This window comes from Saimiri boliviensis, chromosome 12 (assembly GCF_048565385.1).
Source record: "Saimiri boliviensis isolate mSaiBol1 chromosome 12, mSaiBol1.pri, whole genome shotgun sequence".
In the NCBI taxonomy this organism is placed as follows: Eukaryota; Metazoa; Chordata; class Mammalia; order Primates; family Cebidae; genus Saimiri; species Saimiri boliviensis.
In genome coordinates, this window is record NC_133460.1 from 28738069 (window position 1) to 28882247 (window position 144179).

General features: G+C 41.8%; 1 protein-coding gene across 4 annotated transcripts; it reads left to right on the forward strand.

Moving 5' to 3' along the window:
- The first annotated feature begins 21377 nt into the window (after positions 1–21377).
- Positions 21378–114293, forward strand: WAPL (WAPL cohesin release factor). Of its 4 annotated transcripts, XM_039478190.2 has the most exons (20): positions 21727–21814; positions 21991–22263; positions 26050–26570; positions 46576–47601; positions 49990–50108; positions 75532–75627; positions 76731–76883; positions 77149–77285; positions 78729–78840; positions 82365–82592; positions 88737–88848; positions 89521–89618; positions 91387–91463; positions 94587–94762; positions 95384–95499; positions 96119–96283; positions 103158–103365; positions 106641–106729; positions 111503–111598; positions 111914–114293. In XM_039478190.2, the coding sequence occupies exons 3-20, from the start codon at positions 26072–26074 to the stop codon at positions 111977–111979; spliced, it is 3573 nt and encodes a 1190-aa protein (XP_039334124.2). In that variant the 5' UTR covers positions 21727–21814; positions 21991–22263; positions 26050–26071; the 3' UTR covers positions 111980–114293. The 4 variants fall into 4 exon arrangements, with proteins under 4 accessions (XP_039334123.2, XP_039334125.2, XP_039334124.2 ...); XM_039478189.2 differs by lacking the exon at positions 21991–22263 and having other exon boundaries at positions 21378–21814; XM_039478191.2 differs by lacking the exon at positions 21991–22263 and having other exon boundaries at positions 21378–21814; positions 50008–50108.
- The last annotated feature ends 29886 nt before the right edge of the window (positions 114294–144179 follow it).

Here is a 144179-nt window from a genome sequence, read left to right on the forward strand (position 1 = left end):
GCAACCTCCACCTTCCAGTTTCAAGCAATTCTCCTGCCTCAGCCTCCCGAGTAGCCGAGACTACAGGCGTGTGCCACCATGCCCAGTTAATTTTTGTATTTTTAGTAGAAACGGGGTGTCACCATGTTGGCCAGGCTGGTCTCAAACTCCTGACCTCATGATCCACCCTACTTGGCCTCCCAACGTTCTGAAATTATAGGCGTGAGCAACCATGCCTGATGACTTTCCTTATTTTAATGACCATGGCAATTGTTTTTTTGTTTGTTTGAGGCAGAGTCTGACTCTGTCACCCAGACTGGCATACAGTGGTCTGATCTTGGCCCATTGCAACCTCTGCCTCCCGAGTTCAGGCCATCCTCCCACCTCAACCTCCTAAGTAGCTGGGACAACAGGTGTGCACCACTACACCACCTGGCTAAGTTTTTGTGTTTTTTGTAGAGATGGGGTTTCATGAGGTTCGTCTTGAGCTTCTGAGCTCGAACTGTCCACCTGCCTCAGCCTCCCACCAGTGCCGGAATTACAGGCATCACCCACTGCATCTGGCTGACCATGACAACTTTAAGGGGTACTTTAAGTTCAGTGGTTTTTTTTTTTTTTTGAGATGAAGTTTTGTTTTTGTTGCCCAGGCTGGAGTACATAACAGCGGCTTGATCTCAGCTCACCACAACCTCTGCCTCCCTGGTTCGAGCCATTCTCCTGCCTCAGCCTCCTGAGTAGCTGGGATCACAGGCATCTGCCACCACCCATGGCTAATTTTTTTGTATTTCTAGTAGAGACAGGGTTTTACCATGTTGGTCAGGTTGGTTTTGAACTCCTGACCTCAAGTGATTTACCCATTTCGGCCTCCCAAAGTGCTAGGATTACAGGTGTGAGCCATTGTGCCTGGCCTAGTTCAATGCTTTGTAGGATATCCCTCTAATAGAATTTCTTTGGTGTTTTTCACATGGTTGAACTAGGAGTGTGGATTTTTTTTGTTTTTTGAAACAGAGACTTGCTCTGTCACCCAGACTGGAGTGCTATGGCGCTATCTCAGGTCACTACAACCTCTGCCTGCCAGGTTCAAGCTGTTCTCCTGCCTCAGCCTCCTGAGTAGCTGGGACTACAGGCGCGTGCCACCACGCCCAGCTAAGATTTAGTAGAGACACAGTTTTACCATGTTGGCCAGGATGGTCTCAACCTCCTGACCTCAGGTAATCCACCCGTCTTAGCCTCCCAAATTGCTGGGATTACAGGCGTAAGCCAGTGTGCCCAGCCAGGAGTGTGGATTTTCAGGAGTAGGACTACAAGGTAAAGTCCCATTTTCATCATATCATATCATATCAAGGGTACATACTTTCTCTCCTTTTTTTTTTTTTTTTTTGAGATGGAGTCTACCTCTGTCACCCAGGCTGCAGTACAGTGGTGTGATCTCAGCTTACTGCAACTTCCACCTTCCAGGTTTAAGTGATTCTCCTGCCTCAGCCTCCATAGTAGCTGGCATTACAAATGCCCACTACCATGCCTAGCTAATTTTTGTATTTACTCTCAAGTGACTTATCAACGTGACCTGTCAATGACTTGATCACTTGGTTGAGGAAGTATTTGTCAGTTTTCTCCATGTAGTGTTTTTTTCTCTTTTTCTCTATGAACTCTTTGGAAGGAAGTCACTAAGTACAACCTATACTGAAGGAGTGTGGAGTAATGTTCTCCTCCCTGAGGGCACAGTAGCCATATAAATTGTTTGGGATTTTTCTGCATGGGAGATTTATCTACAATTCCCCTTTAATCTATTCAATCATTTATTTATATTAGTACAGACTCATGGATATTTATTTTACACTTTGGATCATAATCCAATATTTTATTGATTCTGTTACTTAAATTATTCCTGCTTTGGCTACTGGATGCTCTTTTCCATTTGTCTTTGTTGTTTTTGAGACAGGGCCTCATTCTGTTGCACTGGCTTGAGTGCAGTGGTATGATCTTGGCTCACTGCAGCTTCAACCTCCTGGACTCAAGCGATCCTTCTACTTCAGCCTCCTGAGTAACAGCGACTACAGACATGCACCACAGATATGCGCCACCATGCCCAGCTAATTTTTGTCTTTTTTGTAGAGATGAGGTTTCACCATGTTGCCCAGGTTGGTCTTGAACTCCTGAGTTCAAGCAATCCACCCGCCTAAGCCTCCCAAAGTGCTGGGATTACAGGCATATGCTACTGCACCTGGCTCATTTGTTTTTTTGATAAAGCCTCAGCACTGGGTTTTTAGGGTTTTTTTTGAGGCAGAATTTCGCTCTTGTTACCCAGGCTGGAGTGCAATGGCGCAATCTCGGCTCACCGCAACCTCCGCCTCCTGGGTTCAGGCAATTCTCCTGCCTCAGCCTCCTGAGTAGCTGGGATTACAGGCACGCGCCACCATGGCCAGCTAATTTTTTGTATTTTTAGTAGAGACGGGGTCTCACCATGTTTGACCAGGATGGTCTCGATCTTTTGACCTTGTGATCCACCCGCCTCGGCCTTCCAAAGTGCTGGGATTACAGGCTTGAGCCACCGCACCCGGCCGGGGTTTTTAGGTTTTTTTTTTTTTTTAGTACTTCCTTACTTTCTGACACTGCAAGATACCATACTCCAGGCTCATCTTGTATATTTCATACCCCTAGTCCTAGAATCAGCCGTTTCTCCTACGGTCCCTAATTCCTTTTATTAGAGAATGGTATTAGAACCAAGATCTGAGAGCTAGGTATAATTTTTATTCTTTATATTTTGCTACACTAAAAAGTAAAAATGATCATTAAAAAATGGTAAGTTTTTAAACGAATTTAAAAATTGTTGAAGGCTGGGTGTGGTGGCTCAGGCCTGTAATTCCAGCACTTTGGGAGGTCGAGGAAGGCAGATCACTTGAGGCAAGGAGTTCTAGACCAGCCTCACCAGTATGATGAAACTCTGTCTCTACCAAAAATACAAAAAAATTAGCCAGTCGTGGTGGCACACGCCTGTCATCCCATTTACTTGCAAGGCTGAGACAGAATCACTTGAACCCAGAGGTGGGGGTTGCAGTGAGCCGAGATGAGGCCATTGCATTCCAGCCTGTGTGACAGAGCAAGACTCTGTCTCAAAACAAACAAACAAACAAACAAACAAAGCTGTTGATTCCTCAGGGCCAAGCACCTCCGATTCGCATGTGTCCAACCTCAGAATCCCTTTCCTGCCTTTCCTTTCACAGTCAGGCTTAGAGAATGTTTGGTGGCCTTTCTTTAGGTGGGTACCAGCCTGGCTCAAGTGGTCACTGATGAAACAATTACTCAAAGAGGAAAGAACCGGTACACAAAGGAAGGAGAAACTAATGTTGTGGGGAGGGACAGAAATAAGTTTTTATTTATTTTATTTTATTTTTTAAGACGGAGTTTCACCATGTTGGTCAGGCTGGTCTAGAAATCCCGACCTCAGGTGATCCACCCACCTTAGCCTCCAAAGTGATTGGATTACGGGCGTAAACCACCATGCCTGGCCTCAGAAATAAGTTTTAAGCCTTGAGAGCAGCTCAGGAATAGCAGGAAGTACTCCTGAAAAGCAGACACTGTGGCTGCCGTCTGTTTTAGACTTCCTAACCCCAACTTGCTCTGGGGACCTCCAGCCCCCAAACTGCTACCTGGTACACAAAAGGCCTCCATCAGCATCTGGTGATCGTCTCACTCCACTGCTGTGGAGCTGCTCACAGGATATAAGCAGAGCCCTCAATGTGGGAAGTCTCAAAGTACTTCTCCACTCATTTTATGTGGAAGAATCCTGCAAGGTTTTTGAGTTTTAGGATTTATTATGCATGCCTTCCAAGATCTGGAGATTTCTCGGTGGCATCTCCAGTCAAAAGAACATTTAGGGCATTACCTTGGCAGTGAAGTCATCACAGGTGTCCTGGAGCACTGCCCAGTCAGCAAGGTAATGCTATGAATTCTGAGAATCCACTGGCCTAATGGGGCAGGGAGAAGGACAGAAAGTGAAGTCAAGGCCCTACCCCAGGAGCATGTCAGCCACCAGGACTGATACCCTAAGCAGCGGGCGCCACATCAGAAGGCTCACCAAGCTGTTGGTGAGGCTGGGAGGTGAGGACCCCCGGCTGCCGCAGAGAAGGATGAAAGGAAAGAATTTGGGTGGGCCAGGTGTAGTGGCTCACGCCTGTAATCCAAGCACTTTGGAGGCCAAGGCAGGTGGATCACCTGAGGTCGGAAGTTCAAAACCAGCCTGACCAACATGGTGAAACCCTGTCTTTACTAAAAAAAAAAAAATTAAAAAAAGAATTTGGTTGGGGGTGGGTGTAGAGGAAGTTGGTACTCCCATAGCCAAGCTCACTGCTAGTAAGAAATAAGCTGGACAGCCCAAGCTGCCTGCTGGAGGAACAGCAAGTAGGCCAGCAAGAGGCATAAGCAGGGAAGTGGGTATCGGGAAGGTGAACAAGATTCCTAAACCTGGGCTTAGGCAAACTTCATAGGGGAGCCTGAAACAGGGTGCACGCAAAATCAGAAGGACATGTGCATCCTTCAGGACACAGAGATTTAACAAAACATATCTGTTTCTCAAAGGTTGAGACTGTTAGCCCCAGGGAATGTGGGCACCAAAGGCTGTAAGTGGTGGCAAATCCATAAGGGGCTACAGCAACCTCAATTCTTCCCTCCTCAGAAGAAAGAACTCCACCAAGGGGCCTAAGACAGGGGGAGAGAGAGGGGCAAGTTTTAGAGCAGAAGTGAAAGTTTTATTAAACACTTTTAGAGCAGGAATGAAAGTAAAAATACATGGTCAGGTACGGTGGCTCACACCTGTAATCCCAGCACTTTGGGAGGCTGAGGTGGGTGGATCACCTGAGGTCCGGAGTTCAAGACCGGCCTGGCCAACATGGTGAAATCCTGTCTCTACTAAAAATACAAAAATAAGTTGGGTGTGGTGGTACACACCTGTAATCCCAGCTACTTGGGAGGCTGAGACATGGAAATCTCTTGAACCTGGGAGGTGGAGATTACAATGAGCTGAGATCGCACCACTGCACTCCAGCTTGGGCAAAAGAGAAAGACACTGTCTCAAAATAGTAATAATAAAGATAGGCCAGTCGTGGCAGCTCATGTCTGTAATCTCAGCACTTTGGGAGGCCAAGGCGGGTGGATCACCTGAGGTCGGCAGTTCAAGACCAGCCTGACCAACATGGAGAAATCCTGTCTCTACTAAAAATACAAAAAATTAGCTGGGCATGGTGGTACGTGCCTGTAATCCCAGCTACTCTGGAGGCTGAGGCAGGAGAATCACTTTAACCCAGGAGGTAGAGGTTGCAGTGAGCCGAGATGGTGCCATTGCACTCCATCCTGGGCAACAAGAGCGAAACTCTGTCTCAAAAAACAAAACAAAACAAAATAAAAATAAAATAATAAAATAAAAAGTTTTAGAACAGGAAAAAATGGAAAAGTACCCTTGGAAGAGGGCCAAGTGGGTGACTTGAGAGATTCAAGTGCACAGTTTGACCTTTGACTTAGAGTCTTATAAGTTCGTATGTTTGGTGGGTGTGGGGGGTAGTTGCATCCCTTCTCCCCTGATCTTCCCTTGGGGTTCGTTGCGTCCCTTCTCCCCTGATTCTTCCCTTGGGGTGGCTGCCAGCACTTGGGAGGGGCCTCTGGCTTAGTGTTTACTGAATTGGTGCGAATGCTCACGAGTTGTTTTTCTCTTACCAGTTGAATGTTCCCAGAGAGAGCTCACATTAAATTCTGCCATTTTGCCTCTTAGTTCACATGCTTGAGCCTAGTCGCTCAGCTCCTGAGATCTAATTGGGAAGCTGATAACCAGTTTTGGGTTTTTCTGTCTGTTTGGAGACTGCTTTTCTCTGGCGCTGGGTGTGACTAATTGTCATTTTAGAGAGACAGCTTAACAACTGCCTGGCCATCACCTGATGGTTCCCCGATATTCCTGGGGTTGGGAGGGGCTCTCCTGCCCTTCTCATGTCTGCAGCTACCCACTGTAACAACACTGCCACGCAGGCTCTGCATCAGGAGACCCACTGCGGCTTCTGGCCAGCACGAGACAAAATCCAGGTTGCCTGAGACCCTCCGCTTATCAACCAGCCTGCAAGGCGTGTGGCTACCTCACTTGTGCCTCCTAAATCCCTTTTCTTGGAAGGGGAGCGGGAGGGGGACTGGTATAATTATCCTCATTTTACGGAACTTCACGCCTAGTTCCCTTTCCATCATCCCTGGGCCTTCCAGAAGAATCTCTGTGCTTGGAGAAAGGAGTACACAGCCTGAGGTTGGGCACCGAATGCAAACATCCATTCATAACTATTTCTTGGGAACTTGGGCTGCCCGAGACAGGAAAACCCGGGGACACTGTCCTAACGGAAGTCAAGACTTGGGGAAGCCGAAGTCGGACGCAGTTAATTATAACTGCAATTATAACTTCGTACTTGAGTGCTTTCAAGGGTCGCCGAGGAAGCGAGGAGGGAAAGAAGGGAGCACAGGTCGGTGGCTGTCGGGTTTGCTGTGTCGATCAGCTTCAGCAGGACGGAGGGCGCGGACGGAGGGCGCGAGCGCGGGAGAAAGGGCGCAGCGAGGATGGCAGGAACCTTGCAGCCCGCGGGCCTCGCCCCCCACCGCGGGTTTGCGCCCACCCCTTTTCCCCGGGCTGCGCAGGCCTGGCCTCGTAGGTACTCCGCAGGGGGAGGCTCGGAGGTGCGGGTGTCCACGTCGTTAGGGCTGCCACGGCTGCGGTCGCTGCTAAGCCTTAGATAAGGAGATCAAAGCCCAGGTGGGGGCCGACGGCCTAATCCGCCGCGGCTCCCGGTCCGGGCGGCCCCAGCACTGCGCGGACAGCGGCTGACGGCGGAGCCGGGGCGATCTCGGGCCGGCCCTGGCTCAGCGCCCCGCGCCCTCTCCCGGAACCAGAACAGCCCCGCAGAGCAGCCAGGCCACCGACCCGGCCGGGAAGGTCACCTGCTCAACGAAGGCGGCCCAGGCGCGTCTTCTGTCTTGTAAATGCCCGGGGTGACCCCAGTGCAAAGGGAGGTCCTGGGGGAAGAAGCAATCGGAGGCATCCGCTCCCGACTCCGGGGGCATTTATTTGAAATGTTAATGTTTTGAAGCTTCCCCTTGGCCCAGATCCGTCTCCTAGAAGGCAGGCAGAAGCCTCTGTGGGATTAATAAACAAACCGCCTCTGGCTCGGGTGCGAACCCGGTAAAACCTGCGTTGGTATAAGCAAGAGAGGCCGGTGTACACCGACGAACCGGGTAAACGATTATACAGCCCCGACCCCTCGCCTTAACATATCCTTGGTGCACCGATTCCGGGACTTGAAGTTTCCCCGGTCCATAGACATTTATTTGCGCGTGTCCTCGACACCCTCCGCCCCCGCGCAGGCACCGCGGAATCCAGGTCACAGGTGGGGGCGGGGAAGCCTGGGCGGGGCAGCGGCGGCGCAGCTCGCGCAGAGCCCAACTCCGGCCCCGCCCGGACCGCAGGCTTTGCCCAGATCCTGCTGGGCCGCAGCCTGGCCTGCACGTCGCCGCCAAGTCGCCCCCACGCCTCGGGACGTCCTTGGGTAGCCCTGACCACGCGGGGTTGGGTGTCCCTGGCCGGGAGGCCGCCGCTCCCAGGGAGGACACAGAGGGTGTCACAGCGGGAGCTTTTAAAAAACCTTGGCATGTGTTTCCCTGTCCACATTAGATAGTTTGTCGAGTTATTGCCAAAATTATCTAGTCAGATCCCTTGCCCAGCTCAGCTGCTGGCGATGGTAATCATACCCGCGCACACTTTGGGAGCGCTGACACTCTGCCGGGCGCTGTTCCAAGCTCTTCTCATGGATTAACCTGTGATAAGGTGACCAAAGTCAGTCATCTGGCTTCTCTCGAGAACTGGCAGGTCACTTGCCCTCCAGTCGCCTGGCGGGGTGAGAGTAAATTGGTGCATGATCCCCTGTTGGATATGGGGTCCAAGCTGCAGAGACATGATTGCCAAGGGCCCAGGGCTCCTGTGTGCTGGAGAGGGGCTGCGTAGGGCATCAGGCACCGTACTGATTCTGGAACGTTTTTTAGGCCCCACTACCATTCTCCAACTTCAATGTTCTCTAATCCCCGAAATCTTCCAAGCTGCCTGAGCTTCCAAAAGCTTTCGCCTCAAGCTGGGCGAACCCAATAGAGAAGTGATCATTTTTCAACCAGGGGAGCCAACACTCATACATAATGAAGCGAGTTATACAAAGGACAGAATTCTTTCCCACTCTCCTGGGAGAGGCCCCTCAGCTCAGGGAATCTGCAGGGTTGCCCAAAGGACCCAAACTAGGGGCCAGGCTAGGGGTGAATCAGAGGAATGGGGGCAAGCTGAAGAGCTCCTCTGCCTACTCAGTGCCTGGAGTTCCTCACACAAGGAGACCCCCTCCAAGGTTATTCCTGAGCACTTCTCAGAAAGCACAATTCCTTCCTTTTATTTTTATTTATTTATTTATTTTGAGATTGAGTCTCACTCTGTTGCCCAGTCTGGAGTGCAATGGCACAATCTTGACTTACTGCAACCTCCGCCTCCTGGGTTCAAGCAATTCCTCTGCCTCAGCCTCCCAGGTAACTGGGAATACAGGCACGCACCACCATACCTGGGGAATTTTTGTATTTTTAGTAAAGATGGGGTTTCATCATATTGGCCACGTTGGTCTTGAACTCCTGACCTCATGATTCGCCCGCCTCTGCCTCCCAAAGTGCTAGGATTACAGGCATGAGCTCCCGCCCCTGGGCCAGTTCCTCCCTTTGCCCAAGGGCCAGTTGCAGAGCCCATGGCCTAGTCGTGGGACATTGCTGTGAAGGAAGAGCCGCTTATGGTAGAGGAGCTCCCTCCAGGCCCCAGCAATACATATGAATGCTGTCAAGAACCAAGTTGGCAGGGCAAAAAGAAACACCGACTGGTTAAGACAAGGCACTATGAACTTGACATCAACAACCTGGCCTTGTAGATGTCTGTCTGCCCTACCTTTGCTGCTCACAAATACCTGCTCTCCCCCAAGGCCAAAGGCTCTCCACCTACCATTCCTCGCTCCTCCTTGGACTTGGCTTCTTCCACCAAACAGCTTTGAGTTCTCAACCTTGATCCTCGCTCCCCCAGGCTTGCGCCTCTGGCTTGAAAGGACAACAGAAGGATGTGGTTTCTCTACCTGGCTTGATATTCTGGGACCTGCACAACACATGCCTCATGCCAGGAGCCTTTGGAGAAAGACAGTTTTGGTTTAAAACCCTGGCTCTCTCACATTAACTGGCTGGGTGACCTTAGGCAAGCTACTTGCTGTTGTACAGAATTCCTTAAGCTTCCCATCAGAGAAGTGGTAGGATAATGCAGCCCTGATAAGAAGATGAGGCATCAATGACAATGTAAATAACAATGTAAATTACAATGCAGGGAAATCTGCACTGTGGCTGGCAAAGACTAGGGCTCAGGAAATGGTAGCCTTCTCCCTAGGTAAGAATAGAACAATTCAGCACCTAGGGGGCTGCTTGCCTTTGTTCTTTTATTAAAAAAAATTTTTTTTAGAGACAGGACCTTGCTCTGTCACTCATGTGGTGGTGCAGTGGCATGATCATAGCTCACTGCAACCTTGAACTTGTGGGCTCAGGAGATCCTCCCGCCTCAGCCTCCTGAGTAGCTGGAGCTTGCCTTTGTTCTCACACGCTCTCCTGAGGCTCCACAGTATGGAGGTAGAGACCATGACATCAGTAATGTTGCTACTACCTCTACCTCCACTCAGTCACGCTCTGGAAATTAAATACCTGAAACTCTATGGCCATGGCATCCTTACTTGGGCATGCAGCATTCAGAGGCAGATTGGCTTTCAGAGCAGGTGACACCCCAGAGGCCTGTCTCCTGACATCATTGTGGGCAAGCAGTCAGCGAGCAGGGCCTCACTGCTGGGATTCTGCTCCTAGCTGGGTGTCCTGCCGCCTCTCACCTAGGAGGCGAGCCCAAGCAGATCTTCCCTGATATTCAATAGCCTTGTTCTGCTTCTACTATTTCCATCGCAAGGTTATTAATTCCTTACCCACCCACAGCTACCAGATTCTTTTTCAAAATTTCCAAGATTAATATGTAGACTCATCATAGCCATCTTGTTTTTTTTTTTGTTTTTGAGACAGAGTTTCACTCTTGTCACCCAGGCTGGAATGCAGTGGCAATATCTTGGCTCACTGCAACCTCTGCCTCTCAGGTTCAAGCAATTCTCCTGCCTCAACCTCCTGAGTATCTGGGATTACAGGTGCCAGCCACCATGACCAGCTAATTTTTGTTTTTTAAGTACAGACAGGGTTTTGCCATATTGGCCAGGCTGGTCTCAAACTCCTGTCCTCAGGTGATCATAGCTCACCGTAACCTTGAACTCCCGGGCTCAAGTGATCTCCCACTTCAGTGTCCCAAGTAGCTGGTGTTAACAGAACTATGTTAACGGTGGAGGGTGTCCAGGTTCTTGTTGTCTTGAACAAAGAATTGGACAAAATGCACAATAAAGCAAGGAAGGAATGAAGGGATTTATTGAAAATGAAAGTACACTCCACAGTGTGGGAATCAGTCCAAGCATGAGGCTCAAAAACCCCGTTACAGAATTTTTGAGAGTTTAATTACCCCCTAGAGGATTCCATTGGTTACTTCAGGTACTGCCCTATATAAATGGAGAGGATGAAGTAAAGTTACAAAGTCATTTACGGTGGCGTATACCCTATGGAAAATGTATTTCCTATTATAGATGAAGTGTGAATTGGCCTTATGTTCCCTGCCTCCAACCCTATTTTCCTGCCTCACTGGGACTACAGAAACATGCCACACCACAGCTGGCTACCTTTTTTTTTTTTTTTGAGAAAGAGTCTCACTGTCTCCCAGGCTGGAGTGCAGTGGCGTGATCTTGGCTCACTGCAACCTCTGCCTTCGAGGTTCAAGCAATTCTCCTGCCTCAGCGCCTTGAGTAGCTGGGACTACAGGGGTGCACTATTACACCTAGCTAATTTTTTTTTTGTATTTTTAGTAGAGATAGGGTGTCACTATGTTGGTCAGTCTGGTCTCCAACTCCTGACCTCAAATGATCCACCCACTTCAGCCTCCCAAAGTGTGGGATTACAGGCATGAGCCATGGCACCTGGCCTGTATTTTCTTTTAACATAGAACTGGTGGAACTGAAGACTAGAGGATGATTGATTCACATATGAGAGAGTGTATGAATCCATCAGCATGAGGTTCCACAAGTGCAGAGGGAAAAGGAAGTCCCAGATAGAGGGGATGGAGTTGGGCATGGAGTCGAGTAGTCTGGTCCAGCTAGTCAGGAGAGGAGCGAGAGAGGCATGGCAGGGTGGAACACAACAATAAATGCCGATGCAAATTACTTATGCCTATGGGATATGAACTTAATTCCCATAGATGGTGGGGAGCAAAAGATTTTTTTTTTTTTAGGAGGGGGGAGTGATTTCTCAAACGTATGTTTTAGAAATATTCTGGGAGCTGTGCAAGAAGAGTACATTCATTTTTTAAAAATAGACCTTTTTTTTAGAACAACTTTAGGTTCACAGAAAAACTGAGCACATAGTACAGAGTTCCCATATACCTCTCTCTCCAACCCTCTTCCCCAGTTTCCTCTATTATTTTATTTATTTATTTGGAGACGGTGTCTGCTCTATCACCCAGGCTGGAGTGCAGTGGTGCGACCTCAGCTTACTGCAACCTCTGCCTCCCAGGTTCAAGTGAGTCTCCTGCCTCAACCTCCCAAGTAGCTGGGACTACAGGCGCACCCCACCACATCCAGCTAATTTTTGTATTTTTTGTAGAGGCAGGTTCTCACCATGTTGCCCAGGCTGGTCTTAAACTCATTGGCTCAAGCCATTCACCCTGCCTTGGGTTCCCAAAGTGCTGATTACAAGCATAAGCCACTGCAGGCAGCTACTGAGGTTCTATATCAGTGCTTCCAAAATAAATATAATGCAAGCCACAAAGGTAAGTTAATTTTTTCTAGTACCCACATTAAATAAAGGTAAAAACAGGTGAAATTAACTTGAACATATTCTACATAACTCTATAAAAAAAAATCATTTCAACATTTAGTCAGTGGCTGGGCATGGTGGCTCACGCCTGTAATCCAAGCACTTTGGAGGCCAAGATGGGCGGATCACCTGAGGTCGGGAGTTCAAGACCAGCCTGACCAACATGGTGAAACCCCATGTTTATAAAACAAACAAACAAACAAACAAAAAACCCCAAAAAAACCCATTTAATCAGTGTAAAAAATATTGAGATACTTAATTTTCTTTTTTTGTAGGAAGCCTTTGAAATCCACTGTGTGAGACCAGGAGCTGTGGCTCACGCCTGTATAATCTCAGCACTTTGGGAGGCCAAGGTGGGTGGATCACAAGGTCAAGATACCGAGACCATCCCAGCCAACTTGGTGAAACCTTGTCTCTACTAAAAATACAAAAATTAGCCGGGAATGGTGGCAGGTGCCTGTAATGCCAGCTACATGGGAGGCTGAGGCAGGAGAATTGCTTGAACCTAGGAGGTGGAGGTTGCAGTGAGCTGAGATCACGCCACTGTACTCCAGCCTGGGCAACGGAGTAAGACTCCATCTCAAAAAAAAAGAAAAAAGAAAAGAAAAGAAATCCAGTGTGTGTTCTACATTGTCAGCACTTCTCAGCTTGGACTAGCTACATTTCAAGTGCTCAGTAGACACACAGCTCATGGCTACCACACTGGACTATGCAGGCTGTGCTGGGTGCTGAGCATAAAGCAGACAGCAGAAAGGACAAGGTATCTGTCTTTACCCAGCTGACATCCTAATGCGGGAGACAGATAATAAAGTAGGCCCGCTGTGGTGGTTCTTGCCTGTAATCCCAGCACTTTGGGAGGCTGAGACGGGTAGATCATTTGAAGTCAGGAGTTTGAGACCATCCTGGTCAACATGGTGAACCCCTGTCTCTACTAAAAATAGAAAAATTAGCCAGGTGGTAGTGGCATATGCCTGTAATCCCAGCTACTCAGGAGACTAGACTGAAGCAGGAGAATGGCTTGATCCTGGAAGACAGAGGTTGCAGTGAGACGAAATTGTGCCACTGCACCCCAGTCTGGGTGATAGAGTGGGACCCTGTTTAAAAAAAAAAAAAAAAAAAAAAAAAAAAAAGCAAGCAGGCTGGGTGTGGTGGCTCACACCTGCAATTGCAGCACTTTGGGAAGCCCAGGTGAGTGGACTGCTTGAGGCCAGGAGTTCAAGACCAGCCTGGGCAATGTTGTGAGACCCCCATCTCTACCAAAAATGAAAAATTCATTTTTTGAATTTTTCCCTGGGCATTGCTCTTGCCTGTAGTCCCAGTTCCTCAGGAGGCTGATCCTGGGAGGTCAAGGCTGCAGTGAGCTGTGTATGTCTGCACCACTATACTCCAGCCTAGGTGATAGAGGGAGACCCTATTTGAAAGAAAAAAAAAGATAACTTTGGAGAGTGATATGTGTTAATAATACACCAGTGTTATGATAGAGACTGGGAAGCTGCTTCAGATTGCCTGCGTAGTCAGGAAAGCCTTTTGGAGGTTTAGACCCCAAAAAGGAGGCATTATCTATGAGAAAATCACTACTTGTTATCAATTATCTATTGTCACAATGCTGTATAACAAACCACTCTAAAATTCAGAGGCTTAACATAATAACTGGCTATTATTGTTCATGAATCTACAGGTCATCAGGACAGTTCTCGTCCCAGGTGAACTCACATATTAACCTTTGGGTGGCTGCAGGTCAGGTGGGTGGCCATGCTGCTCCTGGCTGGGCTTACATGTTTGGGATCTGCTGGCTGTTCACAGGTCAGGGAAGACTTCAGCTCTTTTCCATGTGACTTCTCATCTTCCATCAAACTAGCCCAGGCCTGTTCTCATGGCAGAGGCAGGGATCCTAAAGAGAATGTGGAAGCATTCAAGGTGTCTTAAGGCTCAGGCTCATGACTTTATCACTTCTGTCACTTTCTTTTGGCCAAGGTGAGTTAAAGTCCAGCTGAAATTCTGGGAGGAGCTATCAAGTCACATTGCAGAAGGTGTGGCTACAGGGAGGAGTGGAAAATTTAGGCAATTTTTGCAATTAATCTCCCATGTTACTTAAAAGCTTTCAATTCTATCAGGAAGCAATAGCAATTCTAAACATGTACGGTAGGTGCCCAATAGCCTCAAAATGCAAAAAGAAAAATAGAACTACAGGAAGAAATGAGTAAGAATACTTTTTTTTTTTTTGAGATGGAGTTTTGCTCTTGTTGCCCAGGTTGGTGTGCAGTGGTGCGATCTCAGCTCACTGCAACCTCTGCCTCCTGGTTCAAGCGATTCTCCGGCCTCAGCCTCCAGAGTAGCTGGGATTACAGGCATGCGCCACCATGCCCAGCTAATTTTTCATATTTTAAGTAGAGACAGGGGTTCCTTATGTTGGCCAGGCTGGTCTCAAAGTCCTGATCTCGGGTGATCCACCCACCTCAGCCTCCCAAAGTGCTGGGATTACAGGTGTGAACCACTCCGCCTGGCTAAGATTACTTTATATGTTTTCATGTATGTTTTCCAATTATAGGTCAAGCAGACGAAAAATATTAAAGATATAGAAGAGTTATACACAATTTATTGTTTATTTTTATTTTTGAGATGGAGTTTTGCTCTTCTTGCCCAGGCTGGAATGCAATAGTGTGGTCTCAGTTCACTGCAACCTCCACCTCCCAAATTCAAGTAATCCTCCTGCCTCAGCCTCCCAAGCAGCTGGAATTACAGGTGCCTCCCAACCACCTGGCTAATTTTTGTATTTTGAGTAGAAATGGGGTTACACCATGTTGGCCAGGCTGTTCTCAAACTCCTGACTTCAGGTGATCCACTTGCTTTAGCCTCCCAAAGTGCTGGGATGACAGGTGTGAGCTGAACACAATTTAAAGCTTGAATTAATTCAGGTATTCAGTCAACAAATATTTATAGCACACTTTCTGTTCGTGAGGCACTACTCTAGGTGTGCTGGGCATATAAAGTAAACAAAAGTCAACCATCGTCATCCTTATGGATGGTTATGGATCCTTATGGAGTTGATATTCTTGTGAAAGGAAATAGATAATAAACTCATAGACGAAACAAATGCAATGACTACGTTATGGAGAAAAGCAGCAACGGGGAAAGGAGATACAGGGTGCTGGATGGCCTTAAATAGCATGGCCAGGGAGGACACTACTGAGAAAGAGACACTTGAGCAAAGACCTGAAAGCATGGAGGGAATGAGTCATGTGTGTCTCCTGAGGACTAGCAGAGGGAACAGTAAGTACGAAGAGGGCCCGCAGGCAGGAGCTGGTTTGGCATGTTCTAGTAGTAGACAGGCTTGGCAAGGCGGCTAGGGATAGGAGTACTCAGGGGCTAGATCATGCAGGGCCTTTTTGCCATAAGAATTTTGGATTTTAGTCTTAGTGACAGGAGGACCCTTGAGGGCTTTTGACTAGGGGGTTATCATACAGTATTAGGGGTGAGGATTCTGGGACGAAAAGGGCTGTTTCCAGAACAAGGGTTAGGAAGCCAGACTTCTTTGAGGTTGCTGGTACCAATCTTGTCAGGCAACGTGCTCCTAGAGAATTTCCTTTGCTTTGTGTTTCATCTACCTAGACAGCAGCGTATTCCCCAAAGGATGTCACTATCTCCAAAGAACATATTCCAATTATCCTGGGAAATAAGATAATTGGGATTACGAGGGTACTCATTTTCTTAATTATCAGAATGAAAACCTATCCAAGGCAAGAACAAAAGGTAACTCCAGAAGGCACACCCTTCCCCATTGTGAAAACCCAGTCAACAGTTTATTGGGGCTAGCAGGTTATGTGAAGCTCTTGATAGTTTTGTCACTTTCCTTTCAAGATACAGGCAGGGGCAGGGACTCATGCCTGTAATCCCAGCAACTTGGGAGGCCAAGGTAGGTGGATGGCTTGAGTCCAGAAGTTCAAGACCAGCCTGGGCAACATGGTGAAAACCTCTAACAAAAATACAAAAATTAGCGGGGCATGGTAGCACAGACATATAGTCCCAGCTACTTGGGAGGCTGAGGTGAAAGGATGGCTTGAGCCCTGGAGGTGGAGGTTGCAGTGACTAGAGATTGTGCTACTGCACTCCAGCGTGGGCAATGCAGTGAGACTCTGTCTCAAAAAACAAAAAACAAAAAACAAAAAAAACAAAAAAACAAGTGCCGGGAACGGTGGTTCACACCTGTAATCCAAGCACTTTGGAGGCCAAGATTGGTGGACATATATATGTGTGTGTGTATATATATAAATATATAAATATATATATACATAAAAAAGCATACATAGGCCAGGCGCGGTGGCTCAAGCCTGTAATCCCAGCACTTTGGGAGGCCGAGGTGGGCGGATCACAAGGTCAAGAGATCGAGACCATCCTGGTCAACATGGTGAAACCCCGTCTCTACTAAAAATACAAAAAATTAGCTGGGCATGGTAGCACGTGCCTGTAATCCCAGCTACTCAGGAGGCTGAGACAGGAGAATTGCCTGAACCCAGGAGGCGGAGGTTACAGTGAGCCGAGACTGTGACATTGCACTCCAGCCTGGGTAACAAGAGCGAAACTCCGTCTCAAAAAAAAAAAAAAAAAAAAAAAAATTAGCTGGGCATGGTGGCGCATGCCTGTAATCCCAGCTACTCATGAGGCTGAGGCAGGAGAATTGCCTGAACCCAGGGGGCAGAGGTTGCGGTGAGCCAAGATCGCGCCGTTGCACTCCAGCCTGGGTAACAAGCAAAACTCCGTCTCTCTCTCTCTCTCACACACACACACACACACACACACACACACAAAAGCATATATATATATATACATTATGTGTGTGTGCATATATATATATATATACACACATTATATGTGTGTGTGCATATATATATATATATATATATATATATATATACTTTCTTTTTTGAGACAGAGTCTCACTGCCTTGCCCAGGCTGGAGTGCAGTAGCACCCATATATGTGCATGTGTGTATATATATGTATATGACCTTACATGAAAGGAAATAAAGGGGTGCCTTTACTCAACAAATATTTATTGAGCACCTACTCTGTGCCAGGCACTCTTCTAGGTGCTAGGGTTGCAGCAAGGTTTGTCCTGTTTTCACAAGGCAGGCAGAGATCCTTGCCGTTAACAACATGTAAGATAAACATGCAAAACGCCTGATGTTAGATGGGGAGATACATCCCCTGAAGGAGAGGAAAGCAGGGACAGTGACATTTAGGAGTGAGGATGTTACAACAATTTAAAATAAGTTGGTTAGGGGAGATTCATTGAAAAGTCCTATTTGAGTGAAAACCTAAAGGAGGTGAGGAATTGAAGCAGGCTGGTATCTCGGGGAGTTGTGGGCAAAGGGAATAGGAAATGCAAAGGCTCTAAGGTGGGGAAACAGCAAAGAGTCAGGTGTAGGCAGAGCAGAAAGTAGGAGCTGCATGAGTGAAGGGCAGGGCCTGGCCCACATCTTGTAGAGCTTTGTAACACAACCACAACAATATCCAAGTGTACAATTTGACATTTTATTCAACATTCTATGGCAAAGAAAAATTGACTGCCACCAAAATGGTAGTTTCTGACCTTCAGTTCCCTATATCGAATTCTGTAAGTTGTAATACACTTTACTAAACATACTCAGAAAAAGACTAACAAATTCTGTTTAGTAACTCCAATTCTGACAGTTCTCATGTCTGGGCTAGAATAAGGGCACTGCAATGGGAGAAGAGATGTTTTCTTTTTTTTTTTTTTAATTGAGGTGCAGTCTTGCTCTGTCGCCAGGCTGGAGTGCAGTGTTGCAATTTGGCTCACTGCAACCTCCGCCTCCTGGGTTCAAGCAATTCTCCTGCCTCAGCCTCCCGAGTAGCTGGGACTATAGGCAGGCACCACCACACCTGGTTAATTTTTTGTACTGTTAGTAGAGACAGGGTTTCACCATGTTGGCCAGGATGGTCTCGATCTCTTGACCTCGTGATCTGCCCACCTCAGCCTCCCAAAGTGCTGGGATTACAGGTGTGAGCCACCGCGCCTGGCTTACGTTTTCTATTTTCTTTGTAGGATTTTCTTTTTTCAGAGGAAAGTACAGGTATGGGCCCACTCAAGTGGAGCTCCAGGCAGTAGGGAGTTCTGCCCTCAAGCAGGCAGCACACAGGAGGGCAGAAGCCCCTCCTAAGGGTATTACAAACTTGGCTCCAATCCATGATTTCAGTTTCTGACACAAATACATTTAGTGAGGGGAATAAATCAGGTATCTGAGAGCTTGCACAGAGGCTTTCTAGCAAAACAAAAAGCACCTATAGGCTACTTGATGTTAGTGTGAAGGAGATTCTCATGAAGGCAACCATTCTACTGGTTGAAGGGGGCCAGGTAGATGGGCAGAGGGTGGAGCCTGAGTTGAGAGAACTAGGAAAACAAAAACAGTACAACAAAAAGCTGCTCTGCCATGTATTATCCACACTGGAGTCCTGTTTATTCATTCTGGTGTGGAACCCAGGGCCCCAGTAAGGGAATGAGATGACTTCAGGACATTTGCCTGCCTCAGTGGAAGCAGGGGAGGTAAAGGGTTAAGGTGGTGGTACAGCCTGTAGGGCTCAGAGTCTGAATTCCCTCCAGGAGGGGACCGAGAGGTCTATTTAGTATGAGGCACACAAGGGTACAGAGCCCAGAAGAGCTCTGCTTAATATTCACATACTAAGCTTCCACAGACTAAATAGACACACACACACACACACACACACACACACACACACACACTAAGCTTCCACAGACTAAACACACATACACAAAATAAGCTTTCATAGACTACACACACACACACACACACACACACACACACAAGCTTCCACGACTAAATACACACAAAATAAGCTTTCACAGACCACACACACACACACACACACACACACAAGCTTCCACAAACTAAACACACATACACACACACAATAAGCTTCCACAAACTAAACACACATACACACACACACAGTTTACTTCTCAAATCATGTACCACTTTCTACCAGATTCAAGAACATTCACAAGTACTAGTGGGTAAACAACTGTTAAGAAAAAGCTTGACTCCCTCATTAGTTATAATATACAAGTCTCCCCATTTCCTTACCTGTAAGATAGGGTAACAGGCTGGGAAGCAGACAAGGCCCCTGATCAGCCTAGCATCTTACCTGATGAATACAAGGTTCCTAATCATCTTCCTTCTTCTCCCTCATCCTAACGAAAAATACTAGATTGCTGTCACATGCTACGGGTATACTTTAAATCAGTGCTGCTTGTCAAACTTTAATGTGCAGCGTAATCAGCTTGAGGAATCTTGTTAAAATGCAGGTTCTGATTCAGTGGAGCTGGGGTGCGGATAGGAATTATGCATTCCTTACAGACCCCCAGGTTATGTTACACTGCTGACTGGGGATCATTCTTTGAGTGGCAAGAATTTGACACTAAGTTCCATTACTTAATACAACCACCACACAAAAGCCCTCAAAAGGCATCACACAGTGTAGACAATGAGCCCTTCCACTTCAGCTTCTTGCAGCCACTGACCCTGCCAACTGTCCAGCACCAGAGAGGCCAGGCATAATGGACACATCCTTTGGTCTTGGGAGGTTCACAACACTCTCCTACAGGAAGATCTTGGCAATTGTCTCCTCACCTCTTCTGGCTTTTTGATCTTATCTTTTTCCTCTGATGATAATTACCCTTTAATTAGCACCCGCCACCTTGTCATCTAAATAATTATAGTAAGTGCAACCTGCACCTCTGCCAGAGATATTTAAACAAAATGATAAAAACAAGTTCCTAAACTGCCTATTAAAGAAAAGAGACAAAACTGACCCAAATAAAAGACATGTGGATCCCACCCACAGTGGAAAACATGACCTGTTATTCATATAAACTGCAGAAGAAGTTGATTTATTTTGAAACAAGAAAAATACGGATTCAGTATTTGGGAAATTGTAAATGTCAGAATATAAATTCTGCAAACAGTCAGGTAGGCAAAACAATCCAACCACACTAAAATCCGTCTTAAATTCCTACTGGGAAAGGCTGCAGGGTCCCTGAACTACTTTTTCTTTATTTGGAGTTTCCCCGATTATACCGGAGGGAGCTGGATAACTTCTGGGTGCATTAAAAGCAAATCATCCATTTGTGGAAGGGCGGGCTTTTCACTGAAACCAATTCGTTTTCTAATTTCCCAGGTGGGTCTCCATTAACCGTCTAGCAAACACCAAGGCTGTCCGAATCCGATGAATTTTGCACCTCTCTTAGGGGGAACTGGTTGTGCTACTCTTTAGAACGCTGTTTTCCCATGGTAGCCTTAAAAAAAACTTCCCAATTTTTTGAATTAGGTAACATACTGAATAGGAAAACCCTAAAACAGCACAAAAGGGTGTACAGCGAAAAATTAATACTCCTTCCTCCCGTCATCCACCACCTCCCTGTCCTCCCTAGAGGCAATCACTAGTTCACTGCTTTAAACTTATTATGCAAAGTTTCAGATACACAAGTAGAGAGACTGTATGATGAGCCTATGTGTTCGCATCACGCAGCGTCAACAATGAAAAACGTCCTGCCAGCTCGTTTATTCCTCTTCCCCAGTTTCCATAGGCGTATTTTACAGTTCTGACACCAGATCACTCTACCTGTCAACACATTAGGTTTAAAAAAAAAAAAAAAAATTACCACATTACCGTTACCACACCCAGCGAGGTTAACGATAATTGCTCAATACCATCCAATATTCTCAGGGCCACTTTTAATCGGTGAGGGGTATATGGAGTTAAGAGTCGGAGGAACGACTGCAGGGCTGGAGGGGCGCGAAAAAGCGCGGGACGACACTGCTCGCGGCTTCGGGTGTCCGGCGCCTCGCAGTCCCCGCCGTCGTCACCTGCGCCAGGCCAGGACCGGCCAGACCAGATCGAGGGAGGCTCTGGACCACGCGCTCCCTGCCTCTCCGCTCCCGGGCGACGGCCCCCGCAGGCCCGGCGCAGCTGCACAACCCGCGGTCCCCAGACACCGGCGGGTCCCCGGAGGGGAAGCGATTGATACAGCTGCCTGCACTGTGCCCCCGGCCCGGCCGCCTATCCCCGTGGCACCTGCATCTCCTGGCGAGGCCAGGAGCTAGCAGTGGCTCCAGAGCCCAGGAGGGCCAGGCCTGCCTGTCGCCCGCTCCCGCGCCCGCGCCTGGACCTCGGCTCCGCAACCTCCCGGACCTGGACTACAACTCCCGTCGGGCCCAGCGGCCTGGCCAATGGCGGGCGCCGGAGCATGCGGGGCGCAGCGCCTGCGCGGCGGTTTGAGTAAACGGCTGCGCGATTGGCTGCGGGGTCAGGCGGCCGCGCGGGGACTGTGGGAAGCGGAGTGACGGAGCGAGCGGCTGTTGGAGGAAGGAGGTGGGGGCCGGGAGCGCAAATGGCGTTGAGATGGTTCAGGGCCCTGTTCAAACTCCAGCGCTGACCATTCACCGGCGGAAGCGGCGGCGCAGGAGGCGGCGGCGGCCCAGCGGGGGCACGTAGCGGACTCCGGCACCAGCTCCGGCGGCGGCGGCCAGCGAGAGCTAGGCCCGGGCCCGGCCGGCGGCACTCGAGGCGGGGAGGGAAGTTGCGGGGCCGCCGCTCCTCCCCCCCCACCACCGGGCTTCCTATTTACCGAAAGCAGAGCCCCTCGCATCTCTCGTCTCTCACCAGGCGGTCCTGCTCTCCTGCGCGGGGGTTCAGCGCCTGCCCGCGGGCCGTAGGGAGCGGGAGAGGCAGAGGCGGAGGCGGCCCGTGGCCAAAGCACCCGCCAGGCACCGAGGGTAAGTGAGGTGTCGGGCGGCTGCCTAGGCCGGGAGGGCGCCGGGAGGGTGGGGGAGTCAGAGGCTGGGAGCGGGCGATGGAAGTCTCACTGCCTCGCCCACCTGGCCGCTGAGGAAGTTGGGCAGGGGAACGACCTGAAGAACTCTCTTTTTCCCCTTTTATTTTCCTTTTTCAGAGTTCTTTTTCGGGCTACTGCTGATTGACTTAGCTCCCCAAACCCAGTCAACTGTGTTGATTTCAGCCCCGAGTCCTTTCTCGAGGTTTCATCCGACCCTGGCTGCCACTGGGGCCTTGCACTGCCCTAGGGATTCGGTGGCAGAGGCTTCCGGGGCGTCGGAAGCGACCTCCCTTTCCTGGGCGGCGCGGGTGGGGAGGAGAAAAGTTGCGTGAGTGTCCGGCCAGAGGGGGCCGCCGCCCCCACTACCCGTGGCGCACCGGCCGCCCCCAGGTGAGGATTTCTTGGGGGGTAAGGTTTGTCCCGTTTTCTTTTCTTCCTTCATGGAAGCCCCTAAAGCCCGTGGGGACCGGGAGGACGCTAGATTCGGAAGGGAGTGAAGAGTATTTTTTTTTTTTTTTTTTTTTTTTTTTAAGTCACAGCGCACTTCCCTCAAAATTCGACCTGATTTTGGGCTAGGGCAAAAGCCCAACGACCGAAAAGATTTAGTCGTGAATCATTCTTTCCTTTTTAGTTAGGACAGTGTTTGGAGTTTAAATGTTGAGCAAGATTGGTACTTGAAACACTTAAATTTTTACTTCAAAGACGTTTGCACACTTATTTTGGAATCTATAGTGCTTTACGCTTAGATAATGCCATTACAACAGTCTGCTGACTTAAAGACGTTTTATTGTGGGAAACGATAAAGGCAATCAGGAGGAGATACTATATAATGAACTCTTCTGTACCCATTTCTTGGATTCAGCAACTACTATTTATTTCATCTATACACTTCTCATTACTTAATGTTGGAAAATCGCTGATGTTATTTCATCTGTATTTCAGTATGTATTTGTAAAAGACGTCGTCTTTAGCACAAAAATTCTATTATTTTTTGAGACAGAGTTTCGATCTTGTTGCCCAGGCTAGAGTGCAGCGGCGCCATCTGGGCTCACCGCAACCTCCGCCTCCCAGTTTCAAGCGATTCTCCTGCCTCAGCCTCCCGAATAGCTGGGATTGCGGGCATGCACCACCATGCCCGGCTAATTTTTTGTGTTTTTAGTAGAGATGGAGTTTCTCCATGTTGTTCAGGCTGGTCTCAAACTCCCGACCTAAGGTGATTTTTCCGCTTCGGCCTCCCAGAGTGCTGGGATTACAGGGGTGAGCCACCGTGCCGGGCCATCACAAAATTATTTCTCATCACATAAAATAATTATGTCCTTACTATTGTGTATTCATCTGCAGACTTTAAACTTTCAGGAGTGAATGCTTTGTGGTTCTAGAACCATTTTTATAATAAGTTTTTCTGATATTGGCATAAAGGAACTCAAGTCTAGGTTTTTGGTTTGGCCTTTGGTCAATATTTTTAGATGTTTACTATGTAAGTGTATCGAAAACAATCTAGTTAGCTTCCTTGGTGTATATGTAAGTACACTTACAGACCTGCAGGATGTCAGCTTTACATTTATTTATTTTATTTATTTATTTTTTTAGAGATGAGGTTTCACCATGTTGGTCAGGAGGCTGGTCTCGAACTCCTAACCTCATGATCTAACCACCTTGGCCTCCCAAAGTGCTGGGATTACAGGCGTGAGCCACGGTGCCCAGCCCAGCTTTACATTCTTAAAGGAATCAAGAGAATTGACTTTTATTTTGTTGTCTGTGGTAGTTGTCCAGTATCCTGTTGTGTTTTAGGCTGCACTTAACAAGAAAGACAGTAAGACTTGTTAGTGTTAGAGCTGTAGTAGAAGATGAAATAGATCTCCTTCAGGAAAATTTTTTAACACAGATGTATGATGACTTAATTATTATTTTGTCAAATTAAAATTGGCTTCTCACGAAGGGGGAGGGGGCGGGGCACGGATCACTACTGATTTTATATAAAACTCAGACAATGACTTATTATAAGTTGTAGGAATTTAAGTTAAGGGAAAATAAGTATAGGTCAAAACATATTCAAAAGTATAGTTGAAATATTTCAATTCTTGTAGGTTTCAAATTAATGAAGATTTTTCAAGCCCTTAGGCCTTTGTTCAGTTTTTAAAGTGATATTCGATGTATTGATGTTTGAACTATAGAAAGGTCAAAGTGTAGGAAACTGATAAGGATTGATAATGTTTAAAAAGTACTGTAATTTTTTTTAACGGGCACATAACCAATGCAAGTACCTTGTTTTAAAAAAATGTTTGACTCTTGATTTACTGCCTTAAAGATTTTTTTTTTTTGTCCTGTGAAGTAGATAAATGAGGTGAATCGATTTGTCATTTATAAATTCAAGAGTAAAATAAAGGTTCTATGTTTCTATTCCTGTATGAAACAGGGTAATATGCTGCAGCTCACCAGCTCCAGAAAATGTAACTCAGCAAATGAGCACAGCACTATCGGGACAAGGCAGATAGGATAAGGATAGTTTCTTTCCCTTAGAGAGGTGACCATCTAAGGAATATTTTTTTAAGTCACAGCCCAAATTACATTGCACCAAGAAGCATAATCTTCAAGATTGGGTTAAAAGCTGCAGATTGTAAAACATGAGAAAAAGCACCATTTTGGGGACCTTTTTCTCATTAATTAGTGCTATGAAATTTTAAAATACTAAATTTAATAAATTATTGGATATTTCTGGGATCCTGAAAAAAATTAACATTCTGTGCTTAAGAGTTCGTATTAGAGGTAATTACCCTATATGGGTTATTATATTAATATTATTATAGTTATTGGTGTGATCTCACCTCCATCTCCCAGCTTCAAGTAATTCTGCCTCATCCTCCCAATAGCTGGGATCACAAGCATGTGCCACCACTCCCAGCTAATTTTTTTTTAAGTTTTTTTTTTTTTAAAGACTTGTTCAGGCTAGAGTGCAGTGGCACAATCTTGGCTCACTGCAACCTCCATCTCTTGGGTTCAAGTGATTCTCCTGCCCCAGCCTCTCAAGTAGCTTGGATTACAGGCGCCGACCACTGCGTCCAGCTAATTTTTGTATTTTTAGTAGAGACAGGTTTTCACCATGTTGGCCAGGCTGGTCTCGAACTCCTGACCTCGTGATCCACCTGCCTCAGCCTCCCAAAGTGCTGTGATTACATCTGTGAGCCACCATGCTTAGCCAAATTTTTGTATTTTTAGTAGAGATGAGTTTTACCATGCTGGCCAGGCTGGTCTCAAACTCCTGACCTCAAGTGATCTGCCCTCCTTGGCCTCCCAAAGTACTAGGATTACAGGTCTGAGTGTAATCTGTATAGAGCACCCAGCCTCTATACAGATTGTTGTTGTTATTTTTTGAGATGGAGTCTCACTGGAGGGCAGTGGCATGATCTCGGCTCACTGCAACCTCTGCCTTCCGGGTTCAAGTTATTCTCCTGTCTCAGCCTCCTGAGTAGCTGGGACTACAGGTGTGCGTCAACACGCCCAGCTAATTTTGTATTTTTTTTTTTTTTTTTTTGAGACAAAGTCTTGCTTTGTCACCAGGCACCAGGCTGGAGTGCAGTGGCGCAGTCTCGGCTCACTGCAATCTCCGTCTCCCAGGTTCGAGCAATTCTCCTGCCTCAGCCTCCCAAGTAGCTGGCGCCACCACGCCCAGCTAATTTTTGTATTTTTTTTGGTAGAGATGGGGTTTCACCATGTTGGCCAGGCCGGGCTCGAACTCCTCACCTTTTGATGCTCCCTCTTGGCCTCTCAAAGTGCTGGGATTACAGGCGTGAGCCACCACGCCCAGCCTATGCAGATTATTTCTTCAAGGTAAAATTATGTTTATAAGAATAGTAAGTTGATTCATTTTGAACTTAAAAATACATTTAATTTTAAGTTAGCTTTATGGATACCTTATTATAAGTTGGTTAATAACTAAGTTTTTTACTTCGGAAAGCGTAGGCGTGTACTTGTCGTAGAGGAAAATTGACATGGAAGCATTTAGAGTAATAAATCAGCCTTTCTTTATACCCCTTCCTCATACTTGCTTATTTAAAAGTCTGTATGGTGAGTGTGACAAAATCATGAGGGGAAAATCCCTAGGTTTTTATTTTTGTATGCACTGTTTAACACTTCTTAAGTATTTGATGATTATATGTTTTTTTTTAAATTTTTCAGAGAATATGAAACTGGTGTCAAAATGACATCCAGATTTGGGAAAACATACAGTAGGAAAGGTGGAAATGGCAGTTCAAAATTTGATGAAGTCTTTTCCAACAAACGGACCACCCTTAGCACAAAATGGGGAGAGACCACATTTATGGCTAAATTAGGGCAGAAGAGGCCCAATTTCAAACCAGATATCCAAGAAATTCCGAAGAAACCTAAAGTGGAAGAGGAAAATACTGGAGATCCTTTTGGATTTGATAGTGATGATGAGTCTCTACCAGTTTCTTCAAAGAATTTAGCCCAGGGTAAGGGTTCTTCTTATTCAGAATCTAGTGAAGCTGCTCAGCTGGAAGAGGTCACTTCAGTACTTGAAGCTAATAGCAAAATTAGTCATGTGGTGGTTGAAGACACTGTTGTATCTGATAAATGCTTCCCTTTGGAGGACACTTCGCTTGGGAAAGAAAAGAGCACAAACCGAATCATAGAAGATGATGCAAGCATAAGTAGCTGTAATAAATTAGTAACTTCAGGTAAGTTTTGATTTTCTTTATTAGCCAAGAGAGATTTGTGCAAGAAATTTATTTAAATGATTTAAATTCTAAAATATATATTGTTTGGCCACATGCCATGGCCCCAGTGTTTGGGAGGCCAAGGTGGGCAGATCATGAGGTTTGAGACCAGTTGGTCTCATGAGTTTGAGACCAGACTGACCAACATGGTGAAACCCCATCTCTCTCTCTTTTTTTTTTTTTTTTTTTTTTGAGACAGAGTCTCACTCTGTACTCTGTCACCGGGCGCCAGGCTGTAGTGTAGTGGCGTGATCTTGGCTCACTGCAACCTCCGCCTCCCAGGTTCAAGCAGTTCTCCTGCCTCAGCCTCCTGAGTAGCTGGGACTACAGGCACGCGCCACCATGCCCAGCTAATTTTTGTATTTTTTAGTAGAGATGGGGTTTCACCATGTTGGCCAGGATAGTCTCAATCTTTTGACCTTGTGATCCACCCACCTCAGCCTCCCAAAGTGCTGGGATTACAGGCATGAGCCACTGTGCCTGGCCAAATCCCATCTCTACTGAAAATATAAAAAACAGTTGGATGTCGTGGTGCACACCTCTAATCCCAGCTACTCAGGAGGCTATGGCAGGAGAATTGCTTGAACCCAGAAGGTAGAGGTTGCAGTGAGCTGAGATTGTGCCACTGCACTCCAACCTGGTGCCTGGTGGCAGAGCGTGGGCGATAGTGAGACTCTGTCTCAAAAAAATATATATAGGGCCGGGCGCGGTGGCCCAAGCCTGTAATCCCAGCACTTTGGGAGGCCGAGGTGGGTGGATCACGAGGTCGAGAGATCGAGACCAACCTGGTCAACATGGTGAAACCCCGTCTCTACTAAAAATACAAAAAATTAGCTGGGCATGGTGGCGCATGCCTGTAATCCCAGCTACTCAGGAGGCTGAGGCAGGAGAATTGCCTGAACCCAGGAGGCGGAGGTTGCGGTGAGCCGAGATCGCGCCATTGCACTCCAGCCTGGGTAACAAGAGCGAAACTCCATCTCAAAAAAAAAAAAAAAAAAATATATATATATATGTATATATAGTGTTTTTTTCTGCACTTAGGATAAATGGGGACTAATGATAGTTTTGTAAAAGACATTTAACAACTTCAAAGAAACCAGTTAGAGGTTCAAATATTTAATAAAACAACTTGGATATTAATGTTTAAAGACTGTTAACTCGTTGTACATATTGGGAACAGCAATAAGTTTCTAACCCCAATTCCAGTAAGAAATATCTCTTTGTTGTGTTAGGATCACAAACTATCTCATTTCTATTATTGTGGAGGATTTGGATGGTTATTGATAATGAAAATGAGATGAATATCTAAAATGAGGATTAGTTAAGAATAGTAGACTCTGTTCCAAAACTAGCTCAGAAAGATTAAGGAGGTATTAAGTGGAGACATTAAAGAATTGAACTTGATTCCAAATTGAAATTAGTTTGGGGCCAATAGCAATTTGTATTGACAGATTTTAAACCACAAAACTGATTTTATATATATATATATATATATATATATATATATATGTATTTTTTTTTTTTTTTTGAGTTGGAGTTTTGCTCTTCTTACCCAGGCTGGAGTGCAATGGCGCAATCTTGGCTCACCGCAACCTCCGCCTCCTGGGTTCAGGCAATTCTCCTGCCTCAGCCTCCTGAGTAGCTGGGATTACAGGCACGTGCCACATTGCCCAGCTAACTTTTTTGTATTTTTAGTAGAGACGGGGTTTCACCATGTTGACCAGGATGGTCTCGGCCTCTTGACCTCGTGATCCACCCGTCTCGGCCTCCCAAAGTGCTGGGATTACAGGCTTGAGCCACTGTACCTGGCAACTGATTATATTTTTTAAATGCTAATTTGTAAAAATAGCATCTAGTATTGTCTCCTAAAACAAAATATTTTGTTCATTCTGTCCTACTCCTGTAAGGGATTTGAGACTTAAGTGGAAAAGGTGCAATTAACTAAAAGACTGAAGAACTAATATTGAGAGTGTTAGGGAAAGGTGAGGGAGAGAAGTGGGAGCACTCTATCAGCAGTAGGATAAGGGTGGCACTATACTGAAATTGGAAAAAAACCTTAGTTCTTGACTTCTTGGCAAAGTTTAGCAATAATGAAAGGTTATAAGAATCTCACATTTTGAAAGGAAGTAAACACAAACACAAAACTTTACTGAATTTTTAAGGGAAATTTGTCCTTTGAAGGTTTAATGTAAGGCACGTGAAACAGTAGAGTGTGCTGGGCCTTGCATAGTTTTAATGCTGAGCATTTTTTCACTCTTTTTCACAGTCTTGGATGAGATGATGAGCCAGCTGTTACTGTCATTCCCTTGATCCTCAGGGTTAATTCTAATTTTGATATCCTTACTGCTTTGCCTACATTTCTCCTCAGGCATTGTTCACAAGTTTAGGTTAAATTTGCATTAAAAAGCAGCAAAAAGGGCCAGGTGTCTGTAATCCCAGAACTTTGGGAGGCCAAGTGAATCATCTGAGGTCAGGAGTTCAAGACCAGCCTGGCCAACCTGGTGAAACTCCATCTCTACTAAAAATACAAAATATTAGTTGGGCATGGTGGTGGGTGCCTGTAATCCCAGCTACTGGGGAGGCTGAGGCAGGAGAATCACTTGAACCCACGAAGTGGAGGTTGCAAAGAGCCGAGGTTGTGTCACTGCACTGCAGCCTTGGGCAGCAGAGTGAGATGTCATCTCAAAAAAAAAAAAAAAAAAAGAAAGAAAAAGAAAAAAAGCAACCCAGCCATAAAAACTTTCCAGGTCAGCTCCTAAAAATGTATTAAAATCATCTTTTTTTTGAGATGGAGTCTTGCTCTGTTGGCCCAGGCTGGAGTGCAGTGGCACAATCTCAGCCAATTGCAAACTCCGCCTTTTGGGTTCAAGTGATTCTCCTGCCTCAGCCTCCCCAGTAGCTGGAGTTACAGGCACCTGCCATCATGCCTGGCTAATTTCTGTATTTTTGTAGAGACAGGTTTTTTGTTTTTTTTTGTTTTTGTTTTTTGTGGGACAGAGTTTTGCTTTTATTTCCCAGGCTGGAGTGCAGTGGCGTAATCTCGGCTCACTGTAACCTTTGCCTCCTGGGTTCAAGTGATTCTCCTGTCTCAGCTTCCCGAGTATCAGGGATTGCAAGCATGTGCCACTGCCTGACTAATACTGTACTTTTAGTAGAGATGAGGTTTCTCCATGTTGGTCAGGCTGGTCTCGAACTCACGACCTCAGGTGATCCACCTGCCTCGGCCTCCCAGAGTACTGGGATTACAGGCGTGAGCCATCACGCCTGGCCCATCAAACTTTTTTGAACGAAAGTGAATTTTAACTCAGGTTTCATACCTGAAGCTCAAAGAGGTTAAGTGTCTAAGGTCAGATAATGGCAGAATTGGCATGAGATTCGTTTATTGTGAACATATTATTGAGCACCTAATGTTTGTCAAACCCCACTGTACTAGGCTCTGCAAATGCTATTCTGCTTGTGTTGTTTGTTGTTTCTACTGATGTTTCTTGCTGTTTTCAGATAATCTACAGTGTTGTGGGGTGGGTAGGCTGGAGGAAGTAAGATGAAGCTGTGCAAGTGGTGAAAATGCTCAAAGTTGACTCCAGCTTCCTTAAGTGTGTGGTCTTTTGAGGAATGGGGCATCATTGGCAGGCAGAGTCCCTGATGGCAGAGTGTATTAATAAAGATGAATGTTTAGATAAGGGGGAAAAGGAATGTGGAAGTTAATCCTGTAAATAATTGTTTATGTAGCCTTGCTGACAATATATCTTTATGTTCATTCTGTTGGAAGTTGGCAGTTAAGTGGGATAATTGCTTCCCAGTCTATGTAGCCAAATTATAGTTCTAATGCTGATAGAACTACTGACTCTTGAGTCCAAACTCCATTTAAATTGGTTTGTGAGGAGAAAATACATACTAAAATACAGGTAAATAGATGTTCAAGAACATCTTGTCCTTCTTCCATCCTCCTTCATAAAGGCTCTCTTGGTGGTCAGGCTATGGTGTAGCGCTATCAATATTTCTCTTTTTTTCTCCTCTCCCTTGGCTATCCAGAGCTACAACAACGTTGGCAGCTCCCTGTAGGATAAGAAGTGAACTTTGAGGGAGTACATTTAATTTTCATGGTAGTCTTATCCTGTCTCTAATGTGTGCAAGTTAGTTGTTCTTATAAACCATTTACAAGTTTGTATGTTTATAAGTTGGTTTTAGTTGTGGGGATGCTTTTGTACTTTATGACATTTCCTTTGTCTCTCCCCTCTAAACTTTGTTCGTTTTCCTTGTGCCTAACTGTTTTCTTGCATTATGTTGTCAATTTTCATTGCCTTTACTCTCACTCAGGAAGCCTTGTAATTTTAGTAGAAATTTAGAAACCCAAACCTAAATTTTTGATAAAAGAGGTCTCTGTAAATCTCAAGTGGTTCCTCACTTTTTTTGCATTAGGGACCCTTCTGAGAATGATAAAGTTTTGAACTCTTTTCTCAATGCAAGTACTCATGTACCTACTTAGGTCTCAGAAATCTTAGCAGTCTTTTGCAGGTCGTGTTTAGGCATTTTATTTAAGAACCGGTTGCAAATTTTAACAACTTATTCAAAGTGCACTGGTAAAGTTCCATCGTATCCTTCTAGTGGAGTGTTGAGTGTCCCTCCTCATTCATACTATTTTTTGCTGTAGAATTGTATCACATTAGTGAAAAGGGCTCATCCAGGCTCAGGATTGTATCATCTGTCCTGGCATTACGTTTTTAAGTCTCTTTCTCTATAGGGGAATATGTGGTTGATTTTTTTTTTTTTTTTTGACACTGTTAAAATTCTTTAAGTACTTTTATAATGGATAGTGCTTTTAAAAATTGTGTTTCACTTGAAGGGGAAACTCAGGTTGATAGTTCACTATAAAACATACAATGGCGGGGCATGGTGGCTCATGCCTGTAATCCCAGCACTTTGGGAGGCTGAGGCGGGGTGGATCGCTTGAGGTCAGGAGTTTGAAACCAGCCTGGCCAAAAATGGTGAAACCCTGTCTCTAAAAATACAAAAATTAGCTGGGCGTGGTGGTAGGTGCCTTTAATCCAAGCTACTTGGGAGTCTGAAGCACGAGAATGGCCTAAACCGTGGAAGCAGAGCTTGCAGTGAGACGAGTTCGGGCCACTGCACTCCAGCCTGGGTAACAGAGTGAGACTGTCAAAAAACGAAACAAAACATACAGTGGGGCCAGAAGCAGTGGCTCACACCTGTAATCCTAGCACTTTGGGAGGCTGAGGTGGGCGGATCACTTGAGGTCGGGAGTTTGAGACCAGCCTGGCCAAAATGTTGAAACCCCATCTCTACTAAAAATATAAAAAATTAGCTGGAAATTAGCCTGAACCTGGAAGATGGAGGTTGCAGTGAGTCGAGGTTGTGCCACTGTACTCCAGCCTGGGCAACAAAGCGAGACTCCACCTCAAAAAACAAAACAAAGCACAGTGGTTCCCATTTTCCAGACAGATAGATGCCTGGAACCAGAAACAAGATTACAAACTGAATAGATACTGCAGGGAAGGGTTGAGTTGCTAAAATGTCCTATTCCTTAATTTAAACAAGAAGAAAATGTTTATTATGAAACTTTCAGGCACACAAAAATAGAAGAGTTAAAAAAAACCTCATGTACTCGATTGTCCACCTCCAATACTTGTTAGTATCTGACAAATCTTGTTTCAACTATTTTGCATGCTACTCTCCACTTCCCCTCCTGTACTTCCTGGATTTTAAAGCTGATTTAGGATTTGTCTTTCTATCTGCAAATACTTCTGTATCTAATCTTTAATTTTGAAAACAGAAATTTGATTGCAATTGCTGTTAAAGCCAGTGAGTTATCAGCCAGGTGTGCCAATTAAAAATGAACGTTAGCAGGAGCTAGAGGTTCAACCTTCTAAGAGATCTCCAGGTATTCCTTAATGGTTTGAATCAGTGCTGTCTATTAGAGGTAAAAGAAGGCTTCTCTTGCTTTTTATGTGAGGCTGCTTCTGTCTTTGTGCTGTCTTCTACAGGTTTTTAATCTGGACTCTAGAATAAAGTGTGCAAAGACTTATATTTCGGCTTGGCACACTTTCCTTGCCAGCCAGCTGGGATTCAGTCTACATATCCTGCCAAATATTGAGATAACTACAGCATAGGCTCTTAATTTGCCTGACTGGTTTTGTAGCCAATAAATTTTTTTAATTTGCTTAAAGCTGTAATGAGTATTTGTGTAAGAGGGATGGTATTGTCAGGAGATTTTGAACTGAAGGTGATTTTTAAGAAAGGGAAATAGGCCAGGAACTTATGGCCAGAGATGAGATTGTCATTGGATAAACTACAGCTGATTAATGAGGATTATTATTATTATTATTATTATTTGAGACAGAGTCTTACTCTATCACCAGGTGCCAGGCCGGAGTGCGGTGACGTGACCTCGGCTTACTGCAACCTCTGCCTCCCGGGTTCAGGCAATTCTCCTGCCTCAGCCTCCCCAGTAGCTGAGACTACAGGTGCACGCCACCACGCTCAGCTAATTTTTTTGCATTTTTAGTAGAGAGGGGGTTTCACCATGTTGGCCAGGATGGTCTCGATCTCTTGACCTCATGATCTTCCCGCCTCTGCCTCCCAAAGTGCTGGGATTACAGGCGTGAGCCACCGTGCCCAGCCTATTATTATTTTTTAAACCCTGAAAGGATAGTATCAGCAACAGTTACTTGCCTTTATTTATTGAATGTATCCGTTGTATAGAATATATTTAAATAATACCTAAAGTCAGATTTTTAAGAGAAGTAGGTAAGACCAATTATTTCTTTTTTTCTTTTTATTTTTTGGAGATAGGGTCTCACTCTGTCATCCAGGCTGTCACCGCTTCTACCTTTTAAGCTGAAGCCATCTTCCCTCCTTGGCCTCCCCAGTAGTTGGGAGTGCAGGAGTGTACCACTACACCGGGCTAATTTCTAAATTTTTTGTAGAGACAGTGTCTCAGTATGTTGCCCAACCTGGTCCTGAACTCCTAGGCTAAGTGATCCTCTCACCTCTGCCTCCCAAATTGTTGGGATTACAGGGGTGACCCACTGTGCCCAGACCTGTTATTTCTTAAATTCCTACTTTTACATATTAATTGACCCTTAATCACTATACCCTCAATACAATGGAAATAAAACCTCCTGTTTAAGGGAGACTTTATTTCCATTGTATTGAGGGTAAGGCACTGTTCAAAGGTTGAATAACTCAAACTGTTAAGTGGAAAATCTGGGAAACATTGGAAGTGTTCTTTATATACAGTGCTGTTGTATTCTGATGTGAAAGATTAATTTTGTCATCTTCAAAGCTGTATATTTAGAAGAGGCTGTCACTGTAAGAACAATTTTATCTTGATGTTGGAAATAAAGTTATTTTGCGAGGGGCAAATTATGAATTCCCTCTTGTCTCCATTCAAGTAATTTTCTGCTTTTTTTAATTTTAAAATTTGATTTTTTTTAAGAGGTGGGATCTTACTGTCTTGCCCAGGCTGGCCTCAAATTCCTGGGCTTAGGTGATGCTCCCACCTCAGCCTACTGCCTCAACCTTCTTAGCAGCTGAGATGACAGGCATGCCGCCTGTCTTAAGTAATTTTATTTTATTTTATTTTTGAGACAAGAGTCTCCCCTTGTCGCCCAGGCTCTGGATGCTGTGGCATGGTCTTGGCTCACTACAACCTCCGCCTCTTGGGTTCAAGCGATTCTCCTGCCTCAGCTTCCCCAGTAATTGGGATTACAGGCACCTACCACCACACCCAGGTAATTTTTTGTATTTTTAGTAGAGACGGGGTTTCACCCTGTTTGCCAGGCTGGTCTCGAACTCTTGACCTGGTGATCTACCCACCTTGGCCTCCCAAAGCACTGGGATTATAGGAGTGACCCACCATGCCTGGCAGCAATTTTCTTTTTCTTTTCTTTTCTTTTTTTTTTTTTTTGAGACAGAATCATACTGTTAGCTGAGCTGGAGTGCAGTGGAGTGCTCTCAGCTCATTGCAATCTTCGATTCCCAGGTTCAAGTGATTCCTGGCTCAGCCTCCCGAGTAGTTGGGATTACAGGTGCCCACCACCATGTTTAGCTAATTTTTTGTATTTTTAGTAGAGAAGGGTTTCACTATGTTGGTTGGCCAGGCTGGTCTCGAACTCCTGACCTCGTGATCTGACCACCTTAGCCTCCCAAAGTGCTGGGATTATAGGCGTGAGCCACTGTGCCTGGCATATTTTCTTTTTAATAAGAATGATGAGCCAAGTGTGGTGTCTCACAACTGTAATACCAACATTTGGGGAGGCCAGAGTGGGAGGATGGGTTGAGCCCAGGAGTTCAGAACCAGCCTGGTCAACATAGTGACATCTCGTATCTACAAAGGAAAAAAAAAATTAGCCCTATGTGTTGGGAGTGCTGTAGAAACAAAATGAGAGTGATGACCAGACTATTTTTCATACTTACCAAGTAATGCTGACTTCATTTTTATAGGTATTTTCTACTTTTGTGTGTGTTTGTATATACGAATGGAAATTCAACATTATGTAAGTTACGAAAGAGGCATTATAATTTTAATTAAATTCATTTTGTTCTAAAGCAGAACTTTTGTTTCTTACTCAGGTTTTCTGAATAAAAGGAATATTCTCAAGGTTTGTGTATTAACAAAAGCATGGGAGACAACTAACAAGGTTCTCCCCAGATCCAGATTGAATACCAGTCATAGGGTAAAATATGAAATTTATAAACAGAGTCTCTGTACTTTAGAGTTATCGACTTCTGCTGGTCATGATAAGAACTTGCTTCTAACATGATGTTAGCACTTTTATATGAATACTTTATGCTTTTCAGAGCATCTTTCATAAGTATTCTGTGCTTTTGAACTTGGAGCCATATTATACTTCATGAATTTTTCTTGTCTAGCACTTATGCCTTTAGGAAGTGGTCTTCCACTTTCCTAGACCCCCGATGGTAGTGGAGAATGAACTTGATCATAGGAAGGTCTAGGTGATGCCTCGTTCCAGCTATTCAGCTATTATTTTAGTGTCTATGCGCAAGATGGACTTAACTGTATTTTTTGCATTGTACTTGGGAAGATAAAATAAAGAATCACAAGTGTGTTGAAAACTAAGAAAAAAATGGAGAGTGCTGTGGGAGTGTAGCACTCTGGGCTTATTTGCTTGTCCTCGGGGTGCGGATATGTAGGCAAGGCTGACATTTAACCTGAGACCTGTTGGTGGACTGAGAAAGGATAGTAGTGGCAGAGTTTGGTGACATGAGCGATGAGGAAGGAGACATCAAGAAGGATTCCCAGCTATGTAATGTGAGCAGCAGAGCAGATGGTAGTGTCATTTATTTACTGAGATAGGGAACATTTTGACAAAGTTTGAGTTCAGTTTTGGGCACATTGGGTTTGAGATGTTTGTAAGATATGTTTAAATAGCAGATTTGCTGGAATGGAGCTGAAATAAGCCTTGATTAGTTAGAGACAATTAATTTGAAATTCAGTATATAAATATTATCTGAAAAGAAAGGATTAGTTGAAGGCATTAAAGAGAGTGTAAGAGGAAAAAGTATTAGGACTGTGCTGTAAAGAACTTCCAATACTAATGGAAGTAGTGAAGAGGAAGAAACTAGAAAGGAAATTAAGTAGGAGTCACTAGAGCAGCTTAAGGGAATCCAGGGGAGTGATAGATTATAGAAGCCAACATGAAAGTGTTTCAGAAAATATTGACTGAGTCGGAATGCTGCTGCAGTCAACTAAAGTGAGGACTCCAAGGCAGACCTTGGATTTGCAGCTTGGATTGGAGTCATCTAAGGGGTGAGGAAATGGGGGTAACAAATGTTTACAGCTTGTTAAAGGTGTTTGAAGGGAGGAGAAGAAAAAGTGCAGCTAGAGGGATGTGAGGGATTCTGGATAGTTGAATGTATGAGATCTAAGACACAAGAGAGCAGTTTTGGAGGGAGGAAAGATGAGTAAAAAGATGAGCTTAGTGGGAGGACATAAGAGAAGGTGGTTTTTAGCTAAAAATGTTTTTCCCTCCCCCTGTAATGTGACTAAAGAGGTTATTACTGAAAGGGAGAAAGACAGGGTAACTTGGGGGGTTTAGGGGAACAGGAAAGAGTTCGGATAGATGTTACTAAAAGTGGGAGAGTGTGTTGTCTAGAGACAAAGTAGAATTTCTGGACATTATTGAGGCCTTAATTGAAGTTGCTGTCACTAAAAATTAGCTGGGCATGTCTCAGCTTCTCGGGTGGCTGAGGAGAATTGCTTGAACTTGGGAGGCTGGGGTTGCAGTGAGCTGAGATCCTGCCACTGCACTCCAGCCTGGGCAACCCAGCGAGAGGAACAAAAAAACAAAACAAAAAACACATGGTCACTAATCTACTTATTGTGTGAGTATGTTTTTCCTCCTCCTTTAGTAGGCCCTGTTATCTGGAACCTGCACAGAATACAGAATATTGGATAAAATTATTAGAATTGGTTTTGATAGGCATTTTGTCACTTAGCATGTAGAATGAAGAGATGAGAAGCAAGAGAATTTAGGGTATTATTGCCCAGAGAATGATTGAGAAGATAAACTGGAATTTAAAATGTTGAGTGCCTGGACAGGGCTAATAAATAGGAGAAAGGGGAGAAGAGGGTAGTATACTGAGAATCTTCTTCAGTAAAAACGACAAATGGGTGTACTTGCACAAGCAAATTGGATGGTTGGTAGGTTGTGATAAAAAAGTGGGTTATCTGATTTTAATGTTTAAGAAGTGAAGCATTTTAGGACACAGCAAGCTTCTGGATGAAACTGAGAACTGGTGGCTGAAATGGAATGTGGGAGATTGTTGATGAGATGAGGTTAAACTGGGAAGTCAGAGGGTTGGAATTTGGTGGAATTCAGTGTGATAGCAAAATTGGTAGAGGAGTAGATTATAAATCTGGTGTAAAATCCTTAAATACATTAAGGGTGAATAAGAGGTTGTTGGATGACAGGTATTAGGAAGATTAGGGGGTAACTAACACAAGCCTCGAAGGGGCTTTACTTTTTTTTTTGACAAGAGTCTTGCTGCATTGCCCAGGCTGGAGTGCAGTAGCACAATCTTGGCTCACTGCAACCTCCACCACCCAGGTTCAGGCAATTCTCTTGCCTCAGCCTCCTGAGTAGCTGGGATTACAGACACCTGCCACCATACCTGGCTAATTTTTGTATTTTTAGAAGAGATGGGGTTTCACTATATTGGCCAGGATGGTGTCTATCTTTTGACCTCGTGATCCACCCACCCCAGCGTCCCAAAGTGCTGGGATTACAGGCATGAGCAACTGTGCCTGGCCTTTTTTTTAAAAAAAAATTTCCTCATTTATTTTTGTTGTATTAATATTATTATTTGTTTAGTCTTACACAAGAAAAAGAAGCCAAGAAGGGACTTTTATATAACTGGGTGGAAGAGTAATCGTTTCATAAAGAGGCTCTGGAGAATCAGCATATCAATGTCCCCAAACTGTCCTGATCTGAAATAGTAGGGAGGGCTGCTGGAGAAGAGGCATCCTTAGTCAAGTGTAGGACAAGGAAGTGGTAGAAAGAATGAACCCCAGGTATCCTTTTTATTTTTTTTTTTAGAAACAGGGTCTTACTCTGTTGCCCAGGCTAGAGTGCAGTGGCATGATCATAGCTCACTGCAACCTTAAACTCCTGGGCTTAAGCGATCCTCCTGCCCGCACTTCCTGAGTAGCTAGGACTATAGGAATGTGCCACCATGCCCGGCTGATTTTCAAAATTATTTTGTAGAGACAGATTCTTGCTCTTTTGCCTAGGCTGGTCTTCGACTCCTGGATGCAAGTGATTCCCCTACTTTGGTCCCCCCTCAGTGCTGGGATTACAGGCGTGAACCACCACGCCGGGCCAATACTGACATTTTATTTTATTTTATTATTTATTTTTTTTTTAAAATGAAAACATTTTAAAATTTCTTATACATAATAGAGACCATGTTGGCCAGTATGGTCTCGATCTCTTGACCTTGTGATCCATCCGCCTTGGCCTCCCAAAGTGTTGGGATTATAGGTGTGAGCCACCGTGCCTGGCCGACATTTTAAAATAATAGCATTCAGTTTAGCTATCATAGTGATTTCTTTCTTTCTTTTTTTTTTTTGAGACGGAGTTTCGCTCTTGTTACCCAGGCTGGAGTGCAATGGCGCGATCTCGGCTCACCGCAACCTCCGCCTCCCGGGTTCAGGCAGTTCTCCTGCCTCAGCCTCCTGAGTAGCTGGGATTACAGGCGCGTGCCACCACGCCCAGCTAATTTTTGTATTTTTAGTAGAGATGGGGTTTCACCATGTTGACCAGGATGGTCTCGATCTCTTGACCTCGTGATCCACCCGCCTCGGCCTCCCAAAGTGCTGGGATTACAGGCTTGAGCCACCGCGCCCGGCCCATAGTGATTTCTTTTAACTTTTTAAATTGTAAAATAAAACTGAAACATACAGAAAACACAAGAGGTCTAGCTTAATTAATTACTAGAAGAGGAACACTCCTATAACCATTATCTAGGTTAAGAAATAGAATTGTGCCAGCCACTCTAGAAGCTCTTTCATGCATCATTTCCTCCTTCCTCACTCTCAAAGTAGCTGCCATCCTATCTTTTATTAAAATCTTTTTTTTTTTTTTTTTTTAGAGACAGGCTCTTGCTCCGTCGCCCAGGCTGGAGTACAGCCGTACAATCATATTTCACTGCAGCCTCAATCTTCTGGGCGCAAGTGATCCTTCTGCCTCAGCCTCCTAAGAAGCTGGGACCACAGGTGTGTGCCATTATGGCCAGCTAATTTTATTTTTTGAAACAGGGTCTCGCTGTCACCCAGGCTGGAGTGCAATAGCGAGATCATACTGCAACCTCTTCCTCCTGGTTCAAGCCATTCTCCTGCCTCAGCCTTTTGAGTAGCTGCGATTACAGGTGCCTGCCACCATGCATGACTATTTTTTGTATTTTTAGTAGAAACAGGGTTTTACCATGTTAGTCAGGCTGGTCTCGAACTCCTGGCCTCCGAAAGTATTGGGATTACAGACGTGAGCCACCATGCCAGGCCAACTTTTTTTATTTTCATAGAGATTAAGGTCTTTAACTCCTGAGCTCAAGCGGTCCTCACACCTTGGCCTCCCCAAAGTGTTGGGATTACTGTCATCAACCACTGCTCTGGCTTATAATTTCTTGCTTGCAAATGCCATAATTACTTGCTGTTCATTCTCTTTTTAAAATTTTTTCTTTAATAATTTTTCTTTCTTGCAAGCACCCATTGTGCCTCAGAAAGTGTTCACTTTCATATGTTTAAAAAAAAGAATACGCTTTTCAATAGCCAGAATATTCGTAGTGTTCCTTGTTCTTTTTGAAGTTGTATTTCTATCCTACTTCCCCTTCAGAATTTTATCCTGTTGATTATAGTATTTATGTTTAGACTTTTAGTGGTCACCCTTTTCATTACTCTTGGTACAAAAGTATGTGTATGTATTTAAATTCAAACTTTTAAGAGCTGTAGCTGGGTGCAGTGGCTCATGCTTGTAATCCCAGCACTTTGGGAGCCTGAGGTGGGCAGATCACTGAGGTCAGGAGTTTGAGACCAGCCTGGCCAACATGGTGAAACCCCATCCCTACTAAAAATGGAAAAATTAGCCGAGAATGGTGGCACGTGCCTGTAATCCCAGCAACTCAGGAGGTTGAGACAGGAGAATCACTTGAACGCGGTAGGCGGAGATTGCACAACTGTCTGGGTGACAGCTAGACTCTCAAAATAAAATAAAATAAAATAAAAAGGCTGGTTGCTGTGGCTAAAGCCTATAATCTCAGTACTTTGGGAGGCTGAGGTGGGAGGATAGCTTGAGTCCAGGAGTTTGAGACCAGCCTAGGCAACACAGGGAGACCCTGTCTCTATCAAAAAAAACCCCACAGCTTTTAGGAATTTTATGTGACTGTAATGCTCTAACTGTTTTAAAAATGATTCTGTACTACATCATGATCACAGTTATCAATGCAAACTTTTATTTTGTTAATCAAATGCTCTCTCAGCAGAATATTTGATCAAGCTTGAATGCTATAATCCAACTTGAATCATATATAAATATATATATATATATTTTGGAGACGGAATCTCACTCTGTTGCTTAGGCTGGAGTGCAGTGGTGTAATCTCACCTCATTGCAGCCTCTCTGCCTCTGGTGTTCAAGCGATTCTCCTGCCTCAGCCTCCTGAGTAGCTGGGATTACAGGAGCCTGCCACCATGCCCGGCTAAGTTTGTATTTTTAGTAGGGATAGGGTTTCGCTGTGTTGGCCAGGCTGGCCTTGAACTCCTGACTTCAGGTGATTCGCCCGCCTCGGCCTCCCAAAGTGCTGGGATTACAGGCGTGAGCCACCGTGCCCAGCCGAATGCTGTATATAAAGACAAAATTAGGCCAGGCACGGTGGCTCACGCCTGTAATCCCAGCACTTTGGGAGGCTGAGGCGGACGGATCACGAGGTTAGGAGTTTGAGACCATCCTGGCCAACATGGTGAAACCCCATCTCTATAGTCCCAGCTACTCGGGAGACTGAGGCAGGAAACTTGCTTGAACCTGGGAGATGGAGGTTGCAGTGACCCGAGATCACACCACTGAAATCCAGCCTGGTGATAGAGCGAGACTGTTTAAAAAAAAAAAAAAAGATAAAATTTATTGGAAATTTACCTTTTAAGAGATGAGTGGGTCTTTTTCAATTAGTTTATATATATCTGAATCTGAATGAATATTATTGCTAGCATGTATAAAGTGTTTGGAAAAAAATTTTTGGCATCAGTTTTATTCCTGTTTTTTGTTCATTGTTGTTGAGATGGAGCCTCGCTGTTGCTCAGGCTGGTGTGCTACTCACAGGTGTGATCACAACACTGCAGCCTCAGACTCCTGGCCTCCAGTGAACTAACTGTTGGCCACAGTGCCCTGGGTAGCTCTGGGTGGGACTACAAGTGTGTATTACTATGTCTCTATTATTCCTATTTCAACTTTTTAATATGTGTGAATGTTGAGAAGCCGTAAATTAACAAAATAAACATAAGAATGGTAACAGTTTTGTTATAACAGTTTCTATTATTTGAATTCTGGGTTTTTTTTTTTTTTTTTTGAGATGGAGTTTTGCTCTTTTTGCCCAGTCTGGAGTGCAGTGGCATGATCTCAGCTCACTGCAGCCTCCACCTTCTGGGTTCAAGCAATTTTCCTACCTCAACCTCTCGAGTAGTTGGGATTATAGATGACTGCCACCATATTTTTGGTAGAGATGGGATTTCACCATATTGGCCAGGATGGTGTCGAATTCCTGACCTCAGGTGATCTACCTGCCTTGGCCTCCCAAAATGCTGGGGTTACAGGCATGAGCCACCTTGCCCAGCCTATTACTTGAATTCCCGTGTGCCACAAAGCATGTGGTAATCATAAAAATTCATTGGAATTTTTTGGCAATCATAAAAATTCATTGGAATCAATTTGTTAGGTCTTTTTGATTTTGTGAAATGCAATTAATTGGAAATCACCTGACATCCATGGGATTTGTTACCCACACAGGAAAGTTTTACCTAATTATGAAGTACAGAAACCAAAAGTCTATCACATTATTTCTTTATAGGTTACGTGAAGGGTTGGAGGAATGTACTGTATAAGATTAGGGACAGGAGAGCAATATGCTGTTACTGATACTTGTAATAGCATATTGGGAGAAGAGTGATTGGTTAATCCCAGGTGGGTTGGCACATCAGTTTTTGGAACAATATACACCTAGAGGTTGGGGATTTAGAAGTGAATTTCCTTAAAACACAATTGTACCTGTATTTGGAAGGCCTTTGTATACCTCCGGGGGTATGTGTCTCTAGTTTGAAGAGTTAATTGCCATCTGGAAGGGAGGCCCAGGGTTGAGGAGTAGCTGGGGTGTGTGGTGTCTTTCCTATTCTGTTGCAAGGGTGGGGCGGAGATGGGTAGCTTTAGCAGGAGGCCAGGGAGCAAATGAGTTCCTTGATGTGCAGATAAGCTGTGGCAGTTGGCTGGGAAGCTCCCCACAGGCTGTGTTGGTGGGGATTAGGGGAAGGTTGTGATAACTTGGATGGTACTGTGTAGTGGGCCAAACTGAGTAGTACTTTTGAAATTGTTTTTAGTTTAGTGTTATATTTTTAAAATTTCATCTAAATTTTATATTTTATTTTTATTTTTTATTTTAGAGATGGGGTTTCACCATGGTGGTCAGGCTGGTCTTGAACTCCTAACCTCAGGTGATCTGCCCACCTCGGCCTCCCAAAGTGCTGGGATTATAGGCGTGAGCCACCCCCCAGGCCAAATTTTGTATTTTATAGGTAGACCTTATAAAGCATAAAATGTTTTGGGTTACATTTAACTGGTTTTTGGTTCCCCACCCCCTGCCCCCTAGACGGAGTCTCACTCTGTCACCCAGGCTGAGTGCAGTGGTGTGTTCTTGGCTCACTGCAGCCTCTTCCCCCTGGGTTCAAGTGATTCTCTTGCCTGAGCCTCCCGAGTAGCTGGGATAACAGGTGTGCAGCACCACTCGTGGCTAATTTTTATATTGTTAGTAGAGATGGGGTTTCACCATATTGGCCAGGCTGGTCTCAAACTATTGACCTCAAGTAATCTGCTCGCCCCAGCCTCCTAAAGTGCTGAGATTACAGGCGTGAGCTACAGCACCTGGCCTTAACGTTTTAAAGAATAATTTTTACATTTAAATCTTTGACTAAAGATTTGCTCACTTAAGATGTGCTGTGTTTTTTCTGTGGCTTTTTAGGTGCCTCTGATGACTAGCCAGATGTCCTTATTAACAGTGAAAAGTGAATTCCCTTACACTGAAACAAACATTGTTAACAGTTTGTTACACAGTTTTTAGTAGGCACAGCATGTATGTCTATGTTTGTATTATTTTGTTTTGGAGACGAAGTCTTGCTTTTGTCCGGGCTCACTGCAAACTCTGCCTCCTGGGTTCAAGCGATTCTCCTGCCTCAGCCTCCTGAGTAGCTGGGATAACAGGCACCTGCCACCATGCCTGGCTAATTTTTATATTTTTAGTAGAGATGGGGTTTCACCATGTTGGCCAGGCTGGTCTTGAACTCCTGATCTCAGGTGACCCCCCCGCCTCAACCTCCCGAAGTGTTGGGATTACAGGCGTGAGCTACCTAGCATTTCAGTTTTCAGCAGCCACCACTAGAGGTAGTGTAATACAGCTTGGTATGGGTCTTTTTATGAAGTCTCTTTTGGCTATTGGTTTAATTGGCCACCTCTGCAGTCATTAGCTTCTCTGGGTCTCTTCTTCTCATCTGTGTAATGATGGGTTTGGTAAGGAGTCAAAGGAAGTATCTTCATTTTCTTTTCTTTCTTTTCTTTTTTTTTTTTTTTAGGATGGGATTTCACCATGTTGGTCAGGCTGGTCTTGAACTCCCGACCTCAGGTGATCCATCCACCTTGGCCTCCAAAGTGCTTGGATTACAGGCGTGAGCCACCGCGCCCAGTCATCTTCATTTTCTTATAAGAAAGGTGAAGGAAGTATGTATGTATTTGTGTGTATAGACCTGGTATACATTACACAGATGCATACATTTTTGTGTATATGTCTAGAAAATCTCAGGCCGGGCGCGGTGGCTCAAGCCTGTAATCCTAGCACTTTGGGAGGCCGAGGCGGGTGGATCAAAGGTCAAGAGATCGAGACCATCCTGGTCAACATGGTGAAACCCTGTCTCTACTAAAAATACAAAAAAGTAGCTGGGCATGGTGGCACATGCCTGTAATCCAAGCTACTCAGGAGGCTGAGGCAGGAGAATTGCCTGAACCCAGGAGGCGGAGGTTGCGGTGAGCCAAGATTGCGCCATTGCACTCCAGCCTGGGTAAGAAGAGCGAAACTCCGTCTCAAAAAAAGAAAATCTCTCTCTGTCTCTCTTTGTGTGTGTGTGTGTGTGTGTGTGTGTGTGTGTGTGTGTGTGTATGTGTGTGTGTGTGTGTATTTTTATCTGCAGCTTCAACAAACGTCAGTTCATTGCCAATCTTGTTTCTTTTTTTTTGGAGACAGAGTCTTGCTCTGTTGCCCAGGCTGGAATGCAGTCACATGATCTCAGCTCACTCCAACCTCTGCCTCCCGGGTTCAAGCAATTCTTCTGCCTCAGCCTCCCGAGTAGCTGAAATTACAGGCGTGTGCCACCATGCCCACCTAAGTTTTGTGTTTTTAGTAGAGACAGGGTTTCACCATGTTGGTTAGGCTGGTCTCAAACTCTTGACTTTGTGTTCTGCCTGTCTCGCCCTCCCAAAGTGCTGGGATTACATGAGTGAGCCAATGCATCCAGCCAGTCTTGTTTTATTTTTATCCTTACCAAAGCAAATTATAGATGTTTTATTTCATTCATAAATATACTTAACAGATAAGGACCTCAAAAAAATACACTTTAAGGTATTTAATGTGTAATTTTGGCAGTTTTTATGTTTTGGCTTTTGAATAGACAACTTAATACAGTATAAACAATGTAGAACTGCCTTGTTCTTCTTAACAACTGCATAGTATTCAGGTGTGTGGGTATGTTGTAATTTAATTAGTTCTTTATTGATTGGTATTTGTATTGTTTATGAAAGCAAAAAGCAGGAAACAGTATTGTAGTGAGTTTCTTGTTATTTCTAAATACTTATAAATGAAACTGCTGGCTTCAAGACTTAAGTCCATTTCTTTCATATGCACATTTTAGTTTTAAAAGATATTACCAAATCTTAACCTGTTAAATTATATTAAAACCTATAGGAGGCTGGGCGAGGTGGCTCACGCCAGTAATGGTAACACTTTGGGAGGTCGAGGCAGGAGGATTGCTTGAGCCCAGGAGTTCAGGACCAGCCTAGGCACCATAGTGAGACCCCATCTGTTAAATAAACAAACAAACTAGGTGTGGTGGTGCATACCTGTAATTCCAGCTACTTGGGAGGCTGAGCGGGGAGGATCACTTGAGGTCTGGAGGTCTCCAAGGCTGCAGTGAGCCTTGATTACACCACTGTATTCCAATATGGGTGACAGAATGAGACCCTGTCTTGGGGAAGAAAACCTATTGGGTTAGCATTAAAAAGTATACGGTGAATCTGTCCATGTAAAGCACTTCTCTCACCTGTATTTGATGATACTGAGATTTGTAAATAGCTTTTCATAAATGTAGATGTATTTTGTGGAAGTAATTTTATTGCTTGGCATAGGTATACATTTTGCCAGTGTTTTTCTATAAGTATTGAGGGAATTAATCGTAATACCAGTTGGAATCATATTTGTATCTCATGTGGAAAGGTTAAAAGAATGTTTCTGATTGTAAAAATTGAAGGCAACAAAAATGAATTCTCCACATACAAGATGATAGTCAGGCTAAGGATTTATTACTGGCTGATACGCATAAATGGCCACTGTTAACCATTTAACTAATAAACCAGAACTACTGCTAAAAGTTCCTTGAGGCTATATGGCTTTTAGGATTAGAAAAAGGAACAGAAATAGCTAGAGAAACTTGATCCTGTGGACAGGCTTCTAGATAGAACTAGCATACCTTATGGGCAGCCCTATCCCAGATATACAAATGCTAGTGGAAGGTTTTTATTAACTGTTCAATTGGTTTAGGTTTTACTAAATATTTTTAAATTTAAGCCTCTTTATTTGAAAAGCCCATAATACCCCTAAGAAGATTTGGCTGAGTCATTTATATGCCATTCTGATTGGATTCAGTTGCTTAACCCTGCTGAAATTTCTTGTGAGTTTACAATTTGAAGGGACTTGGTTGCCTGAGGAAAGGTCAGTAGAAGACATGAGAGCTATATGCTGAAAAGGTAGGAGAGGAAATGGCTGATATTTAAACATAAATTTCTTCACAACTTAATTACAGTTCCTTGAAGATTGATCATATACTATTGATTAACCACATATCTGTTATTTATTAACTTTTATATTGATACTACTCATGTTTTTATCCTTTGACTTATTTTTACAGATAAAGTAGAGAATTTTCATGAAGAACATGAAAAGAACAGTCACCATATTCACAAAAATGCTGACGACAGTACTAAGAAGCCCAGTGCAGAAACTACAGTGGCTTCTGAAATCAAGGAAACAAATGATACTTGGAACTCCCAGTTTGGGAAAAGGCCAGAATCACCATCAGAAGTATCTTCAATCAAGGGATCTGTAAGAACTGGTTTATATGAATGGGATAATGATTTTGAAGATATCAGATCAGAAGACTGTATTTTAAGTTTGGATAGTGATTCCCTTTTGGAGATGAAGGATGACGATTTAAAAAATCGATTGGAAAATCTGAATGAAGCCATTGAGGATGATGTTGTACAAAGTGTTCTTAGGCCAACCAATTGTAGGACGTACTGTAGGGCCAATAAAGCAAAATCTTCCCAAGGAGCATCAAATTTTGATAAGCTGTTGGACGGCACCAGTCAGGCCTTAGCCAAAGCAAACAGTGAATCTAGTAAAGATGGCCTGAATCAGGCAAAGAAAGGTGGTGTAAGTTGTGGGACCAGTTTTAGAGGGACAGTTGGACGGACTAGAGATTATACTGTTTTACATCCATCTTGCTTGTCAGTTTGTAATGTTACTATACAGGATACTATGGAACGCAGCATGGATGAATTCACTGCATCCACTCCTGCAGATTTGGGAGAAGCTGGTCGTCTCAGAAAAAAGGCAGATATTGCAACTTCTAAGACCACTACTAGATTTCGACCTAGTAATACTAAATCCAAAAAGGATGTTAAACTTGAATTTTTTGGTTTTGAAGATCATGAGACAGGAGGTGATGAAGGAGGTTCTGGAAGTTCTAATTACAAAATTAAATATTTTGGCTTTGATGATCTCAGTGAAAGCGAAGATGATGAAGATGAAGACTGCCAAGTGGAAAGAAAGACAAGCAAAAAAAGAACTAAAACGGCTCCATCACCCTCCTTGCAGCCTCCCCCAGAAAGCAATGATAATTCCCAGGACAGTCAGTCTGGTACTAATAATGCAGGTAAGAACTTAAAAAAATATATAATAAGTACAGTAGTTCCCCTGTATCCACAGTTTCACTTTCTGTGGTTTCAGTTACCCAAGGTCAACCACATTCTGAAAATAGGTGAGTATAGTATAAGAAGAAAGTCCTCATTCACATAACTTTTATTATAGCATGTTGTTATAATGATTCTGTTTTATTCTTAGTTACTGTTAATCTCTTACTGTGCTTGATTTATAAACTAAATTTTGTCATGGGTATGTATATGAGAAAACATAGTACATAGAGGTTTTGGTGTACTATTCCATGGTTTCAAGCATCTACCAGGGACTGGCATGTATCGCCTGTTGATGGCACGGGGACTACTTTTAAGTGTGCATTTCAGGCTTAAATCAACAGCTACGTAGTTTCTTCCCAGATACTCAATTTTAGGTTGTTATATTTATTAAAAGTACTTGTTGAGAACTGCAAATTACCTTAACCAGAGATACAGCATTTTAAGTGTTAATGATCATGTCCCAGGTTGTAAGGAACCAATTTGTAAATTGGAGAGTCTTCATATTTAGGTTTTAATTTAACCTTTAGCACTTGAGAATTTTAAAGCATATAGGTATATTGGGCAGGGGCACCAAGCAACATGATGTTTTCACTTTGACAAATCCAAATGCAGTGAAGACATAGGTTAGATTTTGGACCTTTAGAACTATACTGATAACAGATGGTTATAATGAGGGAAATAACAGAAAATTAGAATTAAAAAACCCTTTGTGGTTGAATTAAAGCTAATAAACATTCAAAATACCCTCAAACCCTCTTAGGTTGGTTCAGTAAAATTGAAAAGTGCCAGGTAAGTATGTATTCACTCTTAGCTGTGGAAATTTAATTTGTGGGAGATTGTAGAGCCAGTAATGACTAAAGGTCCTCTAGGAGTTCAGTCTCCACTGTGAGAGACAGACAAAAGAAATAGGTTAGCTCTGCTATAATTAAGTCATTACCTTACAAGGACTTTATGAAGTGGATTGACTGTCTAGTGAGGAAGAATTTGTGAAAGCCTCTGGGATACATGGTTTCTTAACCAAATACAGTTTTTCTGGATTGGTTTACATATTAAGTAAAGCTTTTGTCCTGATAGGGCCACAGAAGTGTCATTATGGTAAATTAGAATTATAATAGTATTTTAAAATATAGATTCTCTTGTAGAATATAAGTCATTCTTGAGATTATCTACCATTTTGCTTTATTTGGTCTAAAAATAGTTTTGTTCAATTTATTCTTCAAAACTAGACATACACAGGAGTACCCTAGGGGCTCACCCCTGCCCCCCAAAAAAGGAATACTTCCAGTGTTATCTTTGAATCCTTTTTGAATAATGGAAGTTTGCAGCAGCCTTGCTGTAGTCTCTTGAGATATGGCTGGGCAGAATAGCTAGATGTTTGGTTCCTCAGGAGAATGATAAATGCTGCTATACAATACCGGTGCCCTTGTCCTGCTGCAGTTTACTTAGCTTTTATTCTGACTTGGATAGCAAGTTATCCTAGTCTGCAATTGAAAATCTGTGGCTGAAATTTACACCTTGGGTAGTAAAACTTTTAAAGCTTTAAAATGTGAAATTAGACTCCCTTTGAGAAACTTAAAGTAGATAATAAATAACATTTGAAAATTAGAGGCCATTTGGTTGATCTACTGAAAGTTGAAATTTCAGTCTTCATACCATATGTGAAACAGCAAAAAATTTTAAGCATTGGAATAGAGAAAAGTCTTCCTATTTTCCTTTTTTTGTTTAGCTTAGATAAAGATACATATTTTTAACCAGTTGGGAAATAAGCTGATTCTTTGGTTAGTTGTGTTTGAAGACTGACAAATCATTAAACTTTGTTGTATTAGGTCATTTTAAATCTCTTGCCAAGGATAACTGTCCTCCTTTTCTGGTGTTTTAAGTGTGGCTTTTATAGTTGCCAACAGGCATTCTTTAAAGGCCAACATGATTTAGTGGATTTAAAGTTCCTGAAAAATGGTACAGGTGGATACCACATGATGTTTTGTGTGTATATGAACTAGACCATTCCAGTGTCAGTATCCATAGATATCCAGCAGTTATGTGACCTCTCGAAAATAAGAAAATTATTTTGGAAAAGATTTAATTTTGCCATTTAACATAAAATAGGACTAGAACACATAGGCAGCAACCAGGTTTATGATTTCTCTTATGGAAGGGACAATCAGGAAGGGAGAAGAATGGCAGAATGAAACTTCCTATTCTGGGGAGTATTTTTTCAGCTCTGGTGCTCTGATTCCTTTATTCTTTAATTCCCATTTTCATTCATTCATATATATTTAATCTTCATGGGTTGTCTGGTAGGTAATTTGAAATGTTAGTAAGTTAGATAGTTTTGGTTACCATTTCAGAAAACTTGGATTTTACAGAGGACTTGCCTGGTGTGCCTGAAAGTGTGAAGAAACCCATAAATAAACAAGGAGATAAATCAAAAGAAAACACCAGAAAGATTTTTAGTGGCCCCAAACGGGTAAGTAAAGCACTATCAGTGATTTTTTTATTATTTATTTGTTATTGGAGGGCCCAACTCTTAATTTTTAATTTGAAAGTCACTAATAAACAGCAACTGTCTTTCAAAGGATATATGTAAGTCATTTGTTGAAATGTAACCATTTTTTTTTAATTGTAAAATACACATTTTTTAAACCATTCTCAAGTATACAAGTCAGTGGCACTTTCACGATGTTAATTATCTGTACCCAAAACCTTTTTATCATATCCAACAAAAACTCTTTACCCATTAACCAATAACCCACTCCACGCCTAATCAACACTGTTCTACTCTATCTCTAGGAATGTGCCTTTTCTAACTATCTTGTGTAGGTAGAATCATATAATATTTGTCCTTTTGCGTCTGATTTATTTCACTAAGCCGGATGTTTCTAAGGTACATCTGTCTTACTGTATGTCAAAATTTCACTCCTTTTTGTGGCTGAATAAAATTCCATTGTATGCGAGTTTTATATATATATATATATATATATATAAATAATATTCCATTGTATGTGACACACATCCCCACACCGCCACACCCCCACACCTTCCACATTTTGTTTATTCATCTGTTGATGGACACTTGAATTGTTCTCACCTTTTGGCTGCTGTGAATAATGCTGCTATGAAGGTTGGCATACAGATCTCTCTGTTTGAGTCTCTGCTTTCAGTTCTTCTGGGTATATACCTAGGAGTGGATTTCCTAGATTAATATGGTAGGCCTGTAACTTTTTGAGTAGCTGCCAAACTGTTCTCTGTGGTAGCTGCAACCGCTTTACATTGCTACCAGCAGTGTATGAGGGCTCTAGTTTCTTCATATCCTTACCAACACTTCTATTTGTGTTTTTTGATCATAGCCTAATAGGTGTGAAGTGGTATCTCATTGTGGTTTAATTTGCACTTCGCTAATGATTAATGATGTTGAGCATGTTTTATGTGCTTATTGGCTGGTTTTGAAGAAATGTCCAAGTCCTTTGCCCATTTTTGGTTTTTTATTTTGAGATGGAGTTTTGCTCTTGTTACCCGGGCAGGAGTGCAATGGTACCATCTTGGCTCACTGCAACCCTCCTCCTCCCGGGTTTAAGCAATTCTCCTGCCTCAGCCTCCCAAGTAGCTGGGATTACAGGCATGTGACACCATGCCTGGCTACTTTTGTATTTTTAGTAGAGATGACGTTTCACCATGTTCATCAGGCTGGTCTCGACCTGCTGACCCCAGGTGATCCATCTGCCTTGGTCTCCCAAAGTTTTGGGATTACAGGCATGAGCCACCATGTCTAGCTGTTTGCCCATTTTTGAATTGAGTTTTTTTGTTTTTATTGAGTTGTAGTAGTATGTTAATCCTTATCAGTTACATGATTTACAGATATTTTCTGCTATTCTGTTGTTTTTCACTGCCTTGATACTGTCCTTTGATGTAAAAACATTTTAAGTTTTCTTTTGTTGTCTGTGCTTTTAGTGTCGTATGTGAGAAATTGTTGCCAAATCCAGTACATACCTTTTCATCTATGTTTTCTTCCAAGAGTTTATAGGTTTAGGCCTTATGTTTAGGTTTTTGTTCTATTTTAAGTTAATTTTTGTATATGGCATAAGGTTAGGGCAAATTTTATTCCTCCTCTTCTTTTGTTTTGAGATGATCTCACTCCCACCCAGGCTGTAGTGCAGTTGCATGATCACGGTTCAGGGCAGCCTTAACCTCCTTGGGCTCAGGTGATCCTCCTACTTCAGACTCCTGAATAAGTGGGACTACAGGTGTGCACCACGACACCTTGCTAACTTTTGTATTTTTTGTAGAGATGGGGTTTCACTTTGTTGCCCAGGCTGGTCTTCAACTCCTAGGCTCAGATTATCTGCCTGCCTTGGCCTCCCAAAGTGTAATATGGTCCAGCGTAGGTATTGAGAATGATTTGTCTGAATTCACCTTTTTTGTAAAACATTCCTTAAAGAGCTTGTTTTAGTATTTTGTTATTTAAAGATACAATTAGAAGTTGTCAGTAACTTTTATTCTTGTAGATTGAATTGCTTTTAAGTAACTAAAGAATGAATGTGTTCAATTTTTATGCCCTTATTTTTGATTTTTCTTCTTTTACCTAAAGAGCCCATTTAGGAATCTTTTCACTGTAATTATGTTATGCTTTTGTACTCCCACGTGCTTAGCTGAGACATTGAATGTCTAGAAAACTCTGACTTCACGGTGCTATGTCATTGTATTTTATAGCCTTTTCAGGTAATTTTGGATATTCTTATATATACAGTACTACCCCAGAACTCAAGAAATGGGAGTTTCTTAGTTGCAACTTGGAATCTAAAACCATGCCAGTAACCTTTTATACCATTATATTAAGATCTGTTGCTTTGTCTTGCATTTTGAATGAGTGTTTACCCATACATGCTTTGTAACATCGTACACTAGTCAGTTGCAAAATACTGGTAACAATAAATTATGCACGTCTTTCAAATGATGACACATTTCATTATACAGTATTAAGAAAAACCCACATTAATACGACTGCCAAACTCAGAAAAGTTTGTAAGTACTGGGAACCTGTCAAGTTAACAGTGGTAGATATAAGTTCTTTTTTTTCTTTTTCTTTTTTTTCCCCCCCCAAAGAAGGGGTTTCACCATGGCCAGGCTGGTCTTGAACTCCTGACCTCAGGTGATCCGCCCACCCTGGCCTCCGGAAGTGCTAGGATTACAGGTGTGAGCCACTGCGCCCGGCCGATATAAGTTCTCTAAAAGTCGTTTTTGCTTGAAAGTTCAGTTTTTTTTTTTTTTAATTGGAAGCAAATACTTCAAGGAAAACAACTGGCAGTGAGAGATTTACTGTTTGTTTTTGAGAAAATACCTGCCAAATTCCCACGTTTGAATCAGCATAGTTTGTCAGTCTTTCTAGTAAAGAATGATATTTGAGGCCGGCTGTGGTGGCTCATGCCAGTAATCCCAGCACTTTGGGAGGTCAAGGCAGGTGGATCATGAGGTTAAGTAAGAGCTTGAGACCATCCTGGCCAACATGGTGAAACCCTCTCTCTACTAAAAATACAAAAAATTAGCTGGGTGTGGTGTTGTGTGCCTGTAGTTCCAGCTACTCAGGAAGCTGAGGCAGGAGAATCGCTTGAACCCGGGAGGCGGAGGTTGCAGTGCACTGAGATCGCGCCCCTGCACTCCAGCCTGTTGATGGAGTTAGACTCCGTCTCAAAAAAGAATAATGTTTGAGAAAAAGTAGTTAGTTTGGCTTGCAACTTAAACAGTGGTGTTTTTTCCCTCCATACAACTAGTGTGCTTTGCATGCCGCAGCAGTGTTTTATGCATACTTGTTTTGTCACAGAAATTATTAGTATATTGAGTGGTGGAGATGTAATAAAATTAATCATTTTTATTCCTTCATTAAGGGCTTTAAGTGAAACTGACATTTTACTTTTCTACTGCTACATAGTATGTAGCAGTTCAGAGAGCCTACCTTTATTCACGCCAAGGCACCAGCAATTTTACCCATCCATACAAATGTCAGTGCAGTAAAAACGCCAAATAACATCTTTTGATCTTTTTTAAAATACATATATTTTTTAAGACAAAGTCTCTCTCTGTTGCCCACGCTGGAGTGCAGTGGTGCGATCTTGGCCCACTGCAACCTCTGCCTCCCGGGTTCAAGTGATTTTCCTGCCTCAGCCTCCTGAATAGCTGGGACTACAAGTGTGTACCACCACTCTGGCTAATTTTTTTGTATTTTTAGTGGAGATGAGGTTTTACTGTGTTAGCCAGGATGGTCTTGATCCCTGACCTTGTGATCTGCCCGTCTCAGCCTCCCAAAGTGCTGGGATTACAGGCGTGAGGCACAGCGCCTGGCCTAAAAAAGTTTTTGAGACATAGTCTTGCTCTGTTGCCCAGGCTGGAGTGCAGTGGCATGATCTCAGTTTATTGTAACCTCTGTCTCCCAAGTGCAAGCAATTCTCCTGCCTCAGCCCCCTGAGTAGCTGGGACTACAGGCGAGTAGCCCATGCCTGACTAATTTTTTGTGTTTTTAGTAGAGATGGTGTTTCATCATGTTGGCCAGTCTGGTCTCGAACTTCTGGCCTCAGTTGATCTGCCTGCCTTGGCCTCCCAAAGTGTTGGGATTACAGGTGTGAGCCAATGCACCTGGCCCTATCTTTTTTTTTTTTTTTTTGAGATAGAGTCTTACTCTGTCACCCAGGCTACAGAGTGCAGTGGTGCAATCTCAGCTCACTGCAACCTCCTCCTCCCAGGTTCAAGCAATTCTCCTGCCTCAGCCCCTTGAGTAGCTGGGATTATAGGCACCTGCCACTGCACCCATCTAATTTTTGTATTTTTAGTAGAGACAATGTTTCACCATCTTGTTAAGGCTGGTCTCGAACTCCTGACCTCGTGATCCACCCACCTCGGCCTCCCAAAGTGCTGAGATTTACAGGCGTGAGCCACCGCGCCTGGCAACTCCATCTCTTAAAAAAAAATATATAGTTGGGCATGGCGACTTGTTTGTAGTCCCAGGTAATTGGGAGGTTGAGGCAGGAAAGTCACTTGAACCTGGGAGTTCAAGGCTGCAGTGAGCTATGATCACAGCATTTTACTCCAGCCTGGGCAACAGAGTGATACCCTGTCTCTTATAAATAAATAAATAAGTGAAAATTTGAAATATGCAGAAAATGGGAAAGGGCAGTAAAATGAGTACTCATATCCCTCTACCTAGATTGCTTTCCAATTAACATTTTGACCATAATTGTACATGGTCTCTTCTCTTCATGTGTTTATTGTATAATGTGTAGTACTTATTATATTAAATAAATATATATGGTCTTATTTGAAAAGTAAGTTGCCTGAATTTCTTAAGAAAAAGGTCTTGTACGGGTGGTTATATAACACTTATGTCAATTCCTAGTAATTCTTTGGTAAAATCTGATAATCACTGTGTATTCGGTTTTTCTCATCTTCAAAATGTCTTCATGTTTTTTTTCCAAACCATAATCAGTTAATTATATCTCTTTTAGTTTTGAAGAGTCCCCTCCTTTGAAAAAAATTTCCCTTGACCCTGATGTTTTTTTTAAGAGCCCAGGATACAGAAAGTTCTACGTTCAGAATTTATCTGATTGTTTCCTAGTGTTGCTATTTAACTTGTTGCCCCACTGTATTAAAGCTCCGGAATTTAAGTCTTGAAGTTGGATTAAATTTAGGTTAGACTGTTTTTTAGGGGGCACGGTGGTAAGACTATTTCAGCAGTTGCATTGTGTATGATGCTTTACATCAGAAGTTTCATGATGCCTGTTTATTCCACTTTTTTCATTGTTTGACCACCTAGTTAAGGTTGTGATCACCAGTTCTTTCCAAAATAAAAATACATTTCTCCTTTTATAATTTAGTAGTAAACTTCAGAGTGCTAGTCTGGCACCATGTGCGTGCCCTATTCTGCATTACTGTCTTACCTCATATTTTTGTATCCATTGTTGGGCTTTGCCTACATCATTTATTGCTCGAGTTATATATAGAATGATGAGTTTTCTAATCGTTATTTCTTACACATTTAATAGCTGGAATTTTGTAAAGAGGAACCTTCATTTCTCTTCTCCTTCCCTTCCTTCCGCTGTCCTCATCTATAGATTCAGTAATTTTTGCTTATCGGGTAACAGTTTTACTTACTGACATTATGCTAAGTTAAATAACGCAGACACAAAGAATGTTAAAAACTGCATGGTCTCACTTATGTGTCAAACTATAAATAGTTGAATGTGTAGAAACAGAATAGAATGGTGGTTACCAGGGATGAGGAGGGGGAGGAAATAGGGCAGTGTTGGTTAGATAGTACATACTTGCAGTTACATAGGATGAATAAATGTAGCTATCTGATATATAGTAGGAGGCTTGTAGTTAATAATATATATAGGATATTTGCTAAGAGAGTAGATTTAGGGTAAACTATGGAAAGTGATGGATGTGTTAATTTGCTTGCTTGTAGTAATCACTGTGTATATCAAAACATCTTGCATATGTTAAATATAAGCAATAAAAATAAATATTTACTAAATATTTTATGGTTGATTTTGCCCTTTTTTTTTAAGTTGAAGTTTGTTTCAGATTGGGCCAATGTGAACCATTTCAAGGTGTCTCTTGTATCCTTTTGAAATAACGTATCATCTTTGAGCACTTTCCTTGCCTTCGGTACCATAAGATGGCTTAGGCTTATCTTGTAGATTCCCTGTTTAAGTTATGGAATCATCTGTTTTTCTAGGAACCTTGGTCATTTTTGTGGACATTAGTACTTAGAAACCAAGATCTGAGTGCTGAGTGTGTTCATCACTTCTAGGCTCTTTCTTCAGATAAGAGTTAGAAAGTATGTTGAAAAATGAACCATGGGTTTATATTAGTGATACTTTTATTTCAAATTTAGCATTACAGAATTGTGTACTTACTTACTTTATCCTATAGCATACATATATATATATAAATAATTCCAATAATATGAGCAATAAATATATTGAGCAAATTTTAATTTCTTTGTAATTTGTTTTGTCTTTAGATTATAGTTTACTTAGGATGAACAGCCATGGTAGTATGTTAAAATTAGTTGAAATGATTTTTATATTGTCTGCTTATGTTAATTCTGTGTTCAGTTGAGTTCATTTGTACCTATTTGTGTTCTGTTTTTTTAGTTTTGAACTTAATATTGGAGTAATTTCTTTTGTTACTAACATAACTTAGAAGGCAGCAGTGTACATGTACTTGACCTGATTACAAAGGAATCTGTCTGGTCTAAAGTAAATCAGGTCATGGCAACTGAGTCAGCAGCAGACCTATTTACTGTTGATGGATGCAACGTGATAGTGTCAGAGAAAATTAAGAAAATTATTGCTAATTTATAAAACAAAAAGGGCTATGAGACAGCTTATTTGAAAAATGTAATATGAGTAAAGCTGTATCTTTTTTGAGATGGAGTCTTACTCTATCCCCCAGGCTGCAGTGCAGTGTCATGATCTTGGCTCACTGCAACTTCTGCCTCCTGGGTCCAAGCAATTCTCCTGCCTTGGCCTTCTGAGTAGCTGGGATTACAGACGTGTACCATAATGCCCAGCTAATTTTTATATTTTTAGTAGAGATGGGGTTTTACCTGTTTGCCAGGCTGGTCTTGAACTGCTGACCTCAAGTGATTTGCCCACCTTGACCTTCCAAAGTACCGGGATTACATAGGTGAGCCACCGCATCCAGCCAAAGCTGTGTCTTAACAAACTATGTTTTAACATAGTAGCCTTAACTTTTTTTTTTTTTTTTGGCAAGGCAAAGCCTTTATTCATTTTGATGTTGCCCAAGTATAAGAAACATAATCTGGATTTATTAACTTTAAATAACAATAATTTAAAAGATAGAGAAAGGTCTCATATTACAGAAATTTAAAAGTTGACTATACAGTAAATGGTGAAGAAAACTAACAATAGAACAGGACAGTGTTCAAATAAGTAATTAACAAATGGGGCCAAAAGATCAACATACATCCCACAACATCTTTCATGCAATGTCTCAGCTATTTTTTCCCCAAACATAAAGGCAGATTAATTCAGAGTAGCCCTATTAAGAATAATAGTTTATGTTTTGTTCTGAAATTAGTATTTGAATGGAAAATGTATTAATAACTGGTGGTTTCCTACTGAAGTTTGATTCTACCGTATGATGCTCAGATTTAGACAATGCTAGATAAGACACTACTGGGTGATCATTTCAAAGTATGAACTGCAGGCAAAATCTAAAAGGACATACAAAATAAAAAAATATTTTCTTCTTTCTTTTCTTTTCTTTTTTTGTAATGGAGTTTTTGCTCTTGTTGCCCAGGCTGGAGTGCAGTGGTGTGATCTCGACTTACTGCAATCTCTGCCTCCCAGTTTCAAGTGATTCTCCTGCCTCAGCCTCCCAAGTGGCTGGGATTACAGATGTCCACCACCACGCCCGGCTAGTTTTTTTATTTTTTTATTTTTAGTGGAGACGGGGTTTCACTATGTTGGGCAGGCAGGTCTCCAACTCCTGGCCTCAAGTAATCCACCCGCCTCAGCGTCCCAAAGTGCTGGGAGTACAGGCATGAGCCACCGCACCTCGCTAAAAAATATTTTCTAATTAAAAGATGTATAGTAAATATAAATGAATTCTCACAAAACCTACTTAGAAACAAAACTAGAATAAACACAACTTTTAGGAGCCAACTTCAGTTGATTTTACCACTTAACAGGAGCAGGATCTTATGTGTAGCCCTAGCATTTTATTCCCAGAAGAGGTTTACTTATGTAAATGACACAGGTTTGTTTTTATATGAGAAATTAGGATTCATGGAAAGCTCAGTTCTCCAAGGAAGTTTTACATAAGTTATCTTGCAGAGGCGCCAGGAGGCCAGTTAGGTGGATATAGGAAATGTTCTCAACAGTCATTCCAGTCCCTGTTTTTGTTTGTTTTTGTTTGAAACGTGGTCTCTGAAACATGGTCTCGCTTTGTTGCATAGGCTGGAGTGCAGTGTCATGGCATGGCTCATTGCATCTCAGCCTCCTGAGGGTAGCTAGTATCTGTAGCTGGGACTATAGTCACATGACACCACACTTGCTAATTTTTGTATTTTTTTGTACAGATGGGGTCTTATTATATTCCCCAGGCTGGTCTTGAACTCCTGGGCTCAGGTGATCTGTTCTCTTCAGCTTTCTGAAGTGCTGGAATTACAGGCAAGAGCCATTGTGTCTGGCTCATTCTCTGTTATAATAGAAACACCCTTGTGTACTTGGTAGTCAGTGGGAGTATCTGGATTTTCTGGCTCTCTAATCCGATTAGATTTAAGGATATCAGTGGCCCCATTTCCAAGTGGTGAAGAGGTAGTCCATGACTTAGAGTGGTAAGAGTTTGCCTCCTCCTTTATCATAGTTTTTCAGCCTGAGCACTATTGATAATTTTGGACTGAATAATTCTTGTTTTGGAGGCTGGCCCTGTATACTGGAGGATGTTCAGCAACATCCCTGGCCTCTATCCACTAGTTTTCAGTAGCACCCCTCCCTGCCTTTCCTTGTTGTTACAACCCAAAATGTCTTTAGACATTGCCGAATGTCTCCTGGAGGGTGAAATGCATCCTTCTCCCATTGATGTATATATATGTGTGTGTGACTTGATAGTAAATTCCGATATGATGCCCATTATTCCCAAATACCTAGTTTGTACCTTCTAAAAACGAGAGCACTTCACATATTGCCACAGCATACCCATCAGACATTGATGTCATCCGTTGTCTAATCCACAGATCCCATTCAAATTTCAAGTTGTCCCAGTAATGTTTTCTATAGCAAAACAACTAAACCACACCCCCACATCTCCTAAACAAAGAACCCATGATCTAATCCAGAATCACATGTTACGTTTAGTTGTCCCAAGTCTCTACTCTCCTTCAGTCTGCCATGGGATCTGTGTTTCCTGGACTTTTCATGGCTTTTACATCTTTGGGGGAGTTAAGGCCAGTTATTTTGTCGAATATCCTTTAGTTTGTGTTTGGTGCTTTCTCAAGATTTGATTTATGTTACACAGTTTTGATGGCAGTACAGAGGAGATGCCATTTTCTTGCTGTGTCCCATCAGGTGGTACTCAATATCTGTTTTTACCATTACTATTAATGTTAACTGATCACTTGGTTAAGATGGTATCTATCAGGTTCATCACCTTTCTTGATTAGACTTTGATCCCCTAGTTTTAGCATTGATTCTTGCTTGAGTTAGTTTTTACAACATTCGTTGCCAAATGTGATGTCCTAATTATAGCATTTGTTCTACAGTTACTAGTATTTGGCCTTCTATTGTAAGGTGTATCTTTTCTTCCCATCCATGTATATTAGAATGTATATATGTATTTTTAGGCTGGGCACAGTGACTCGCGCCTGTAATCCCAGCACTTTTTGGAGGCCAAAGCAGGCGGATTACAAGGTCAACAGATTGAAACCATCCTGGACAAGGTGGCGAAACCCCATCTCTACTTAAAAATAAAAAAATTAGCCACACACGGTGGTGGGTGCCTGTAATCCCAGCTACTCAGGAAGCTGAGGCAGGAGAATTGCTTGAACCTGGGGAGGTGGAGGTTGCAGTGAGCCAAGATTGCGCCACTGCACTCCAGCCTGGCGACAAGAGAGTTGTTGCTCACTACTCGGTATGGTTATTTCTTCTGAAATGTCATTGCTTCTAGGCTGTCTTTGAGTAGACAGCTAGGAAACATGTAAAAATATCCATACACTCTTTCATATTCAGACACATGCCTATTTCATGATCATTCTATGTAACTTTTTTTTTTTTGAGATGGAGTCTCGCTTCCATCGGAAAGGCTGGAGTGCAGTGGCGCAGTCTCGGCTCACTGCAACCTCCACTTCCTTGATTCAAGTGATTCTCCTTCCTCAGCTTCCCGTGTAGCTGGGATTACGCATGTGCCACCATGCATGGCTTTTTTGTATTTTTAGTAGAGACAGGGTTTTGCTATGTTGGCCAGGCTGATCTCGAACTCCTTACCTCAGATGATTAACCCACCTCAGCCTCCCAAAGTGCTAGGATTACAGGCCTGAGCCACCCACCCGGCCTCTATATATGTTTAGAACCATGAGTTCACACTAATATTTCTGATTCTAGTCCAATACTATGTTTTATGCTAGACTTGTCATTTGCCATATTTTACTTCTCTTCACCAAGAGAAATCTGGTTTCCCTTTACCTCCACATGTGTTCTTATTTTCTCAATCCTCATGTATGTAACCAATTTCTTGACTACGCCGACCATCTTCTTCACTTTAGTACTGCTGACAGAGTCTGGCCGAGAAGTCCCCCTTCCCTCTCCCTGCCCCTTTACCTTGTGTTAGAAAGCATTAACTCTTAAGCATACTTGTTTGTGAGAATTTACTTTAACATCTCCCAGGAATATAGAGAAGTTGTTAATATCCTGATTGAGGGCTGGCTGTAGGCATACATGTCCAGAAAGAAGATGAGAAGGGTGAAGAAAACTTCTAGTAAGAACATAGTTGAAATGATGATTCAGAAAAGTTGTCATTTGCTGGTGAGAAAAATAAAGATAGAATTTGATAGATTAGGTTGAAACATACCTGGATTTAAGTACCTGTGGTTTCTAGGTAAGGTTTTGATCATGGAGCAATTCTTGGTGCTTTCATTCATGAAATGTCATCTGGTTATTTGTATCTGTTATATTTGTGTTGATAGATTGTATCCTCTGCTTGCCTTGCTTATGGTTTGATTTCTATCTTTTTAGTCAGCTGCTGCCTGTCTTCCCTGCTTGTAAGCATTCATTGTCTGTATAGTTAGCCTGACTATACAGGTTTTCAGCTTGCAGGATTGGTTGTGTTTTACTTGGGATGTTGGCCATCTTGTTTTGCCTTTAAGACTGCTGCTGGGTCATTGATAAAACTAACCATAACATCAGTGTCAGTTTCAATTCTCAAATATTTATACCTTTACTTTCTTTCTTTTTGTTGTTGTTGAGACTGGGTTTCACTCCTCTCGCCCAGGCCGGAGTGCAGTGGTGCGATCATGTCTCACTGTAGCCTCGACCTCTTGGGCTCAAGTGATTCTCCTGCTTCAGTGTCTTGAGTAGCTGGGACTACAGGTGCACGCCACTGTACCTGACTAATTTTTTGTATTTTTTGTAGAGGTGGGATTTCACCATTTTTCCCAGGCTAGTCACAGGCTCCTGAGCTCTAGCCATCTGCTGGTGTTGGCTTCCCAAGTGGTGGGATTCCAAGCATCAGCCATGGTGCCCAGCCTGTACTTTTACTTTTATCATTCCCCTATGGTTTAAAACTATACCCTTCTGGCACTATCTTTTGTCTAACTCTTTAAGGAACATTCTGGACTTAATTTTTTCTTCCCATCTGTCCTTCAATATGACACTGGATAGTGGGCATCTGGGCAATTAAAATTTATCAGTATAAATCATGGTTACATATTTAGTTGTTTTAGAATGTTATAATTATATAAACATTCATTTTTTTTTTTTTTTTTTTTTTTTTTGAGACGGAATTTCACTCTTGTTACCCAGGCTGGAGTGCAGTGGCGCGATCCCAGCTCACCGCAACCTCTGCCTCCTGGGTTCAGGCAATTCTCCTGCCTCAGCCTCCTGAGTAGCTGGGATTACAGGCACACGCCACCATGTCCAGCGAATTTTTTTGTATTTTTAGTAGAGACAGGGTTTCACCATGTTGACCAGGATGGTCTCGATCTCCTGACCTCGTGATCCACCCGCCTCGGCCTCCCAAAGTGCTGGGATTACAGGCTTGAGCCACCGCGCCTGGCCCAAACCTGCATTTTAAAGTTGGGTATAGCTTTATAGTTTGATAAACTTAATTTTTTTGTTTGATAAAATGAGTTTATACAGGTTGTCAACTTACTAGCAAAATCTTACAATTGAAGAGACTTTAAAGGGCAAGTGCTCCTACATCTCACCCAAAAACAATGTTTCTTTCACAAAGTATCTTCCTTTAGCAGTTAGAACTCACTCTCATGAAATAGCATATATCTGTCAGAATAGTTTTACCCAGTGTTACCTTTGTTCTATGTTTGGGGACTCATTGACCATCCTGAGATCCAGTCATCATGTGCTATCCGTGAGATTCTCAAGTTCTGGAAACCTGAGATCTTAATTGATATGAAGCCTGAAAAAAGACTGTAGCAGTTGGCTTGGTGGTGAGGGAAACTGGCAAAAGTGTGGAAGTTAATAGCTGCTGCCATTCATTTACAGCTCCTGGGTCGGTGATCCAAAGAGTTGAAGCTGAGCAGGTTCTGGCTGGGCCTGGATATGGAAGAGAGGGAGTTAGTTTTAGTTGGCCTTTTTTCCGTCATTGTTTTTATTTAGTGTTACTTACATACTTTCACTGTGCTAGGGATACAAAATGGAATAAGAAGAGTGTCTTAAAAAGGCAGAATTGTGCCGGGTGCAGTGGCTCAAGCCTGTAATCCCAGCACTTTGGGAGGCCGAGGTGGGTGGATCACAAGGTCGAGAGATCGAGACCATCCTTGTGAACATGGTGAAACCCCGTCTCTCCTAAAAATACAAAAAATTAGCTGGGCATGATGGTGCGTGCCTGTAATCTCAGCTACTTAGGAGGCTGAGGCAGGAGCATTGCCTGAACCCAGGAGGCGGAGGTTGCGGTGAGCGGAGATCGCGCCATTGCACTCCAGCCTGGGTAACAAGAGCGAAACTCCGTTTCAAAAAAAAAAAAAGGCAGAATTGTTTTTTCTTACTGGAATTTTGAGCACTCTCAGTATTTCCTCAATGTGTTTGTTCCAAACCAGAAGCATTTATCTTCCTTATATATCTTCATTTTTTTGACTTTGCTAAGTCAAAAAGACTTAGGAAAATGTAATTTATTTTCTCTCTGTGTTCCAATTCTTGTGCTTTATTTTTTCTTCAATACTTTATTCTGGAAGGATTTTAATATGGAACGAAAGTACTATTCTTTTTTTTTTTTTTTTTTTTTTTTCTGGATGCAAAGTTTCGCTCTCTTGCCCAGCTAGAGTGCAGTGGCACGTTTTTGGCTCACTGCACAGTCTCTGCCTTTTGGGTTCAACTGATTCTGCTGCCTCAGCTTCCTGAGTAGCTGAGACTATAGGCAGGTGCCACCATGTTCTAGGGCTAATTTTTGTATTTTTAGTAGAAATGGAGTTATATCATGTTGGCCAGGCTGGTATTGAACTCCTGATCTCTAGTGATCCACCTGCCTTCCTCCCAAAGTGCTGGGATTACAGGTGTAAGCCACCACACCCAGCCTAATCTTATTTTCTTTAGTGTAGGTGCCTTTAAAGTTTGAAAGTTCAGCCGGGCACGGTGGCTCAAGCCTGTAATCCCAGCACTTTGGGAGGCCCAGGCGGGTGGATCACGAGGTCGAGAGATTGAGACCATCCTGGTCAACATGGTGAAACCCCGTCTCTACTAAAAATAAAAAAAATTAGCTGAGCATGGTGGTATGTGCCTGTAATCCCAGCTACTCAGGAGGCTGAGGCAGGAGAATTGCTTGAACCCAGGAGGTGGAGGTTGTGGTGAGCCGAGATTGCGCCATTGCACTCCAGCCTGGGTAACAAGAGTGAAACTCCGTCTGCAAAAAAAAAAAAAAAAAAAAGTTTGAAAGTTCAAAGTATTTTACTCTGACTTATTTCCCAGGAAATGAGGCTTGAAATGAGAAAATGTGGCCATAGGTTATCAAGAGCTGGAAGGCACTGGCATCCATTTGACAGTTGGTGGGGCGGGGGATGGTCAGAGAGAGAGAAAGTAAGTATGCGCACACATGTGTGCCTGTGTGTATGTTAGGGTGTTTAGGAATTTCACTTGTTTTTCCATTTTGTACTACAATCACACATTGCTTAACAAGGATATATTGAGAACTGTATCATTAGGCGATTTCATTGTTTTGCAGATAGTGTACTTATACAAAGCTAGATGAGATAGCCTACCACTCACCTAGCCTATATGGGGTAGCCTGTTGCTCCTGGCATGTTGCTGTACTGAATGTTGTAGGCAGTTGTAACCCAACGGTAAGTATTTGTGTATCTAAACATAGGAAAGGTACAGTAAAAATACATATAAAAATGATATACTTATATAGGACACTTAACCGTGAATGGAGCTTGCAGGATTGCAAGTTGCTGTGGGGAGTCAGGGAGTGAGTGTGAAAGCCTAGGGCGCTACTGTAGACTTCATAAACACTGTACACTTATGCTGCACTAAAGTTAAAAGACAATAATTTTATTCAATGATAATTAGCCTCAGCTTACTGTAATGGCTTTTTTGTTTTGCTTTCTTTTTTTGCTTTTTGTTTTGAGACAGTCTGTCACCCAGATGGGAGTACAGTGATGTGATCACTGCTCACTGCAGCCTCAACCTCCTGGGCTCAATTGATCCACCCACCTTAACCTCCCTAGTAGCTCAGACTACAGATGGACAACATCACACCCTGCTCATATTTGTTATTTCTTGTAGAGATGGGGTTTCACCATGCTGTCCAGGCTGGTCTCAAACTCATGGGTTCAAGTGATCCTCCCTGCTCGGCCTCCCAAAGTGTTGGGATTACAGACCTGAGCCACTGTGGCCAGCCAGTTTACTGTAACTTTTTAACTTTATAAACATTTAATTTCTTTAAAACTTTTTGGCTATTGTTAAAACATTTAGCTTAACACACTGTACTATGTAGAAAAATATTTTCATTCTTTATATATTTACTGTAAGCTTTTTTCTATTTTAAAAATTATTTTCAATTTTACTTTAAAAACTTCTTTGTTGCCTGGGCATGGTGGCTCTCATGCCTGTAATCCCAGCACTTTGGGAGGTCAAGGTGGGTGGATCACCTGAGGTTAGGAGGTGGAAACCAGTCTGGCCAACATGGTGAAATTCCATCTCTGCTAAAAATAAAAAAATAAGCTGCGCATAGTGGCAGGAGCTGAGATCACGCCACTGTATTTCAACCTGGACAACAGAGCAATACTGTCTCAAAAAAAAAAAAAAATTCATTTTTTTTTGGTTAAAAAGTAAGACCACACTAGCCTAGGCCTTCCCAGGGTCAAGGTCATCATTCTCACTGTCTTCCACCTCCATATTTTGCCCGACTGCAAGGTCTTCAAGGGCTATAACATGAATGGAGCTGTCATCTCCTATGATGTCAGCCTTCTTCTGGAATAATTCCTGAAGGACCTGTCTAAAGCTGTTTTACAATGAACTTTTTTTTCCTTTTACATGTAGAAGGAGTATACTCTAAAATGGTTAAAAATACAGTGTCGTAAATATATAAACCAGTAACTATGTTATTGTTACTAGTCATTGTCAAGTGTTACAAACTGTACTTGATTCTATGTGCTATACTCTTATAAGGCTGGCAGCTCAGTAGTTTTGTTTATGAAAGCACCACCACAAACACTTGCCTAATGCATTGTGCTAAGATGTCACTAAGCAACAGGAATTTTTCAGCTCCCTTAAAATTTTCTGGGACCACCGTTGTGTATGAAGTTTGTAATTGACCAAAACCTTGTTATGAGGTGCATGACTCTATGAAGTACATTATTATTAACTGTAGTTGCCATGCTATAAGTCAGATCTTCAGAACCTAATCATTTTACAATGGGAAGTTTCTACCCTTTGACCAAAATCCCATTTCCCCGCCTGCCAGCCCTGGCAGACACCTTTCTACTCTTCATTCCTATGAATTTGACTTCCTTAGTGAATACCTACTTTTCACCCAATGGTTTATAATCTATTACTGTACTAAATTCTTTTATTTGAGACCAAGGTTTACTCTTGTTGCCCAGGCTGGAGTGCAATGGTGCGATCTTGGTTCACCGCAACCTCTGCCTCCTGGGTTCAAGCAATTCTCCTGCCTCAGCCTCCCAAGTAGCTGGTATTACACGCATGTGCCATCACACCCGGCTAATTTTGTACTTTTAGTAAAGACAGGGTTTCTCCATGTTGGTCAGGCTGGTCTCAAACTCCTGACCTCAGATGATCTGCCTGCCTCCCAAATTGCTGGGATTTACAGGCGTGAGCCCCCATGCCCAGCTTACTGTACTTAATTCTTTTGGGCCTAAATTGGTCCTCATTTGGCTAGTAGAGCCTCATCATGCTGGCTGTTTTATTCCTCTGCCATGTCCCCATCGTTCTATGAAAACATCTTTCTTCCTGGTGTAACACAGATTTATCTTGTTACCTGCTCAGCTGTAGCCTTGGGATCAGGCCCATTCTCTGAGGAGTAATCATTCTCTTTAGTGGAGAATGGCATTGGAGACTATGATAATGGGCCCTAGATATACTCTTTGTTTCTTGGCCCTTTTAGCAAACAGACATAGGAAATATGCATGTATATGTATATTACATATATGCATGTATGTTCACATACATTCACATATAAATATACCTTAACATATATATGTGGATTCATGCCTATACACATAAATGATCTAGAAATCCTGAATTCACACTGATATCTACAGTATCATTGCATCTTCACAGGATTTCTTTCCTTCTGTCTTTTTCACAGTGAGAGCCCAGTTTTCTTTCTTGCCTTCTGTCTTTTTCACAGTGAACAACAGCAACACGTTTACTCAGCCTTTAATAATATATCTAAATAGGTACAGAATTGCTTTGCCCATTCCACTGCAATAAGTAACTACAAAAATTTTTAGGAATTGTTTGGCAGTTCTGCGCCTGCCCTACTCCACCCTGCCACGATTGAGGGTATAAAGTCAAATAATGTGTTCATAAATTACTTGGGATTATTTCTGCCTGCCTGCCCCTCGGTTGGTCAGTGAGATGGGTGGTTTGTCTGTCTTCTCTTCACAGTATTTGCTGTCCATGTGAAATATGAGTAGGTTTCTTTGTCCTGGTGCGCTTTACTTAAAGGTGGTGTTTTCCCTTTCCATTCTTACTTTTTTTTTTTTTTTTTTTAATATATACAACATTATAAAAGACAAAACTAAATAAGAAGGTAAGTTTAATGAGGTCTTCATCTGAGAGCTGTTCCAGTCTGTCACCCACCCTTGTAGGGAACCAGTTTTATTGCTTTCTGCTTTTTTTTTCTGTTTTTCTATTTTATATAAAAATAAGCAGACTTTAAAATTTTTCGGCTAGGGTCAGTGGCTCAGCCTATAATCCCAGCACTTTGGGAGGCTAAATTGGGCAGATCACCTGAGGTTGGGAGTTCGAGACCAGCCCGACCAACATGGAGAAATCCTGTCTCTACTAAACTGCGAAATTAGCTGGGTATGTGGCACATACCTATAATCCCAGCTTACTCAGGAGACTGAGACAGGAGAATCGCGTGAACCCGGGAGGTAGAGGTTGCGGTGAGCCAAAATTACACTATTGCACTCCAGCCTGAGCAACAAGAGTGAAACTCTGACAAAAAACAAAAAAAGGGCTGGGCACAGTGGCTCACGCTTGTAATCCCAGCACTTTGGGAGCCCGAGGTGGGTGAATCACGAAGTCAGGAGATCCGAGACCATTCTGGCTAACATGGCGAAACCCCATCTCTTTACTGAAAGTAGAAAAAATTAGCCGCACGTGGTGGCACACGCCTGTAGTCCTAGCTACTTGAGAGGCTGAGGCAGGAGAATCACTTGAACCTGGGAAGCAGAGGTTTCAGTGAGCTGAGTTGACACCCCTGCTGGTGTCAACTCTAGCCTGGGCGACAAAGCGAGACTGTGTCTCAAAAAAAAACCAAAATTTAATAAAAATTTTTTTTTCTTACATAAAAAGCATCTATTGTGTTCTTTTGCACCATTTCTCCTTTAAAATTGAATAATATTTCTTGGAAATCACTCTATCAGTTCATATAGATCTTTCTTAGTATATATTTTTATAATTCTAAAAAGTTGGTTTTAGATTTTCTTTTCTCCTTTAGTTTCTATCTTCCTCCATTCTCTTACACCTTGACTGATTATATCTTCTAAATTGTTTCTTTTTGTTGTTATATGTGCATAGTTTATGCACATCCAGTATTGCCAGAATTTTATACTTTCAGCATGTCCTATTGTTATTTGTTTGTAATCTCAATTTTACTGTTGTTCAAAGGTGGTGTCTTAGGATTTGGTTCAGATGTTGTAAAAGAAATCCCAAATTAGTTTTTAATAGATAGCTTATTTTTCTCTGGCTTACCAGACTTTGGTTGTTTATCTCTGGACAGTTTTCAAATTGCTGCAGTGTAGGGGACTCAGGCATCCCTTGTGTGGTAGTGTTCTGCCATTTCTAGGCTCTTGACTAAGAACTGGAAGGGGAGGCAATGAACCTTCCCTAGAAGCCAGGACCCAGAAGGTGTACCTCACTTCTCTTCACATGTCATTGACTAGAGCTTAGTCATATGCCCATACAAGCATTAAGATGTTGAGAAATCTATGTGAGCATGTGTCCAGCTAAATGTTCTTAAAGGGAGGGTAGAATGGATATTCCCTAATCACAGGTGTTGTCTCAAGATGCTTATAGCTTCTGGGTTTTTTAATCTTTTATTTTATAAAACTGGGGCTACCAGTTAAACTTTTGAAGTTATACTCAGGGTAGTGGTGTGCATTGTTCTTCATGAAGAAAGGAACTGACAATTTCTTCATAAAAATGGCAGCTGTCAGCCAGGCACGGTGGCTCACACCTGTAATCCCAGTACTTCGGGAGGCTGAGGCGGGTGGATCACGAGGTCAAGAGATGGAGACCATTCTGGTCAACGTGGTGAAACCCCGTCTCTACTAAAAATATAAAAGTTAGCTGGGCATGGTGGCACATGTCTGTAGTCCTGGCTACTCGGGAGGCTGAGGCAGGAGAATTGCCTGAACCCAGGAGGCGGAGATTGTGGTGAGCCCAGATCGCGCCATTGCACTCCAGCCTGGGTAACGAGCGAAACTCCATCTCAAAAAAAAAAAAAAATAATAATAATAATAATAAATGGCAGCTGTCTTTTTAAAAGCTGTTACTACCTGTAGTAGGTAATTGATTCAGGCAGAGAAGAAGGACTTTGCAGCTTTATTTCTTCCTGTTAGCTGTGGATTAGATTCTCCACACAGTGTTGCATATTGCATATTACAATTTCTAGTTATTGATAGCACAAATGCTGTTGGCTTTAATTTAGGAATTTCTCTAGTCTTCCCTCAAATAATTAAATACTCTGAATATTTAACATGTGTTACATTTTTTATAGTTTAAGACAATTTGAGATTGTATTATTATGCTTAAAAGGAAGTTGTAAAGGGCTAAAAGATTCTTTGTAAGACTTTTCTCTCCTGCATCTGATTTACATTGTCTTTTATAAAAGTCTGTTAAAGAATTTTTTTCTTTTTGAGATGGAGTTTTGCTCTGTAGCCCAGGCTGGAGTGCAGCGCCGCAATCTCTGCTCACTGCAGCCTCCGCCTCCCTAGTCCCAGTTCAAGCAATTCTCCTGCCTCAGCCTCCTGAGTGGCTGAGATTGAAGGCACATGCCAGCATGCCCAGCTACGTTTTGTATTTTTAGGAGAGACAGGGTTTCACCACGTTATCCAGGCTGGTCTTGAACTCTTGACCTAGTGATCCGCCTGCCTCAGCCTCTCAAAGTGCTGGGATAACAGGTGTGAGCCACTACGCCTGGCCTCTTCAATGAAATTTTTAAAAATCCAAATCAAGATTGTTTTGTTTTCTTCTCTCCCTGTTGAATTTCCACTAAAGTACTGTGCACACATCCACACACAGTTACTCGTGCAGTACTTCTTCAGAGTTCATTTAGTTGTACTTCATGCTTATTAAATTGCTGGTGTTAACCTTCGGGGAGTAAGGCTGGATGAATTCTAATCAGCTTATTATTTTTGTCTTCATATAGCACATAGTTTTTAAAATGTATAAATAAATTTGCTCTTATTGTTTATGAAGTATTTATGGCTTAAAAAATTCCTTTTTCCCACCTTTTATGAGCAGCCCAGTGGGGGATAACATCATGTTGTCATTTCCTCTTAGCTTTTCAGGAAGGAATGCTTCCTTTCCTCTGGTGTTTTTTTTTTTTGTTTGTTTGTTTTTTGTTTTTTGTTTTTTGTTTTTTGTTTTTTGTTTTTTTTTTTTTTTTTTCTGAGATGGAGTATCACTCTGTTACCCAGGCTGAGTACAGTGGTGCAGTCTCGACTCACTGCCACCTCCATCTCCCAGGCTCAAACAGTTCTTCCTCCTCAACCTTCCCGGGGGTAGCTGCGATTACAGACGTGTGCCACCAGGCCTGGCTAATTTTTTTGTATTTTTAGTAGAGACAGGGTTTTACCATGGTGGACAGTCTGGTCCTCCTGACCTCAAGGGATCTTGAGGCCTCTCAGAGTGCTGGGATTGCAGACATGAGCCACCATGCCTAGCCTTTTCCTCTGGTTTATAGTTGTGATTCAGTGATCCAATCTTTTAACCACAACCTTGGTGGTGGTATAAAAACCAATTTTTATCCATTGTTTTTATAGAAGATATATTATCTCTCATGGAGAAATGCCCCTTTAGTTTATCACTGGAATATTTTTTTCCTTAGCTTTAATGGAATGTCACTTGTGAGGTTTTTCTTGCTTATCATGCACCAGAGCACTGAATACAAAAGAATAATATATTTAAGATTACTACTATTGAAGTATGCTAAAATGGTTCTGAATATTTAGAATGTTATTTTTACGAACTTTTTGCTTATTTTGTTATAAGTATTTTTCTTACTAATTTGTATAGCAAACATAATCCACCCTTTTTTGTGGAGACAGGATCTTGCTCTGTCACCCAAGCTGGAATGCTGTGGTACGATCTTCGCTCACTGCAGCCTCTACCTCCTGGACTCAGGAGGTGATCCTCCCACCTCAGCCTCTAGAGTAGCTGGGACCACAGGCACGTGCCACCATTCCCAGCTAATTTTTCTATTTTTTGTAAAGACCGAGTTTCACCATGTTACACAGGCTGTTTCAAACTCCGGGCTCAAGCCATCTGTCTGCTTTGGCCTCCCAAAGTGCTGAGATTATGGGTGAGAGCCACCACGCCTAGCCACAACTTTTTTTTTAACACAGAAAAAAAGTTTAGAAATCTGGTTTATTTGTGTATCTGCTTTTCTTCTCTTCTCTTCTTTCTTTTTCTTTCTTCTCTCTCTTTCTTTTCTTTCTCTCTCTCTCTTTCTTTTCTTTCTTTTTTTCTTTCTTTCTTTTTTCGAGATGGAATTTCACACTTATTGCCCAGGCTGGAGTGCAATGACGCGATCTCTGTTCACTGCAACCTCTGCCTCCCTAGTTCAAACAATTCTCCTGCCTCAGCCTCCTGAGTAGCTGGGATTACAGATGCCTACCACCACACCCCACTAACTTTAAAAATATTTTTATTAGAGATGGGGTTTCACAATGTTGGCCAGGCTGCTTTTGAACTCCTGACCTCATGTGATCCGCCTGCCTTGGCCTCCAAGAATGCTAGGATTACAATCGTGAGCCACTTTTTTGTCACACGGGCTGAAGTGCAATGGCACAATCTTGGCTTACTGCAACCTCCGCCTTCTGGGTTCAAGCAGTTCTCCTGCCTCAGCCTGTTGCTGGCATTACAGGCATCTGCTACCATGCCTGGCCAAGTTTATGTATTTAGTAGAGATGGTTTAACCATGTTGGTCAGGCTAGTCTCTGACTCCTGACCTCAAGTGATCCACCTGCCTCAGCCTCCCAAAATGCTGGGATTATAGTCATGAGCCACTCTGCCTGGCCCTGTATCTGCTTTTCAAACCAGAATAAAATTAACAAGATTAAAGACAAGCCTGGTGATGCAATCAGAATGATGCTGTTAACATTTAGCTAGGTCGCTAAATGCTAAGGGTGATTTTTGATTTTCCATGGAAAGTTGATTGCTGTATGCTATTTTTACATGTACACACACACAATCACTTTCATTGAGTGAAGTTAGTATGTGACATACCACTGTTGTGTGCTTCACATACACAGTTCACTTATGAGCATGTGGAATTATTGTACTGTTTTGGAATGATGTAAAAAGCTCAGTCAGTGTTCCTTTTTCTCTTTCCCTGTTTCTTTCACACTCTGCCATATGTGTATGTTAGCCATATACAGATATTACTTATTTTAATTTTTAGTTAGAAGGATGTGTCTCCAGTATCCCTTCTCCCTTAATAAATCCTGTATTAGTCTTGTAATTGAAATAAAAGTCAAGAAAAAGTTCTTATTGGACTTCTTCCCTTTATATTGCTTATTAGTATTAAAATGGTAAAGCATCAGCAAAAGCTTTAAATCTAATAGTGTTACTAAATTGCCTTGTTCAACAGCATAACCAAATGTTCCTTTAATATGACCTTTTAATATAAACTATTCAGTCATATACCATTATGCTTCAAGGAGTTTTGAGATGAGTTATCCTATTATCCTAGACACATCAGTTATTCTATTTGTTTATCATATTCTTTATTAGGTAGTTAGGCTATATATCTCTGTTATCTTACAAATGTATTAGATTTAAACTGAGCAGCACATCATCACATAACAATTATCAATAGTATTTAATACTTACAAAGCACATACTCTTTCAAGTATTCCTTACAGTGTTTTAATTAAGAACGTTGAGCCACCCTAATACTTTGTTAGCTATGGAACTAGGTAACTAGATTATTACCTGTGTCAGTGCTTTTGTGTTTTTTGTTTGTTTGTTTGTTTTGTTAGAGATGGGGTTTCACCATGTTGGCCAGGCTGGTCTTGAACTCCTGACCTCAGGTGATCCGCCCGCCTTGGCCTCCCAAAGTGTTGGGATTACAGGCGTGAGCCACCCAGCCATTAATGCTTTTTTTTTTTTTTTTTTTTTTAATTTCTTTTTGTTTTTTAAATTTTATTTATTTTATTTTTTGTTAGAGACAGGGTCTTGTTTTGTTGCCCAGGCTGCTGTTGAACAACAGGCTTCAAGTGATCTTCCTGCCTAGGACTACAGGCATGCTGCAGTTACTGGTGTGAGCCACTGCGTCTAGCCTAGTCAGTGCTTTCTAAAAAGAAGTAAAATGCTTGAGCTTTAAGGCACTTGTTCTTACCTAAAGGCTGTTACCAAAGCCCGGGCTCTGAATATGCATGCGGTACTAAAGGTAGTTCAAATCATGGATTCATAACTAGCAGACACACATGTTATATAGCTGGTCTTTGAAAAGAGTGGAAGGAATAGAGAGGTAGGTTTTAATCACATAAAATTGTATCCACTTTATGTTTTGTACCTCAGGAAACCAGTTTGAGTCATTGCATGAGTGCATAAATTGTTTCAGATTGTTACTGCATCATCATATTATGCAAACCTGGAATTTAAGAGTGATGGGTTTGTATACACGATACAAATGAGGTTTTTCTGCCTTACTAAAGATAATATATAAAAAGCTACCCATTAGGTCACACTAATGCTTAATGCTAATTTTGTTGCTTCACTGCAGCTAGTAAGGGGAAGATAGCTTTTTTTTTTTTTAAATGTAGATTTATGGACAGTCTTGAAATATTGTTTTTCCACTTATTTTTGTGTCGTACTGAAAATAAGATTAGTTTCATAAATAAAATTTCTTCATTTATGAAAGAAAATCCCTGTTTATGAAAAAAAGAAATGGTTTATGACCACACCATTTATTTGAACTTCAAAACAGAATTTAACATCACTTTTGTAGAAGATAGAATGAGGTGTTAACTTTCTGTCTTGTCAATCTTTGTAATTCTGCATTTTTTATTGAAAGTGAGAGTTTTGTTCTTTTTCTTGATTTGATTTTGTAGGTTTACTGTCATCTGTTCTCAATTCTGAAATTCAGTGTTAAAACTGAAAATCCCCCCCTATGAGTTTAAGTAAATTGATAAGGCAGCACAATAACCTGAATTGATGTGAGAGACTTTACATCTTTATCCTGCTTAGTGTGACATTTTGCTGCAGAAATCGTGTATGTTATTACATGATACTTTTTTTGGATCCCACTGTGTCTTGGAATATGTGGTATATGTATTCTAAAGAGAATTGAGAACTTTTGAATGGTAGCATACATCTGGCTGCAGTGGTTTGCTTTAAATGACTGCATTATCTGTCATAAACTACTGGATTCCCATTGTTGGAAGATTGTGAGGCATGAATCAGTAGTATGAAGAATAAAGTTTTGCCAAAGAACATGTTGAACTATTATCATAATTACTTTTTCTTTTTTTAAATTTTTTGAGATAGGATCTTGCTTTGTCACCCAGGTTGGTCTCAAACTCCTGGACTCAAGCGATCTTTCTGCTTCACTCTCCCAAAGTGCTGGGATTACAGGCATGAGCCATCATGCCCAACCCGTGTTGAATTAAATGTGTCGATTACTTAGTCAGTACAAGCCTAGCAAGAGGTTTACTTACCTTTTTTTTTTTTTTTTTTTTGAGACTGAGTCCCACTCTGTCTCCCAGGCTGGAGTGCAGTGGAGCAAGGTCAGCTTACTGCAACCCCTGCCTCCCAGGTTCAGGTGATTCTCCTGCCTCAGCCTCTCAGGTAGCTGGGATTACAGGCGTGCACCACCACACTCAGCTAATTTTTTGTTATTTTTAGTAGAGATGGAGTTTCACCACGTTGGCCAGGCTGGTCTCAAACTCCTGACCTCAAGTGATCCACTCGCCTTGGCTTCCTAAAGTACTGGATTACAGACATGACTCACCATGCCCTGCCTAGGTTTACTTTCAAGTGCCATCTTTTCTTGGTTAGTCATAGTTACTCAGAGCACTAATTGCTGATATTGTGACTTAGTCCTACAGTGATTATATTTGCTAATGGCATGGGAATGGAAATTATGGTGGGACTATACCTAAATAGCATCTGTCCTGCTGTTCCTAGGATACACGTTTATGCATATAAATTATTCTTTATGATTTTTAGTTTATTGAGAGTCTTTTATAAGGATGGAAGCAGTTGATCTTTCTCTCATTTCTCTAGTCACCCACAAAAGCTGTATATAATGCAAGACATTGGAATCATCCAGATTCAGAAGAACTGCCTGGGCCACCAGTAGTAAAACCTCAGAGTGTCACAGTAAGTGAACTGTACTTAACTTATTTTGTGTTTTTTAATAAGTTATAAATTAAGCAGTTACTCTTTTAATTCACAATTTGTAAATCTTTGACTTCCCTATTTAACAGTTTATTTTGACTTTCTTTACTAAAACGGTAATTTCAGTTTAATTCATTGGAAAACTGAGGGTTGTTGGTAAGATAGCAGAAATTCTAGTGTTGCTAGGTTAAAAATAAAAGCCATAAAAAATAAGACTCTTGTTACTCATGACCCACATTTCATGGTATTTATAGTATTTAGCATTTAAGAGCAAGATTGTCCATATTTGATGTTTGTATAAGAGGTATATTGTATATTGCATCCTATATGTATTTCTAAGTGGCTTTCCGTGCTTAATTTGCTTTTCAGAGGCAATTTTTTTTCTGTATTCCAGTAATACTTTTTAATCCAAAACATTAGGAAAAAGATTCTTAGCAACTTATTTTCTCCAGAATAACTGATAGCATCATACATGAGTTCTAGGTTAACAGTAAAGCTTCAGTCATCTGGGGTTGTCAGGTAAATTAGTTCTTTATAACAACAAATAATTTGGGGATAGAAGTTTTTCTAATATATAATGTACAGTTCCCTGTCTTTGTAAACTGATTAGACTCCTTTTGATAGTATAAAGAAATCATTTTTGTATATTAGTAATAATATATCATGCTCCTGTTACAGCTATTTATTTCTGCCCTGAACTATTTCACACTCTTGTGATGTTAAAATTCTTTTGACTCTAGTTTTTCTGTCCTGTCTCTTTCTGCTTATGAAAGCTATTTTTGCATGCAGTTGTGGTTCTGTAGTCTTTCTCATGGTACTAGAGACAACAAATTGTGTGAAATAAAAAGTTTTAAAAAGACCAGAAAGAATCCTTGAGTGATTCTTCTGTATGTAGACATACATATGTCTTACCTGTTAGTGCATGGAATTCAAAATATTTCTAAAGACCTTTGAGAGGCCTCCCCATTCCCCCTTTTTAAAAAAGCTTTGTTTACTTTTTTTGAAGCTGAATTTGCCAGATAGATGAGATATTCCTATTTTTGTATATTTATTTAGAACAACTAATTTAATACCTTTATTAATAGGTGAGGCTGTCTTCAAAGGAACCAAATCAAAAAGATGATGGAGTTTTTAAGGCTCCTGCACCACCATCCAAAGTGATAAAAACTGTGACAATACCTACCCAGCCCTACCAAGATATAGTTACTGCACTGAAATGCAGACGAGAAGACAAAGAAGTAAGCAGCCATATACAGTGTTTACTGCATGTTGATAGATTTTTGTATGTAACGTTTAGCCTTTTAATATCTTCAACAAATATCAGTATACTGATACTAAGTTTTGAACCACAAACTTCTTTCGTCCTACCATCATCATTGTTCTAAAAATATTTTTGTTGCCATCTAACAGACTATTTTATGCACTTATATAAAGTACAGTGAGCCCACATATTTAAATAGTTCATAGTTAAAAAGGTGTGAACTTTTTTTTTTTTCTTGGCAGTTATATACTGTTGTTCAGCACGTGAAGCACTTCAATGATGTCGTAGAATTTGGTGAAAATCAAGAGTTCACTGATGACATTGAGTACTTGTTAAGTGGCTTAAAGAGCACTCAGCCTCTAAACACGCGTTGCCTTAGGTAAGATTTTTATATTTTACAGTTGTGTACATGCTGTATTAAATTTTTTCAACTATGTATTGTCCAAAAAGCCAGACATTTTTTATTTTATTATGGTGTGTATAGTATATATAGCCAGTGATACGTTCAAATGCCTGCTTGCCTGCCCGCCCGCCCTCCCTCCCTCCCTCCCTTCCTTCCTTCCCCCCCCAACCACCTTCTTTTTCTTTCCTTATCTCTCCTGTCCTCTCTCTTCTCGTTTCTCACACTGTCACCCCGGCTGGAGTGCAGTGGTACCATCTCCACTTGCAGCAACATCCACCTCCTGGGTTCAGGTGATTCTCTTGCCCCAGCATCCCGAGTAGCTGATTAGCTGGGATTATAGGCATGAGCCACTACGCCCAGCTACTTTTTTTGTAGTTTTAGTAGAGATGAGGTTTCACTATGTTGGTCAGGCTGGTCTTGAACTCCTGACCTTGTGATCCACCTGCTCAGCCTCCCAAAGTACTGGGATTACAGGTGTGAGTCACCTCGTCCAGCCAGAGCTATCCATTTCTTTATAAAGAATTTGGTTCTACATGATAGAGGGAAAGCTGGGTGATCATAGCCTTTTTAGCATAGCATAGGCTTCAGTTTTTAAGTGGTTAAAAAACAAGAACAACATCTTTTTGCCCTGTATGGTGGCTCATACCTATAATCCCAGCACTTTGGGAGGCCAAGTTGGGATGATTGCATGTGTCCAAGAGTTCAAGACCACCTTGGGCAACATAATGTGACCCTGTGTCTATAAAAAATAAAAAGTGAGTCATGGTGGCATGTGCCTGTTGTTTCAGCTCCTTGGGAAGCTGAGGTGGCAGGATGGCTTGACCTGGATGATAGAGTGAGGTGAGGCTCTGTCTCCAGAAAAAGGAAGAAAAAATACCAGAAAGAAAATAAATAATTTTTTAAAAAGAATCTTTTAAGTTATTTTTACCTTTAATGTTCAAGTAATAAGTTAGATTTATTTAAGCATGTTGTGGTCTGAGTGCTTACGTTTATACCCAAATGCTCAAAATAAAAAGATAATCTTTTGTATTCCCTAATGAATTGATTGAATACTATAATTTTGATTGAATTTTTGAGTCATGTGGAGTATATTCAATCAAATGTAATTAATTCTAATTTTTATTAGAAGTATTATGAAAGGTATGTCAGAGTTTAAGCTTTTAATGATAGTAGTAATGTAAAGAATGCACTAAAGACAATTATGTTATTTTTTAAAAATACAGTATACCTAATCACATTCTAGGCACCAGTATATTTTTAATAATGTGTTTTGCCTCTGGTTTTTATATTGTGATGATGTATGGGTAATGCTTTGACCCTTTTCCCCCCTTCCTATTTGCTGGTTATGGTATTACACAAACTAAAAGTTAATGTACTAGCTGTTTCCAGTTCCCCTAATCTACTCTTATTTTCTTCTAGTGTTATTAGCTTGGCTACTAAATGTGCCATGCCCAGTTTTCGAATGCACCTGAGAGCACACGGGATGGTAGCAATGGTCTTTAAAACCTTGGATGATTCCCAGCACCATCAGGTATTTCTAACTTTCTGAGATTGAGAAAACTACTAGTCTGTTTGGCTATCAAAAAATGTCTTCACTGGATATTCTATAAATATATCCTAATTATAGATTGAGTTCATTTTATTTGCTAAATTTGTAGTGCTTATGGTCAGAAGTTGTTTGCTTAATACTTATTTTCTCATGAAAATGTTTTTTCTTAATTTGTCATTTTATACTATTAAAATTTTATTTTGTTATCTTGCCTAATGTAGCATACTGATACTGAATTTTGTAAGCATGATTTTCCCAATAATCAGAAAGCACTGAGAAGAATCTGTTAGTATTATTTGATACTAATGCATGGAAAAAAATGGTTTGGAAATGCAGCTTTAATTTTTTTAGAAACATTTTTGTTCATTGTTCGCTCTGGAACATAACCTCATTGTGATAAGGAATAAATTCTTCCTTTTCCTTGCTTCTGATGTTTTTGCTTAATAATAAAGCAAACATAACAAAAGTAATTAGGTTTATATTTTCCAAAATTAGAAGAAAGTAACCATCATTGCTAATTATTATCATTAGTAGTATTTTGACATGGCCTTGCAATATTTTTGTTAAAGAAATTATTTTCTAAAAATGGATTAGGTGATACAGAATTAATTTAATACTGCATCTTCTGGGCCAGGCGTCTTGGCTCATGCCTGTAATCCCAGCACTTTGGGAGGCCAAAGTGGGCGGATCACCTCAGGTCAAGAGTTTGAGATGAGCCTGGCCAACATGGTGACACGTGCCTGCAGTCCCAGCTACTCAAGAGGCAGAAGCAGGAGTATCACTTGAACCTGGGAGTCAGAGGTTGCAGTGATCCAAGATCTTGCCACTGTACTCCAGCCTGGGAGACAGAGACCCTGAATCAAAAAAAAAAAGTAGTTTGTTGCTGGCAGGGGGGTGTCCACTTGTAAGTCCCAGCTGCTCTGGAGACGAAGGTGGGAGGATTTCTTGAGCCCAGGAGTTCAGATCGGTTCTGGGAAACCTAGTGAGAGCTCATCTCTTAAAAACAAACAAAAAAGAGACTTTGTTTGCTTTATTACGCAGTAAACAGGGGACTGAGGCATTACAGCATGTGATTTTAAGGGCAGTGGGTCCCCCATGGCCTTTATTATGGCATCCTGTTTTCCAAAAATAATTTGCTGTATAAACATTTAATCAGACACCTGGTCTGACACTTCTATACTTCTAGGGCAGGCATCCCCAAACTTTTTACACAAGGGGCCAGTTCACTGTCCCTCAGACCGTTGGAGGGCTGCCACATACTGTGCTCCTCTCACTGACCACCAATGAAAAAGGTGCCCCTTCCTGAAGTGCAGCAGGGGGCCGGATAAATGGCCTCAGGGGGCCGTAGTTTGGGGACGCCTGTTCTAGGGGCTCAAAGTTTAAATCTTTAAATAGTTGTATTTTCTGTATGTTGAAATAAGTGTAGGAACAGAATATCTCAAGTGTTGGAATATCCCAAATGTAAGACCTTATTTTATAACACTTTGGGAGGTCAAGGTGGGCAGATTGCCTGAGCTCAGGAGTTCAAGACCAGCCTGGGCAACATGGTGAAAACCCATCTCTACTAAAAATACAAAAAACTAGCCAGGCATGGTGGTGCGTGCCTGTAATGTTAGCTACTCAGGAGGCTGAGGCATAAGAATTGCTGGAACCCCGGAGGCAGAGGTTGCAGTGAGCCGAGATTGTGCCTCTGCACTGCAGCCTCAGTGACAGAGTGAGACTCTGTCTCAAAAAATAAAATAAAATAAAATAAAATAAAACATCGGGGAAGGATAATCTTAGGAGAAATATCTAATGAAGGTGACAGGGAGATCAAGGCAAACCACCATGGTATGTATATACCTATGCAACAATCCTGCAAGATCTGCACATGTACCCAGCACTTAAAGTATAATAAAATAAATAAAATAAAACACACAAATTAGCCAGGTGTGATGTGGCAGGCACCTGTAGTCCCAGTTACTTGGGAGGCTAAGTTGTGAGGATTACTTGAAAAAAATAAAACAAACCAATCAAGTCTGGGCAAACCAAATAATTTTTTAAATCATTAATAAAATGTACCAAAATCACTCTGACCAGGTAGTTAAGTTAGCACAAGCAACTTAACTGGGTTCAAGCAATTCTCCTGCCTCAGCCTCCGGAGTGGCTGGGATTACAGACATGCGTCAACATGCCCAGCTAATTTTTTTTTTGTTTTTACTAGAGACGTGGTTTCATCATGTTGGCCAGGCAGATCTTGAACTCCTGACCTCAGGTGGTCCACCCGCCTTGGCCTTCCAAAGTGCTGGGATTACAGGCATGAGCCACCAGACCTGGCGATTGGTTTATTTTAAAGAAATGCAATATGTGTCGTTCAGCGTCCTAGGTTTACATACAGATGTAAACACAGCTGTTTTGCAGGGGGAAAAAATGTTAAGGGTTTGATACAGATTTAAATTTATTATTTCAGTTATTGTTTTTTTTTTTTTTTTTGAGACGGAGTCCTGCTCCGTCGCCAGGTGCTAGGCTGGAGTGCAGTGGCGCCATCACAGTTCATTGCAACCTCCGCCTCCTGGGTTCAAGCAATTCTTCTGCCTCAGCCTCCGGAGTAGCTGGAACTACAGGCGTGCACCACCACGCCCAGCTAATTTTTGTTTTTTTAGTGGAGACGAGGTTTCACCATGTTGACCAGGATGGTCTCCATTTCTTGACCTCGTGATCCGCCCGCCTCAGCCTCCCAAAGTGCTGGGATTACAGGTTTAAGCCACTGCACTCAGCCTTCAGTTACTGATTTTAAACTAAAATATGACTGTCTACTATATCATAAAGAATAGGCTGGGCATGGTGGCTCATGCCTATAATCTTAGCAATTTGGGAAGCCAAGGTGTGTGAATCACTTGACTTCAGGTGTTTAGGACCAGCCTGGGCAACATAGTGAAACCCCATCTACAAAAATACAAAAAAGTCATCTGGGCATGGTGGCGCATGCCAGTTGTCTCAGCTACTTGTGAGGCTGAGGCAGGGAAGATCGCTTGAGTCCCAGAAGGTCAAGGCAACAGTGAGCTGAGATCGCGCCACTGCACTTCAGCCTGGGTAACAAAGTGAAACCCTGTCTCAGAAAAAAAAGTGAGGTATATCATAATAGAATGTACAGACACAGACACACACACAGACACACAGACACACACACACACCTGTAAAAATGTTCTATAAACTCTTCATTTAGCACAGAATAGCCAAAGAAATAGCTCAGCTTATATTCTTACAGCCTTCAGGCATTCGTGTATGGAGGGTCCATTGAAAGGATAATTTTAAGCAACAGCATTTCATTTTTTAAGCATGTTTCTTCAGAATATTATTAGAGGGACCACTGAATAAAACATTTTTAAAGTTTCCAACCTGGTCAGTAATACAAGTCTTAGGCATTGTAACTTGTAAGCAAAAGTCATTAACAGTCTTACTTCCTGAGATTGTCAGGAGTTTCTCACATGAACTTTTTTCTTTTCCTTTTTTTTGGTCTGTTGAAGAATCTGTCCCTCTGTACAGCTGCCCTCATGTATATACTGAGTAGAGATCGTTTGAACATGGATCTTGATAGAGCTAGCTTAGATCTCATGATTCGACTTTTGGAACTGGAACAAGATGCTTCGTCAGCCAAGCTACTGAATGAAAAAGACATGAACAAAATTAAAGAAAAAATCCGAAGGCTCTGTGAAACTGTACACAATAAGCATCTTGATCTAGAAAATATAACGGTAGGTTTCTTCTTCCTTCCTTCTAAGATGAGAATTACTTTCGGAAAGTCTTAGGTTAATTGCAATAGCTCGGTGACTGTGGGCAAATTATTTAACTTCTAACCTTGGTTTACAGTTTGGCAAATTCTCAGGTTTAGCTCTGAGTATAATTTCATTCCTTGCCTGAACTTCCTAAACTAGTTTATGTGCTTTTAGGTTTTTTGCCCAGTAAATTGTTGCACATTTTCTGTTGCATTTTGCCTAATCCTTCTCTCTTTATTTTTTATTTTATTTTTTAAGAAAAAAAAAAAAAAAGGTTGGGGGAACCAGGTGCAGTGGCTCATGCCTACAATATCAGTGTTTTGAGAGGCCAAGGCAGGTGGATTTCTTGAACCTAGGGGTTTGGTTCTAGCCTGGGCAACATGGCAAAAACCCCATCTCTACAGAAAATACAAAAAAAAAATTAGCTGGACATGGTGGTGTACACTTTTAGTCCCAGCTACTCAGGAGGCTTAGGTTGGGGGAATCTCCTGAGCCCAGGGAGTTTGAGGGTGCAATAAGCCAAAGTTGTACCACTGCACTCCAGCCTGGGTGACAGAGCAAGACCATCTCAAAAAAAAAAAAAAAAAAAAAAAAAAAGAGGCAGAACTACATTTAGGCTATGAGGAAGTTGAATTCTTATTCTCCATGGATTTCAGGAATAAAAACTTCAGAAGATATACGTCTGCCATTTTCTTTTTTAATTTATAATAATAATTTTTTTTTGAGACAGAGTCTTGCTATGTCACCCAGGCTGGAGTGCAGTGGTACGGTCATGGCTTACTGCAGCTTCAAGTCCCTGGACTCAAGTGATCCTCCCACCTCAGCTCCCCAAGTAACTAGGACTACAGGTGTATGCCACCATATTTGTCTAACTTTTGTATTTTTAGTAGACATGGGGTTTTCACCACGTTGCCCAGGCTGGTTTTGAACTCCCGGGCTCAAGCGATGTTACCTCAGCCTCCAAAGTGTTGGAATTACAGGCGTGAGCCACCACTCCTGCCACAACTGCCATTTTCAATGAGTAGGCATCTGTTTATTCCAGAGTACCTCAGGGTGTCTGTTTCACGGTACCTGAAGAACCCTGAAGATACCTCAAGGAAGACTCTTAGGCACCTCACCTCTTCTGAGGTGGTGTTCCTTATAATACAGTCATGGCCAGTAGCTGCTCTTATGCTCATCACAACGTACCATGTGTGAGATAGCTATGTCATTTTTGCTTTATTTCAGTTCTGCTTTCTTCCGGCTTTTTTACTTATAGAATCCATAATGTTCCAATGGTTTCTAGGCCAGTAGAAGATAATTGGCTTGTGATTTTGGAAAAAATAAGAGTGTTTATTACATAATAACCTGGTTTTCAGACATTTCCAACTATAATAAACATTTATTATTGTCTACGCAAATGTGACAAATCCAGTTTTTCAGAAAAAAACATTTAGTAGGGACTTATAATCAAAAGTTGTGTCTGTATCTTGGGATCCCCATGCTATTACCTCCACATCCAGGGTTTATATGCCATAGGAAAAGTAAAATTCAGTATAGATATGTAGGGCCATTGAAGTACATTAAGTTGTTTGACCTCAGGTTAGGATATACAGTAAGTACCTGATTTTACACAAGGAATAGTGGGTAAACCAGAAATTTTAGAGGCTTTCCCAGAACAGATGTTAATCAGGTCTCAGGCCAGGTGATGTGGCTCACAGCTGTAATCCCAGTACTTTGGGAGTCCGAAGTGGGTGGATCACCGGAGACCAGGAGTTCTGCCAACATGGTGAAACCCTGTCTCTACTAAAAATATAAAAATTATAGCTGGACCTGGTGGCGGGTGTCTGTGTTCCCAGCTACTTGGGAAGGTGAAGGCACAAGAATTGCTTGAACCTGGAACCTAGGAGGTGAGGTGAGCCAGGATTGGCATGACTCCACTCCATCCTGGGTGACAGAGTAACACTATGTCTCAAAAAAAAAAGCCAATGTCTCCCCATTATTTAACTGAAGACTGCAGCATTTGCCACAAAAATGTATAGAATGCTTTGTGCTAGCCAGATGTGACTTAAGGCTCTTGCTCTATTCTGTTTTAATTAGGGTAGAGGTGGTAATAGATTCTGGTTAAGGTGGAAGATGGGAGAGCAGTTTAACTTTAAACAGTAAGATACAAAACTGACATGTATTCAGTACTTTTCACTTTATAAGATTGTGGAGAGAGATGTTGCGCTCAGATGGCAAATCTGTGATCCTCCATGTCATCATACCATCTGTATATACTACATTTAAAACTTTTTAACTTTTTTTCTTTTTTGAGATGAAGTCTTACTCTGTCACCCAGGCTGGAGTCCAGTGGTGTGATCTCGGCTCACTGCAGCCTCCGCCTCCCGGGTTCAAGCTGTTCTCATGCCTCAGCCTCCCAGATAGCTGGGATTACAGGTGTATGCCACCATGCCCAGCTATTTATTTTTTATTTTTTTTCATTTTTAGTAGGACGGGGCTTTGTCATGTTGGCCAAGCTGGTCTTGAACTCCTGAACTCAGGTGATCTGCCCGCCTTGGCCTTCCTGGGATTACAGACATGAGCCACTGTGCCTGGCCAAAACATTCGTAATTTTTATTTATTTATACCGTTTTTTACAATGATTTTTTTTTAAACAAATGTCTACTCATTTTTTCATACTATAAAGAATAAATTTGAGCTTATAATTTTTAATTGCCTACATAGTTGGGTGAATGTGCGTTTATTTTTTTGTCTCCTATGTTCAAATTTAGGTTCATTTCAGGTATGCTGTTAAGTAACATGATAAAATTGATAATTTAATTTGTCTTACGTTTTGTTGAATTTATTAGGATGACAAATGCCAGAATAAAAACTTTACTGTATTAAATGAAACAGCTTTTTTTTAATTCATATGATTAAGCCAGAGCACAGATGTCAATTTTAGGATTCTTCTTTTTTCCCCCTAACGTTAACTATTCTTGAGTATTTGTTTGTTTTAAATTGTACAGTAGATTTACTATGTTGTTTTGTACAATGAATATCTTCTGCACATTAGTTTTGTTACTAGTTGCTTAATTTCTTGAATATATTGGTATTGCTGATGTGCCATGAAAAGATAACTTAAAATAGTAGTATAGTCATGCTTTGCTCAATGAGATATGTGTTCTAAAAATGAATCATTAGGTGATTTTGTTGTTGTATGAGCATCAGACTGTACTTACACAGACCTAAAAGTTACGGCCTACTACACATCTAGACTCTACAGGTTTGCACCCTAAAAGCAACAGGCTGTACTACATGTGGTACAGCCTGTTGCTTTTAGGGTGCAAACCTGTATAGTATGTTACTGTATTGAACACTGCAGGCAGTTGGAACACAGTGGTGGCAAAATTTGTGCACCTAAACACAAAAAGGGTACAGTAAAAGTAGAGTATAAAAGATTTAAAAAGATAAACCTATATGGACACTTAACCATGAGTAGAGCTTGCAGGACTGGAAGTTGCTCTGTGTCAGTGAGTGAGTGAGTGGTGAGTGAATGTGAAGGCCTAGGAGAGGCGTCCCCAAACTTTTTACACAGGGGGCAGTTCACTGTCCCTCAGAACATTGGAGGGCCGCCACATACTGTGCTCCTCTCACTGACCACCAATGAAAGAGATGCCCCTTCCTGAAGTGCGGCGGGGGGCTGCAGTTTGGGGACACCTGGCCTAGGACATTATTGCACACCACTGTAGACTTGATAAACATTGTACACTCTGGCTACACTGTTTAACTCTTGACTCTTCTATAATAACACTTAGCTTAAAACATTGTATACTGTACAAAAATATTCTATGAGCTTTTTTTCTTTTTTCAAAATTAATTATTTTTTTAACTTTTAAAACTTTTTTTTGTTAAAAATGAACACACACGTTAACCTAGGTCCACAGGGTCAGGATTATCAATATGGCTGTCTTCCACCTCCACATCTTGTCCCATTGGAAGGTTTTAGGGACAGTAAAACATGAATGGAAATGTCGTCTCCGAATGGAGATGTCGTCTCCTCTGATAACAGTGCCTTGTCCTGGAATGCCTCCTGAAGGACCTGTCTCAGGGCAGTTTTTTGTTTGTTTGTTTTTTCCCCCTTGAGACACACTCTGTCACTCAGGCTGGAGTACAGTAATGTGATCTGGTCTCACTGCAACATCTGCCTCCCAGGCTTAAGCGATCCTGTGCCTCAGCATTCCAAAGTGCTGGGATTACAGGTGTCAGCCTAATCCTCTTATTTTCTGGTTAATGATTTGGCTGTGCTTTAACTCTGAGGACTATTCAAGTTTTCAAATAACATGCTTGAATAATAGGCAATTTTTAAATGCTAGCTTGTATTATACTTAATATAGCCTAAAACATTTAAGAATCATTTTTATGCCAATAGAAACAAAAATGAAACTCCCTTTTAAGCATAAAAAGGCACAAGTTTTAATTATTAATATCAAATTACCATCACCTTTCTTTCTAAACAAAGAATGCCTCATTAGTCTTCAGCTTTTCCAGTATGACTCATGAATTAATACACCTAACCAATCTAAATTGTTCTTTGAGGGACAGAGTGAGAAATGGACAGAATTGAATCTGTTTTTTTAGTATTGGGTTCTAGTTCTACATTTGTCACCTTGGAAAACAACCTTTTTTTTTCCTTTTTCTTTTCTTTTCTTTTCTTTGAGACAGAGTCTTGCTCTGTTGCCCAGGCCAGAGTGCGTGCAGTGCCATGATCTTGGCTCACTGCAACCTCCACCTCCTGGGTTCAAGCAATTCTCCCTGCCTCTGGGATTACAGGTGCCCACTGTAAACCCTCTGTAAACCCCTGGGATTACAGGTGCCCACTACCATGCCCGGCTAATTTTTGTGTTTTTAGTAGAGACAGGTTTCACTGTGTTGGCCAGGCTGGTCTTGAACTCGTGACCTGAGGTGATCCACCTACCTCAGCCTCCCAAAGTGCTGGGATTACAGGCTTGAGCTACCAACCACACTCAGCCAAGAACAACTGTTTTAAAAGAAGCAGATTAAAAATCTTCTGTATCTCTCCTAAATGTACAATACTGGTAATACCTGTTGTTTGAATTTCTAAATATCTAGTTTGTATGCAGTTTTCAAATAGGCCTGAAGGACCTAATGTAAACTGTCATCTTTTGAAGGGGAGAAACTGGGAGAAAAACTAGGTCTTGTCAATCTTTGCTAATTTTCTTTTGTTATGCTGAAATTCCTTTATTATAACAGAAACCAAATTGCTCTTTGTTGGGAGGTGGCTGTATGCTTTAAATAGAAAAACAACAGCTAAAGTGAAATAAAGAGAAAGACAAACTTTACTCTGATTGTAAATGTGGCTCTTAGCTTTTGTACTCTTCTGGTGGTGATCCTAAAGCATTAGTTGAATAGTTTTGTCATCATGGCCACATGATGAATATCTGAGCTGCTAAGCCTGCAGTAGTCAGTTTAAAACTAGTCAGTTTGCAGTACTAAAGTGAGCAAAGGATTTGTATGCAGAATAGACACAATACACCGAACAATAAGGAAAGATAATCAGTCTTACAGGAAAATATGGAAAGAATAACGAACAGGAATCTCATACTAGAAATATAGCTAATTAACGTGAAAAACAGGTCAAGTTTACTGTAGTTGTAAAAATACAACCAAAAGCAGTATGTTACCATTTTGTACCCTCAGACAAAAATGTTAAGTGATAACTTGTACTTTTGAAAATTCAGGGCAACTGGCACTCCCACACTTTGCTCCTGAGAGTGTTACTTGTTAAATCCTTTGTGGCAAATTAATATTGATTAACAATTTAAAAATCCATGTACTCTTTGACTTAGCAGTCTGACAGTTGGCCTCTGTACTGTAGAAATGAGTACCTATATGTATATGTATATGTAATAGTAAACTGACAAATGATAGACTACTGTAATAGCACATTTTCTCTATGAAAAGCTGGTTTTAAAACTTTGTTAGATGTAGACTGTTCGGATAAAAATTGAAAATTAGTTCAATTTTATGTATAAATATAGTCTTAAAAAACTGTACTGATAGCATGCAGTAAATTTTTGCAAAGAGAAACAATTTTTACAATTGCTAAAAGTAAATATTAATGATGCTTCCGATTTTCAGACTGGGCATTTAGCTATGGAGACATTATTGTCCCTTACTTCTAAACGAGCAGGAGACTGGTTTAAGGAAGAACTCCGACTTTTGGGTGGTCTGGATCATATTGTAGATAAAGGTATGATATTCACATGTATAATGTTTTTATATGGTATTTAAAACCTTAAGAAAATACTCCATTGACATACTTTAAAAAGTTATTGTATCAGTTTGGAAATGTCTGTTTTTTTAAAATAGTATCCTACAAATTTCTAACATTTTAAGAAGGGGCCAGGCCAGGCACGGTGGCTCATGCCTGTAATCCAAGAACTTTGGGAGGCCAGGGTGGGCAGATCACCTGAGGTCAGGAGCTCAAGATCAGCCTGACCAACATGGAGAAACCCCATCTCCACCAAAAATACAAAATTAGTTGGACATAGTGGTACATACCTTTAATCCCAGCTACTTGGGAGGCTGAGGCAGGTGAATCGCTTGAACCTGGGAGGAGGACGTTGTGGTGAGCTGAGATTGCACCATTGTACTCCAACCTGGGAGAATGAACAAAACTCTGTCTCAGGAAAGAAAAAAAAAAAGGCTGTTAACATTTTGATATTGGGGGATTATGGAAACGAAATAATTACAGAGTATGATATATTTCAAAATCTCAAAGTATGAAACCTAGAATAAAAAATGTTTAGAGAGATTCCAGCATGTTCATAGCATGTGTACAGATGGCTTTTAATGTTAGCCAAAAGTATTGCATTGGTAAGTATTGATAAATATTAACTTATGTTTGTTTCTTTTCACCTAGTAAAAGAATGTGTGGATCACTTAAGTAGAGATGAGGATGAAGAGAAACTGGTAGCCTCACTGTGGGGAGCAGAGAGATGTTTACGAGTTTTAGAAAGTGTAAGTATGTATGACAATTTGGCAAAAAGTATGTAGTCTTAATTGTGAATGTGTGTGTAAGAGACTGCCAGATATTTTATATACAGGTATTGATCGACTTAATGACCTATGCAACTTAACGATCATTCGACTTTACAACCACAATAGCTAGCCATGACTGCTTCACGTCTGGCAGCGCAAACGTTGCCCAGGTGGGCGTACAACAGTGCAGACCAGCTTCTGGCAGCACTACCATCTCCGCGTGCACCATTTCAACTGTACATGTAGCCTACTCAACTTAACGACCAAATCGTGTTATGACCGTTCCACGGTCCTGGCCATGGTCGTAAGTCGAGCACTAGCTGTACTCCTGTGGGGTTCACTTCTGTTAATCCAGTTAGAAATTGCAGTACATTTTTTTTTAGCAACCAGTTAATAAACAAGTTAAATGAGCAGTTTTTTAAGAGTACCTGTATTATTGCTGCAAATGAAATGTCAGGCTTGTTTATATATACCAATCTTTTTTTAAAGATTTTATTATTTTTTTGAGCCAAAATGTCGCCTTGTCACCCAGGCTAGAGTGCAGTGGCATGATCATGACTCACTACAACCTCCACTTCCTGGGTTCAAGCAATTTTCATGCCTCAGCCTCTCTAGCTGAGATTACAGGTGTGTGCCACCATGCCTTACTAATTTTTGTATTTTTAGTAGAGTTGGGGTTTTGCCATGTTGGACTGGCTGGTCTTGAAACTCCTAGCTTCAAGTGGACTGCCGGCTTCGGCCTCCCAAAGTGTTGGGATTACAGGCATGAGCTACCTTGCTGGGCCCCTCCAGTCTTTATTGTTTTTTTCTTAATGTGAGTTTCTGCTTGACTACATTGTTTGTAGATAACAATAGCTAAATGAGGTCAGGTTTTATTTTTAAATTATTATTAGCATTTGATTTATTTGACTTTTATTTGAGTCAGAATTTTTTTTTTTTCTTCAAAATTTTTTTCTTTCTTAAGATGGGGTATCACCATGTTGGTCAGGCTGGTCTTGAACTCCCAACCTTAGGTGATCCGCCTGCCTTGGCCTCCAAAGTGCTTGGATTACAGGCGTGAGCCACCACGCCCAGTCTGAGTCAGATTGTTTATAAGCATTGCTTGTCATAATATTTGCCTTTGGAAAATTATACTGTTGAACTGCAGTAAGTATATTTTGTTCTTTGACTCTTGTGAAGGACTTTAACCCAGTTCCATATAGATTAGAATTTATGTCGGCAGCTAACTTCAGAATGCGTAGATTTGTTCACCATGTTATTTTAAAAACATCTGTGGGGAAAGTAGTGTAGTATAAATTTAAAACTTCTGGCATAGATTAAATGGTAATTATTCCGTATGTCTTATGCAGTTCTTTTAGGAACAGTAGATAACAGATAATTCTTTGTAAAAATGTATTCTAAATGAATTTGCTTAAGAGCTTTATGTTATTTGTTTGCTATTTGTTATTTGTAAGTTAAGGACTGCTCTAGTCTGACATTCAATGTGTTTGGCAGTTCGTTACAGTGAAAATATAGTGTAAAATAAATCATGAATGAATAATAACAATGATGTCTTAATTTTTCCATGAAACATTAGCTTTCTTATTTTGCATCTGGAACCTGTGGGTTGTGAAATTATTCCCTTTAGACAACAAGGACTTTTTTTCCCCTAATCTTTGTATCTTTTAGAGACCAGGCAGAGTGTGATGTTATGTGAATGAATGAAAGTTTTGGATTGCCACAATTATTTTATCTTCTTCCCTTTTAGGTAACTGTGCATAATCCTGAAAATCAAAGCTACTTGATAGCATATAAAGATTCCCAACTTATTGTTTCATCAGCTAAGTAAGTTTTGTGTTTATTAGCTAACAACTAACATTGTTACTTATTTTAAACGTTTGGATTGACCACAAATGAAAGAAATTTGGATTAGCTTCCTTTATGAAATGCTCTATTGAATTCTATGAATTGGTGCACATTGTGTGACTAAAGTTTTAAGAGTACAGATTTTGGACATAAAATGACTAGGGATTCCAGCTTGATAATTTCAGCTGTATAACTTTTGTAATGTACAAATCAAACTCTTTACAAACGGGATAATGATTGTATCTAACCCACCTAGGATTGTTATTACAATAAAATGAGTTAATTTGTACGTTTGTAAGAAATATATTCTTAGTAGATACTTTAAAATATGTGTATATTGAAAATATACAAAAACATTTTTTAAATTTTAATGATTTTAAAAGTATCTTTTATATATTATGTATGATACATATTAATGAGTTAAATTAGTTAATATGCAAAGCCTAGAACAGTACTTGGCATATAATAAATACTGAGCATTTGTCCTCATTCTTGTTTTAAATGGACTTTTCTAGCCCTCTTCTTCTGCACTTTATTTAGACTTGTTTTTCCATAACTGTATGTAACTTCTCCTATTCCACATTCTTTCTTCCCACACACATTTCATCACAATTAGGCTAATGCTGTCACCTCCGTGCAGGTAAAATTTTCAAGTATGTCTCCAGACCTGGTTCTATCTTATTACAGCAGCCTCTTCATGATCTATCTCTGTCCTAGTTCTTAATATCTGCCCTACTTCTCTGGCCTTTAGCCTAGAACAGTAACACATGAAGTTAACTTTCTCCAAATCTCTCCTTTGAAAAATAATTTTAATTTCCCAAATCTCTGATTGCTTATTGTCTTTGGATATATGTGTAAGTTTCTTATTAAAGGAAGTCGGCCTTATCAAAGGCCCATTGTAGTCTTATTCTGATTTATCTGTTTTTTAACATCTTATTTTGGAGGATTTCAAATATAAATAGTGTAATAAACTATAATGTACACATTATCAATCATGTCCAGTCTAGTTTTCATCTATAATCCCATCCATTCCCCCTCTTGTATTATTTGAAACAAATCCAGATATTATCATTTCATCCATAAATACTTAAGTATTCAATGTCTGAAAGAAAGTGACTCTTTTAAAAAATATAACCCAATACCATTTTCATACCACTGATTATCTAGTTGCTTACTATTTTATGTTTAGTCAATATTCTAATTTTCAGTAATCTCAAATTTCTAGTCTCAATAGATTTTCTTAATCCGTAGGTTTTTTAAATCTCCTTTTTTTGTCTTGCATTTGTACATTATTTTGTCTTCCCCCAGAACATTTGTGGACTTGATTGCATTTGTACATGTTGTATCTTTCAATGGTATATTTTAATTTTATTTATTTATTTTTCTGAGATGGAGTCTCTGTCGCCCAGGCTGGAGTGCAGTGGCATGATCTCGGCTCACTACAATTTCCACCTCCAGGGTTCAAGCAATTCTGCCTCAGCCTCCTAAGTAGCTGGGATAACAGGCATGCGCACCATACCCAACTAATTTTTGTATTTTTATTCGAGATGGGGTTTCATCATGTTAGCCAGGCTGGTCTCAAAGTCCTGACTTCAGGTGATGCCACCCTCCTCAGCCTTCCAGAGTGCTGAGATTATAGGCGTACATGGCCTATTTTATCTATATTTAGCATTCTTTTTTAAAAACATAGATACAGGATCTTGCTGTGTTGCCCAGGCTGTTCTCAAACTCAAGTGATCCTCTCACCCTGACCTCCCAAAGTGTAGGGATTATAGGCATGAACTACTGTGCCCTGCCTATATAGTTAGTGCTCTTACCACATGCATTCTGCTTGTTTGCTGCCATGTTTTACCCCTTCTTACTAAAGATTATTGAAGTTAAATGTTTCTGATTTCATTTTCTTTTTTAAAATTGACAAATAAAAATTGTATATGTTGTTTCTGATTTAAAAGTACCTCTTGTGTATACTTTATTACCTCCAACAAGTGCCTTGTAAATGGAAGTATTTAATATGACACATTTTAGCTCTTTTGTTGTGATTAGGAAGTTCAGGCCAAATGTCTTGGAAGTGACAGTAGAGGTCAGAATTGTTTGGAAAAGAGCACTCATCTCTAGATTTTTAAGTTTTTCAGCAGAAACCATGATCAATGCAGGGGTAGCATACAGAAAGATTAAATACCATATGCTGAACCTCCTTTTATCTTTAAAGCCCTAGTTTAGCTCAGTTTTAAAAAGTTGAGTTACCAATGACAGTATTGTAATCCTGACCAGTATTCAATACCAGAACTACAAATTATTTTAGGTTACACATGAGGAACACCTTCCTGACCAAAGGGTTGTGAAATATTGGGAAACCTTTACAGAATTTCCTCAGTATGTTTTAAAGGGCAACTAGACGTAGATTAGATATGATTTCTTTTAAGAATCTTGTGCCATTTTATAATGCATGAAGAATCAACTGACAGACGCAGCTTACTTGATTTGTATTGAACTTAAAAATAGTGGACTTGGTGATTTAAACAGTGTCTTTAGAAATACTGGACCCATTTAGGGATTATATTTCCTTGTTATTTTGGGTAGTATCTTGAGAATACTTGGATATAGCTCATCCCCTTGGATAACTGTCAAGGAGACATGTCAGTTTGACCTTAAATTAAAAAATAATGATTATACTGTCACATTGGTAGTTGAGATAGTAAATAATATTTGCTCTAATGCATATGAAGTATTTAATACTTGTCTTTACATTAACGTTTGTTACATAATACTGACAATAACATTTACTATCTCAGAAGTGTTCAACATTAGCTCTTAACCATTTTCCCTGTTTGAGAAAGTGTTGTGGTCTGTCTGTCGGAGAGATCAATAACATGTGAGACAACTTGGAAATAAAGAGATTACTAGGGTAAATGTAGGTAGTACAGATAAAAACTTCTGCTATTAGTGTTTAATTTTTAACATTCCTTGGGTAGTTTTTTTAAGGTATCAGGTTTTTCCAAAATAAAGTGAAGTTTTATCTGATAGCTGTTAGGTTCAAGTAAATAGAAATATGTTGCGTACCTATTATTTACTATAATAGTCTATATTTTATTTTCTCTTAAGAGCGTTACAACATTGTGAAGAACTGATTCAGCAGTACAACCGCGCTGAGGACAGCATATGCTTAGCTGACAGTAAACCTCTGCCTCACCAGAATGTAACTAACCATGTGGGCAAAGCAGTGGAGGACTGCATGAGGGCCATCATTGGGGTGTTGCTCAATTTAACTAATGATAATGGTAAGATTTTTTTCCATTTTTTTCTCATTGAAAGATGTATATTGCATGTGAAAACAAGTTATTTTTCTTTGTTTCTCCTTTTCTTGGTGTAGTGATTTTTTGATTTGTCTTAATGTACTTAACGTGTAGGTTTAAAAATCGCTTTTAAGAGTTGATATTTCTGCCGGGCGCGGTGGCTCAAGCCTGTAATCCCAGCACTTTGGGAGGCTGAGGCGGGTGGATCACGAGGTCAGGAGATCGAGACCATCCTGGTCAACACGGTGAAACCCCATCTCTACTAAAAATACAAAAAATTAGCTGGGCATGGTGGCATGTGCCTGTAATCCCAGCTACTCAGGAGGCTGAGGCAGAAGAGTTGCCTGAACCCAGGAGGCGGAGGTTGCGGTGAGCCGAGATCGTGCCATTGCACTCCAGCCTGCGTAACAAGAGCGAAACTCCGTCTCAAAAAAAAAGAGTTGATATTTCTATAAGCCTAGTAGCTTGACCTGGAAGTATCAACAGTATGTTTCAATAGAGGAATGGGCTATACAATCCTAAGTTAATATCCATGTTAATAAATCTGTTATTAGTGTCCTAAGGAGGAATCAGTAACAATTTTCCTATATCCATTTCTTATTTCAGAGTGGGGCAGTACCAAAACAGGAGAGCAGGACGGTCTCATAGGCACAGCGCTAAACTGTGTGCTTCAGGTTCCAAAGTACCTACCTCAGGAGCAGAGATTTGATATTCGAGTGCTGGTAAGTTGAAATGACTTTTTCAGGAAGAGTATTGTATCTAGTAAGGTGTGCAAAATGTTCACCTTAGTTTGGGTTAAGAACCAACCCTTTAATATTGTGGTTGTTTTCATGAATTTCCTTATGAACATACTTTTTTTTTTTTTTTTTTTTTTTTAAATTTTTGATACAGATTCTCACCCTGTCACCCAGGCTGGAGTGCAGTGGCTCCATCTTGGCTCACTGTAACCTCTGCCTCCCTGCTTCAAGCGATTCTCCTGTCTTAGCCTTCCAGATGCTGGAACTACAGGCTTGTGCCACCACACCCAGCTAATTTTTGTATAGTACAGATGGGGTTTCGCCATGTTGCCCAGGCTGGTCTTCAAACTCCTGGCCTCAGGTGATCTGCCTGCTCCGGCCTCCCAAAGTGCTGGGATTACAGGCATGAGCCACTGCGCCTGGCCTTTTTTTTCCTTTTTGGTCTTTATTTTTTGGCCTTTCATACTTAATGGGTTTTAGCAATTTTGTAGATGGTAGAGCACTGATTTTCAGTTTTTCAGCTGCCAATAAAAATTATGCATATTGTGTTCATTTGTTTTAAGTACTCATCTCTGATAATACGTGTCTCTTAAAATTTTTGAAGGGCTTAGGTCTGCTGATAAATCTAGTGGAGTATAGTGCTCGGAATCGGCACTGTCTTGTCAACATGGAAACATCATGTTCTTTTGATTCTTCCATCTGTACTGGAGAAGGGGATGATCGCTTAAGGATAGCTGGACAAGTTCATGCTGTCCAGGCTTTAGTGCAGGTAAGCAACCACTTTAAAAACAAACTCATAACTACAGTTTGTTGCATTTGTCCAATTTCTTTGTAAATTGCACCTTGTACCCCCTTGTCTTGCCCTTCCACTGCTAGGGTGGAAAGAAGCTGTTTTACACCTGACCAATTTTTAAATATTCATACCTTCTAGGGTAAAAGCTTATTTTAAACCAGAATTTGTAACCAATTAAAAATGTGGTACAGGCTGGGCACAGTGGCTCATGCCTGTAATCCTAGCACTTTGGAAGGCTGAGGTGGGTGGATCACTTGAGGTCAGGAGTTCAAGTCGAGCCTGACCAATATGATAAAAGCCCGTCTCTATTAAAAATACAAAAATAGCCACGCGTGGTGGCTCAGGCCTATAATCCCAACACTTTGGGAGACCGAGGCGGGTGGATCACAAGGTCAAGAGATCGAGACCATCCTGGTCAACATGGTGAAACCCCGTTTCTACTAAAAGTACAAAAATTAGCTGGGCATGGTGGCACACACCTGTAGTCGCAGCTACTTGGGAGGCTGAGGCAGGAGAATTGCTTGAACCCAGGAGGTGGAGGTTGCGGTGAGCCGAGATCGCGCCATTGCACTCCAGCCTGGGTAACAAGAGCGAAACTCCGTCTCAAAAACGAAACAAAAACAAACAAAACAAAAATAAGCCAGGCATGGTGGCACATACCTGTAATCCTAGCCACTCAAGAGGCTGAGGCAGGAGAATTGCTTGAATTGAGGAGGTGGAGGGTGCAGTGAGCCAAGGTAGCATGTCACTGCACTCCAGCCTGGGCAACAGAGCAAGACCCTGTCTCAAAACAAAAAAAAAAAAAACAGTGGTATAATTTCTCTGTAAATCAGTAAGAGGTACACTGCTTAAAATGTACTCTTACTTTATTTTGCTGTTTTTTCTTAACTTTTATCACTCCCTACGCATTGTTACCAAAAAGCAGAGTACAAAAGCACATCTGGGGGCCGGGCGCGGTGGCTCAAGCCTGTAATCCCAGCACTTTGGGAGGCCGAGGCGGGTGGATCACAAGGTCAAGAGATCGAGACCGCTCTGGTCAACATGGTGAAACCCCGTCTCTACTAAAAATACCAAAAATTAGCTGGGCATGGTGGCGTGTGCCTGTAATCCCAGCTACTCAGGAGGCTGAGGCAGGAGAATTGCCTGAACCCAGGATGCGGAGGTTGCAGTGAGCCGAGATCGCGCCATTGCACTCCAGCCTAGGTAACGAGCAAAACTCCGTCTCAAAAAACAAAAAAACAAAACAAAACAAAAAAACCACACATCTGTTTTATTAATCAAATTAGGTAAAATGCCTCACTCCTGTAATCCCAGCACTTTGGGAGACCGAGTTGGGGAGGATCACTTGAATCCAGGAGTTCAAGACCAGCCTGGGCAACATAGTGAGCTCCCATCTGTGTGTGTGTGTGTGTGTGTGTGTGTGTGTGTGTGTGTGTATTTTTTTTTTTTTAAGTCAAATCAAGAATCCAGGCCCATCTCATTCACTTCACGTCCTCTAGTGTTTATTTACTGGTCTGATCTGTGTCCAGAACTTTGTTTAACCTTACGGACCACAGAAAACCGGAACTCCTTTGTCAACCTATTTCCTTACCCACTCTGGAAAGTGGCAGAGTAGCCAAGTCTGGGAAATCCTGAATGACAATGTTTCTTTGAGCCATTTAAAGTCATATTTTTCATTATCCTCTTTTGTTCTCATCTATTATGTGTGATTGAATGTTGACCATAGATAAGAAGTAGTTAATCGCTAGGCTTTTCTTCTTAGATTCATAATATTCAGTCTTCAATAGCCTTGAAATTTTAGTTATTTAAAGTGCAAAATTAAATGTGAAACAAGTGATAAATTGTCATAACTTACCAATAACAGTAATAGTAAATGGTAGTAGTAATTTACTAACAATAATTGGTAATTGACTATTTTTAGTTTCCAGATATCATTTAGAGATTTTATTTAATGCTAAAAACATTTGGTACCTCCTGCCGCGATCCCATTGGCATACTTATTTTTCTGCTAAATAAAGTATTTCTTGGCCAGGCAAAGTAGCTCACACCTATAATCACAGCACTTTGGGAGGCCAAGGTTTATGGATTATTTGAGCTCAGGAGTTTGAGACCAGCATGGTCAACATAGTGAAATCCTGTGTACAAAAAGTAAAAAAATTGGTCAAGTGTGGTGATACATGCCCATAGTACGAGCTACTCGGGAGGCTGAAGTGTGAGGATTGCTTGGGCCCAGGAGTTTGAAGTTGCAGTAAGCTGTGATTATGCCACTGTGCCCCTGCCTGAGCAAGAGTGAGACCCTGTCTCAAAAACGCTTAAAAAAAGTATTTTTTTTTCTGTATAGTTGATTTGTTTTCAGACTTTTCATTTAAGAATGGAGACTCACAGTAAGTTACAAAAATAGTACAAAGAATCCCATTTACCCTTTACCTAACTTCTCAAATGGTGACATCTTATATAACTGTAGTACCATAGCAAAACTGAGCAGTCATCATGGTACATTATTGTTAACTGCACTTTATACCTTATTCACTTTCATCATTTTCATCTGCATTCATTTATGTTTGTGTGTAACGTATGTAATTTTGTTCAATTTTATTACATAGATTCATGTACTTACCACTACATTGAGGTATAAAACTATCACCACAAAAGAATTAATTCCCTTGTGCTGCTCACTACACAGCCTGCCTGCCCTCCCTGTCTCCTGGCTACCACGAACCTGTTTTCTATCTTTTTCCATCTCTTATTTTATTTTTTTCTATTATTCTAGTCCCTGTCTTTTAAAAATTGACTTTTCTTCAGATGGAACCTAGAAATGAATAAAAACTTAGTTGGTGGCCTCAGGAGTTGTGTTTGAATGTACAGATGGTAGATCTGCATTATTCACATAATAGGGGTTAATTTGCAGAAGCCATCCCCACACCCTAGGAGACCCTTGTTTGTGAGTTGTTTTAGGGATAGTCTCAAATTTTCCTACTATGTCTGACTGACCTGGGAATATCACTTCCAGTATTCCTCTTTTGCACTTAGTGTTACAGAAGCTTCTTGTCCTTCAGGGTATCATCTTACATCTTTATCTGCTGTGGTTTATGGCTTGTCATTTTTTAAAATTTATTTATTTTTCAGTTTGTCATTTTAAAATCAATCTCAAGTTTTTGTTTTTCAATTTTAATACCTTTTGGGTGATGGGTTCTGTTACTCATTATAGAAAATCCTGCTGCCTTGTATTCACATCATTTACCTTAAGTATTAAGAAATGGCTCTTAATTTCGATATTCAAAGATACTGTGGAAAAATCCATGTTTAGGTTTATATCCTTTATGCTACTGATAACACCAGTCTGAATTCAGTAATTTTCAAATTACGTACCTTTTTAATAATGTATTAATGGAATCCTACAGGTAGTTTTGATTACTGACATGAACTTTCCTCTTTCTGGCTGTTCTTTTCTTACCTATTTATGGATCTGCTTATTTTTTACAAACCAAACATAATTCACTTACATAGTGTGTGTGTGGGGGGGAGATCCAGAAAGGTTTAAACTCCACAAATCTATTTCCTAAAACGTTACCATTTGTAATAGTTTTGTGTCTGTCCTGAGAAATTAGTGTTTATACATATATCAAAATAAATGTGCAAGCCAGACATGGTGGCTCATGCCTATAATCTGCAATCCCAACACTTTGGGAGGCCAAGGCAGGCAGACTGCATGAGCCCAGGAGTTCAAGCCCAGCCTGGTCAACATGGCAAAATTATCTCTACTAAAAATATTAAAAATTAGCCAAGTGTGGTGGCATGTGCCTGTAGTTCCAGCTACTTGGGAGGCTAAGGTGGGAGAATCACTTGAGCCCAGGAAGTCAAGGCTGCAGTGAGCCATGATCCTGCCACTGCACTCCAGCCTGGGCAATGGGAGTGAGATCCTGTCCAAAAAGTAAATAAAAAATAAATGTGCAATGCATTTTGTATAAATGAACTCTTACTGTACATAGTGATTACTGTATACTGCTTTTTGCTTAGTCTTCCTGAGCTTTTTATGTCAACACATAGGTTTATCACATTCTTCATAATAACTGCAAACCATTCAGTAGCTTTTTGATTCATTCATACATATATATGTACATACAGGGTCTCACTCTTTCTCCCAGGCTGAAGTGCAATGGTGCAATCATAGCTCACTGCAGCTTTTACCTCCCAGGCACATGTGCCACCATGTTCGATAAGTTTTGTATTTGTAGAGCTGAGGTTTAACGGCGTTGCTCAGCCTGGTCTCAAACTCATGCGCTCATGTGATCCCCCTGCCTTGCCTCCTAAAGTGCTAGGATCACAGGCATGAGCTACCATCTCTGCTGTGGTAGTTTTGAAACAAACCTCTACTAATATACACTTTTTTTTTTTTTTTTTTTTTTTTTTTTGAGAGGGAGTTTCTCTCTTGTTACTCAGGCTGGGGTGCAATGGCACGATCTCGGCTCACCGCCACCTCCGCCTCCTGCGTTCAGGCAATTCTCCTGTCTCAGCCTCCTGAGTAGCTGGGATTACAGGCACGCGCCACCATGCCCAGCTAATTTTTTGTATTTTTAGTAGAGACAGGGTTTTACCTTGTTGACCATGATGGTCTCGATCTCCTGACCTTGTGATCCACCCGCCTCGGCCTCCCAAAGTGCTGGGATTACAGGCTTGAGCCACCGCGCCCAGCCCACTTTTTTTTTTTTTTTTTGGAGACAGAGTCTCTCTCTGTTGCCCAGGCTGGAGTGCAGTGGCGCAATCTCGGCTCACTGCAACCCCCACCTCCCAGGTTCAAGTGATTCTCCTGCCTCAGCCTCTCAAGTAGCTGGGACTACAGGCGCATGCCACCACACTTGGCTAATTTTTAGTAGAGATGGGATTTCGCCATGTTGGTCCTGCTGGTCTCAAACTCCTGACCTCATGATCCACCTGCATCAGCCTCCCAAAGTGCTGGGATTACAGGCGTGAGCCACCCACCTTGCCTTTTTTTTTGGGAGGCGGAGTTTCGCTGTTGTTGCTCAGGAGTGCAGTGGCCTGACCTCGGCTCACTGCAGCGTCTACCTCCTGGATTCAAGCAATTATCCTGCCTCCGCCTCCTGCTTAGCTGGGATTACAGGCATGAGCTACAGTGCCCAGTCTGTTTTGTGGTTGTTTTGTTTTGTTTTGTTTTTTTAGTTTTGTTAACAAAAATTAAGAAATAAATATCCTAATATCTAAATCTTAGGCCGTACTTTTTTTTTTTTTTTTTTTTAATTTTTTTGGAGGCAAAGTCTGACTCTGTCACCCAGGCTAGAGTGCACCATTTCTGCTCACTGCAACCCCTGACTCCCAGGTTCAAGTAATCCTCCTGCCTCAGCCTCCCAAGTAGCTGGGATTACAAGCATGTGCCACGACGCCTGACTAATTTTTGTATTTTTAGTAGAGATGGTTTCATCATGTTGGTCAGGCTGTTGTGAACTCCTGACTTCAAGTGATCTGCCTGCCTCGACCTCCTAAGGTGCTGGGATTTACAGGCGTGAGTCACCCCTCCTGGCCAGGCCATTCTTTTCAAAATATGTCTGTGGGCGTAATTTCCTGGTTTAGGAATTGCTGTGTCAGAATATATTGTACTGTATTTAAAATTGATATGCCTAACTCCTCCCACCCTCATTACCAAACACATATTTCCTGTGCCCTCAATTTATACATCCCCCTAAAACTATTTATGAGTCCCTATTCCTTCATACTCTTAAGCCAACATTTTTGCCAGTCTTAACAGGTTCCTAGATATTTTTGGTATTTCCTTAAATGGTACTTTGTACATGTCCAGAAACAGTAATGGTTCGTTCTTTTTATTTTTCCAAGGCCGTTGCTGTTTAACTTCCTTTTTTGCTCTTTTCAATGTCAGTAATTCTTGAAGTTGTGTCTTCAAAGTAACCTACAACAACTCAGTTCTTTCTGGAGTCATAAGTAGGAGTCCGTGATTCTCTTCTCATACATTTTGATCTCAAAGCTTGTAAATTATTGGGAAACCCAAGGAGCTTTTCTTGTTAATATGCGCTTTATTTATCTATATTTACTGAATTAGAAATTAAAACTGGGAAACATTATGTTAGCTGTTAGAGCAGTGACATAATCACATAGCATGTAGACTCCAAAACTTCACTGTAACTTAACGTAAGAAAAAAGAAATCAGCAGACCTCTTAGTAATATGAGTGTAATTTTGACCTCCCATGCTCCCTGATAGGGTCTTAGGAATCCACAGGGATTCTTAAACCCAGTTTTGAGAATTGCTGTTCTCTGTGAAGGTTACCTTTTATTTTCTAAAATATATTTTCTTATATAATGTCTCTTTGAAGTTTATATGCCACTCTGTATACTCAACAAATCTTTGGGGTTTACTTGGCATTTGATTTTCAGGCAGTCCTTTCTAGTAACTGGAGCATTTCCCAAATCATGTCAGTGAGTATATTCAGTGTTTTCTGTGTCAGTACTGTACCAGCATAGGGAAGATAAAGTTAAGTGAAGGCATGGAATTTGGCATATTCCCTTTTGACTTAGGAGTTTTCTAATTTTCTATTTTTTGAATTTCTTGTTGTATGCAAATTAAGGGAAATTTTTGAGATTGATTTTGCAAGCAACCTTCACCATTAGTAGATGACTTCATTGAATCCCAGCAGCATTTATACTTTTGTTTTGGCTCTCTGTAGAATACAGAATAAAGTTTTTACTTATACTCACCTCTTTTTACCACATAACCTTCTTAGAGTTAGTGATAGATTAAAAGCAACCAGAACTTTTTATTTGCACATATACATATTGATTGGCGATCTCTTTTTAATGATCTTCAAAAATAATTTTTATCAGCTATTCCTTGAGCGAGAGCGGGCAGCCCAGCTAGCAGAAAGTAAAACAGATGAGTTGATCAAAGATGCTCCCACCACTCAGCATGATAAGAGTGGAGAGTGGCAAGAAACAAGTGGAGAAATACAGTGGGTGTCAACTGAAAAGACTGATGGTACAGAAGAGAAACATAAGAAGGAGGAGGATGATGAAGAACTTGACCTCAATAAAGGTATATTTACTTTGAATGGTGTGTTTAAATGGAAGATAGTGGTTTGATTTTGTTTTTTTCTTCAAACCATTTTAATTCACAGATTGTCTTAATCTGGCTGTTACTTGAGGACCTCCCTAGTTCAAGCCACACAAGCTTTGATACGAGTGCTTGTGGTAGTTCTCCTACAGTGAGGAAGGTGCATGCCAGTGGCAGGCATGCTAATGATGTCAAAGATCCAGTTAGTCAAGTCACTGTTCTTCCTGGAGCCTCCTTTCCTTTACTCATCTATGAACAGACATAGGAGACATAATAGGATTTTTCCAGTTTCCAGTTTTTGAGATTGCCTTTTTTTACCTTCACTTTAAACTTGAAGATCTATTGTTATAAATTACAGTAATGGTTCTCAAGGGGTAAGTACTAGATGGTAAACACAGTAAGAAATATACTGCAGGCTGGTGGCTCACACCTGTGTGGCCAGCACTTTGGGAGGCTGAAGCAGGAGGATTGCCTGAAGCTAAGAGTTTGAAACAGGGTAGCAAGACCCCATCCCTACGAAAAATGTAAAAAATTAGCTTGACATGGTGGCATAAGCCTGTAGTCCTAGGTACTCGGGAGGCTGAGGTGGGAGGATCGCTTGAACTGAGGAATTTGAAATTACAGTGAGCTATGATTGCACCATTGCACTCCACCCTAGGTGACAGAGTGAGACTCTTTCTCATTAAAAAAAAAAAAAAAAGATACTGGAGGTAATATATTCACCAGTTATACATTATTGAGTATCTACTATTGTCAGAATTTGTGATACAACTTTTGCCATTCATACAAGTTCTGCAAAATAGCCATTTGTAACTTCATTATCACTAAGGTTATAAATTTAAGTTCAGTCAGCCCTCCATACATGTGGGTTCCACATCCATGGAGTCAGCCAACCGCAAATCAAAAATATTTCAGGAAGAAAATATAATATAGGTTAATAAATAATGTAGTATAACAGCTATTTACATAATCTTTACATTGTATTAGGTATTATAAGTAATCTAAAAATGATTTAAAAGTATGCCAGAGGATGTGTGTAAGTTATATGCAAATACTGCACTCTTTCCTATCAGAGATTTGAGCATCCTCCAGTTTTGGTATCTAGAACCCAATCCCCCCTCGGATGCAGAAGGATGATTGTAATATGTTCAGCTTCACATCACTAGAAAGCAAGCCATAGCAATGTCTCATTCTGAGCTGCTTCTGTTACTCCCACTCCTCTCCAAACCTGATGCCATTAGTTCTGATACTGTAATATATTTCTTTTCCTTTTTCTCGGTTACTAGGTTTTGATGCTGTTCTTTTTTTGGCATAATAACATTTTTGGTTTTTTAGCGGTCTCTTTAAAAGTTACTTTTTATTTATTTATTTATTTATTTATTTATTTATTTATTTATTTATTTATTTTGAGACGGAGTTTCGCTCTTGTTACCCAGGCTGGAGTGCAATGGCGCGATCTCGGCTCACCGCAACCTCCGCCTCCTGGGTTCAGGCAATTCTCCTGCCTCAGCCTCCTGAGTAGCTGGGATTACAGGCACGTGCCACCACGCCCAGCTGATTTTTTTGTATTTTTAGTAGAGACGGGGTTTCACCATGTTGACCAGGATGGTCTCAATCTCTCGACCTCGTGATCCACCCGCCTCGGCCTCCCAAAGTGCTGGGATTACAGGCTTGAGCCACTGCGCCCGGCCTAAAAGTTACTTTTTATTGAAAACAAATTCAACACTTTTATTAAAAACAGCTTTATTGAAACAGAATTCACATACAATTTATCCTTTTAAAGTAATTCATTAGTTTTTTGTATATTCACAAGGTTGTGCTGCCATTACTACTAATTCCAAATAACGTTTTTATCAGCACTAAAGGAACCCTGTGCCCATTAGCAGCCATCACCCCTATTTTCCCCTCCCCCGTGGCTACTAGCAACCACTAACCTACTTTCTGTTTCTATGGATTTGCCAGTTTTGGACATTCCATTTTAAAAGGAGTCATACAATATGTGGCCTTTTATGATTGGCTTCTTTCAGCCAGAAGAATGTTTTCAAAGTTTGTCCGTGTTACAGTATGTGTTAATACCGTATTCCTTAGACAAATAATATTCTGTAACATTGTTATACCATAGTTTGTTAACCATTTGTTCACTGATGGGCATTTGAGTGGTTTCTGCTTTTTAGCTTTTTGAACAATTATCTGCCAGTTTTTTTTTTGTAAACATAATGTTTTTATTTCTTTTGGATATATCCCTAGGAGTTGGAATTGTTGGGTTGTATGTTAACTGTCTGTTTAACATTCTGAGAAAATGCCCAATTGTTTTCCAGTGTGGCTGCAGTATTTTACATTCCCATCAGCAACGTATGAAGGTTCCAAATTACTTGTAAAAGAAAATTTTTACATTTGTGTATCTTGTTTGAAGAAATAAAGTCCTCTGCCCAGTTTTGTAGGTTTTTTGTTATTGTTGTTTTTGAGACAGAGTCTTGCTCTGTCGCCCAGGCTGTAGAGCAGTGGCACGATCAGGGCTCACTGCAGCCTTAACTTCCCAGGCTCAGGTGGTCCTCCCACCTCAGCTTTGCAAGTAGCTTGGGACTACAGGCCTGTAACAACACACCCATTTAAGGTTTTTGAATTTTAGTGGAAAGAAGTTCTCACTATGTTGCCTAGGCTGGTCTCAAACTCCTGAGCTCAAGTGATCCTCCCGTCTCAGCCTTCCAAAGTGTTGGGATTATAGCTGTGAGCCACCACGCCTGGCCCTTTGCCCCAGTTTTAATTGGATTGTTTTTGTTGTTGAGTTGTAAGAATTTTCTTTCTTTTCTTTTTTTTTTTTAATTATAAGACAGGGTTTCACCTTGTTGGCCAGGATGGTCTCGATCTTTTGACCTCGTGATCCACCCAGTTGGGCCTCCCAAAGTGCTGAGATTACAGGCGTGAGCCACTGTGCCTGGCCAAGAATTTTTTATTTGTTCTGGATACTTGACCCTTATCAAGTTCATGATGTGCAAATACATTCTCTCATTCTGTGGTTTATCTTTTCACTTTGTTAATTGTGTCCTTTGCAACACAAACATTTAAGTTTTATGGTTTCAGCTCTTCTTTTGGATCCCTATTCCATTTTGATTTAATTTTTGTTAATTTGTGGATATCCAGTTGTTCTAGCATCACTTGTCGATTTGTAGCAATTTTGAAGTAGAGATAACTAACAGAATGGTTGGTTTTGTGAAATTTGTCTTAATTAATATCTGTTACCATTCTTCAACTCTCAGCCCTTCAGCATGCCGGCAAACACATGGAGGATTGCATCGTGGCCTCCTACACAGCACTACTACTAGGGTGTCTCTGCCAGGAAAGTCCAGTAAGTACATAGTTCAGTACTGTTTTATCTATCTTTGAAAGATTCCAATGTAACAATTTCATGCCATTGTCTGTTTCACTTATTTATTTCTTCAGTGTTTCCCCTTTAATGTTCAACTTATTTCACAAAGGCTGGTTATAGGGTCGTTTCAACTGTTTGGTGTTTTTTTATGAAAGAAAAATGGCAAGCAAATGCGTTAACATTTCCGGTAGTTTTATTTTAAATTACCTAAATAGTTTTAAAGTAAAAACTTTAATAAATCTGTACTGGAAAGGGAATGTGTGGCATTTTTTACATGCTAATCCTTTCCAATATAGGTTATACTAAGTAAAGTCTGGAGTGGAATAAATTGATTTTCACTTTTTAAAAAGTGAAATAAAGTTGATCTTTATGGCTTTATTAGAAAGGATGTACCTGTCAGAGTTAGGCTGTTAAAGATATAAGAAAAAGTAGTTCTGGAAAACAAGCTAGTTAGTGATTTTAATCTCATGAAAAATGAAGAATTACATTTATGAAATCAAATTTAAAATTAAGATGGCATATAATATTAAAAACTTTTAAATACTTGTTGAGCTTTTTAAGGTACATCCCAAAGGTCAGAATACATTGTCTAATGAAAAACCTCTTGTGGCAGGGTGTGGTGGCTCACACCTATAATCTCAGCACTTTAGGAGGCCTAGACGGGCAGATACCTTTAGGTTAGGTGTTCAAGACCAGCCTGGCTAACATGGTGGAATCATGTCTCTACTAAAAATACAAAAATCAGCTAGGTGAGGTGGTGCACACCTGTAATCTCAGCTACTAGGGAGATAATCGAATAGCTTGAATCCCGGATGTGAAGTTTGCAGTGAGCTGAGATTGCGCCACTGTACTTCAGCCTGGGCTGCAGAGCAAGACTGTTTCAACAAAAGTAAAGAAGGGAAAAAAAGAAAAGCTCTTGTTTGATGGATAAATCTGTTCAGATGCCGTTGGTGGAGTAAAAGAAGGGATAGTATGAAACCTGTACTCACCTGGCTTAAGATGGCAAATTTGCATGATGTCAGTGCATCACTCTGGTCATCAGAGACTCAGATCATTTCTGTCATTGTTATTTTTCTGTGTTTTTTTTGTGGAAATGGGGTTTTTGCCCTGGCTGGTGTCAAACTCCTGGGCTCAAGTGATCGTCCTGCCTTTCAAAGTGCTGGGATTATAGGTGTGGACCATGATGCCCAGCCATTTCTGTCTTTCAGCTGCTGTCCTCCACATGTTGTCCTCTGCTAACCCTCATGGTCTTGTGCTGTCTACAGTTAGGTGTCTCATCAAGTTAATGCATAACAATAATAGGTGTCTCTTCCTCTGTGGTTCTTTTTTTTTTTCTTCCCCCGTAGCTACGTTGACTGGAAATACGTAGTTTTTTAAGACAACTGTTTGTTTCCCCTTTGGGACCCCATGCCACGCTCACCTCTCACCAGGTAGACTTTTAATGTTGGCCAGTATTGGGACACATGCTTTTGTCTGAACCAGTCACTGTCCAGGAACATGGGATTACTGTGAGTGTATTAGATCATTAGGATTCACTTGGGAGAAATGCGAACGTCTAGACAATCAGGCTGAGCCAGCCTAGAAGTGGAAGGTTATGGCTCTGGGGAGACTGCTGCCTTGGGAAAAACAAAGATGAGGAGTAAAACTGTTGAGGAAGGAGATGGCAGAATCGTTGTCAGTGTTTACCTTTAAGATGGAGGGGTTGGGCACAGGTGGATTATTTTTAAGTGTAAAGTCCGTTTGAAAAGCCATATTTCAAAGTGGAAGTCAGATTGTTTTCTAGGAGCAAGGGCATTGAGGAGGCAAGAAAGCGTGGAGACCTATAGGGAAGGGGTTAGTTTCAGTAGGAAGCAGGGGCCAGTTTCCTCATTTTTGCCATCTAGTTCTCCTTATTGCCTTTTTTTTTTCCCCCCCACTTTCTGTATCGAAGTTCTGTGTATTTTTCTGAGTACATCTTGTCCATCTCTTCCACACTTACATTATAACCAGTCTGAATGCACCAGCCCACTCTGAGTCCCCTCTGGGTACCACTGCTTTCAGGATCAAGACCAAAGTTCTCATCATGGCTCTGGAGGCCCTGCAAGATCTTTATATTCCTTTTTCTTATTCCAGTGACAGGATTTTAAGAGCAAGTCAGAAACACATCAAACACGGGAGGAAAATGCAGGCCTCAAATAAAAGCATTGAAAATAATAGTTAAATATAAATATTTTTAGATACTCTGTTTTATATCCACTGTAGGTTTAGTCATATTTCAGTCACGTTCTTTTTTACATAATTGTCCTTGAAATTGTGTTATTACCACTTATAATTTATCTTAGGCCATCTTTCCCATGCTAATTCTTAACTCTTGTTTGCTTGTATCTATCTTGTCTCTAAAGAGAGAATGTTCTTAGTTGCGGGCAATGTTGTAAATTCATGGAGCCCCAGATTTATTTGTTGCCTTGGAGATTATTATGATTAACCCCAAAAAGCTAGTGGATACCACAAAATGTAAAGGGAGCTGGTTTGCCTAATGTCTAAGTGAAAGAGACAGACAAGAAAGCGTGTGGTTGTTGCAGTAAATGCTGCTTTGTGGTCTGATCTGTTTTTACTTGCTCTCCATGACTTCTCACTCTGCATTGGGTGCATTGCAGTGGTCAGTCTCCTCACTGCTCTTTCTGCTTTCTTGTCTCCCCATTCCTGACCTTGCACATTGCCACCAGAGCTAAATCAGAACACTTGCTGATCACTTAGCTTCTTGCCCAGTCTTCCTTGGCTCACAGCCAGTAAGGAGAGTCACGACTTTGTTTAGTACTGTGAGACCCTCGATTTCAGACTGCTTCTCCAGTTTCCAAACCTACATACCCTTGGATACTTTTTTAAATTTTCGGATAGGCCATGCTGTATCATACCTTCTCTTTTTGTACCTGCTACGCTTTGTTACAAAAATGCTGTCACTGTCCCTTCCCTTGCCTCAGAAACGCTGTAGGTTATGTTCTATAGTGTGTTGATAGAGAAGGATTTGATTTGGATTAATGAGGGTCTTTCATCCAAAAACATAGAAGCTAATCATATATTCTTTATTATAGAGGTGCACTTTTCTACTGAGCTGTTCTCCAGAGACACCTTAGCCACTACTCTGCCCACCACTCTGGTAACTTTTGGTGGAGAGGATCAGTTTGAATGTGTGTAACTGATACCTTCAGCACATGAGTACTTTAGCAGTATTTTGATTAGATCTTTTCTGAAGCTGTATTCATCTCATTATTTTGCTGCTTTCTAATTTTTCGAGTACCCTGGCATGGGAATAGGAAAAAGGAGGTAGGTAGTGGCAAAGTTTTGAAAAGTAATATGTCGTGTCTCCTTTTTTGCCTCTACTAACAAAAGTCAAATTGGAAGCTTTCGTGTATTTTATTGTTGTTTAGTTGGTTTTGTTTAATCCTTTACCTTGTGTCCCCACACTTGGTACAGTATACTTTCTTTTGCTCCTTATTACAGGTGAACCTTCCTAGAAGATCTTTTCTTTTGATTCTCCCTAAAACATTTAAAGCATTCTTTTCTTTTTTTTTTTTTTAATAGAGACAGGGTTTCACTGTGTTGGCCAGGCTGGTCTTGAACTCTTGACCTCGTGATCCGCCCGCCTCGGCCTCCCAAAGTGCTGGGATTACAGGCATGAGCCACCGCACCCCGCCAAAAGCGTTCTTTAATATAATGAAATGAACAGTTTTTTTAGCAGGTGGTATAATGTTTTTCATATAACAGATTGGTTTATACATAGTTTGGCTGCTTCTCGCTAATAACGAAGGGTTTCCTCTCCTGATATTGTCTGAGAATCTGTTTATTATAGATGAGGTTAGATTACCTTTGGAAGGATACTTCTAGTTAATTTCTGTCCTATATAATTAGTGGAATTCACCTGTGAAACGTGAATTTTATTTGATCTTTTTATTTTGTGAGCAGCTCTGTGAGAATATTCTCAAGTCTAAAGTCCTCACCCTCTTCTCCTATTCCTCCGGTCCCCCAATGAAACACAAACATACATTAAACAGTACAGTTTGTTATTTCAGGCCTTTTTCTTTGCATTTATGAAAGTAGTCTGGGTACACTGGCTTACGCCTATAATCCCAGCACTTTGGAAAACCAAGGCATATAGATTACTTGAGGCCAGCATGGCCAACATGATGAGACCCCGTCTCTACTAAAAATACCAAAATTAGCCAGGTGTGGTGACCACGTGCCTATAATCCTAGCTGCCTAGGAGGCTGAGGTACGGGAATCACTCGAACCCAGGAGGTGGAGGTTGTAGTGAGCTGACATTGTACCACTGCACTCCAGCCTGGGCAACAGAGGGACTGTTTCATTAAAAAAGAAAAAGAAAAAGAAAAGAAAAACGAGTGTGGTGGCTCACATCTGTAATCCTAGCACTTTGGGAGGCTGAGATGGGCGGATTGCCTGAGCTCAGGAGTTTGAGACCAGCCTGGGCACCATGGTGAAACCCCGTCTCTACTAAAATACCAAAAAAAAAAAAAGTAAATGGGCACACAAATGTTTCTTTGTAGCTTTTGCCAACTTTACCTTTCTTCTTTCTTTCTGGGGGTGAGGTGGGAAATGGACAGCATGCAGAGTGAGTGTGGAAAGAGAATAACCATGTGTTCCAAGGATCTTGTGAAAGTTTGCGCCAGGATGTGTGTCAAAACCAACAACATTGTATGAGGTGCAATCTCATGTTTTCTTCCAGCTGACCAGTATTTCTTGCTCTGTTTTCCTCAGATCAATGTAACCACTGTACGGGAATATCTGCCAGAGGGAGACTTTTCAATAATGACAGAGATGCTCAAAAAATTTTTGAGCTTCATGAATCTTACTGTAAGTAGTTTTTATTGGAGCTTCTATGATTTTAAATTTAAGTATAATACATTGACAGTAGAAATAAAAACACTATGGCCATAGCAAGTGGGAGCAAAAGGGATTTTCTTTTAATTTTAGTAATTGTGTTCTATTTCTTCAAGATAATTATTACATGTCATGGCAAATAACTTTATCAAACCCACAATTTAAACTCAGTATACTTTGATTTGTAGCGTTCAGTTTAGTAAATCTAGAAATAAACTTTTATTTAATACTTCTTAAAATCTGTTAAATATTAACTATTACTTCCTTTCCCCTTCACCCCCCTTTCAGTGTGCTGTTGGAACAACTGGCCAGAAATCTATCTCTAGAGTGATTGAGTATTTGGAACATTGCTAGCTGCTTTCCCTTTGCTTCAGGTGCTCGGTAATGCTGGAGCTATCCTTAGACAAAGAAAAGTCAAGTCATGAAAGAAGTCCTTGAAGATATACCAAGAACATTCATCAATATCATTCATGTTTGGATTTTTAAGGCCACCTGATTTCATCGTCATGCATTCAGCATTTGCTAAATGACAGTTACTACATCAATCTGCAACTATCAAAAATGAGGGAAAAGGTTCAGGCTGTTAACAATTCCATGCAGTATTTAAATACATTTACTTTGGCAGAGTTTATACCCTCCCCTTGTTCTCTTGCTTTATTCTGGGCAAGTTTTAAGGGGAAAATTTGTGCTGCTGTTAGTGCAACTGCTGTGTATGTTGAGCCACTGTTGTCATGCCAGCCAGGTGCAAAGGCAGCTTAGCTACTGAGGTAGCGAATGTTCTGAGGACATTCTAGACAACAGCTTAGTTCCTTTTTCAGGCTCATTTGCTTTTGCTTTTTTGTTGAATGATTCCAATCGTAAATAAAGCTTTTAATAATTTTGTGAATTTTTTGGTTGTTGTTCCCTGAACTACTGTCTATATTTAAAATTAGATGGAATCCAAAGATACAAGGGATTAATAGTATATTTTTTTATTCCTGATTAGGTTTGGGTTATTGAACTGTTTTTTACTTTTGAGACCACAACCATATTCCATATTCAATATCATACCATAATGTGTCATAGCTATAGACACAAGAAAACAAGTAACACTTTGAGGGAATATTATATAAGATGATATGCCCTGTTAAAGGAGGAAGCAAAATAGTCAAACCCAGGGTAGTTTACACTTAATGCTAGGGAGGCTCTTAAAACATGAAGTTTTGAGGAAAGACTCTCTGGATATATTTTCTAATGTTCAATACAATAAATATAAGGAAGCTAAAACACCAATGTGGAATTCATGTTTCCAGATAACATGTATATTCTTCTATAGAGTGACAGGATCAATTGCATAAGCGCAAAGCCTTAAATTGCTGGTTTAGAGAAGACCCTTTTTTCATTCAGATTCTTTGTTCATAGAGCAGTTGTTTGAAAAAACAGTTAATGGAACACAAAACATTTTATAGATTTAATTTCACAACATCACAAATTTTTCTTGTGTTAATTATTTTTCAGACCATTGGTTATACTTTTTTTTTTTTTTCCTTTTTATTGATTGGGCCTGAATACAGGCTTTCTAGAGATCTTTTTCATTCATGCTTTTTAAATACCCTTCAGGTAGTTACATCATGTTTCTTCATTGGATTTGAAAAACTTGAAGCCATAAAAATATTAGTTTGGTGTGTATTGGGGAAAATAGCTAAAAGTCTAATTTTTACCCATTTAGACTTTGTTATTTCCTTGTATAAAGTGACAAATCGGGGCTCTTGTATTAGTGCCAGCTGTAATGTTTTTAAAATGCAGTGGCTGCCTTCTATTGTCTTCCTATTTTTGATAATGCAGATTGTTGGGAAATCTATGAGGAAGTAACTGATTCCAGGCAAATTGTTTTCTTCCTTCTACCCACCCCAATCCCTACCCATCACCTTTTAAGAACATAGTACACCAGTGTAACGTGGGAACCATTGAGATTGTATTTGCCCTGAGTATTAAAGCTAGCTTAGCAAAATATTTTTAAAAGCATATTGGTAAATGATACCCATAAAATTAAATTAGATATATTTTGTTTAAATTATTTTAAAATGCAAAATATATTGATATTAATCATTGGATTTAGGAAAAGGGACAGATTTTTGGTGAACCTGACTTGTGGCAGATGGTAAGGAATATTTTAAAACATTTGGATGAGAACAATCAGGGCGAACTACATTTTTCTGTTACACTGGTAATCATTTGAGAATTGATTTACCTCAGTGTTTAACAGTTTTTTTGTTTTGTTTTTTAAATAATAACTAATTGTCAAACACTGATAGAGATGCAGATTTTGGTGGGGGGAGGTGGTGGGGGAGATAATCACTTCACCAACTGCAGTGCATTTGTGTGTTTTTAACCCTCAGAGAACTCTGCATTTTAGGGTACTTGAGGCTGACTTGCAAATTAACTAAAGTTTTAAAGTAACCTTTTTTTCCATTGTAAATATTTCTGTAAATACTACCAATTGGAAATTAGAACAGTAGAGTACTTTTCTGAATCCAATCCTATTTTTATTTTATACAGTATTTCTCAGCTGTGATCTTTGGAGCAAAAGCCAACGGCAGGAAAAAATAGTTTGTACCAGTTTCATGAAGTATGTCTTTGGGTTTTTGTAAATAATTTTAACTCAAATAAAATTGCTACTTTCAATACACATGTTGTCTTTAACATAAGTCTATTGACCTATTTTGGAGGACAAAGTGCCACAAACTATATAGCTGACTCTAATGGGAAGTACACTGTGTCACTTAACACACGTTTAACCCAAATTTTTTTTAAAATTTGTTTTTAGTTTTTGTTAAACACTACGTATTTCTCCATGTTTTTAATAATACTCACCTGAATATAATGTTAACTCAGGCCAGTTAGGGACTGGATTTTCAGTTAGGCCCGTGGCATACTTGCTGTGCTGAATTAGGTATTTTTTGCTCCTGTGAGTATCGTCCAAGACTTCTTTGCATCTCTGCGTCTGAGGTTTCATAGTGCTTTTTAGTTTTTCAGTTTTCTTCTTAGTTGTTAGCCTTTAGGCTTCCTGCATTTACCACAAGTAGATTCCTCAACCTCTTCTTACTGCTTTTAGCCACAAAACTAGATTGAAGGATCTTTCCTGGGAGTTTCCATCTATTCTCCCCACTTGTTAAACATGACCATGTAAGAGTGGTTTCAGGATGCAGGCTATGGATAGAAAGACAGATCACACATAAAATTTGAATCCTTTTTCTGATACATGTTTATTGACTTTGAGTAAATTCTTGAACTATTAAGAAAATGAAGAGGGTTGGGCATGGTGGTTCATGCTTGTGATCCCAGCACTTCATGAGGCCAAGACAGGCAGATCACTTGAGACCAGGAATTTGAGACCAGCCTGGGCAACTTAGTGAGACTTTCCCTCTCCCCTGCCTTATCGCTACAAAAAAAATAAAAATAAATGAGCTGGGCATGGTGGTTTATGCCGTAGTTCTAGCTACTCAGAAGGCTGAGACTGAAGACTCCCTGAGCCCAGGAGTTCAAAGCTACAGTGAGCCATGACCGTGCTGCTACACTCTAGCTTTGGAAGAAAATAAGAGCCAGACTGGGAGAAAACATTCACAAGTCGTAAGTCTGAAAGAGATCTTTAGAATCTATAAAGAACTGCTACAATAAAAATTCAATTTAAAAATGAACAAAAATCTTGAACAGGTACTTCACAAAGGATGATAAATGAATGGCCAATATGAGTCATAGAATTGCAAATTTAAATCACAGCCCAGGCCTGGTGGTTGGCTGGGCGCAGTGGCTCTCGTAATCCTAGCACTTTGGGAGGCCTAGTTGGGTGGATTGCTTGAGCTCACAAGTTTAAGACCAGACTGGGCAACATGGTGAAACCTGGTCTCGACAAAAAATAGGAAAAATTAGCCAGGCATGGTAGTGCACACATATAGTTCCAGCTACTCAGGAGGCTGAGGTGGAAAAATCACCTGAGCCCGGGAGATGGAGGTTGCAGTGAGCTGAGATCATGCCACTGTACTCCAGCCTGGGCAATAGAGCCAGATCTCATCTCAAAAATAGAATAGGCTGGGCGCGATGGTTCACGCCTGTAATTCCAGCACTTTGGGAGGCCAAGGCAGGCAGATCACAAGGTCAGGAGATTGAGACCAGCCTGGCCAACATGGTGAAACCCCATCTTTACTAAAAATACAAATATTAGCTGGATGTGGCAGTGCGTGCCCAGCTACTCAGGAGGCTGAGGCAGGAGAACTGCTTGAACCCGGGAGGTGGAGGTTGCAGTGAGCCAAGATTGCGCCACTGCACTCCAGCTGGTTGACACCGTGAGACTCAGTCTCAAGTAAATAAAAATAAAAATGACAATGAGGTGCTGTTATATATTCGGTAGAATTGTCAGTTCAAAAGTTGACAGCACCAAATGCTGGCACATGAACAACTGGAACTTTTTTAATGTTGTTGCAAATATAAAATCATAATACCACTTTGGAAGACTTGTGTCAATTCCTTGTGAGATTAAAGGTACACCTGTCTGGGCTGAGTGCACTGGCTCGCCCCTGGAATCCCATGGGAGGCCATGGTAGGAGGATCGATTGAGGCCAAGAACTCAAAACCAGCCTGAGCAATGTGGTGAGACCTCATCTCTGCGAATCAATCAGTCAATAAAAGCTGCGCATGGTGGCACATGCCCGTAGTCCCAGCTGAGGCAGGAGGATTGCTTGAGCCCAGGAGGTTGAGGCTGTAGTGAGCCATGTTTACACCACTGCACTCCAGCCTGGGCCACAGCTTAAAAAAAAAAAAAAAGAAAAAAGATACACTTGTCCTTCATCCTAACAGTTTCACTTTGTCCAGAAGGAATGAAAATATTCAACAGAAAAACTTGTAGAAAATGTTGATAGTTATTTTAGTAACAAATAGGCAAACACTGGAAACAACTCAAATGTCCATCCACAGACAGTAAACAATATGTTCATGAGATAAAATAGTAATAAAGAGGCATGAATTACTTTTAATTAATTAATTAAAAGATGGGATTTCACCATATTGATCAGGTTGGTCTTGAACTCCCGACCTCAGGTGATCTGCCTGCCTTGGCCACCAAAGTGCTTGGATTACAGGTGTAAGCCACCACGCCCGGTGAATTACTTTTAAAATCAACAACCTGAATAAATTTTATATTCATAATGCTGAATGGAAGAAGCTGAATTTTCGGCCGGGCGTGGTGGCTTACGCCTGTAATCCAAGAACTTTGGAGGCCAAGGCGGGCGGATCACCTGAGGTTGGGAGTTCAAGACCAGCCTGACCAACATGGTGAAACCCCGTCTTTATTTTTTAAAAATTTTAAAAATTATATATTTTTTAAAAAGCTGAATTTTCAAAATACATAAAATACAGTCATGCTCAGTGGCTCATACCTGTAATCCCAGTGCTTTGGGAGGCCAGAGTGTGAGTATTGCTTGAGACTGTGAATTTGAGACTTAATGCATCAGTTTATACAAAATTGTAGAACAGGCAATATTATTTAAGGTGAAAACATTCAGAACAATTTATCTAAAAGACAGTAACAAGCAGTTAAATGAAAAAATTATATGCTTAGAAATGTAAAAACACAACCTGATAAATCATGGGTTAAATTAATTATAATTATTATTATTATTTTTTTTTTTTTGAGACATAGTCTTCCTCCATCACCCAGGCTGGAGTGTAGTGGCGAGATCTTGGCTCACTGCAACCTCCACCTCCTGTGTTGAAGCGATTCTCCTGCCTCAGCCTCTCGAGTAGCAGGGATTACATGTGCACACCACTATACCCAGCTAATTTTTATATTTTTAGTAGAGAAGGGGTTTTACCATGTTGACCAGGCTAGTCTCAAACTTCTGACCTCAAGTGATCCACACACCTCAGTATCTCAAAGTACTGGGATTACAGGCATGAGCCACGACACTCGGCCATAATTTTTTTTTTTTTTTAATTAGAATTAGGTGCAGTGGCTCACACCTGTAATTTCAGCACTTTTGGGAGGCCAAGGCAAATGGATCACTTTAGCCCAGAGACCATCCTAGGCAACATGGCAAATCCCACCTCTATGAAAAATACAAAATTAGTTGGGTGTGGTGGCACATGCTTGTAGTCCCAGCTACTTGACAGTCTGTGGGCGGGGGAGGGGTGGGGGGAGGGAGGAATCACTTGAATCCAGGAGGTGGTGGTTGCAGTGAACCACTGCACTCCAGCCTAGGTGAAAGAGTGAGATCCTGTCTCAATAAAAGTTTTTAATTTAAAAAATAAATTAGAACTGTACGATAATGAAAATAAAATATATCAAAAGTCATGGTGCCAGGCACAGTGGCTCATGCCTGTAATCCCAGCATTTTGAGAGGCCAAAGTGGGTAGACCACCTGAGGTCAGGAGTTTGAGACCAGCCTGACCAACATGGTGAAACCCCATTTCCACTAAAAATACAAAATAACCTGAGTTTGGTGGTGTGCACCTGTAGTCCCAGCTACTTGGGAGGCTGAGGCAGGAGAATCACTTGAACCTGGGAGGTGGAGGTTGCAGTGAGATGAGATCACACCATTGCACTCCAGTCTGGACGGCAAGAAAGAAACTCCATCTCAAAAAAAAAAAAAAAAAAAAAAAAAAAGTCATAGGATGCAGCAAAATGATACTTCAGGAGAAATGTTTAGCTTTAAGTTCTTGTATTTGAAAGACAGAATGACTAAAAATTGTAAAGTACATATTCATCTTGATGACAGAGTGAGAGTAATAGAATAAACCCTTAATAGGTAGAGGGAAAAAGATAATGGCAAATTTTTAAAATTAGTGAAAAACAGATTCTTTGCAAAGTCTAAATTTTGAGGACCCTGACCAAGAAGGAAGAAATAAAGTATAAATTACAAAAGGAAGTATAGACGGACTCCATCTCTGGATCCCCTCACATGACAGCTTGGGAACTCTCTCTCTCTCTCTCTCTCTCTCTCTCTTTTTCTCTCTCTCTCTCTCTCCCTAATAAATTGCTTTTCTGCAGAAAAAAAAAAGTATAAAAATCAATACATGCTAACCTGAGAGCAACGCTGTATCAAATAAACAAATAAAATTTAAAAAGACACATGAGTACAGAAACACTTGAGACTAAAGCAATTTTAACTAAATATCCTGAATAAATGTATGCTAATGAACTTATGACTTAACGAAGCGGGCAAATTCCTAGAATAATATAGCAAAATAGAAAAACCTGGCCAGATGTGGTGCCTCACACCTGTAATCCCAGCACTTTGGGAGACTGAGGTGAGTGAATCACATGAGGTCAGGAGCACAAGATCATCCTGGCCAACGTGGTGAAACTCTATCTCTACTAAAAATACAAAAATTAGCCTCATGTGGTGGTGCGTGCCTGTAATCCCAACTATTGGGAGCCTGAGGCACGAGAATCCCTTGAACCCGGCACGTGGAGGCTGCAGTGAGCCAAGATCACACCATTGCACTCCAGCTGGGACAACAGAGCAAGACTGTCATAAAAAAGAAAAGAAAACCCTAACACAAAAAGAGATAGCGTTTTACAATTTCTGAAGAAATTGAATCAGCATTATTAAAAGGTTTCAAAACACACATGACACAAAGTCCATGATTTTGAAAATTATTTCCACTAAATCATCAAGAAATAATTCCAATCTTACACAAATTCTTCTGGAGCATTGAAAAACAGGGAACTCAGAAACTCCCCCAAATAGTCAATGAAGGATATATAACAATGATAACAATAAGAAAAGGACAAGAAGAGAGAAACATTTCAGGGTAATCTTCTTAATAACCATAGATACTAAATTCCTTTAAAATATATTAGGAAATTGAGTCCAGAAATGTATAAAAAGCGAATAGAATTCGTCCAAGTTTAATTTATCACAGGAATGCAATGGTGCATTAACATTAGAATAATCAGCAAATGTAACTTATCACGCAAATGAAAATCATGAGGTCTTCTCAGTGAATGCACAAAAAGCATTTAATTAAATTTAAATAATATTCAAAGATAAATATACAAACTACACAAATTAAATGACTAAATAGAAGAAAGTTTTAATTTAAAGATTGATACTAATTACATAATTTCAAAGATACTCGAAGAACAAATGTTTTAGCAGAGTAGGAATAGAAGGGAACTTCCTTGAAGCAATTGAAGGTAGCTATTTAAAACCTACAGAAATATTCCATCTTAGTAGTTAAATCTTAGCAGCATTTGCTTTAGAATCAGGAACAAAACAAGGATTTCCAGTGTGAGTACTTTTATTGAAAACTATAGTAGAGGTCTCAGCTAATGTGATAAATAACTAGAGACATAAAAGTGAAAGGATGAAATGAAACCTGAAATTATTTGCAGATGATATGATTATGTAGAAAATCCAAATCTATAGAGAATTTGTTAAATATAAAAAGATAGTTTAGTAATATGGTTAGATATAATTTCAGAATAAACAGATGACAAAAGAATTGAGGCCAACCATCTCAATTCTTTTTTGTATTTGTAGAGACAGGGTTTCACCATCTTGGCCAGGCTGGTCTTGAACTCTTGACCTTGTAATCCACCTCCCTCAGCCTCCCAAATTTCTAGGATTACAGTCATGAGCCACCGCACCTAGCCCAGTCAATGTATTTTTTTTTTTATTGAGAGAGGGTCTCACTCTGTCTCTCAGGCTGAAGTACAGTGGCAAAAATTACAAAATTTTAGCCAGGCGTGGTGGCACATGCCTGTAATCCCAGCTACATGGCAGGCTGAGGCAGGAGAATCTCTTGAACTTGGGAGGCAGAGTGTGCAGTGAGCTGAGATCGCTTCGTTGCACTCCAGCCTGAGCGAGAGTGAGACTCCGACTCAAAAAAAAAAAACAGACTATTTTTTAGAGTAGTTTTAGTTTTACAGCAAAATTGAAGGGAAGGTGCAGAGGCTTCCCAGGTATCCCCGTGCCTGCGACCTGCACAGCCTCCCCCATTATCGACATCCCACATCAGTGTCATGCATTTGCTACAATCAGTAAACGTGACACATCATTGTCACTCAAAGTCCAAGTTTGCCTTAGGGCTCGCTCATGGTCTTCTATGCTCTGTGGTGAACAAATGCACAATGACCTCTATGTGCCATGTTAGTGACAAACAGAGTATTTTCACTGCCCTAAAAATGTTCTGTACTTCACCTATTTATCCTCTCTCAATGTGACAGCCTTTTAGAGGTCAATTTGATGGTATCTACTGAAATTTTAAATATTACACAAGCGTCATGTGAATAGGTTAATGCTAAAATGAGCCCACTCCTTCAATCTTCAGGAATATGAGCAAAATTAAGAATAGTTCTTGGTTCAGAAAGCTGTAGTGGAATATAAGGTTAAGAAAAAAAAAAAAAAAAGAGAATAGTTCTTGGATCTTTTTACTGAATGTCTTGATTCTCTAAAACAATCCTTAGCCAGTCACAGTGGTTCATACCTGTAATCTCAGTATTTACTTTGGGAGGCTGAGGCAGGAGGATCAGTTAAACTCAGGAGATCGAGACCAGCCTGGGCAACATAGCAAGAAATTGCCTCTACTAAAAATAAAATAAAATAAATTAGCTAGGCATGGTGGTGCTCCTGTAGTCTCAGCTGCTTGGGAGGCTGAGGTGTGAGGATCTCTTGAGCCAGGAGGTAGAGGCTGCAGTGAACTGAGATTGTGCCACTGCGTTGCAGCACGGGCAATAGGGCAAGACTGTCTCAAAAATAAATAAATACATGGCCAGGCGCAGTGGCTCATGCCTGTAATCCCAGCATTTTGGGGACCAAGGAGGGTGGTTAACCTGAGGTCAGAAGTTCAAGACCAACCTGGCTAACATGGTGAAACCCCATCTCTACTAAAAATTAAAAAAATTAGCTGGGCATGGTGGCGCTCACCTGTAATCCCAGCTATTCAGGAAGCTGAGGCAGGAGAATTGCTTTGAACCTGGGAGGCAGAGGTTGCAGTGAGCTGAGATTGTGTCACTGCACTCCGGCCTGGGTGACAGAGTAAGACTCTGTTTCAAAAATAAATAAATACATAAATAGTAAAATAATAAAATAATCCTAGAGAAGAGTGACTACTAATGAAAATAGTCAATATCCAAATTAGTCCGTTCAGGGTGTTTAACATCCTTAAAAATCCCTGGAACAAGGGAGTTACTCAAACCCCACAAAGATGTTGTGAGAACGTGGCCATTGTCTGCTGATTAACAACCAAGACTTAGAAAGCAGCAGGTGAGACAATTTAAGCCCCACCTCTGAAGAAGATCCGTGTGCTTTGAAAACGATGGTCCCCTTACCTGTCCAGTAACACTAAATGATCACCTGGTTGAAAACCTATACTTCCCTTAGAATAGAAAACAACAGAATTTTTACTGAGGGATTTTTCTTACAACCACCCCGGGGGAATTTCTGACTTGCAAAACTGAAGTTGAGCTCTGAAATGGGCATGTACTGAAATGAAGTTATCACCTTCCAGTGAAATTGAGCTTTTTACTTTCCTAGTCACAAGCCTTTGAAAGTGTGAAAAAAGGCTGGGCTCGTTGGCTCCTGCCTGTAATCTCAGCACTTTGGGAGGCTGAGGCAGGTGGGTCACCTGAGGTCAGGAGTTCAAGACCAGCCTGGCCAACATGGTGAAACCCCATCTCTACTAAAATACAAAAATTAGCCAGGCATGGTGGCAAATGCCTGTAATATCAGCTACTCGGGAAGATGAGGCAGGAGAATTGCTTGGATGCAGGAGGCAGAGGTTGCAGTGAGCTGAGATCATGCCATTGCACTCCAGCCTGGGCAACAGAGTGACTCTGTTTCAAAAAAAAAGAAAGAAATAAAATGCTAAAAAAAAAAAAAAAAAAAAAAAAAAAAAAAAAAGCTGGGCACAGTGGCTCATGCCTATAATCCTAGCACTTTGGGAGGCTAAGGTGGGTGGATCACCTGAGGTCAGGAGTTCAAAACCAGCCTGGCCAAGGTGACTTTAAGGGAGGACAACTGCAATGTTACATGAAAATCAGCACAAATCCTAAGGTATGTGGCTCTTGGGGTTTTCAGGAGTTTCTTCCTGGACTCAACTGTCGAGATTGAAAGGGCATGACTATGTCAAGGGTCTGAAGTGTGCTGAGTGCTTTCACGTAACTCTTCTGACATAAGCTCGCCAACATCGTAGGAGGATGAGTGGGTGGCATCTGCGTTTCACAGAGAAATAAATCCCGTATCTTGAGTCTGGGTTAGCCACCTGAGGTCACATGGAGGCAGGATCAGAATTTGAACCCAGGTCTGCCTGATTCCCAGGGCAGCTGGGAGTCCTGAGACCCCATGCTGTCCTTGCTGGGTAGCCACTCCTGTAGTCCCTGTGTACACATCCCTGAATTTTTCTGTTTCATGGATTAACCTGTTCAGATAAAGTTTGTTGAGAGCAGGAAGCTGGTTTTATTAATGTTTGAATACTCAGTGTCCTACTGAAACTATCTCAAAATGATTTTTTATTTTTATCTCAAACAGTTGCTAAAATAAATTCTTATTCCTCATAGCAAGGAGGAAACCACTTAAAATTCTAAGGAATAGAGTAATTAGAAGCAGGAGAATTCCAGGAGAGACACAGCAAAGAAAAAACTATTAAGAGAATGTGAGGCCGGGCGCGGTGGCTCAAGCCTGTAATCCCAGCACTTTGGGAGGCCGGGGCGGGTGGATCACGAGGTCGAGAGATCGAGACCATCCTGGTCAACATGGTGAAACCCCGTCTCTACTAAAAATACAAAAAATTAGCTGGGCATGGTGGCGCGTGCCTGTAATCCCAGCTACTCAGGAGGCTGAGGCAGGAGAATTGCCTGTACCCAGGAGGCGGAGGTTGCGGTGAGCCGAGATCGCGCCATTGCACTCCAGCCTGGGTAACAAGAGCGAAACTCCGTCTCAAAAAAAAAAAAAAAAAAAAAAGAGAATGGACCTCACAGGTCCGAGTGTTCTGGGAATCAATTCATGAGTCAATTGGCACCTTGTGATGAAGGGAAGATAAATACTTAGAAAAATAAGCAAATTATTAACCTTGAGGAAACAAAGTTTCATGAGAAAATAAATGTAATCATAGTAGAGTCTATATGGCTCACTGGAGTGGTATTTACACAGTTGTAATCATGGATGTTGAATACTGAGTACTGATCTCAACAAAACTTGTGATAGAGCTTTATTGGGGAGATATGTACGGGGCATAGGAGAGGGGAATTCTAGTCTTCTAGGGCAGACAGCCAGTGGAAAAGTCAAGAAAGAGTAGTATAAGCATATTGTTAAAAAGTATGGAGTTAAAGCAACTGGCAGAAAAAAGCAGGTGCCAGGGCTGGAAGTGGTTGCTTCCCGGGAACAGAGGTCAATGACAATCTGAAGGGCTAGGAGACCATTATTTTTAATTGTAAGGCTTTTCACTATAAAAGGTTTGATTTTTAAAGATACGCACACCTATTACTTCAATAGAGATGAAACTCAAGCTGTAAGAGGAAAGTGAGGGGCCAGGTGCCGTGGCTCGTGCCTGAAATCCCAGAATCTAGAGTGGCTGAGGCAGGAGGACCACTTGAGGCCAGGAGTTTGAGACAAACCTGGGCAGGCTAGCAAAACCCCATCTCTACAAAAAATAATTTAAAAAGATTTAATCAAGCATTGTGGCAAGAGCCTGTAGTCCCAGCTACTTGGGAGGCTGAAGAAGGGGGATTGCTTGAGCCCAGGAGGTTGAAGTTGCAGTGAGCCATGATTGTGCCACTGCACTACAGTCTGGATGACAGAAAGAGACCCCAATTCTTAAAGAAAAAAAAAGAAAGACAGAAAAAAGAAAAGTGAGTGGCAGCTGTAACTGGCTTTGGGGTGGTAACCACATCCTGAGTTGAACCTTTCAACCATGGAAAAGTTTCTGAGGCACTTAAGCATGAAGTTTTGCATGATTGGCCATGTGATACATCAAATAGTTTTTGGTGACTAAACTGAAATAATAAAAAATAAATTTGCAGGGTTACAGTACTGTAGTTGTCAGTACTCTACTTACGTAGCACCCCATGGAAAATAAAACAAGACAAACCAAATATTATATAAGCACACACTGCAACTCTAACTTCTTCTGTTTTATGTTGCTGTCATCCAAGGTGAAAATTTAAGCACAGCTTTCATAAAAATAGCTTGCCGACACTGAACATGTGCTATATATACGCCAGAGCCTGCAGCAACCACATCCTGCATTTAACCTTTGGATCATTGAGCGTTTTGTGAAATGGTAAGTGCGAATTACTGTACGATCCACCATGTCCAGACAGAAATAGTTTAAGTGGACTAATGTTAAATACAGCATTTATTTTTAGGGTTGTAAGAGTGACACAGAGAACCCATACACATGAGAAATGAAAAGGGAGGACAGCAAACCATCTTACTTCAGCACCTGTTACTGTTCCAACGACTGTCTGATCATGCCTCTCCAGCCCAGGATGATGTTCTGGGGAATTTTTTTTTTTTTTTTTTTTTTTTTTGAGACACAGTCTTATTCTGTCACCGAAGCTGGAGTGCAGTGACGTGATCTTGGTTCACTGCAACCTCCACCTCCCGGGTTCAAGTGATTCTCTGGCCTCAGCCTCCTGAGTAGCTGGGATTACAGGTGTGTGCCACTACGCCTGGCTAATTTTTGTGTTTTTAGTCGAGACGGGGTTTTACCATGTTTGTTAGGCTGGTCTCAAATTCCTGACCTTGTGATCCACCCACCTCGGCCTCCCAAAATGTAGGGATTACAGGCGTGAACCACTGCCCTCGGCCCGAGGAATGTTTTTAATATTAGTTGTGAACATTTACTGAGCACCTAGAATGTGCCTGTGGTCTTCAATTTATTTGTTTATCTAGAGATGGAGTCTAGCTTTGTCACCCAAGCTGGAGTGCAGTGGGGAGATATTGGGTCACTGCAACCTCTGCCTCTTGGGTTCAAGCGATTCTCATGCCTCAGCCCCTTGAGTAGCTGGTATTACAGGCACCCATCATCATGCCCAGCTAATTTTTACATTTTAAGTATAGACAGGGTTTCTCCATGTTGGTCTCAAACTCCTGACCTCAAGTGATCCGCCTGCCTTTGCCTCCCAAAGTGCTGGGATGACAGGTGTGAGCCACCATGCTTGGCCTGTCTTCAATTGTTAGATACTTCCAGGAGAGTTTATGTTCCAGTTTTGGGTTTCCAGGTCTATGCTTTAAGAGTTCATCATGTGTGAACAAATTCTTACCTAATTTTCTTTTCCAAAACTACGATCAGGAGAACTCAGCTGATTTTCAAGGCAATGTGACATTAAAAAAAACAAAAGAGGTTTACTTTGGCCATTGCCTGGAAATATATGTATGAATTGTTTATAGCAGAGCATGTAGGTGTCTCATTCACAGCATATTAACATAATGGTATTGTAATCAAATCTTATTCTATCTGGTCAAATGATAACTATGGTGATATAATGTACTAAGGGTGAGCCACAGGTGCATACAGCCTAGCATGGGAGAAAGAAGGACAACCCCTTTACAAGGAACAGTGCCAGGTGTGGACGGCCCACAATGAGCTGATTTCTTTTCTTTTTTCTTTCTTTTTTTTTGAGACAGAGTTTTGCTCTGTCACCCAGGCTGGAGTGCAGTGGTGCGATCATAGCTCACGGCAGCCTCAGCCTCCCTGGACTCAAGCGATGCTCCCACCTCTGCCTCCTGAGTAGCTGAAACTACAGGTGTGCACCACCACACCCAACTAGTATTTATTTTTTGTAGAGATGGGGTCTTGCTATGTTGCCCAGGCTGGTCTTGAACCCCTTGGCTCAAGTGATCCTCCTGCTTTGGCCTCCCAAAGTGTTGGGATTACAGGGATGAGCCATGATGCCTGGCCAGGCCTGGCTTCACAACAGTTGATAAAGTGGTTGGACAGGACCAGCTTTCCACTTGGGGCATGGAGCTACTGCAGGGCTGGGTTTCTACATGGTCCAAGCGGAAGCCAACATCTATTGAACACCTACTAGGTGGTTTATGTGCAGTGTCCCATTCATTGCCACATCTCTTTTACAGCGGTGGAAACTGTGACCTACAGAAGTCAAGGATCACAGCAAGTAGGTAAGGGTCCAATTCATGCTTTATCTCAGTTCTTCCAGTCTGGGCTGTAACAGCAATGCTCCCTGCATCTGTGAGCTCACAGATCTGAAGTGTACAGAATTTCCTGTCTGAGCACCGTGGGTGTTTCCTGAAATAATCTGCTGGGTCAGAGGCTGATGCATGCTGTCTGTGCAGTCTTTGACATTTATTTCTGTTTTGCTCCACCTCCGCTCGCACGGAGGCTTTGGATTTATGAAGATTTAGCCTGAATGGAAAATCCAGGAAGAAGCCGGGTGGAGTGGGAAACAGTGTGAAGGGAAGCGGCTGATTTATTTGTCTAACCTGGGGTTACCCAAGATAGGTTTTTTTTCTCCCCCTTTCTTAACAATGACAATAAAATATTTTTAGCTCAGCCTTAGTCTCCCAATCGTAGACTGCACACCATCCCTGCGCATTTCATGAAGCCTGGTTCTTAGAAACACAGAGGACTTCTCATGCTGGGTCGGAGTTTAGCATCCTGGTTTAGCTCCTGTTTGTGTTTGTTGTAGGGACGGTGGTCACTACAACAGCCACTATCTGAAAGTTTTACAAGAGCTCAATGGGAAAGGAGAGGCTGTGTTCAGGTAATTCTTAATGAGCTGTTATTGAGAAGAGGGCAGAGAGTCAGAGAGAACTGACAGATAACAGCTATCTCAAGGCCCACACAGGGAGGGAGGTGTGTTGGATCCCCCAGCCCTGGCTGAACCACTCCAGGACACCATGTGGAGAAGGATAAGCTGTGCACACAGAGCCCTGCCAAACTCCACAGAATGAGTGGAGTGACAAATGCTGTTTTGAGTGACCAAGTTTGGGTGTCCTTTGTTACACAGCTATAGCTGACTGAGACAGATGCTTATGAGGAAGAGCCAAAATGAAGGTTCACAGATTCACAGGCCATGGTCAAATTCAAGTCAGCTAAACTCATGAGATGGAAAAAGTCCACAGAAGAAAGGATAAGAGGCTAAGGCAGGAGCAGAGAGAAACTGAGTCAACATGAAGGAGAAGATAAAGCCAGTTCTTGTTTCTGAGGGATCAGTCAGATGGCCTGATCCTTAGAGGAGAAGCTGGCGTGATGTCTGCATGTGGCCGAAGTTCAAGTCGTGCTTACGGAATAAACAAATGAATTCATGAGGCAGTCAGCTTTCCTGTTCTACTTATCTGCATTCCATCAGCAAAATACATTTCTCTCAACTCTACCACCTGGTTTCTTGTTTATCCTGTGAGCAGTTTTGTTTTGTTTTGTTTTGTTTTGGAACAGCATTTTGCTCTTGTTGCCCAGGCTGAAGTGATGTGGCATTAGCTCACTGCAACCTCTGTCTCCTGGGTTCAAGCAATTCTCCTGCCTTAGCTTCCCAAGTACCTGAGATTACAGATATGTATCACCACGTTTGGCTAATTTTGTATTTTTAGTAGAGATGGGGTTTCACCATGTTGTCTAGGTTGGTCTTGAACTCCTGACCTCAAGTGATGCACCAGCCTCGGTCTCCCAAAGTGCTGGGATTACAGGTGTGAGCCACCACACCTGGCCCTGTGAGTCATTTTATGCTCCTAATAATATTAGTGTCTTTGCCATATTTGTTCACTGATTTAAGTGGCTTTCCTGAGGCCAGATGTCAAGGAGTCCAGAATTCTTATACAGGGCATGGTGAGGAGGGGGAAATCTGCTTGAAAGAGAGAGCTAAGGGATATATATATATATGTATGTATATTAGAATTTGCGAATCTTAACTGTAGAACTCGATAAAATTTTTCATGTGTATACACAATGTAACCACCACTCAGATCAATATCTAGAACATTTCCATCATCCCAGAGGTTTCCCTCATGTTTCTTCTCAGGCAAGAACTTTCCCCACCAAGAGGCAACCACTACTCCAACTTCTACCATCATCAATTAATTCCCCTGTTCTAGAATGTCATCTATAGAGAACCATACAGCATGTATGTGTCTGACTTCTTTTGATCAACATAATGTTGGAGATTCATGCATGTCATTGTATCAGTAGTTTCTTCTTTTTAATTGTATAAATATACCACAATTTATTTACCCTGTTGGTAAACATTTAGTTTGTTTCCAGTTTGGGGCTATTGTGAATAAAGCTATCATGAACAGTTTTGTGTATGTCTTTTATAGATCTATGTTCTAGATTGTTTCTACTGTGGGGCTATTATAAATAAGGCTGTCATGAACAGTTGCATGCATGCCCTTTATAGATACATGCACTAATTTCTTTTGGGTAAATATCTAGGAGTGGAATTGCTGGGTCATAGAGTTAGGCATATGTTTAACTTTAGTAGATATTGTTCAACTGTTTTCTGAAATAGAAACACAGATTATTCTCCTGACAATTAATAATTTCTAGCTGCTCCATTTGCTACCACTTAATATTGTCAGACTTTTACATTTTAGCCATCCTGTCTGGTATGTGGTGGCATCTCACTATGGTTTTCATGTATATTTCCCCCATGAGTGATGAGGTTGAGCACTTTTTCATGCACTTATTGGTCATTTGACTATCTTCTTTATGACGTGGTTTGTTCAAGCCATTTGCTCATTTTCTAATTGAGTTGTTTTTAAATTGCTATATAGGTGTTTTAAAATATAGTTTGCATATTAATATTTTGTCAGATATATGTGTTGAGAACGTTCTCCCAATCACTTGCCTAATAACAACATCTTTTGCTTAACGTAAGTACTTAGTATTTTTTTTTTTTTTCTTTTTTATTGAGACAGAGTCTCGTTCCATCACCAGGCACCAGGCTGGAGTGCAGTGGTGCGATCTTGGCTCACTGCAACCTCCGCCTCCCAGTTTCAAGCAATTCTCCTGTCTCAGCTTCCTGAGTAGCTGGGATTACAGTCACGCACCACCACACCCAGCTAGTTTTTGTATTTTTAGTGCAGGCGGGGTTTCACCATGTTGGCCAGGATGGTCTCGATCTCTTTACCTGGTGATCTACCCACCTCAGCCTCCCAAAGTGCTGAGATTACAGGCATGAGCCACCAAGCCCGGCCAAGTACTTAGTATTAATGAAACAAGATTTACCTTTAAAAAAATATAATGGGCCGGGTGCGGTGGCTCAAGCCGGTAATCCCAGCACTTTGGGAGGCCGAGGCGGGTGGATCACGAGGTCAAGAGATCGAGACCATCCTGGTCAATATGGTGAAACCCCGTCTCTACTAAAAATACAAAAAAAATTAGCTGGGCATGGTGGCACATGCCTGTAATCCCAGCTGCTCAGGAGGCTGAGGCAGAATTGCCTGAACCCAGGAGGCGGAGGTTTCGGTGAGCCGAGATCGTGCCATTGCACTCTAGCCTGGGTAACAAGAGCAAAACTCCGTCCCCCCCCCAAAAAAAAAGTAATATACATATGTAAAGTTATAATGATAATACAGTGAATACTGCAAGCCTGCCCCAACTTCAGCTCTAGAATGTGAGCCTTTGGAGCAGAATGCCTCTCCCTGATGCCAACTCCTGCCTCCTTCTCTACTCTTCAGAGGTAGCTACCACCTTACATTTTGTGTTGATCATTTTCATGCTTTTAAAAACAATATAAGCTAACATAAATATATCTCTGCTATGGTCTCTGCTAATGTGTCCCCCAAAATATGTGAGGTAGGGCCTAATGTCAGGTGTTTAGGTCATACGGGCTCTGCCCTCATGATTGAATTAACACTGCTATAAAAAGGACTAGCAGTCCGGGAACGGTGGCTCATGCCTGTAATCCCAGCAGTTTGGGAGGCCGAGGCGGGCGGAACATCTGAGGTTGGGAGTTTGAAGACCAGCCTGACCAACGTGGAGAAACCCTGTCTCCACTAAAAATACGAAATACAGAATTGGCCAGGGTGGTGGTGCATACTTGTAATCCCAGCTACTCAGGAGTCTGAGGCAGGAAAAGAAGAGCAAAACTCTTATCGCACACACACAGACACACAAAGGGCTAGCAGGAGTGGCTTTGTCCACTTCTACCTTCTGCCATGTGAGGATGCAGCATCCCTCCTCTCTGGAAGACACAGCAAGGTGCCATCTTGGAGCCAGAGACCAAACCTGCTGGTGCCTTGATCTTGGTTTTCCCAGCCTCTAGAACTGTGAGAAATAAGTTCCTGTTCTTTATAAATAATCCGACCTCAGATACTCTGTTACAGCAGCACAAAATGGACTAACAGGATCTCTAAACAACATATTGTTCGGTTTTGCCTGTTTCTGAGATGTATAAAAATAGTGACTTACAATGTGCGACAGCACATTCTGAAAGATTCCTTTTTTTTCTCCCCACTCACTTTTATGTTTCCGAGATTTATCTTTATTGTTACATGTAGCTGTAGGTCATTCATCTCCACAACTAAATAATATTTCATTACATGAAATTTCCACAGTTTATCTATGCAATAGCCTGTCCATGGAAATATGGAATGTTCTCAGAATTTTTTTTTGAGACAGAGTCTTACTCTGTTGTCCAGGTTGGAGTGCAGGGCTGCGATCTCGGCTCACTGCAGCCTCCACCTCCCAGGTTCAAGTAATTCTCATGCCTCAGCCTCCCAAGTAGCTGAGACTACAGGTGTGCACCACCATGCCTGGCTAATTTTTGTATTTTTAGTAAAGATGGGATTTCACCATCTTGGCCAGGCTGGCTTCAAACTCCTGACCTCAAGTGATCTGCCCACCTTGGCCTCCCAAAGTGCTGGGATTACAGTTGTGAGCCACTGTGCCCGGCCCTCACAAGACTTTTAATTTCAAAGAATTCTGTTATGATCTGTTTTGTAAATATCTCCTCATGCATATGTGTAAGAGTTTCTCTAGATAGATATCTAAGAGTGAAATATCTAGCTATAGGATATGTGTATATTCAGTTTAAAATACGGTCAACTTGTTTTCCAAAGCGATTGGGCCAATTTATACTCCCATGTGCAGCTAAAGGCGTCCCTACTGCGCTATCTTTACACCAACATTTTGAACAATCAGATTTTAAATCTTTGCTAATTTAGTAGACATAAAATAGCATCTCAAGTGTCATCTTTATTTCCATTTCCTGATTACTGATGAGGTTGAGCATATTTACAGACCATTGGTCTTTGGTCCATTTCTCTCTCTTTTTTTTTGAGACGGAGTCTTGCTCTGTCACCAGGCTGGAGTGCAGTGGTGCAAACTCGGCTCACTGCAACCTCCGCCTCCTGGGTTCAAGCAATTCTTCCGCCTCAGCCTCCCGAGTAGCTGGGACCACAGGCACGTGCCACCATGCCCGGCTATTTTTTGTATTTTTAGTAGAGACGGGATTTCACCATGTTGGCCAGGATGGTCTCGATCTCTTGACCTCGTGATCCGCCCACCTCAGCCACCCAAAGTGCTGGGATTACAGGTGTGAGCCACCTTGCCCGGCCTGGTCCATTTTTCTATTGAGTTGTTTATCTTTTTCGTGTGTGTGTGTGTGTATACACACACACACACACACACACACACACACACATATATATATATTTTTTGACAGAGTATCACTCTGTTGCCCAGGCTGGAGTGCAATGGCACGATCTCGACTTCCTGCAACTTCCATCTTCTGTGTTCAAGAGATTCTCATGTCTTAGTCTCCTGAGTAGCTGAGGCTCCAGGCTCCAGACACCACATCCAGCTAATTTTTGTATTTTTAGTAGAGACAGGGTTTCACCATGTTGGCCAGGTGGATAAATATCTCAAACTTCTGACCTCAAGTGAGCTGCCTGTCTCGGCTTCCCAAAGCACTGGGATTACAGGCAGGAGCCACTGTACCTGGCCTCTTATTGATTTTTATACTTATGTATTTTGAATATTATTTCCTTGTTGATTATATATGTTGTGAATATATTCTTCCAGTTTGTGCCTTGACTTTTCACTTTCTTTACAGTGTCTTTTATGAAACAGAACTTTTAAGTTTTAATGCAGTTGCATTTATTAAGCTTTTCTTTTTTCTTTTTTTTTATTTTTAAGACAGGATTTCGCCATGTTGGTCAGACTGGTCTGGATCTCCTGATCTCAGATAATCCACCCGCCTTGACCTCCCAAAGTGCTGGGATTACAGGCATGAGCCACCGCGCCTGACCGCTTTTCTTCTTTTTCTTATAAAATGATGATGAAATGTGCCTTTATGTTCTGGAAGATTTTTTTTTCTTTTTTTGAGACAGGGTCTCACTCTGTCACCCAGACTAGAGTACAGTGCCGTGATCTTAACTTACTGCAATCTCTGTTTCCCAGGCTCAAGCAATCCTCCCACCTTAGCCTCCTGAGTAGTTGGGACTACAGGTATGCAGGTGTGCACCAACATGCCTGGCTAATGTTTTTGTGTTTTTGTGGAGATGAGGTTTCGCCATATTGCCCAGGCTGATTATGAATTCCAGGGCTCAAATGATCTACCTGCCTTGGCCTCCCAAAGTGCTAGGATTACAAGTGTGAGCCATCGTATCCAGACTAATCTTTTCTTTTATGATTCCAACTTTTAATATATTATTTAATAAATCATTCTCTACCAAACTTGTTAAAGACATTCTCCTATATTAGTTTCTAAAAGTATTAAACTTTGATTTTCGCATTTAAGTGATTTTTTTGGAATTAGTTTTGTATTACAAGTATCAATTTTGTTTTTTTCCATATGAACAATCAATTGTCCCAGCACCATTTCTGTCCTTTTCTTGTTGGTCTTTGTGGTAGGCCCAACAATGGCTCCCCATGGATGTCCATGTACTAATCTCTGCAACTGTGAACATGTTATCTTGTAAGGAAAAAAGGAATTTGCAGGTATGATTAAGTATCTTGAGAAGGCGAGATTATCTTGGATTATGCGGTGATCTCTGTATAATCAGAAGGTCCTCATTGGAGGAAGGCAGAGGAGTTAGAATCAGAGAGATGTAAAGACAGAAGCAGCTCAGGGGTTGGAGTAATGCATGTTAAAAACGGAGAAAGGGGCTACAAGCCAAGGAATGTAGGCTGGCTCTAGAAGCTGAAAAAGAATTCTTCCCTGGAGCCTCCAAAAGGAACACAGCCCTGCAGACACATATTAGAATTCTGGCCTCCAGAACTGCCTGCTAATAAATGTGTATTGCTTTGAGTAACTACATTGGTGGTAATTTGTTGCAGTAGCAATAGTGAGCTAATGTAGTATTCAAAATCACCTTTGTTGGGTATCAAGTTTTATATTCTTCTGAGGCTGTTTCTTTGTTCTCTATCCTGTTCCATTAGTCTATTATGTATCCTTCTGCCAACACCACACTCTTAGTTATAGTAGCTTCATTATAAATACTGACCTGGTAAATGAGGTCCTTAATCCTCCTCCTCCTACCTGTGTCACGGCTACTTGACTCTTCTTGGGCCTTTGCTTTTCCAGAGGAATTTCTCCGTTTCCTTCCTTCTTTCTTTCCTTCCTTCCTTTTTTCTCCCTCCCTCCCTCCCCCCCATCTCTTTCTGTCTGTCTTTCTTTTTTTTTTTTTTTTTTTGAGACAGAGTCTTGCCCTGTTGCCAGGTGCCAGACTGGAGTGCAGTGGCTCGACCTTGGCTCACTGCAACCTCCGCCTGCTGGGTTCAAGCAATTCTCCTGCCTCAGCCTCCTGAATAGCTGGGACTATAGGCACACGCCACCACACCCAGCTAATTTTTGTATTTTTTTAGTAGAGATGGGGTTTCACCATGTTGGCCAGGATGGTCTCTATCTGTGATCTACCCGCCTCGGCCTTCCAAAGTGCTGGGATTACAGGCATGAGCCACTGTGCCGGGCTCTCTCTTTCTTTCTTTCAAGTTTTGCTGTGTCTCCCAGGCTGAAGTGCAGTCGCATGATCTCGCCTCACTGCAACCTTTCCCTCCCAGATTCAAGTGATTCTCTTGCCTCGGCCTCCCTCCTAAGTAGCTGGGATATATGCCACCATGCCTGGCTAATTTTTATATTCATATATTTATATTTCACCATGTTGGCCAGACTGGTCTCAAACTTTTGACCTCGAGTGATCTACCTTCCTCAGCCTCCCAAAGTGCTAGGATTACAGGCGTGAGCCACCGCACCAGCCTCCAGGTAAATTTCAGCATCTGCTTGTCAAGTTCCTCAAATATGACCCTGTTGGGGTTTTTGTTTAGAATTACGTAGATTCTAGAAATCAGCTTGCAAAAAATTGACCCCATTCAGTACTGAGTTTTCTAAAAACACATTATACTCTTGTATTTATTTATGTCCTTCATATATTATAATAAAGTCTTTAAATTTTTTTCTTTACACATCTTTCATAAGATTTTTTTCCCAGAACTGACTCTGTCTGGCTAGGGTGTTAAAACGCAAAATAAAAAATTTCTTTGGTTTTCTATTAGATATGAATATCACCTGCATAATGAGTTTTGTTTCTGCCTTTCCACTTTTTTATACATCCATTTTCTTTTTCTTCTCTTACTGTGCTGGCTAGGATTGCCAGTATAATACTGAATAGAGAGCATGATAGAGGTCATCCTACATGTACTTCTGGTTTAAAAATAATTTTGACATTTTACATTGAGAATATTGCCTGATGTTGATTTTTCCCAGGCTGGAGTACAGTGGTGCTATCTCAGGTCACTGCAACCTTCGCCTCCTGGGTTCAAGTGATTCTCCTGTCTCAGAGTCCCAGGTAGCCGGGACTATAGGTGCCCGCCACCATGCCCAGCTAATTTTTGTATTTTTCGTAGAGATGGGGTTTCACCACATTGGCCAGGCTGGTCTTGAACTCCTGGCCTCAAGTGATCACCTGCCTTGGCTTCCCAAAGTATTGAGATTATAGGCATGAGTCACTGCACCCGGCTGCCTGATATTGATTTTTAAAAAATTCCCGGCCAGCTGAGGCGGTTCGTGTCTGTAATCCCTGCACTTTGGGAGATTGAGGCGGGTGGATCACCTGAGGTCAGGAGTTTGAGACCAGCCTAGCTAACATGGTGAAACCCCGACTCTACTAAAAATACAAAAATTAGCTGGGCATGGTGGCACACACCTGTAGTCCCAGCTACTTAGGAGGCTTAGGCAGGAGAATCCCTTGAACCGGGAGACACTACACTCCCACCTGTGTGGAGGTTGCAGTGAGCCAAGATGGAGACACTACACTCCTACCTGGGTGACACAATAAGACTTCATCTCAGTAAATAAATAAATAAACAAATGCCTGGTGTTGAAGTTTACCAATTGCCTGAGTTCATGTTTTTCTTTCAGTGAAATGCACTAGTGGTTTCTAGTAAGAATGAGTTGTCCCTGCTGTTGTCTTTGATTGCTTCTCTTTGGCATCTCTACCAGACCTGTCAGTTAACTTCTGAACTAATCTGCTTTGCCATAGCTCAGGAAGGGGCAGACTTGGGTGACCTCACCCAAGAGTGGACACATGACCTGGCGGTGTACCCATGGCCTAATGCTGGCCAATTATTTCCATGTCAAGACCGTTAACTATGAGCAGAAGTGTGGAACATAGGAGCTTCCAGGTCACAGAGATGAGAGATCAGAATTGGCTCCAGAGCAATGGAAGACCAGTGCAGGATAAAGTCACAGCAGAGAAACTGGAGGCACAGAGGACAGGGTAGTCACAGAAAGCAGAGACCCACATACATGGAGAGAGGAGCTTTCTCCAATCTTAATGATTCCCAGATCTCAGCCTCATTTCCATAAGGCCTGGCTCAGCTTCATCTCTGCCCTTAAGGAATCTCCCCCTTCCTCCAGGTAGCCTGAATGGGCTTCTCCACGTGATTAAAGGAGCCACGTCCATATCCCCTGGCACTAGCTTGCATGACATCTGTTTCATTAACCTCTGCTTTTCCAACCCCATCACCACATTCAGGTCCTTCTCCTGCAGTACTAGGTTTCTCTTGCTCTTGCCAAACCAGTCTCTGGTTTGCCTTTAGGAAAATCACCTTCCCCAGCCACAAATGTGGCTTTCTGCAGCCCAGCTCCAAACCCGCCCCTACCCTGTGGATCACCCGGCCTCAGCTGCCAGCGACCTCAGGAAGTCTGACCATCTCATCCTGGCATTCAAGGACCCACGTGATTCAGTCTCACTGCCTCTCAGAGTTATGTCTCCTCTTGGCTACAGGCGATCCAGGCTGCAAGGAAACTGCCCTGCTTTGGGCCCTGCTGTGTTGCTCTCTGCACCAGCCTTTGCCTCTGCACTGTATTCTATGAAGTCCTCTCAGGCTGCAAGGGAGGATGACCCTCTCAGGTCCCTTAGGGATGGAGACTCGAGGACATCAGAACACATCTCTGCTGTGGTGACTAGCCCTCAGATTCCCAGCCACAGGGCTGACATGCCACTGCCCATGCCCTCTGCCTATGCTGCCCCTGCTGCACCAAACGCCTCCTTCTGCCACTGCTGTCCCTCTTCTTCAGAAGCCCCTGCCAGCCCTGGGGCTCTCTGCAGATTCCTGTTCCTCCCAGTCTATGAAAGCTCAGCCCATAGTTTTCCTTAAAAGGGCCCTGGGCAGAACAGGCACTCTGAGTTCTCAGAGATTCCCTCTAGGACAACATCTATTCCTTTTGTTTTCAGCTTTCCTTACCAGATGTTTATGTATTTGCATATATTCAGCTTCACCAACAATACATCAAGTACTTTTTTTTTTTTTTTTTTTTTTTTGAGATGGAGTCTCACTCTGTCACCCAGGCTGGAGTGCAGTGACAAGATCTCTGCTCACTGCAAACTCTGCTCCCCGGGTTCAAGCGATTCTCTTGCCTCAGCCTCCTGAGTAGCTGGGATTACAGGCGCCTGTCACTGTGCCTGGCTGATTTTTGTATTTTTAGTAGAGACGGGGTTTCAACCTCTTGGCCAGGCTGGTCTCGAACTCCTGACCTCATGACCCACCCACCTCCACCTCCCAAAGTGCTGGGATTACAGGCGTGAGCCACTGTGCCCGGCTGGTACTTTCAAAAATATTTATTTATTTTAATTTATTTTATTTCATTTTTTTTTTTTTTTTTTTTTTTTTTAAGACGGGGTTTCACCATGTTGGTCAGGCTGGTCTTGAACTCCCGACCTCAGGTGATCCGCCCGCCTTGGCCTCCAAAGTGCTTGGATTACAGGCGTGAGCCACCACGACCGGCTTACTTTTTTTTTTTTTTTTAAGCCAGAGTAACCGCAGTTATTGAACTGGAGTCCCATTGATCGACCCCAAATCTAGCACCTGTCTGACGTATCCTCAGAACCATTTGGGGTGTCATTGGGCACTGGAAAATAGAAATACACTTTTACCTCTTTTATAATAAATTATACTATGTTTTCTGTATTGCTGACCTCCTCCATCCGGGTTATTATTGTTTATTTGAGAATATTTGCTCTTTGAAATTTTTTTTTTTTTTTTTTCTCAGTAAAAAGGACACTGGGCACAGTGCTCCAAAGGCGGAGGCGGATGAGCGCAGGAGGCCTTCCTGCGTCTCGGTAGGCGACGCCCTCCCACGCCTTCCCTTGTTCTCTCGGCACTCCTCCTTGCTGGTAAAGGTAGACGGGCCAGTTTTTGCTGCTCCCCCACGGAATGGAAGCCCCAGAGGGCAGGGACCTAGTCTGTCACGTCCAGGCCTCTCCCCAGCGCCTCTGAGACGCCGGTGCTGGGTCGCGGCGTCTGCGGGGCTGCGCGGGCGGCAGGGAAGGGGGCGCCCAAGAGCGCGGCCCCAGTCCTGGGAGGGAGAGGAGTCCTTCGAGGAAAGGGACAGAAGAGACTTGAGGACGGAGCTCCAAGGGCAAGAAAGAGGGAAAGGATCGGAGTGAGGAGGACGCCCGGGCGGGGTCGGGCCCACGGGCTTTCTAGGGCGCGTCGCCGCTCGGGGCCACTGGTGCGCTCTCCGCTCCTGTCGGGCCGCCCCGACGCTGTAACCTCCTCCGAGGCCGGCCCTTCTGCCTCGAGACCAGCTCGGGCCTGGCACGGAGCAGTGGGGAGGGCGGGAGATTTCCCTTCGTGGACTCCCAAGTCCAGCCCCTGTCCCTGGGCGCGTCTCGACACTGCCTGGATGGCGGAGGAAACCGCGTCGCCGACCTCAGCCAGCCCGGGCGCCCGCCTCGGCTTAGCTCCCTTTTCCCAGCGGTGGGAGGCGCGGGTGGGGCGCGCCGGCCACCTGGAGAGGAGGCTGCGGGTTGGGGGACGGGCGCGCCCTTAGGCTCCGCTTCTGTCTTCTGCCCTTTTTATTCTCTCCCGCACCTTGAGGCTGGCGGCGCCCGGCCAGGGTTTGCGGGCCAGCCAGGGTTTGCGGGTGTCACCTGCTTGGTGAGTAGGTGGGCAAGTGACGCATCGCGGCGTGGCCGCCTTCCAGGCGCGCTCTCTGCCTCCAGAGGCGCCGGCACTCCGGGGCCCTAGTCATGCCTGCGGCCTCAGTCTCCCAACCCAAGAAGTGGGTGGGCGACAGAAAGCCCGGCCAAGCTGCGTCTCCCACTCCCTGTTCTCCCCTAGAGGAGCCCACCAGCTCCAAATCGCGACCTCTTCTTCCCGAAATCACAGACCCTAGCCCGCCCCGGGGACCGGGATATGGAAGGGACGGTGGAGCGCTCTGGCTGTGATCCTCCCGGCCTGGAGGTGCTGGTGTGGGAGGAGCGGGAGGCGGCGAGGCCGACCCAAGTCCCGCGCGACTAGCGGCGGAGCCCTGAGCCAGGTCAGGAGAGCGCTCAAGCAAGCTTGGGGGAGGCCGAAGTTTCCCGGAGGCTGCGGCCAGCGTAGGCCTGGAGAGCGACGGGGCCACGCGGACACCGGCGGGAGGTCTCCCCCAGGACGCGCGGGATTTCAGGCCTCCAAGGGCCCCGCCCGCTGCCTCCGTCCTCCCGGCGCCGGGGCTGCCGGTCCGGCCGGTTCTGCCTGTCTTCTGCCGTGCGTCTGGGGAGAGCGCGCGTGTCGGCCGACTCGCCCCGGACCGCATGGCGCAGCTCCGCAGGGCCACAGCCGCGGGTCGTCGCTGACGGCCAGCTCTGCGCCCACTGCACCGCTGCGCCGCCGCCTAGGGCTCATGGCGCGGAGGCCGGCCCGCTGTCTGATGCGTCCTCGCGCTCGGAGTAGGACGTGAGGGAGGCTTCTGGGTTTGTCCCGGGCCAGGTCCGGAAGCTGCGAGCTCTCCGAGGCCTCGGCGTGCCAGCAGCGCCCCCTGCGGGGCGTCCCCTGCACGGGGCCCTGAATGCATTCATTCCTGTCTGCGCCGAGCCTGGAGGCCTTTGCTCTGCCGGGCCCGCCCGCCTCTGCGGTCTGCTGCCTTGGGCGCTGGCCTGAGAAGTTCTGAGTTTGAATCCAATTTCCAGTATACAGAAAGCCAGGCAAATGTGAAGCTTTGTGAATTGTTATAAAATAAACACCTTTGTAACCACTACCCAAGCCAATAAATAGTGCTTTCCCCTAGAATACCTTTCCCGTGCTCCTTCCCAATTTCACTCGACTCCCTCCTTGCCAAAGTAGCCACTATAGCCACTATCCTGCCTTTCATAGTGATTACTTATCTTAGTTTTAAAAAATTGTTGTCACCCAAGTTCGCTTCTCTAGAATCTTGCTCATTTTGTTAACTTTTTTTTCTTTTTGACGGAATCTCCCTCTGTCGCCCAGGCTGGAGTGCAGTGGGGTGACCTTGGCTCACCGCAACCTCCACTTCCCGGGTTCAAGCGATTCTCCTGCCTCAGCCTCCCAAGTACTTGGGACTACAGGCACGCGCCACCACACCTAGCTAATTTTTTGTATTTTTAATAGAGACGGGGTTTCACTGTCTTAGCCCAGGATGGTTTTCATCTCCTGACCTCGTGATCTGCCCGCCTCGGCCTCCCAAAGTGCTGCGATTACAGGCCTGAGCCACCCCGCCCCAGCCTTGTTAGTATCTTTTAAGTCTCTTTAATTTGTAGGTTCTTTCTCCATCACTTTCTTTTCCTTGCAATGTATCCTTGAAAGAATCTGAAGAGATTTCCAGTCTGGATTTCACTGATTGTATTCTCCCGGTGCAGTTCAACACATGTCTCTGTTTTCGGCATTTCTTGCAGATTGACAGCTGGATCCAAAGGCTTGATCAGACTCAGGTTCAGGATTTTTGGTGAGAGTCCAGGTGGTGTAGTGCTGTTTTGTCAGGAGGCATATGATGTCTGGTGGTCTCTTTTTTGAGATGTGAGGAGAGATGATGTCCAATGATTACATTCATTAATTCCCTGGGGGATGAAAATGGTGATATTCAATTATATAATTTATTTTTCATTTATCATCTGTGTTGATTTTATAAAGAGATTCTTTTTCTCATCTGCTATTTGGTTTCCCAGTGGAACCATTCACAGAGGAAAGGCAGGGGTAAATGCTTGTATCTTTGCATTTATTTATCAATTTTCAAGATAATGAATTGCTAACCTGTCATCCTCCCAAAATGATGGGTTAGTTAAAAAAATATACTATTGTGATGCCAAGGACTTAAACGTGCTGCATGGATTTCAATACGTTGCAGTTACTATCAGTAATGACAGTAACTGCAACGTATTGAAAATGGTCCTATACAAATGGTCCCATCTTTTGGGCAGCTAGAGCCTCTTCAGGTTAACTCTTGAGTCCTTTAGATGTGACCCTAGTAGTCTTTGAATGCTTCCTTGTTATCTGGTATGACAAGACATCTTATTAGTTTGGGATGCTAGGAATCTTCTTCATTTCTTGGTTAATCTTTGTTTCTAGGTCTTTTCAATGGAGGAGCTATAAATTACATATGTGATAAAATACACTGGAATTTATACTGATGTAACTAATTTAAATGGAGGACTTCTTGATTACACCTGTATCTCTTTTCTTCCACACTGGGAATCCTGGTTCTTCAGGACACCGGGAATAACTGAATTAGAATCCAATTAGTCATTTGTTTTATTTCAATATATAAACACACAAGTTTAGAATAACAATGTCAATACTACCATAACTATCTGTAACTTCTGCGAACACCTAAAACTTTTTCTTTATGCATATGTTATTTCTATCTCCCCATTTTGTTTTTCGAGACAGAATCTTGCTATGTCACCCAGGCTGGAGTGCAGTGGCATGATCTTGGCTCGCTGCAACCTCTGCCTCCTGGGTTCAAGCAATTCTCCTGCGTCAGCCTCCCGAGTAGCTGGGATTATAGGCATGCACCACCATACCTGGCTAATTTTTGTATTTTTAGTAGAGACGGGTTTCACCATGTTAGCTAGGCTAATCTCAAACTCCTGAACTCAGGTAATCTGCCTGCCTTGGCCTCCCAAAGTGTTGGGATTACAGGCAAGAGCCACTGTGCCGGCCTCCCCCCATTTTTGTTTGTACTCTTTGCATTATCAGATGGTAAAGCCATTACATACTATAATCTCTTTTTCTAAACCCTTATTTAGTCTTCACTCCACGAATAACTATACATTTGTTAATCATCACCAATCCTTAATGAGACGTTTCTCTGGTTATTTTGGTCTCTGGAGCTAGTGCTTTAGTAGATCCTCAAGAAGGGGTATGGACCATGTTACTTTATCACTGTAATAAAGACAGAGTCAGCATCACTGATCATTCCTTTGGCCTGAGGCTTCAGTATGGTTCAGTACAAGACTGTTAATATCCCATCTTTATTTAAAAGTTTGATATTTTGTTCATCATAGATTTTTTGGCATTGGACTTGGTTTAAAAATTATTGCAGGCCGGGCGTGGTGGCTCACGCCTGTAATCCCAGCTCTTTGGGAGGCCGAGGTGAGCGGATCACAAGGTCAAGAGATTGAGACCATCCTGGCCAACATGGTAGAACCCCGGCTCTACTAAAAATACAAAAATTAGCTGGGTGTGGTGTCACACGCCTGTAGTCCCAGCTACTTGGGAGGCTGAGGCAGGAGTATTGCTTGAACCTGGGAGGCGGGGGTTGCAGTGAGCCGAGATCGAGCCACTGCACTCCAGCCTGGCGACAGAGTGAGACTCTGTCTCAAAAAAAAAAAAAAAAAAATCCATTAAAATCTCATTTTCTGTATCTGTGAACTCTTCGGTGTGCTCTGAAATTCTGTGCTCCAGGCCAGGACCCTTCTGCTCACCTGCCTCACCCTGGTTGGAGCTTAGTTGGCACTCCTCTTTCCTTGCTCTTTATTTTTTTATTTTTATTTTTTTTAAAAGGACTGAGTCTCACTATGTTCCCATGAGTGGTCTTGAAATCCTGGCCTCAAGCAACCCTCCCACGTTGGCTTCCCAAAGTGCTGGGATGACGGGCATGAGCCACCATGCCCGGCCCCTGCTTAATATTGATTCTGTTCCTAGCAGTTGCTGTCCACTGTGGGGGGCAGTTGGGAAGGGAGCCCTGGCAGGTCAGCGTGAGAATTCACAGATCTTCAGATCTTACCGCAGACCCCTTGTAAGATCTAGAGTGAGCCAAACCTGCTGGTCCTCACTCGGCCCCTGCCCAGGTAACCTATTGTTTCCCTCTGCTTTCCCACTATGCATGCTGATATTGTGCAGGTGTCATGGCTGTTGCCCACCCATTTGCATTTTGTGGTGACAGAGGGGGATACCTTGCCACTTAGTTGTGTTGCAATATTGTCCTTGGGTTTTGGGTTTAATGTCTTGTTGCTCTGACTGTGTTTATGTGGGGATTCAGAAAGCACAAAGTTATGTTACCACCACCACTGCCATTTTTCCAGATTAAACTTGTTTTACCAGTAAAACTTTGTTTTATTGATATATGATGGTTGTATATATTTTGAGGCTACAATTGTTTGATACATGTATACAATGTGTAATGATCAAATTCAGGTGATTGGGATATCCATCACCTCAAACATTTTTCTTTGTGTTAGAAACATTCCAAATCTTCTCTTCTAGCTATTTTGGAATATACAATCAATTATTTTTAACTATAATCACCCTACTGTACTATCAAACACTAAAACTTATTCCTTCTAACTGTATATTTGTACTCATTAACCAACTTTTCATTATCTCTCCTCCCTTCTACCCTTCCCAGGCCCCGGTAAGCATCATTCTACTCTCTGCCTCCATAAGATCCACTTCTTTTAGCCCCCGCATATGCGTGGGAACATGTGATATTTGTCTTTTTGTACCTGGTTTATTTCACTCAACATACTGAACTCCAGCCCCATCCATGTTGCTACAAATGACAGGATTTTATTCTTTTTTATGGCTGAATAATGTTTCTTTGTGTATCTATACCACATTTTCCTTATTCTTTCATTCACTGGTGGATACTTAGGTTGATTTCATTCCTTGACTAATGTGAACAGTGCTGTAATACACGAGAGGACAGATAGTTCTTAGGTGGACTGATTTCCTGTCTTTTGGATATATATCCAGCAGTGGGATTGCTGGATCATATGGTGGTTCTACTTTTAGTTTTTTGAAGCGCCTCCATCCTGTTGTCCATAGTGGCTGTCCTAGTTTATATCCCACTAATAGTGTATGAAAGTTCTTTCTCCGAATCTTTGCCAACATCCATTATTTTTTGTCTTTTAGATGATAGCCATTCTAACTTGAAATCCTGGGGTGAGAT

What these genes read in the sequence shown, in the direction of transcription:
- WAPL (XM_039478189.2), top strand. Translation starts at nt 26,072, where the DNA reads ATGACATCCAGATTTGGGAAAACATACAGTAGGAAAGGTGGAAATGGC. An exon ending in ATGATTCCCAGCACCATCAG is followed by an intron (nt 78,841 to 82,364) that starts GTATTTCTAACT and finishes GGTCTGTTGAAG; the next exon opens with AATCTGTCCCTCTGTACAGC. An exon ending in CTTATTGTTTCATCAGCTAA is followed by an intron (nt 91,464 to 94,586) that starts GTAAGTTTTGTG and finishes TTTTCTCTTAAG; the next exon opens with AGCGTTACAACATTGTGAAG.